At 43.5% G+C, this 142,898-nt stretch overlaps 5 protein-coding genes, 1 long non-coding RNA gene, 2 other non-coding genes and 2 pseudogenes across 12 annotated transcripts; 2 read left to right on the top strand and 8 right to left on the bottom strand.

The window, feature by feature from the left end:
• The first annotated feature begins 31,579 nt into the window (after positions 1–31,579).
• Positions 31,580–33,243, top strand: NANOS1 (nanos C2HC-type zinc finger 1). Its single transcript, XM_036828926.1, has one exon. It carries the CDS (start codon positions 31,711–31,713, stop codon positions 32,578–32,580), a length of 870 nt encoding a protein of 289 aa, XP_036684821.1. The 5' UTR covers positions 31,580–31,710; the 3' UTR covers positions 32,581–33,243.
• Positions 33,244–35,865: 2,622 nt separating this feature from the next.
• Positions 35,866–37,309, bottom strand: LOC118882889 (annotated as a pseudogene).
• A 92-nt stretch (positions 37,310–37,401) lies between these two features.
• On the bottom strand, positions 37,402–69,675 carry EIF3A (eukaryotic translation initiation factor 3 subunit A). Its single transcript, XM_036828907.1, has 22 exons — positions 69,462–69,675; positions 63,408–63,598; positions 63,113–63,249; positions 62,556–62,719; positions 61,019–61,218; positions 59,303–59,511; positions 57,308–57,479; positions 53,673–53,777; positions 53,202–53,300; positions 51,805–51,921; positions 51,365–51,550; positions 50,392–50,739; positions 49,848–49,952; positions 49,646–49,759; positions 48,250–48,372; positions 47,546–47,699; positions 46,793–46,977; positions 44,308–44,396; positions 43,045–43,760; positions 40,412–40,637; positions 39,510–39,691; positions 37,402–38,634 (listed from the first exon to the last, which is right to left on the bottom strand). The coding sequence occupies exons 1-22, from the start codon at positions 69,508–69,510 to the stop codon at positions 38,405–38,407; spliced, it is 4,101 nt and encodes a 1,366-aa protein (XP_036684802.1). The 5' UTR covers positions 69,511–69,675; the 3' UTR covers positions 37,402–38,404.
• Positions 52,250–52,379, bottom strand: LOC118883179. The gene has a single exon (XR_005016963.1). It is a non-coding gene; the product is annotated as a small nucleolar RNA SNORA19 (small nucleolar RNA).
• Positions 53,444–53,575, bottom strand: LOC118883180. Its single transcript, XR_005016964.1, has one exon. It is a non-coding gene; the product is annotated as a small nucleolar RNA SNORA19 (small nucleolar RNA).
• Positions 69,676–79,793: 10,118 nt separating the features above from the next.
• LOC118882888 lies at positions 79,794–80,508 on the bottom strand (annotated as a pseudogene).
• Positions 80,509–87,746: 7,238 nt separating this feature from the next.
• LOC118882728 lies at positions 87,747–99,895 on the bottom strand. The gene is made up of 3 exons (XR_005016837.1): positions 99,880–99,895; positions 96,400–96,410; positions 87,747–87,888 (listed from the first exon to the last, which is right to left on the bottom strand). It is a non-coding gene; the product is annotated as an uncharacterized LOC118882728 (long non-coding RNA).
• On the top strand, positions 92,451–110,556 carry DENND10 (DENN domain containing 10). Of its 4 annotated transcripts, none has more exons than XM_036828920.1 (9): positions 92,451–92,556; positions 94,633–94,829; positions 96,162–96,241; positions 99,192–99,340; positions 100,670–100,781; positions 102,394–102,494; positions 105,433–105,540; positions 107,442–107,536; positions 109,006–110,556. In XM_036828920.1, the coding sequence occupies exons 1-9, from the start codon at positions 92,502–92,504 to the stop codon at positions 109,180–109,182; spliced, it is 1,074 nt and encodes a 357-aa protein (XP_036684815.1). In that variant the 5' UTR covers positions 92,451–92,501; the 3' UTR covers positions 109,183–110,556. The 4 variants fall into 4 exon arrangements, with proteins under 4 accessions (XP_036684815.1, XP_036684817.1, XP_036684816.1 ...); XM_036828921.1 differs by having other exon boundaries at positions 92,468–92,556; positions 94,613–94,829; XM_036828922.1 differs by lacking the exon at positions 105,433–105,540.
• Positions 110,557–112,461: 1,905 nt separating this feature from the next.
• SFXN4 (sideroflexin 4) lies at positions 112,462–131,272 on the bottom strand. Of its 2 annotated transcripts, XM_036828924.1 has the most exons (14): positions 131,093–131,272; positions 129,657–129,722; positions 127,703–127,777; positions 126,775–126,801; positions 126,637–126,691; positions 126,050–126,075; positions 125,072–125,125; positions 124,934–124,990; positions 124,736–124,801; positions 123,990–124,068; positions 122,897–123,012; positions 115,884–115,969; positions 114,004–114,121; positions 112,462–112,877 (listed from the first exon to the last, which is right to left on the bottom strand). In XM_036828924.1, exons 1-14 carry the CDS (start codon positions 131,129–131,131, stop codon positions 112,800–112,802), a joined length of 942 nt encoding a protein of 313 aa, XP_036684819.1. In that variant the 5' UTR covers positions 131,132–131,272; the 3' UTR covers positions 112,462–112,799. The 2 variants fall into 2 exon arrangements, with proteins under 2 accessions (XP_036684819.1, XP_036684820.1); XM_036828925.1 differs by lacking the exon at positions 114,004–114,121 and having other exon boundaries at positions 112,469–112,877.
• Positions 131,273–133,524: 2,252 nt separating this feature from the next.
• On the bottom strand, positions 133,525–142,445 carry PRDX3 (peroxiredoxin 3). The gene is made up of 7 exons (XM_036828928.1): positions 142,362–142,445; positions 140,838–140,973; positions 139,158–139,299; positions 138,054–138,189; positions 137,114–137,217; positions 134,831–134,996; positions 133,525–134,505 (listed from the first exon to the last, which is right to left on the bottom strand). The coding sequence occupies exons 1-7, from the start codon at positions 142,395–142,397 to the stop codon at positions 134,452–134,454; spliced, it is 774 nt and encodes a 257-aa protein (XP_036684823.1). The 5' UTR covers positions 142,398–142,445; the 3' UTR covers positions 133,525–134,451.
• Between the last annotated feature and the right edge of the window lie 453 nt (positions 142,446–142,898).

Here is a 142,898-nt window from a genome sequence, read left to right as displayed (position 1 = left end):
TGCCCTTCCCCCATCCTGCCTAAAAGCAGCACAGAGGTTTCCTTTTGTGAAGGTGTTCCCCCTCCCCTCTCCCGTACTAGGAGATCAAGCCTTATCACTGGAAACAGAAAGTCAGCACTGAGATGGTTCTGCACAAACAAACCTTACCAAAATAACCCTCATCTTCCATTTGTTTCATATATATATATAATATATACATATTATATATATACTTCCCCCGTATATATTCATTCTCAGAATTTACTGCCCCTAGAAGCCCAAACCCCTTTTCCTTTGTCTTGTTACATAATTTCTCCCTACAATTTACATAAAATTATCTCCCTACAGTTTATCTTCTACACAATTTATATAAAATGGTATATAAGTCCCCAGGTCTAACTGTTTCTTTGGGTCTTCATCTTTTTTTCTACGAAGACCTCCATGCACAAAAAAATTAAAATATAAACATCAAATAATATTTGTATGACTTCTCTCTTGTTCATATGTCATTTGTCAGTTTAGTTTGCAGGCCTCAGAGACAGAACCTAAGAGGGTAGAGGAAAAGTTTTTTCCTCCCCTACAGCAGTGTTGCACTCTGGAAGAGAGACGTCCACATGGCACAGTTGAGCTGACCGGGGGCCCCGGGTAAAGGGGAGACACCTAGCCTGGCAAGGTGGGGAGGGTAGATGCTCAAGCTATCATCACTATGTAACTTCGAGGACACAGGGCCAGGCAGGCCTCCCCTGGGACCTCATGAACCTCTTATCTCCCACTGTAGCTGAAGCTGCTGCCTGTTTGCAGGGCCACACCAAGGTGTCCTGCCTTTACCCAGAAGGTGAGGGTCTGTCAGTCACAGCAGGCAGTGTGGGACCTCTGACACAGCAGAATCAAAGTCTGGGAGGAACCGGGGGAAGGCCTGTGTTCACCCTGGTGGCGTCTCTCTCTCTTTAGCCACAGGCTCTCAGAGGTCCCTGGCCTAGGCTCAGGCCATGTGGCAGCCCAGACACTGCTCCCAAAATGCCTCTGCAGCTGTCAACTCACCCCAAGAATCTTCATGTACAGAAACAGGGTACTTTCTTCAAGAAACCAAGAAAGAAACGACACTGTGTGGAGGCTGGGAAAGTTGCCCGTCTCCTGCTTCATTTACCTGCAGGTCAGAGCCCAGGGCGCCTGGAACACGTGGGACCAGCCAATGAGTTTGGTGGCTAGAGCGGCACTGACTTCTCCCACAGTCTCCCCATGGCTGAGACCCGACCCAGCTCCAGAGAACAGACTTGCAGGCTCAGAATCTCATGACCAGCTGTGGCTAGATGATGGGTTTGTTTTTATTGCACAGAAACTAGCTTGCATTTTCTCCTTCTGTAAACCAGGGCTGGTTATAGAAAAGCTCCAGTGAGAGAGAAGACATTTACATTACCGAGGGAAAGAGCTCATGACCACAGAAGTCCCCAGACATTAAAATCCCAGCACTGTCCTTTGGGAAGAGATACCCAGCTTCCAAACCTCCTGCCTGTATTTGGGGAATTCCCTACAGCTTTGTGGGCTGAATTGTGTCCACCCAAAATTCATTATTTTGAAATCCTACCCCTTAGTAGCTCGGAATATGACTGCATTTGAAGGTCTTTAAAGAGATGATTAATGTAATTAGGGTGGGTCCTAATCCAACCTGACTGGTGTCCTTATAAGAAGAAAGTAGGACACAGACACACAGGGAAGACAGCCATCTACAAGCCAAGGAGAGAGGCCTCAGAAGAATCCATCCCTGCCTACATGTTGATCTTGAACTTCCAGCCTCCAGAACTGAGGAAATTCTTTTCTATTGTCTAAGCCACGCAGCCTGTGATACCTGTTATGACAGCCCAAGCAAGCAGATACGCCCATCTGGGAGCCTTGACCAGACACAGAGACTAACCCCAACTGCAGAAGCAAAACATGCCCGATCCTGATCCTGGATCCGTCAAACAGAGGGCTCCCTGGGGACTTTAGGTGGGGGCTGGTGACACACAGAAGCAGAGGATCCAGGTTGGTGAGGTCACAGGAACACTGCACAATATACAGCGGCTGTGACCACCTGTCTGCCGTGGACACAGGTGTGCTGATGCAACTGGTCACCCTTTGGTGCTTCTCCCAGAGCACCGATGACACAGTGCCTCATCAAGGTCAAGTCGGCTGGTGTCCCCACTGTGCAGGAGACTGCCACGCTCACAAAAGCCTTGGCTGTTCCCACGACTCCCTGAGAAGAGGGGCTTAGCAGCTTATAATTAGGGAATGAACACGACGTTTGTACAGACTGTGTGGTGTCGGCTGAACACCTGCTTTCCTCCTGGAGGTTTGGAGTTTGGGTGCGTGCTAGGCAGAGGGTGCCCACATAACTGACCCCTAATAAAAACCCTGGACTCCTAGGTTCAGACAAGTGCCCCTAGTAGACAGCACTCACGATCTGAGGCTGGAGGAGTGAAGCGTGTCCTGTGCGACTCCGCTGGGAGAGACTCCTTTTGCTGCTCTCCTCTGTATGTTTTTGCTGTAATAGATCTCAGCCACGAGTGTGACAAAAAGGAACGAAATTGAGTTATTTGTAGTGAGGTCGATGGACCTAGAGTCTGTCCTACAGAGTGAAGCAAGTCAGAAAGAGAAAAACAAATACCGTATGCTAACGCATATATATGGAATCTAAAAAACTGTACTGATGAACCTAGTGGCAGGGCGGGAATAAAGACGCAGTCGTAGAGAACGGACTTGAGGACATGCGGGGGAAGGGGAAGCTGGGACGAAGTGAGAGAGTAGCACTGACACGTATACACTACCAAATGTAAAATAGGTAGCTAGTGGGAAGCAGCCGCATAGCACAGGGAGATCAGCTCGGTGCTTTGTGTCCACCTAGAGGGGTGGGATAGGGAGGGTGGGAGGGAGACGCAAGAGGGAGGGGATATGGGATATATGTATACATATAGCTGATTCACTTTCTTGTACAGCAGAAACTAACACAACATTGTAAAGCAATTATACTCCAATAAAGATATATTTAAAAAAAAAAAAGCGAGTACGACTATATGCCACTTCCTATGAGTCCCTCTCGTGAATCTCCAAACCTGAGGGTGGTTTTGGAAACTCCAGACCCACCCAGCTACCCACTCCCCGTCAAAGGCGGCCCCTTGATCCTCAGCCCATCTGAGGCTTGTTATTCCCAAGCTGTGGACCAGACCCTTGTCGCAGCGCCAGGTCTGGGCAGCTGCAGGAGACCCACGTGGGAGTCTGCTAAGCACGCAGCTTCTTGGGGCTCAGCCGTCCTCTACTCGGGGGGCCTGGAGCCAGCCCAGGACACTGGGTGCTTGACAACCCTCCTGGAGGCTCTGATGCCCAGTCAGCTTGGGAATCCCTGGTTTGGAGGAAGCTCCTCCACCCCCAGGCCAGGATCTGGACATCTGAGCTTCAACACCAACTCGGACACTGACCCGAGGGGCTCTCAGAAATATTTTCTCCCCAGGGCTCTGTTTTCCTCCATCACCAAATGAGGGTCTGGGCCCCAGTTGGGAGCGCTTAGATTTTGGTGGTCACAGATCCCTTTGTGAATCTGATGAGAGCTGTGAACCCTTCCCCTAGGGAACACACTACACACTACACACACACACACACACACACACACACACACACGTACAATTCTGTCTCCAAATTAGGAGACTTCACAGACTCCACATGAAGTACCCCTGGCCTGAATCACCCCTCAGGCCTTCCATCTCTCACATTCTGTGCTTCTATCAACAACCCAAGCAGGCTCTTCTGTCACCTCAGACCCGTGAACTCAGGAACCACTATTTTTTGCACCAGTTCCCTAATGTCTGTAAAATTGCAAACACCAAGATTAATTTTCTCTCTGGAATGGTACAGACAGAGATGGGGGGGGGTTATATTAAGTAAGGTTATTAAATTTCCATATTCAGACATGCGAAGCCAGGGTCCTCAAGGAACGCTTAGAAGCCACTCGGTTCCCGATAACCAGATTTGTGATGCTGAAGCCAATTCCCTCAGGTGGTGGAGAGGCTTGTGTCCTGCACCAGGGTCGGCCCTGAGTCACCAGAGGTCTCGGCTGCCCACAGTGTAAGAAGAAAGTAAAGATAAGGGAGAGATGCAGAACAAATCGATATCACCTCCTCTGAGAAGCTCTCCCAGGCCCCCAGGCACCCCTCCTTTGGGCTCTGGCAGCACTCTGTGTGGGCTGCAATTATAGTCTTTGGAACGGTCTGGCTGGTATTACAGTTCATTGTGTACTTATCTGCCTTCCCTAGAGTGTAAGCAATTTAAGATCCAAATTCATGTCTGCATCCCAGCCCAGTTGCCCAGTAACCACGGTGTGGAGGGGAGGCGAGCAGCACACCTGCCTACCTCTGGGCTGCCTGCTGCTTCCCTGAAATCCTGGAAGTCTTGGGAAGTCACTACCCCTCAGCTCCAGCAGTGAGCCCATGTCCAAGCTCCGGTCCACCAGGGTGTCCAATTGTCTGGCCACAGTGATTGGTTCAGGGATGGGCACATGACCTAAGTCAGACCAATGAGATTCAGTCCTGGGATCTGTGCTGAAACTGTCGCAAAAGAGGTATTATCTTCCCACTGGGGCTCTAAAGCTGACTGGATGGAAGCTTGGATCTGCAGCTGGCCATTTCTGCTGTGAACAGGAAGCATGTGTCTGAGGTTGAAGCCAGCTCAGGGGACAGCGGTGCTAAGCAATGCAGAGAAAGGCAAAGTCCTGATGCTCTTGTTTGAAACTCTGGATCCAGTCATATCTGAAGACAGTGTCCCAGGTTCATCAGCCAATCAAGCCCCATTTTGTTTGAGCCAGTCTGAGATGGGCTTCTGTCACTTGCAACCAAGAGTCCTGGATAAAACTCCCAGATTCCTAACTTCCTTCTGGTTGACTGAGTACCTTAAAAATGATACATACTGGAGTTCAAGGCAGTAGTGACATGCTTAAGGTTATGGAGCTGCTTAGTGAGACGGCTGAGACCAGAACTCAGGCTGCCTGACTCTTAGACCGTTCTCCATCCGACACATTGCCTTCTCCTCCACCTGGGGGCCCAGCTTTGGACCAAACCCAAAGCCACCCTAAAGCCACCATATGGAGTGAGATGCTCATTCAACAATACCCCACCCCATTCTCAAGGACTGACAGTGTCTAGACCACAGACAAACAGAGGTAAAAATAGAGCCACCCCCATAGCACTCAGGGTAGAGGCTGCTTCCAGCCTGAAGGTGGGTTTTTCATCCAGACATGAATCCGGAGTCAGTGGGCAAACAGGGAGAAAGCCAAAGATAAGACCCCTGAGGTGTCATCTCCAGTCTGTCCCTTGACTCAGTTGCTGCTGTTGCAGAGTCAGCCTCAAAGACTAACACACCAGCTAACGCGCCTGCTCAGTTACGCTGACAATGCACTCTTTGTCCTTGGACCCACACACCAGCCCGGGGAGGGATGGTTTGCCTGATAATAACAGAGGGTATCAGCCCACAGCGGTAACTATCAGCTCAGCTCCCATGCCCAATGTCATGATGTTGTGAGTGTGGTTGGAAATCCTGAGAATAATCTTTCTCCTTTTTTGGCTAACTTTTCACTATTGATTTGTAATTTTCTTGATTGTGGCTTGAGAATGTGGTCTGTGTGATGGTAGTTCTTTGGTATTTGTTGAGATTTACTTTGGGTTAGTACGTGATCAATTTTTGTAAATGTTCCATATTTGCATGAAAATATGTATTTAAATGATAAATACAGGGTTCTCTATGTATTCATCCAATCAAGATTGATAAAGATGTTATTCTAAACTTCTATATCATTACTAATTGTTTTGTCTACCACAGCTCTCATTTTCCAGAAATCTGTGTTAGAATTTCCAAGACTGTAAAGGTTTCCATTTCTTCTCATAATTCTGTCTACTTTCCATATATATTTGAAATAATGTTGGTAGGAGATACTCATCCAAGTGTATCTTCCTGGTGAATTGTTCCTTTTGCATGAGGTGTAAGGCCCTCTTTTTCATTAATTTTGTCTGATAATAACATTGCTACACTGGCTTTCTTTGGGTTAGTAGTTGTTGGATGTGTCTTTTTCCACCTCTTTCGACCCTTCAAGTCTCCTCATGTTTTGGATGCGCCACTGACAGATGCTGGATTCAAGTAGTTGTTGTTTTACATTTTAATCCAGTTGGAGAATTTCTTTGAGATGTCAAGTGCAATCCATTTACCTGTGCTGTGGTGACTAAAATACTCAAGATTTCCTACTGTCATCCTATTTTGTGTTTTCTATTTACTCCGTTTTTTCTTTGCTTCTTTTTTCTCCTTTCCTGCTTTCTGTTGGATTAATCACATTTTTTTAAAGATTTAATTCTTTAAATTTATTTTTGGCTATGTTGGGTTTTCATTGCTGCACGCGGGCTTTCTCTAGTTGCGGCGAGTGGGGGCTGCTTTTCCTCACGGTGCACGGGCTCCTCCTTGCAGTGGCTTCTCTTGTTGCGGAGCACGGGATCTAGGTGCGCGGTCTTCAGTAGTTGTGGCACGCGGGCTCAGCAGTTGTGGCTTGCGGGCTCTAGAGCGCAAGCTCAGTAGTTATGGCGCATGGGCTTAGTTGCTCCGTGGCACGTGGGATCTTCCCAGACCAGAGATCGAACCTGTGTCCCCTGCATTGGCAGGCAGATTCTTATCCACTGCGCCACCAGGGAAGTCCCTCACATTTTTTTTTTTAGATTCCTTTTCTACTGATTTCAAAGGCATACCTGTTATTTTACTATTGTAGCTAGTTTCTATCATATTTTACTATGAATACTTAACAAGGTTTCAAGTTAAGCCACATCAGTATCCTTCATCACCTCAATGACACAAAGACCTTAGAACACTTTGCCTCCAATCTCACCACTGTTTCTTCAGGTTGTTGTGATCTAGTACTTTAGTTCCACCTGTTTCTGAGCCCCCAAAACTGGTTGCTATTTAATTACTGGTTTTTATACAATCAAGGCCTTATTTAGACTTATGTATGTAACTATCAAGTTATTGTCTTACAATTACTTCCTACATCCTACCTTTCCCTTCTGGGCTTAAACTCCTTAATGTAATCCACAGATACAGAGGTCCAACTGTATTCATTGTATGACACCATTTTATATGAGCATCTGCAGATTTTGGTATCCATGAGGGATTCCTGGAAACAGTACTCCACAGATACCACAGGACAACTGTACATCCTGTAATAATCCTTTCAGCAAGGGTCTATGAGTGTTAAGAGTCTCAGACTTTCTTTGTCTGAATATGTCTCTCTCTTTTTTGTTTTTTTTTTTTTTTTTTTGCGCTCACTCTTAGTTGGCTACAGAATTTTTGACTGACAATTATTTATAGTGGCATCTTTATTATAAAGCTCCATTGTCTTCTGGTTTCTATTGTTACTAAATCTGCTGTCAGCTCGATCTTTTGTAGGTTTTTAAGTAGGTGGTTAATTCTTTTGTAGGTAATTAAGTCTGGTTACTTTAAAGATTTCTCTTTGTTCTGGTTGTCTACAATTTTACTCATTGTATATAAGAGTAGAGTTCCTTGTTTTACCTTCACAGGACTCCTTGTCCATTTTCAACATGAAGATTCCAACCTAGGCAGGATTCCTACCTTAGTGCAGTAGGCAGCATGTCAGTCTCATAATATAAAGATTCTTAGCTTTCATCAATACTAGAAAATGCTCAGCCGTTATCCCTGTGAATATTACTTCTCTCTTATTCTCCCTGCATTATACATGCTGGAAGGCCTATTAGATGTTGGACTTTCTCATTCTATCTTCCATGTCTCCCAACCTCTCTTTCCTTCTCTTTATCATTTTGTATTGCATTTGAGATAATAACCTATCCACTGAGTATCTTTATTTCAATGGCTTCTTTTCACTTCTGTATCGTTCAATGTAGCTCTTTTCCAAATCTTCTTTTTCTCTTATTATTATATTCTGTTCTATCCTTATTGCTTCTTTTCATTTTTTTTTCTTTCTTTAGTATGCTCACATTTTCTCAGGTTCTTAAAATATGAATCCTGTACGCTGTCTCTTCCCCAGAATGATTCTTCACGTCATTTATGATTTTGGATTCTGAGTTTATCTTCAGTGGCCCCTTGGACCCTGAATTATGAAAGAATGTCTATTAAAAGTCTTATATTTGCTTCCACAAAGTATCCCAGAGGGACTATATTTTACATTAATACCTCAACTTGGAAAGTCCTCTACCATATATTTAAATTCAGATTCTACACTGAAAAGTGTCATAGGCACAGGGCTTCAGTTTTTCATCGACTTGCTTGGTTGACTGAATCCTAGACCCAAATATGTGTAGTTGAATGAGGCTGAGGTACCAAAACTTCCTTGGGATACCGTAGAGGAAGGTGTCAAAGGCTTGGGAGGTTGGAATACCAGCGTGGACGTGCTGTGTAAGACTTGCTCACTCACCCCTGGGAGGATCCAGAGGACACTCCGTTCACCGAGGCTTTGAGAAATATTTTGGTGGGGATTGCATGGCATCTTTGAAGGTCTCTACAGTGGATATTCTCTATAGACCAGGAACGATAGTGGCATCAAACTGGGTTTCCTCAGTTCAACAGAGAAGATGAAATCCTAGAGAAGCAGAAGCCAAGTGATGGTATTTAATTGCCAGAGACGAGGTTGGCATGATTTCTGTAATAAGCAACAGAACCAAGTGTTCCTGGTCTGACAAGCAGAGATCTTTGGTTTTGGCTAAAGATCATGGTGACCCTAGAGATGGTGAAAGAGATGGGCACCCTGCAACTTACTTGATTTGTATAAACAGAGATGTTCTAGATCAGGCGAGCAAAGGTTTCCCTTGAAGGAGCACAAAAGAGCCACAGCCCTTCAACTCATTCCCATAGTTGAGCCAGTCCACAGACCTAGACCCTATAAATAATGCTGCTTAACAAGCCATCCCAGAATTTAGTGCTTAAGACAACATCATGTATTCTGCTCGTAAGTCTGCATTTTGTGTGGGGCTCAGTAAGAACAACTGATCTCTATTCTACTTGGTGTCATCTGGGACAACTCAAAGGCTGGGGGCTGGAATCATCCGAAGACTCATCCAGACATCTGGCGTTAAAGTTTAGAGGACTCAAACCTGAGATTGGAACAGCTGGAGCCCCCCAGCCACCTCTCTCTATCTTTGTTTGGCCTCCATGTGTGGTCTCTCCAGGATGGCAGCTTCAGAGTAGCCAGACTTCTTGTATGTTGGCTTAGGATTCCCAAGACACATGGGGGGAGAGACAGAGAGAGAGGACACCAGACAGAAACTGGATCGTTTGTTATAGCCTAGGCTCAGATGCCAAGTAACACCATTACTGCCATTGTATTAGTCAGGGTTCTCCAGAGAAACAGAACCAACAGGATATAGACAGATAGATATAAAAGGAGATTTATTATAGGAATTGTATCACACAGTTATGGAGGCCAAGAAGTCCCATAATCTGCCATCCACAAGCTGGAGAACCACGAAAGCTGGTGGTATAATTCAGCCTCAGTCCAAAGGCCTGAGAATGGAGGCTGGGGTGGGGGGTTAGGAGGGGGGAGCTCACGGTGTAAGTCCAGATATGAGTCTGAAAGTCCAAGAACCAGGAACACTGTTGTCTGAGGGCAAGAGAAGATGGACATCTCAGCTCAAGCAGAATGAATTCACCCTTCCTCAGCCTTTTTGTTCTATTCATGCCCTCAACAGATTGGATGATGCCCACCTAAACTGGGGAGGGCCATCTGCTTTGCTCAGGTCACCAATTCAAATGCTAATCTCTTCCAGAGACACCCTCACAGACACACCCAGAAATAATGTTTTACCAGCTCTCTGGGCACCCTTTAGCCAGTCAAATTGACACATAATATGAACGATCACAGCCATGTTCTGTGTTTTAGAACTAAGACCAGACCATATTCAAGGGAAGAGATCACAGACCCTACCACTCAGTGGAGGAGTCTCAACATCATACCATAAAAAGAGCATGTGAGATGGACCATATTCAACACAGCCATGTTTGGAAAACACGATCTGCTGCAGTCCCTTGAGAACGAACTCTGCTCCTCCAACATAGCAGATGACCATGTTCCTGTGCACTGGATAGGAGAAATATCTATACTTTTTAGGAGTTACTGGGCATTGGCTCTGAACCTACACCAAAGTGGCCACGACACCATGGCTCAGCAATAGACATCCCCTCCTCAAGGCTACAGACATATCACCACCTCCTAAGAGGACCAGCCAGTGATCTGATGGCAAGTTGATTACACTGAATCACTTCCATCACAGGAGGGGCAGCACTTTTTTCTCATTGGAATTGAATCTCTAAATATGGATTTGCCTCCATCGACAGGTGACAGGTAAAGAAGATGTGGTACATACATACAATGGAATATTACTCAGCCATAAAAAGGAATGAAATAATGCCATTTGCAGCAACATGGATGGACCTAGAGATTATCATACTAAGTGAAGTAAGTCAGAAAGAGAAAAACAAATACGATATGATTATGGTGGAATCTAAAATGTGACACAAATGAACATATCTATGAAACAGAAACAGACTGCAGACATAGAGAACAGACCTGTGGTGCCAAGGGGGAGGAGGGGTTGGGGAGGGATGGACTGGGAGTTTGGAGTTAGCTGATGCAAACTAGTATATATAGGATGGATAAATAACAAGATCCTACTGTAGAGCACAAGGAACTATATTCAATATCGCTGTGATAAACCATAATGGAAAAGAATATGAAAAAGAATGAACATACATGTATAACTGAGTCACTTTGCTGTACAGCAAAAATTAAGACAACATTGTCAATCAACTATACTGGAATAAAAATTTTTTTAATTTAAATAAATATGGCTTTGCCTTCCCTGTTGTCCATGCTTCTACTAAAACAACGATCCGTGGACTTACTGAATACCTAAGCCACAATCATGGTATTTACTTGAGAGCCAACGTAAGTAAGGAGGAGAAGGCGACTTCCACAAATCAAAATAAAATATGGGCCAATTGTAAAATGAATATTCTATCTTCATCAATTTCAAACTTATAAAGGATCCTCTCTGGCAATCTGAAACCAGCAGATGTTATGTTTCAGAGAAGAATTATTTAAAAGAATCCTGCCCCACCACAGCACAATTGAATTTATTATGAGAAATAAGCTGAAGGAAAAGTAAAACACTTTCTAATTTATTATAAGAAAACATTTCTTCAACTGTCCGCCAGGCTTTCTACAAGTTGCAGACCTGGAAACATGTTGATTATTAGATTCCATTTTCTAAAAAGCCCATCATCAGTTTTATTCTCACAGGCACACTGAAAACAGTGCCCATGTCCCGGGGCATGGCACTGGGACACTAAATAAATCTGAACTTTTCCCTGGGAGTTGAAGCTGTACATGGTTAAGATTCCTGGCAGGAAGTCAGCTTTCCACCCATTTCAAGTGGACCCCTGTCTGGACCGTGGCCCCCACTCCCTCAAGGGACCCTGCCTCTGACCTTCTGGCCAGCTCCTGGCCGCCCTCCAAGGGGCTGAGATGAACCCTAATGTCAGCTCTGTCCCTGGCAGGTGCCGGTGCTATGGCTTCAGACTCTCTCATCCCCTGAGCAACAGTACTGTCTGTTCTCTTGGCCTGAACCGAATCTTCAAGGAACTGCCCAAGCCCAGCCTCACTCCGGAAGTAGGAATGTTGGCAGCTAGGGCTAGATCTCTTTGTTTTCTTTAAAAGTCTCCCTGTGAGGTAAGTTCAGACCCAGCCAGCCTGTCCTGAGTAGAAGCATTAGTAGCTGCAGAAGGGGTCTCAAGGTGGTACCCGCACTCATCCCTCCCTGGTTCACTCAATCCCCCTTCACTGACCACCACCTATGGTCTCAGAGCTGTGGGCCGGAAGAGGAGCAGGGAGGTCCTGCTGAGGAGCAGGACAGTAGCAAGCAGTGACAATGTAGCACAGAAGTACAAATAAGAGTGACTAACTTCAAGGAGATGCATGGCGGGACAGGGTGTCAGGGAGTTGTACCGATCAGGTCTCCTTCAGAGTCAAGGAGTGCAACCCCATATCAAACCAGTTTGAACAAAAAGGAGATTTACCGGCTCACTGGGAAGTTTAGGAGTATCAGCTTCAGGTACAGCTGGATCCAGAGGCTGAAGCAATTATGTCATCTGGGCTCTGTCTGTATATGGCTTTCTTCTGCCACAGAGGTGCTCTTCCTATGCAGATAAGATAGCCACCAGCAGCTGCAGACTCACAGCATCCCAAGTAAACAGTGTCAGTGAAAACAGCACTTCTCTCCTGCAACATTCTCACATCAATCTCAGGGAAGAGTCTGATTGGTCCTGTTTTGGTCACATGCCCACCACTGAACCAATCTCTATGGCCAGGGGGTTGGATCCTCTGATTGGCCAGCCTGTGTCATATGCTGACCCCTGTGGCAGGGGCAGAGCTGTGATTGACAGCCCTACCAGGCCCACATGGCCTAAGGGAGTTCCTCAGAGGAACCCAAAGATGGAGTATGGGAAAGCATGTTGGGCAGATGGCACTCACTTCCCCGATCTACTGCCAAAGGCTTCACTGAAGAGCAGCATATGAGCTGGCTCTGATGGCTAGGCGAGATTTACTAGGGGAGAGTGAGAAGGGCAGGGGGAACAGGGTATGGGACAGGAGTGACCCTAGACAATGGCTGAGAGGGAGAGGGCTATAAACTGAATGTTTGCTCCCCACCTCCCCCAGATTCGTATGTTGAAACCTAATCCCCAACATGAAGGTATATGGAGGTAGGGCCTTTGGGAGGTGATTAGGTGATGAGGGTGCAGCCCTTGTGAACAGGATTAGTGCCCTTATAAAAGAGGCTATATGAGGACACAGTGAGAAGACAGCCATCTAAGAACCAGGAAGAAGTCCCCCACCAGACAGCAAATCTGCTGGCACCTTGATCTTGGACTTCCAGCCTCCAGAACCATGAGAAATAAATTTTATTGTTTATAACCCACCCAGTCTATGGTATCCTGTTATAGCTGCCCAAGCTAAGACAGGAAAGCAGAGAAGACCCCTCAGAACTCCACTCACCTATCTCACTCTAATCTAACTTCCACCTCTCCAGGACCATCATGATGTTTGAATCTAGGGGTGGGAGCAATGGGTGCAGTAGTAAGAGGTGAAAAAACATATAGGACCCAGACTTCCACTTGCGCTGTTTTGAAAACAGACTTTGGCACCACCAAATCCCAGATGAAAGCATGCTCAGGTGTGCAACACAGGGAACCCAGAGGGGCAAAAGGAGGTAGGATGGGCAGGTGTGGCTACCAAGACCTTTCTGGCAGGTGGACCTGGTCCCTGCAATGAGCTGGCTGCAGCCTCCAGGGACAAGGAGGACAGCCACTGCTGGGCTTTAATAGCAGAGGCAGCAGCATCAATGAACCAGGAGCACAGAATTTGGAATCTAACATCCTGGGTTTGAATTTTTTGTATTTAAAAAAAATAAGTATAGAACTATGCACCCTTAATTCCTCTGCCTGGAGACGACCACTCTGTTTTGTTTTTTTTTTTTTTTTGGCCGCACCGTGTGGCTTGTGGAATCTTAGTTCCCTGACCAGGGCTTGAACCCGTGCCCTTGGCAGTGAGAGCATGGAATCCTAACCACTGGGTGGCCAGGGAATTCCCAGATGATCACTCTTAGCAATCATATATATATATATACTTGTACATATATTTCTTACATATTTCTATATTTTTCACACAAAATATATAGGGGAACATATACCTACCAAATGTCTCATTTAACAAGATAACAGGGGGGAGTTTGTACAGTTTTGAGACCCTGTTTAACAGTGACAGGTATGAACAATGTCCCATGCCATTGCCTGTCTTCTTATTTAATGGGGAGGAATCTGAGGTCCAGAGGAAGGAAACCACTTGCGAGTTGCTGGTGGGTCAGAAAGCCGCCCCAGATCCGGCTCACGCAGGACCCTTCCCAGCAAGTGACGCTGCTGCGTGGCGAGTTCCCTTCTGAAAGTGACACTTGTGTTCAACGTGGGGGCGGGCAGGGAGCTCTGGCCTCCGGTTGCAGGCAGCAGCTAGCGGGAGGTGGTGCCATCCTACCTTGGTCTCCACCAGGAGATTCTGGGGCTCACATAACCTCACAGCAGCCCGCAGGGCAGCTGCTGTGGCTTCCCGGCCAGGACCCTGGACCCTGCCTCCCTCCCACCCTCCAGCCAAGCCCCGTCACTTGGCAGAGGGATGGCCCTAGACTTTACCTCTGGCCCAGAAACAGGTGTGGTCAGTGAAGCCAAAGGCCATGGGTACACCCTGAGCATGTCCAGACAGTCAACATTCATCTTTGTGCTGTCAGGGGACGCACGGTGTGCTTTTCCTGTGGCCAGACAGTGAATTTCCTTTGGCTCCAGGAAGGGAGCTATTCATTAGCAAACATCACAGCAGTGGACACCAGGGGCCCTGACGATGCATCCAGCCTCCTGGGAAGCAACTCCATCACCCTGAACCTTTCCCTGGGAGCCAGGGCAAGTGGAGCGATTAAAGGACAGCAGGAGACACACCCAGCAGGGCTGCAGTCTGCTGAGGCAAGAGAGGAAAATCACAGCAGAGTCAGGGCCTAAGGGTTAAGAGCGCCGGCTTTGGAGTCTATTAACCTGGGATCAAAGTCCCTTCCAGCTTTTGCTGGCCGTGTGCCACTGGATGCATTGCATTCCCTCTCTGAGTCTCAACGTCCACATCTATAAAATGGGATTACCCATAATACTTACCCGCCCCACCCAGATTGTTCGAGAGTAAGTGAGGTAACAGGGTAGAGTTCATAGCTGGACACATTAACCACAGTTATTATTTACCTGGTGGTTCTGAGAGAGGGGACAAATCATATAAGTAAATATATGTGTCTACATGATAGATACTACAAACATCAAACTATGTGCTAATCATTTTCTAAACTGTACTATACGTTTCCTGCCTTCTTAAACAGAGTAATTGGAATTTAATATTTTTCTAATAATTCAGAATTAACATTACCAAATAATTATATCCTGCCATCATACGGTAATATCTATAGAGGTGACTGGATGCAAGTTGGGCTATTTGTCCAGGTGCTAGATGGTCCAGCACAAGGTGGCTCTGTTCTAATTGTGCCCGCATCAGCTTTTTTTTTTATAAGTTTTTTTTTAAAATAAATTTATTTATTTACTTATTTATTTATTTTTGGCTGCGTTGGGTCTTCGTAGCTGCACGCAGGCTTTCCTAGTTGCGGTGAGCGGGGGCTACTCTTTGTTGTGGTGCGCGGGCTTCTCATTGCAGTGGCGTCTCTTGTTGCGGAGCACGGGCTCTAGGTGTGTGGGCTTCATTAGTTGCGGCATGTGGGCTCAGTAGTTGTGGCTCGCAGGCTCCAGAGCGCAGGCTCAGTAGTTGTGGCACACGGGCTTAGTTGCTCCGTGGCACGTGGGATCTTCCCAGACCAGGGCTCGAACCCGTGTCCCCTGCATTGGCAGGCGGATTCTTAACCACTGTGCCACCAGGGAAGTCCCACACATCAGCTGTTTGACAGTTCGCTGGTCCCCTCCCTCACTGTCCGGTTTTCAGCTACTGCTTTTCATTGCTTTCAACAGGTACCACCCACCCCCTAACCACCACCTTATAGTCTGAGCTGAGAAACCAGATAAAGGAGCCTGTTACAAACGTATGTAAAGTAAGAGTTAATAGGTTCCCAGAGAGCAGCTGACTCTTTTCTGCACAGCAAAAATGCTTTTGTAGAACTCTCTGAGATAATCACCCAAGCCCTTCCACTCACTTCTCACTTCTCGGCCTCATCCTGGATGGCTGAGGTTTGGGGGGTCAGACCCCTAGAAAAGTGACCATCACTATGCTCAGATGACGTGACTTCCAACATGCAAGGTGCTTCAAGGTGCTTTGTTTTTCAGATACAAGTAAAATCAATATCACGGACACAACTGCCATCTGCCTTTAGTATTTTTTTTTTAGAAATTAGACAAGATTTCATCTGAGTTGAACTCAAGTCTCTGATGCTCTAAGTGTCTTGTTCCAGCCTGAAAGGACCACTTTGACGACAGGAAGTCATCCTGAGAAAAGCCCGTGGCTCCTAACCTCACAATTTCCCAGCTCCTCCATGGAGAACTCATTTCTGCTCACCTGCCTGTTCCCAGCGCCTTCATCCTACTGTCACAGAGCTTCCCTTATCCAGTGGACATTTGCAAAGTCCCATGATGTGCCAGACACGAGGATGAGCACCGGGGGTCCTTGCCTCCAGAAGCCCCCACCAGGTGAGGGGAGCAGACAGGTAGCAGCGGTTAGTCCTACCTTGTGACCAGGATGTAGCAGGTACAGAGCTTCTGGGCACTCAGAGAAGAGAGTGACCAACTTGTCCCTGATGGGAAGCAAGGAAAGCTTTACCCAAGAGGGGCCATTTGAGCTGAGCCTTGAATGCAAAAAAGGAAAAAGGAAGGGTATCCCTGGTGGAAGAAACAGCTTGTGCAAAGGTGTGAACATTCACAGCTTGTTTGGAGTCGAGGGAGGGCTGGGCAGAGGCTGAGGCCAGAGTGTAAGTGTCCCATCAGCGTGCAACCACCATCATGGAGACAGTCTGAGCAGGACCAGAAAAGGATCCAGGAATCAATCCCCTGGGGTCCCTTACATGTTGGCTGTGGCCAGTCTCAGGAGACCCCCAGTCCTGCTTTCAGATTCAGGGACTCAAGTTCCCATCAGCTTCCACCCCAGGCCCAGGTGTATCTTCAAGAGCTTGTGACCACCTTCTGGAGGCAGCACGTGCAGACTGGCCCTGAGAGAGTGTTTCCAGAGGGCAGCTGATCCCCTGGCCAAACACACTAACAATAATCTCGGGTAGATTTCCAGACCAGACTCTGACACATTCAAACCAAAAAGACTCAAAGATTTGCACAGTTGATGAAAACTAAAACACCAGCAGGCTTCTCCAGCTTGGGGAGCACTTTCCCCAATCAGTGATTCAGCAAGAGATATGTGTTCACCTGCCAGACACAGGGAGAAGGAGGGCGGGGAGTCTGACACCATCCCTTAAATAAACCATGGTTCATCTTTAGAGCAGCTAAAAAGAATGAGGCGGCGCTATATATACTGACCTGGAAAGCTCCTAAGACGTGTTAAACGAAAAAAGCAAATTGCAGGGCTTCTCTGGTGGTGCAGTGGTTAAGAATCCGCCTGCCAGTGCAGGGGACATGGGTTCGAGCCCTGGTCCGGGAAGATCGCACATGCTGCGGAGCAACTAAGCCCGTGCGGCACAGCTACTGAGCCTGCGCTCTAGAGCCCGTGAGCCACAACTACTGAAGGCTGCGCGCCTAGAGCCCGTGCTCCGCAACAAGAGAAGCCACCACAATAAGAAGCTCGTGCACCGCAACGAAGAGTAGCCCCCACTTGCCGCAACTAGAGAAAGCCCATGCGCAGCAACGAAGACCCAACACAGCCAAAAATAAATAAATAAATAAATTTATTTAAAAAAAAAGAAAATTGCAGAAAAATACATAGGATCTCACATACACTAAATTTAAAAGTGTGTGTGTGTGTGTGTGTGCACATGTGTCCCTATAAATGCATGACCAAAGACCTGGGCTATCTCACAACAACCCCACGCAGTAGTCGCACTAACCCCTTTTGGCCAATGTAATTATTAAGGTTCTGTAAGGTTAGGTAATTTCATCACATGGCTAATAAACTGTTGAGCTGGGATATAATAATAACCACCACTAAGATTTATGTAGCAATTTTTTTCAAAGCACTGGAATAATACATACTAAACTCATTCATTCATTCATTCAACAAGCCTGAACTGAATATCTACTGTGTGCCTGGCACTACTTCATTGGAGGTAAAATGATGAACAGTACAAACGAAGTCCCTGTCCTCATGGCAGTTATATGCAGGGGTCACCTCTGGGAAGAAAATGATAGAGGGTGGGGTTGGGAAAAGGAAAGAAAATATTAGCCTCATGTATACTGTTTGAATTTTTCATAATTGGAATGTACCCACAATTTGAATAATTGAAATTTATCTGTAATGTTTTCATTGAAAAGGTACCTTTGCCTCTAGGGGTATTTAATTTTCAAGCCTACTGCCCAACTGCTAAGACTTTCTTTCTAATAAGTTTTGTTTTAATTACCATAACAGGAAAGTGCATTCAGAAAAGTAAAACATAGATAACCACTTCTTGGGTCGTGGGGAACCTCGCTAGGCACCAGACACTATGCTAAACCTTATGCACATACCATCTTGTCTGATCCTTGCAACTACACCACAAGGTAAGAACTATACCCATTTTATTTTGTTTTTAATTTATTTATTTTACTATTTATTTTATTTTTGGCTGCGTTGGGTCTTCATTGCTGAGCGTGGGCTCTTCTCTAGTTGCAGAGAGTGGGGGCCACTCTTCACTGCGGTGCGTGGGCTTCTCATTGCGGCGGCTTCTCTTGTGGAGCACGGGCTCTAGCCGCGCGGGCTTCAGTAGTTGTGGCTCGTGGGCTCTAGAGCGCAGGCTCAGCAGTTGTGGCACACAGGCTTAGTTGCTCCACGGCGTGTGGGATCTTCCCGGACCAGGGCACAAACCCGTGTCCCCTGCATTGGCAGGCGGATTCTTAACCACTGCGCCACCAGGGAAGCCCTATACCCATTTTATAGATCAGTTTTCAACCAGGGGCGATTTTGCCCCCAAGAGACATATGGCAAAGTCTGGACATCTTTTTGGTTGTCACATTATAGGGAGGGGGGCGGTTGCTACTAGCATCTAATGGATAGAAGCCAGGGATGCTGAACATCCTACAACGTCCAGGGTGGCCCCCACCACAAAGAATTATCCATTCCAAAATGTCAATAGTGCTGAAGTTCAGAAACCCTGTTATAGATGAAGAAATTGAGGCTTGAGAGAATCACGTGCCCAAGGTCACACAGCTAGTGTGGTAGGCAGAATAATGGCCACCAAGACCTGTGAATATGGTACCATATGTAGCAAAGGAGAATTAAAGCTGGAGATGGACATAAGGTTGCTGATCAGCTGACCTTAAAATAGGGAGAGTAGCCTGGATTGTCCAGGTGGGCCCAGTGTAATCACAAGGGTCCTTAAAAGTGGAAGGGGAGGCAGGAGACTCAGTGTCAAAGAGATGTGAAGTGCTGGCTTTGAGATGGAAGGTCTGTGACTCCAAAGCGTAGCTCTTGACATTACACTAGAAAAAGGGAGGGGCAGGGAATCTTCCATGACCCCACAGCCCAGGGAGAACCACTGTTAATATTCTGGAATTATACTATGGTTACAAATTACATCATGAACATTCTCCTATGTCATTAAAAATTAACAGAAAACCCAACTTTCATTGACTTTATAATAGTTCATCACACAAATGCACCATTATTTAACTGCTCCCTTTTATTTGGCCATTAAGTTGTTTTTCATTCTGTACTATTACAAACAACCCTGCAATAAACATTTTTGCTTGAATTTCCCACTGCATCTTGGGTTATTCCCTTAGAATAGATTCTTAGAAGTCAAATCATCAATCCAGTGGGTATGACCATTTTGAGGCTCTTAACAGATACTGCCAAATGGCTCTCCAAAATGATAAGGACAGGAAAGAATCCATTTCAAATTCTTGAAAACCTGAAGGATTTTTAAAAATCAGTTGATAGATAAAAATAGTCTCCTGTTTTAATTTGCCTTTCCTTGGTTATCTGTGGAACTGAGCCTTTTTCTCATATATTTACAAATCATTTTTATGTCAACTATGAATCATTTGTTCATGTTTTTTTCCTATATTTCTATTTGTTAATAATTTTCTAATCAGTTTTATTTTATATATATCAATATGAACATTAAAAATAGTGTTCTCATATATATCACAAATATATTTTGGAAAATATATATTGGAAAATATTTGCCATACGTATTTGTTTGGAGGGAACATTTGCCATAAATAGTTGCTTGTTGCTGCCTTCTGGCATTTGCTGTTATTCGTGTTTTATACATTTTTTTTTCATGTTGTCAGATCTATTGCTTTTTCTTTGGGATCTTATCCATCACCTAAATGCTTAGAAAGACCTTCCCAGTTCAGAGATGGGGTAAATGTTTACATGCATTTTCTTCTATGTTGTGTGTGCATGTAGTTTAATTTCTTAAATTTAACTCTTTTTTTGTGTGTGTGTGTGGCTGCATTGAGTCTTCGTTGCTGCGCATGGGCTTTCCCTAGTTGCAGCAAGTGGGGTCTACTCTTCATTGCGGTGGCTTCTCTTGCTGCAGAGCATGGGCTCTAGGCTCGCGGGCTTCAGTAGTTGCGGGGCATGGGCTCAGTAGTTGTGGCGCATGGGCTTAGCTGCTCCATGGCATGTGGGATCTTCCTGGACCAGGGCTCAAACCCGTGTCCCCTGCATTGGCAGGCAGATTCCCAACCACTGAGCCACCAGGGAAGTCCTAAATGTAACTCTTTAATGCATAACTTCATTATGACCATGAGGGCAAAGTTCCCTGCAACTTTTTAAAGGTGTACACAGGGTCAAATAACAATCCCAGGAAATATTCAAGTATAGCCAAAAGCAAGCCCGAATGTGACACACACTAAATTATAAGCATCCTTACTGTGGTCCAGCAGGAACCCAAGAAGCATCCCCTCTCCACAAACAGACCCATGTTCAATTTCTCTCATTTCACTCTGAGATTCCTCGGTGCTTATCATCAGAGTGAATGCTGACGGTTTTCCCAGACCTCCTCATCCCCCCAAACCACGTTCAACCTCACAAAGAAGTAAGGATCCCAGCCTGGGGCTCCCTGTGCTCTACCTCCCTATGCGTGCCCTGCTACCACCAGAAGGAAGGATGGAGGAGGTACTCAGCTTGCCTGGGTATCTTCCATGTGTACAAGAGGTACATGTGCCACTAAACTTCTGTTTTTCTCCTAAAAAAAAAAAAGATGAGGAAGAAAGGATGGATACTCTTCGAACCCACCCTAAGTGGTGACTGGTGTCTGCCTGTGTGGAGAAGCCCAATCATCAAAGAGACAATGGGAAAAAAACGGAAAAAAAAAAAAAAACAGGCAATGGATTAGAGCCTGGAGCAGTAATTCTTAGCTGCAGTGTCTGGTCAGCTCTGAAGGGTGTCATCAGCAATGTCTACTAATAATAGTTAAAGGACCAAGTACTTCAAATGATTAACATTTTGCAAAAAAAAAAATTCGTATTAAATATTGAGTAGAGTCAAAAGACTATCTCAAAAACAAAGGTAAGATATAAAGAATAACAGTAAGAATCAACTATGTATAAACTGCCTACTTTGCCATCAACTTTCGATTTCCCTCCCCAGTCCCATGCCGTCCCCAGACCCCTCACAGAAGGACTGTCTCAAATTCTGTGGTCACTCCCTTGTTCTTCTCTACGGTAGGACCATATATGTTTGTACCTTTAGAAAACATTTTGTTCAGTTTTGCATGCTTTTTAGTTGTATCTAAATTGAAACAGTATATGTATTGTTTTGCCACTGTATTTTTTCTTTCAACATTATGTTCCTGATACCATGTTTTTTCATGTAGCTATAATGAACTCACCAATACTGCTCAATGTGTTCCATTGAATGAACATACCACAATTTATTCATTCTATCAGTGATGAACACTTGGATGTGTTTCCAATTTGAGGCAATTAGAAATAAGGCTTCAGTGAACATTTTTGAACAACTTTATTGGGTTATAATTTATATTACTATAAAATTTACCCATTGTAGTGGACTATAAATATATACGTTTGTGCAACCATAACCACAATCCAGGTTTAGAACACTTCCATCACTCCAGAAGGTCCCTCATACCCATTTGTGGTCAATCCCACCCACTCACCCACCCACCCATAGCCCCGGGCAACCGCTGACAACTTTCTGTCTCTGTAGTGTTGCCTTTTCTAGAAGTTTCACACAAGTGGAATCGTACAATATATAGTCTTTCATGCCTGTCTTCTTTCACTTAGCATAATTTTTTAAAATTTATTTATTTATTTATTTTCAAATTTTTGGCTGTGTTGGGTCTTTGTTGCTGCATGCGGGCTTTCTCTAGTTGCGGTGAACGGGGGCTACTCTTCGTTGCAGTGCATGGGCTGCTCGTTGGGTGGCTCCTCTTGTTGCAGAGCACGGGCTCTAGGCACGCGGGCTTCAGTAGTTGTGGCACTCGGGCTCAGTAGTTGTGGCGCACAGGCTTAGTTGCTCCATGGCTTGTGGGATCTTCCTGGACCAGGGCTCGAACCCATGTCCCCTGCATTGACAGGCGGATTCTTAACCACTGCGCCACCAGGGAAGCCCTAGCATAATGTTTTTGAGGTTCATTCATCTTGTTGCATGTATCAGTAGCTTGTTCTTTTTATTGCTGAGTAGTATTTCATTCTATGGACACACCATACTTGTTTATCCATTTATCAGTTGGTGAATATTTGGATTATTTCCAGGTTTGGGCTAATATGAATAATGTTGCTAAAAGTACTTGTGTACAAGTCTTTGTGTGGACCTATGTTTTCATTTCTCTTGGGTAGATAACCTAAGAGTAGAATGGCTGGGTCATATGGCAACTTTATGTTTAACTTTTTTTTTTTTTAATAAATTTATTTACTTTATTTTTTATTTATTTTCGGCTGTGTTGGGTCTTCGGTGCTGCGTGCAGGTTTTCTCTAGTTGTGGTGAGCGGGGGCTACTCTTTGTTGCGGTTCACAGGCTTCTATTGCGGTGTCTTCTCTTGTTGCGGAGCACAGGCTCTAGGCACGCAGGGTCTAGAGCACAGGCTCAGTAGTTGTGGCTCACGGGCTTAGTTGCTCCGCAGCATGTGGGATCTTCCTGGACCAGGGCTCGACCCTGTGTCCCCTGCATTGGCAGGCGGATTCTTAACCACTGCGCCACCAGGGAAGCCCCATGTTTAACTTGTTTAAAAAACAATAAAACTGTTTTCCAAAGTGGTTGTGTCATTTTGCAGTCCTACCAGAGTGTATGAGAGTTCCAGTTTCTCCACATCCAAGTAGCAAAACCATTGGGTTTTGCCAGTCTCTTCTATTACATCTACTTTAGTTGGTAGGTAGCGTATGAACATTCTGAATCACGTTTCCTGGTGCACCTGAGCAAGATTTCTCAAGCGTTTGTATCTGGCTGACTGCTCAATCATAGGTTATGTGTGGCTTCAACTTTACTATTAGATATTAACAAATTATTTTCCAAATAGATTGTAGCAATTTCACTCCCTTTAGAGTTCCAGTTCCACCACATTTTTGTCAACATTTGATATCAAAAGAATGTTTGATTTTGCCTGTCTGGTGGTGTACCTCATTTGGTTGTAATTTGCATTTCCTTGATTATAATCTTGTTTATTCTTTTTTTTTTGGCCGTGCTGCGTGGCTTGTGGGATCTTAGTTCCTCAATCAGGGACTGAACCCCAGTCCTCAGCACTGAAAGCGCAGAGTCCTAACCACTGGACTGCCAGGGAATTCCCCTTAAAGCAGTATTTATATATAATTATTAGTTGTTATTCAGATATTCTATATCCTTATTAATGTTTTGTCTGTTTTACCTACAAGAGAGTTCTAACATCTCCCACGAAGATGGCGGATTTGCCTGTTTCTCCTTGCAGCTCTATCGGTTTTTTCATTCACATACTTTGAGGCGAAACGATTAGGTATACACTAGTTTAGAATTGTTATACCTTCCTGATAAAAGCCAGGAAGCCTGGTAAAAGCCATTGAGGCTTTTACATTACATAGCCACTCTTTAATCTCTAGTAAAGCTTTTTGCCATAAAGCCTGTTTCGTCTGCTGCTGGTATACCTATGTCAGCTTTCCTCTGTTAGCGTCTACTGGCACATCTTCTTTCATCCTTTTACCTTTAAACTTTCTGCATCTTTATGTTTTACACATTTTTCTTATAGAGGATGTATAACTGTTTTTTTTAAATCCAGTCTGAAATTTTGTACTTTAATGGCATTCTTTAGTGCATTTACATTTATTATAAGTAATCTTATGTTTGGGTTTATTTCAGCTATCTTATTGTGTACTTCTAATTTCTTCTAACGTTTTCATGACTTTTCCCTCGATCATGCTTTCTTTTGTAATATTTATTTTTTCTTCACTCCACTTCTTTACATCCACTATATTGGAAGTTATACCCTCTATTTTCCTTTTTTTTTTTTTTTTTTACAAGCAGTGCCCTACATATTTTAACATACATATTCAACCTATCAAAATTAATATCAATGTTCACGGCTTCAAAATGATCCACAGTGTGGGAGCTGGAGTGAAAAACAGGTGTGGGGGGCTAGATAAAATAAGAGTCGTCCTGTATTAAGGGAAAAGTGGGTTAAGATTCTTTACACTATGACCTTTACTTTCATAATGCTTGCAATTTTCCATAAGTTAAAAATCTTAGAGTTGGTATCTTTACCCTCCTCCTGAACAATACAAGGATTTTAGAGCACTCTATTCCAGTCACTCCCCCGTGATGCACACGCTGTTGTTGCTTGGTATTTTTGTTGTACTTGGCTGTTTGTTTGTTTTAACCACAAATTAAATAACATCATCGCCATCATTATTATGTTTTAGAGTACCCCACACATATACTACTTCCTTTGCTCACCATCCCTTCTTGCAACTCAGACCCTAGGCAATTACCTTCCATCTGCCTGAGGGAGACACACATACACTGCGTAGGGCTTCCTCACCCTATAGAGTCCGCTGTATTGGGTCAGGTCCCAACTGGCAAAGGAAACCTCAATTCACCAGCCCAGCTGACCTCTGGATATGCAAAGGTCTTGGGACCCATGACACATGGGTCCCCTGTGTGTTGGTTGGATGCCCCTTGCCAAGGGGTCCCACAGTCCTCTGTACTCTTCCTGTGGGAAGCAGAATAACGGCCCCAAAAGATGCCCACATCCTAATTCCCGGACCCTAAAGACTATGTTACTTTCCATGGCAAAAAGGAATTAAGGTTCCAGGTGGAATTAAGATTGCTAATTAGAGAGCATTAAAATAGGGAGATTACCCTGGGTTATCCAGGTGGGCCCAATGTAATCACAAGCATCCTGAAAAGTAGAAGAGGGAAGCAGAAGAAAAAATCCTTTGAAGAAGGAAGGGGGCCACAGCCAAAGGAATGCAGGCAGGCTCGAGAAACTGGAAAAGGCAAGGAAACAGATTCTCCCCTAGAGCCTCTGGAAAAGAATGCAGTCCTGCTGACACCTTGATTTTAGCCCAGTGAGACCCATTTCAGACTTCTGACCTCCAGAACGGTAAGATAAGTTTGTACTGTTTTGAGCCACTATGTTGGTGATAACTTGTTGCAGCAGCAAAAGGAAACTAATATGTCTCCCACCAAAGTATCATCAACTGGTTGCTTGTCTGTCCACCCCCATCAGAGTGTAAGCTCCATGAGTTCAGAAGTATGCCCGTCTTATTCACACTCAGCCCAAGGCCCTGATGGTGAACAAATAAACCTGAGAGCTGGAAAGGGCCAAGAAATCACTTAGGCCACCTAATTATTTTAAATGAGAGAAAACTGAGGCCCAGAGAAGGGCAATGACTTGCTTAAGGCTGCTCAATCTGTACCAGCCTGGGACACCACCCTGCCTTCTGGTCCCTAAGCCATAGAAGCCCCAGGACAGGCACTGTCAGGGCACAAGAAACCCTAGGGAACTCAGGACAGCTGGGAAAGTCAGGTAAGACCGAGAGAAGATGTCTAAAATGACTTGAGCAATCTTAAAAATGTTAATCCCAATGGAGTCCCTGGTCCACCAGTAACTACTAGGGCAGAACTGCGCCCAGCACCCGCCTGATCGGCTCAATTAGAAAGACACTTTCACCTGAAGCTTTAGAACGGCCCATGGGCACGTAGTTAATGGCAAACTGAAGGCCTGCTTTCAAGAATCTTATACAGCAGAAACTAACACAACATTGTAAGGCAATTATACTCCAATAAAGATGTTAAGAAAAAGAAAAAAAATCTTAGCATTTCACTCTTCTGGCCAGAGTCAAAGCTTTGGGCAAATTAGGAAAAGGTACTTCTTCCACAAGACATCTTTTTCCATCTGTCAGAATATTGTCATAATATACCATTCCATTAGAAAAAGACACTTTACTCCCGATTTGCCAGAAAACTATCAGAGATTCACTCACACGTGTATTACCACGTCTATGAAGTACAAGACACCCCCTTAGATGCGAAGCCCTTGCACAGTGCACAACCTGCGGAACCATACACAGCAGCCCTGTTAGGCAGTCTGGTCTCATCCCCTTCACTGACCTCATCTTCCCTCACCTCAGCCCTCAGGCCCATTGGAAAACAACCTTGACCTCATAGTTTACCATTTCATGTCTAACTCCTCCACTAGGGGCCCCAGCTTTTACTCCCTTCCCCTTGCAGACAGCAGGGGTTGAGGATGAGCATGAGAAGCCTGATAGTCCCAGTCAGAAAGAAGGTGAGGAGGTAGGGAGACAGCAAGTAGTGAATGCTAACTGAATGTCTATGGGCCAGGAGCTGGTTGAGGAAATCTGGTAGCTCCCAGCACAGGCCTTGGAGAAAGCCCACCCACTACCTACTGGGGAGATGCTGGGTACACTTTTTTAGCCTCCGAAAACCTCATTTTCCTTTCTGTGAAAAGGGTATGATTGTAGCACTGCCGGAAGGATTTAAGAAACTATGAGCTCATGCTGGTGCCTGTAAAGGCTCTGGACGTGCGAGCTGTTGTTATTTCTATTATTATCAGCACCATCAGCCCAGGGACATCTGCCCTTCAGGCTGTCAGCTTCCAGGCATATCTTGCTTTAAACAAAATTGGGACGATACATATTTCTAAAAGCAAACCACATGGCTAGGAGGAGGGAGGGTGTGTTACAAAGAGAAACGATTACTCGTTATACTAAAGTACCCATTACTAGATAAATAGAAAAATCCACACCGCTTCTGAGTGGAATTGGTTTTCTTTGGGAACAATTTCTGACACGCTGGATGGGCCCAGTTTGGCCCCAGGCGGCTCCTTGTACCATCTCCTTCTGCCCCCCACTGCCTGTGCTCCTAGCCGTCCTCCCCCAGGCGAGCCCCAGAAACCCCATGGCCAGAGGATGACCGGGTGCATCCAAGTAGGCACAGCCCAGCTTTGGAGAGGGACACAGGTTAAAATGTGAGCTCTGCAGCCTCCCCTCGTGGATAACACGAGGGCAATCACAGCACCCACCTCGTGGAGCAGCCGTGTAAGTGGTACCAAGACGATGCTATAAAGCACCTGGTCTGATGGTCGTGGTGTTACCATTACTAATATCAGCTGGGAGACTTCAGCGCAAGGCAGGGTGGGTAAGAGAAGAGCCACCCCAAAGCCCCTGTTCTCAGTTCTCTGGATTTTCTTCCTGCCCCCGTTTATACACACACACAATTCTGACATGGTTGTCACCTCCATCTGGCCAGAATGTTGTATCCCACCTTTTTGATAGAATTCCCAAATGCATTTTTTTCATGTTACTACGTCTCAATTAGAGTGAATTCAGCTGCAAGTAAAAGAATACCTGACTTGTAGCGGCTGAAACAATAAAGATGTTTAATTATCTTGTGTAACAAATCACAAGACTTCAACAGAAATGTCACCAAGCCTCCATTTTTTTTTTTTAATATAGCTTTTCCAGGCAGCCATCACCAGTGTGCCAGCTTTTTATCCCTTAAGACTTTTGTCACCTCTGGGCTGCCTCAGCTCCACAACCTGCCAGTGACCAGAAGAAGGTGAGGTTCCTGGTCTTTTTTTTTTCTTTTCTTTTCTTTTTAAAGAAGGGAGCAAACTCCCTCTCAGAGCCCACCTAACAGACATCCCCTTATATTTCAGGGACCGGACCTGGGTCACCAGCCCTCTCCTAGTAAAATCAGGGAAAATAGGCTGTTTCTGCTGGTTCACACCCATCACAGCTCACCCACATAGGGCGAGGGAGAGACTGTGCCAGTACACAATTAAGAAAGCAAGAAGGAGAAAGTGGCTGTCACTTTACACGATTAGCCCCCTTGCTGATCGAGGAAGGAGCTGGAGCCCAAGAGTGGTAAAGTCCCGCGTCCAAGGCCACAGGCGACTTTGCAGAAGGACCATGATAAAAACCCAGCCACTGGCCCAGCAAGCTCCTGCCACTTCACCACGTGGCTTCTCAACCCACTACAGCCGCCTCTAAGCCCCAAAGGGCAGAAGCCCCGTCCCCAGGACCCTCTGAGCTCGGCCAGAGGCATGACATGCACAAAGTCAACACCGTTACAGAAGTGAGCCCCTGACATACCCAGGCCCCAGGGCGGGGGGAGCCAAAGCACTTCCTGCCCCTCGCGAGAGCTTGGCAGGCGGGTCAGCAGGAACCCAGAGCCTGACAAACAGCATCTCTGTAGCTGCCTGGACACCCGCCAAGCTGCCTCATTCCCTAGGGCTGACCTCATGTTTCTGAAGAGCCTCAAGACGCCTGAGGTCTGTGTGTTGCCTCTCATGGTTCAGTTCTGCTGCCAGCAAAGGAAATGGCCCAGGATGGCGGCTGGGGGCCACGTGGAGAGGTGGAAACTCAGAGCCCAAGCATCCCTCCCCACCACCCACCCCTGCCCTGCCCGACTTGTGCCACACAGGCCCCGTTCCAGAAGAAACTGAGCAACGCTGTCTAACCTCTGAGATGAGGCCCATCCTGATCTGCCTTCCTGCTTCCATCAATCTGAAGGTATCCCTCGAAGACACTGTCACAGTCTGACTCTTTCCGTTTCATTCCAGACTTCTGGAAAGGGAACAAAAAGGCAGTCAGACTTCATCTATCGGAGCATCTAAGAACATCTCAGAAGTCAGTTCCACTGCCTCAAAGAGAGCTGGAGAGCTCATCTGAGGCCTGTGCTTGGTGACAAAAGTAACTGCTGATTTACCCTAGAACTGGACCAGGCAGCCACTCCAGCCTTTCTGCGGTCACTGACAGTGTACTGAGGCCCAGGGTGTCACCCGCCAAAAAAAAAAAGCCTTTATGAACTTGGCCTCCACTTCCAGACATTCTTTCAGGGCAAAACACCTACTGTGGGCAAGGCCAACAGCAGACAAGGTGAGCAGCCTAGGGAAAGAGCACAGAGCCAGGCCCCCAGGACACGTGAGCATCCTTTCACTTCTCTCCAGGGCATCTATCTCACAATCACCACAACCCACCCACCCAGGCTGTAGCTCCGAATCAAGGCATTTGTTTCCATTCATGTTCACTTAAAAGTGTTTATTCCCCTTGCAAAACCACAAGGGCTAAAAAATCATGGGAGGGAGGAAAGAAGGCCTCGCTTATTTGCCAGCCTCTCTTTGGCCTGACCAAGGCGGACTGGGCCCGGCAGCTGGCGGTTTTAAACTTTCCTTGCAGAAGTTTTTCTCAGAATGGTAGCTCCAGTCTTCAGAACTTGAAAAGCCTGCATACCTTGCAAGTATGCAGGCTGCAGGAATTTTCCATTTATAGAATAATATTCTTCATACCACTCTGGGGGCCAGCGTTCTCGTGGTAAGAGCTTGGAGTTCAGTGTCAGCAAACCCGCCACACTTCTGCAGGAGCCCCACGCCATCTGGGCCCTTTTATTTATTTTTGGTGGGAGACGGGAGGAAATAAAGGAATAGCTTTTTAACTTGAGTGCCAACACAAACTTGGAAAAGGAACTGGGTTGGCAAGTGCAGAATATCACTGCCTGGTTTGGGGACTTAACTGTTAGGGAGTAGTAGGTGAGGAAGAGACTGAAAAACATATCTTCCACCCCACACGCAGACAGGTGGCCAGAACAGGCATCACGTTACCACCTCAAGGCCTTCCCCATGCCTGCTACGTGGCCTCTGGATTGCTCCTGAGGGCAGGGGCCCACGCCAAAGGCACAAGGCCCCATCTCACTTCTCTTCTTCTAGTTTTCCCTGTGTGCTACACTAGATTTCTGCTGATGCATGCACAAAGTCTGAAATACCTTCAGGTTCCATGATATAGTGGGAAGGCCACCATGCCAGTCATGAAGAGGCCTGAGTCCTAGTTCTGGCTGTGACAAATTCACCATGTGACCTTAAAGGAGCCCTTCTCTTCTCTGGGTCTCATTTTCTTCATCTGTAAAGTAAGATCAGAGTGAATGATCCCAAAGATCCCTTCCACTGCTAATATTCTGACTCACTCATTCATTCTAATGTTAACCTGTGCCAGCGCTAGGTTCTGGGCATCCCCTCCTGGGCTATTCTAAACCTGCTGGGCGCAGCCAGACCCATAAGCATAGCCTAATGACCGCTAATGACGGCTGCAACACCAGCCTCCCAGTCCTTGTGTCAATAGCCACAGCTCCTCCAGAGAGAGGAAGGAAAACCCTGCCCTGCCCCATGAAGCCAACCCTGCCTGCCAGCTCAGCCACCAGAGGAGGCGTTTTCCCTGTCCCACAGTACCCTACAAGAATCCTCCCAGCAGCTAATACCTTTCCTACTTTCCATCTTTTTAAAAAATGTATTGCCGCTTCTCCTGGGAAGGACATAACCACCTTGCAGCCACCTAATCAAGTCTTCTGATTTATTTTCCAATTTTTTAGAGAAATTTTTTTATTCATTTCAAAGTATTCAACTGTGACGCTGAATACGCTGTGTTATTCAAATTGCACATACACCTCAGACTTTAATACAGCCCCCTGACCCGGGGTTGGGGGTGAGGCAGGGAGCGTGGGGAGCTACACACACACACACACACCAATCACTGTCCTAAGGCCGGAAGGTTATCTGGCCCAGCCCGCATCCCCACCTGTCACCAGCGAATGGCCACCTAGTCTCCGAACACCTGTTGGGAGGTACGTCGAGCTGTGGGAAAGTCCTGCGTCCTTCCACTACTTACTAGGCAAGAACCAAAACCTCTCTGAACCTCTCTGAGGTTTCTGCGAGGATTTCACCCAGTTGAAAGCTCTCCAAAACGCTGTGCAAACGGAAGTTACTTGATTGCTAGGCTGCTCGACTTAAAAACTGCATCCTTAGGTCGCGCCAAGTCTTGCCTCCCCACGTCTTTTCCTGCAGATGCTGGTGAGAAGGAGAGAGGAAAGAAGGGGTTTCTCAGAAGGCTAGCCCAGGGCACTAAGGGCTGGGAAGTGGGTCTCACCACCAGGCCGAGGGAGATCCAGGCCTGGTCATCGGTTCCAAACCGAGGGAACAAGGCGAAGGCGAAGGCGGGCCTCAGCAGCCGCCCCTCCCGTACTCCTCTCCCCTACTTTCCCCTCCCCTCCCAGCTGCGCGGTAGGGCACGTCCCCTCCCCCGATTCACCAATCAGCGTCCGGAGCGGCGCCCGTGGCGCAGGGGGCTCAGGTCGGCAGCCAATTAGCGCAGCGGCCCGAGGCGGCGCCTCGCCCGCCCACTCCCAGAATGAAAGCCGCCCCGCAGCTGGCGAGGCTGGCGCAGCGCGTGGGGCGCGGGAGCCGGGCGGGCCAGAGCGGAGCGCGCTCACTGCCTGCCTGCCCGCCCGCCCCCCGCGCGTCCGCCTCCGCTCCGCCTCGGTCCGGGGCACGGGCGAGGTGGGCGAGGTGGCCGGGGCGGGGGAGGGCAGGGGGCAGGGCCGAGGCGACGAAGCCGGGGGCGGGGAGGAGCGGGGCCGGATAAAAGGCGGCGAGGCGGCCCCACCCCAAGGCAGGCCGGCGGGTAGGCTCGGCGCGTCCCTTCCGTCCGGCCCGCGCCGGCGGCGGGGAGGCGGCGCGCGCGGCCCGCAGCCCGCCCATGGAGGCTTTCCCCTGGGCGCCCCGCTCGCCCCGCCGCGGCCGTGCCCCCCCGCCCATGGCGCTCGTGCCCAGCGCCCGCTACGTGAGCTCCCAGCGCCCGGTGCACCCGCAGCCCTTCAGCTCGTGGAACGACTACCTGGGGCTCGCCACGCTCATCACCAAGGCGGTGGACGGCGAGCCGCGCTTCGGCTGCGCCCGCGGCGGGGACGGCGGCGGCGACGGCTCCCCGCCCTCCTCTCCTTCCTCGTCGTGCTGCTCCCCCCACGCTGGGGCCGGGCCCGGGACACTGGGGCCCGCGCTGGGGCCGCCCGACTACGACGACGACGACGACGACAGCGACGAGCTGGGATCCCGGGGCCGCTACCTGGGGGGCGCGCTGGAGCTGCGCACGCTGGAGCTGTGCGCGGACCCCGCCGAGGCCGGGCTGCTGGAGGAGCGTTTCGCCGAGCTGAGCCCGTTCGCTGGTCGCGCCGCTGCCGTGCTGCTGGGCTGCGCGCCCGCCGCTGCTGCCACCGCCGAAGTGGCGCCGCGCGAGGAGCGGGCCGCGGCGTGGGCGGCTGAGCCCAGGCTGCACGCCGCCTCCGGGGCGGCCGCCGCCCGGCTGCTCAAGCCTGAGCTGCAGGTGTGCGTGTTCTGCCGGAACAACAAGGAGGCGGTGGCGCTCTACACCACCCACATCCTGAAGGGACCCGACGGGCGAGTGCTGTGCCCCGTGCTGCGCCGCTACACGTGCCCCCTGTGCGGCGCCAGCGGCGACAACGCACACACCATCAAGTACTGCCCGCTGTCCAAAGTGCCGCCGCCGCCCGCCGCCCGCCCGCCGCCGCGCAGCGCCAGGGACGGCCTGCCCGGCAAGAAGCTGCGTTGAGGACCCGGGCTCCGGTCTGCTGCTGCCACCTGACGCCACCAGGGTCGCCGCCTGCCCACTCTCGTATTTGGTCTGCGCACTCTCCCTTGCTGTTGGGGAGCATGGAGCTCAGCAGTTGGCTCAACTTGGGATGTCGTCTTGTTTTTCTCAAAGGAAGCCGACGGTACTGAGTACTTTCCTGTCGAAGAGCGGTTGAGAATAGACGCTAAAGTCTTGATTTATCTCTAGTTTGTGCACATCCAGACGGTGAAGGCTGGGTATTCCGCTAACTGAAATGTGGCAACTTAGAGGCGCTGTTTATACGTCGACCTATTTTAGATGCGCATCAGTATGAAATTGTCTCAATCTAATCTTGGATGTTTAATTTTATGAATGGAGGCACTTTACTAGGTCTAGAATATTTTTTTAAAAGCCTCTTAACTGAACTTAACTGGCGATTTTATGGAATGTCAGCAAAATGACTTTTATTGTTTGAAACAAGTAATATTTCTGTTGTCCTTAATCAGTTATAATTCCAGGCGAAGCAACCCCCCTGCCTGGTAGTATCATTAAGTGAAGGCTTAGTAAACTTTCCAGTATTAGTTTGGGTGGGTGTTCCCTCCTTGTGGCTTGTTTTTGTCCTAGCTGGATGTAGCAGGTAGAATACAGCTCCTTATCCTTTTATGTACCAGATCTTTTATTACTGAACGAGCAACTAGCGTTTTCCACCTTTAAAAGTCGTGCCAAGTTATAATGTTGTGTATACACTTGAAAATGGTGCTGTTTAAAAAAACTTGTGCATTTATACAGTATGTTAATTCATTAATCTTGCCTTTAACTCTGGTACTTGGCCTTTTGTCTATGCCCCCCACCCCATTCCAGTTTTTCAGAACATTTGTCATCCTTCAGATCAAAAGGGAGCAGTATTAATTCACTCTGTCTGAATTGCTCAATTTCAGGGTTCCTAAATAGTGGAAAGCTCATTCCAGCTGTTGCCTCTCAAACTAAATGTAAGATGGAATCCTTTGAGCTCTGGAAAGTCAGTGTAATAACCTGGGTTCAGGAAGGTTCCACTCTGGGCTATGTTGGCTTTAGGCATCACAGGCAGTCCTCAAACTGATATAAGCACTAATTAAAGGAACTATTGGTGGGGGGGGGGAGGTGGGAGACAAGGAACACAGCCTCTCATGTTCCCAGTCTCACTGGAAGATTACCCTTCTCTTTCTGGAATCCCACCAGTTATCCATAAATGAGATTAAATCTAATCCTTAGCAAAGGTGCTTGACTCCTACTTTAACCTCCCACCCTCATTTTCAAATCCACTGTAGTGAGCACCACACCGTATCTACCATCAGGACAGACATAGAAGGCAAAAATGGAAATGAATTAAGATGAAGTCATCTGAAATGTATAAAATCACTATCTGAAAATACCAGCCAGAGATTTAGTCTATAGAGGTTCCAGGAGAGCTTAGCTAGGTTATTAAAAATTAGACTGCTTTCATGGTAAACAACTAACTTCCTCCGCAGCAAATTTGCCTGATGTGAACATCCTTTGAAGCTGCCGTAAACAACACTGGGGGATAGCTATGAGCGTTTATTGGTCAAAGGAAGGTGCATGGGCGGGGGATGGACGGGGACGATTTGTTGGTCAGGAAAAAATAATCCACTTGACTCGGCCTGGACTCAAGTAGCTTAATAAAACCATGAAATTAACTTATTTTCTTCAGTTTTGCTAGAAGACATACCAGTTTAAATTAGACTTGCTTTTTAAGGAGTTTTCAGGTCAACATGAATTCCTGTTACCTCTTGCCACTGCTCTAATTGTACCTTTTCAAGAGTCATTATTAACTGAGGGGTGCATTCTCCAGACCAGAAGATATGGTTAAGAAGGTGACTTAACCGTATCAGCCCCCCAAACTTGCCTGTTTTCCAGCTAACTTTAACTCCCAGTATTTTAAGCATGAACAGGGAATATCAGTAGTTTTGTAGAGATCTCTTATGAAAAGTTTACTAACCACGCTAATACATTTAAAAGCAACTCTCGATCTGAAACATGTTTTAAACACTTGAAAAGCTAAATTTAGGGTAAAAGAAACCCAATTTTTTGAAGTGTTAAAAAGTACCCACAATAGTGTGACAAAATTTCTCATTTTCATAAGAACAGACTGCATATTTGGCCAAAAAAAAAAAAAAAAAGTATGGAATCCTCAAAAGAGCTTCACCAACTGTGCAGGCACAGACTGCTTTATATTTTAAAATTATACCACAAATACACATGTACTTCAAAGAAAGTTTCAGTGTTGTTAGTCCTAATTTTCTAATCTGTTCTTAGCTACAGTATGAACATTCCATTAATTTCCTGTATTTCAGTTAGACTTATGAAATCATGAATCAGTCTACAGCCAAATCATGCCACACCATATAGGTGCCAACCTCCTCCTGGTAGCCACCATGGATAACTAGTAGGATGTCGAGTCTTTTTTGGGCCGCTGTCTCTGCCCTCAGACCCATCCATATTGACAGCAATAATATCCCCATCTAAAAATGCAGAAACCACTGGCAACATGGAAGACAGTGAGTAGGTGGGTCGTTCAGCTTTCCTTTGACACCTGTGAATAAGCACTGGGGGCGGGGTGAGGTTGTGAGGCCTTGACAGTGGAAACCGGAGAGCAGGATCACAAGCAGCTGCAGACTCTTCTGCCTTTATATCCTGTGCTCTGATTCCAATACCCAGGACAAAGGACTTGGGAGAACAGGACGTCTGGAAAAGGGTCTGGGCAGGAAGGGTGGTTTGCAGACTAGCCTGGAAACGTAACTATCAGACACGCATCTGTAACTCATCTAAACAAATCAGCGTAAATGAATCGTCTGCTGCAGCCGATCTGTGATGGCCCAGGTACAGTCCTGTTCTAGTAACTTAAGACAGAGCAGGTTACTGCCCCAAGTTTTTTCACTTGGTACAAAAGGAAAGACCCTCTCCTCACAAAAGAGGACCTTTTAAGACTTTCACTTGTTTGAAATCCAGATATTAAGAAAAATGTTTTTTAAAGTGTTTTTTTTTCACAGTTTTCATAAAGGTCTATTTCATTATTGGTGGGTAGCGCATTTAACAGTTAAATACATTTAAATAATGTATAGGTGACTGCACGACTGCAGCATTGGTAACTAGATAACCAATTCAACTAGAAACCAGCTAACAAGTAACTGCCTAAGTATTTAAAACACAGCTCTTTAGATCATCCTTTGTTTTGATCACCTTCCTGGGTGGAGGCAGGGGAAGCCTGCTGGTCACACTGGAAGTATATTAAGGCCATGTCTTCTGATATCCATTCCCAGAGGTTTCTTTCAGCTGGATTAAAGCCTCCAGCTCCAGGGCAAGCCCAAGGTTGTGGCCCCCATCATTAATGCTCTTCCCATCTACCAGAGCAGACAGTTTAAGCTTCACACCAGGCCTCAGAGTCTGAGTGTAGCCCATTCCAACTAAACTAGAGTTGTTGACTTTTGCAGAAATGGGAGGCAGTGAGATCCAAACGATATTTAGCTACAATGCCAAAGCGAGTGCAGTTGGTTCCTGATGTCCAAGCAAGGTTTACTGAAGTGTCAAGATCTTCACATACTTTTTGATAAACTGATCCTCCAAATTCTGGCCCATCATTGACCTTAGTGTGTAGCTGGAAGTCCCCAGTCCTGTAGCCCACTGCAAGGTTATTCCTTGTCAGCATCAAAGGTCATTTGGTACCCAGCAAGCCAGCCCTCATAACCAAAGACTGCTGAACCGTGGATTGCAGGTCCAGGAAAATCAAAGTCAACACCACAACCAAGGTTTATACATTCCCTCTTGTAAGAAGACTTGATTTTACCACTTTTCTTTCCTGTTTGGTGAAAAGGTGGTATCAAATGTCAGTTTCAAACCTTGACAAATCTGGTCTTCAAGAGCGATTTCAGAGTATTATCAGTGTTGCACTTTTCTGTGAAAGTCAGACCACACTCACACCATTTATATTTGGTCTCCAAGGTCCCGGTAACTTTACCAGTGTCTGCGTTAGATGAACCAGATGTTGAGAATTCCACGCCACTGCATGACTTTGTTTTCACATCCAGTTTCACCAACCCAAAACCAAATCCTTGGTTGAAAATATCTCTGGCAGCTTTGCCAAGGTCAGCATATGATGGAGGAATACACATTGGCTGCGGGCAGTTCTGTCCGTAGGTCACTATGGCGAGGCCAAGGGGAGAGGTGAGCCGGTGGTCTCCTGGGGGGGAGGGGGAGGCGCCGCTGCCGCCCGGCTAGCAGCTGAGTCCGCTCAGCTCGCTCGGGGTCTGGCTGCAGCTCTAAAGTGGTTTCTATCATTGTTAACATCGAAAAGGAGAGGCTGCATCTGATTAAGTTTTAAAAAAGCATCAATACTCCCTCTTCTGGCCTTAAGGCTATACCAACAGAAATTCTCACCACTACTCACACCAGGAAGAATGTAAGTGCCTATAGCCACTATAAATTTGCAACTAACATTCTGTGAAACCAATTATGATTTTTCTAATGATTTTTCTAATTTCAGGGGAAAACCCAAGATGTACACTGCACACACACCGTACTCACAGAGAGGATAGCTTTACAAGGAAACTAAGGGGTTCATCATCACGGAACAGAGGAGGACGTTTTAGTGGAAACATCCTAGCCACATTTGCTTTCTGTTATATTTAGGTTATTTTCTTTGATACCCAACAGTGAGAAATTTAACAGCACTGGTAAAAACTCAAGTTAAAAAAAACCCCAACTGAATACGCAAGCTCAGCATTATAAACAAAACACTTTGACTGTAACCACAGATCAACACTAAAACAAATTCTCTAAGTATTTTATTTATCATTGAAGAAAAAACACAGCAGCAAGTTCTGTGTTGGCTTCAATAAGACCAAATAGTTAATCTTTAACATAGCTACTACACTCCAAAATTGAAGTCAACACAGTCATTACTACAAATTACTTGGTGAAAGAATCTATTCTGAAGAGAAAGGAAATTAGGAAAAACAATTTAAACAATTCCTCCAAACCACACATTTATAAATATTGTCATATTTAAAATGCTTGAAAGGCATGAATTCTCCATAAATGGAAAAGCGGTTTGCTATTGGCAACAGAAAAAACTCAGCAACAGTTTACCAAATGCTTTAAAATTTAAAAGCTGTATCTGTTTTGGATTCACACTTTAGCAGTATTCTTGTCATTACAATAATGACTGCAAATTGGTTTATACTCACCTTCTCTCAAGTAAAATCTACCGAAAATTCCTCTGTATCCGGTGTGTGTAATGTTTACTGCACTTACAGTAAACCTAAAAACTTTCTAAATTTAGTAAATAGTAAATACCTCAAAATACCTAGAGGTATGTCTCAACCACTAGTGGTGTGAGAATTGTTTCAGCTCTCTGCTTTAGCGTCTTCAAATACATTTTCTAGAACAGAATCTTACTTCATTCCAAATTAATATCAGGTATTTCGAAATCAAAAGAAAAAAGATCAGTTCTATACCAAGATACAGGTGTTACTGAATACCTGAAGAATTCCCATTTTAAATTTATTTTTTAGTTTTTCTTTTTTGTAAACAAATGATTGATGAAACAATGCAACACCTCAAATTCCAAAAAATGGCATGGTTTTCCAACCTTCTGTGGATACGGTGCATGATCAACCTATTACATAGGATTAATACAAGTTCATGCTTTTTGTGTTATGGTGAGACATTAAAGAGTCCAATTTAGATTGGTTGAAGCACAAGTATAATATTTCCTTGAATGTCATCAAACCTATGTAAAGACATGAGTTTGAGTACATTATCTTGAGACTTAACGTCGTACTGTGGTCCATCCATCTTCATCAGTCTCATTTTTAGTGCGACGAAGAGATTCCCTATCTTTCTCAGCTCTCCATGAGGTCTTCTCTTTTTCACCTTCTCTGTCTCGGTCTCGATCTCTCTCTCGGTCTCTTGAAAGAGCCGCAGGAGGAACACGACGAGGGGCATCCCGCTCTTCGGCCCGGTCATCTTTCCTGTCATCAGCGCGTCTCCAAGAACTTACTTTTAATTTAAAAAAAAGGAGAGAGAATAAATTTGTACTGTATGCTATTAGCTCAGACTAAACAGAGCTGAAGCAAAAGGAATGCCTCAAATTACTCAGAAATCCTGTACTGAAAATAGTGATAGAGAATCTTCGTTTAAAAAAAAAAACAAACAATAAAAGCTAAATACACTTTAATCATTTTGATACAATTTCTGAAAAACCTTTAAAACAATATACAGACTTAGAAATATAAGTTTGCAAGCAAAAAGAAATCACCGGCCTGGGAAGTGTCCTAATTTTTTTTAAAATTTAGGATAAGGTGACAAAAATCTGGCTGAATAAAAATTTTTTAAAGGATTTTTGGCTCCTGTTGAAGAAGATTTAACAGCAAATAAATGAAACAATGTATTTCATTACGGCTATCAAAGAAGAAATACCCTTACAATCTGGTTGTAACAAACCAAATAGTAAAAGCTTGTGAGGCAACTACTTAAGTGCTACAGTCATTTTAAACAAAGCACTTTTCACTAAAGCTTCCATTGTTACAATTCCAGAGAAAGAATGTTTGACACTTTGTGCTTATCTACCAGGACCTTACTTTTTTCCTTCTTTACATAAAATAAACTCTTTTGTAAAATCAATATAGGTATTGCTTACTACACCACTGAACTAGTCTACTACTATACTTTGAATTTAAAGATGAGCTAAACTTCACAAAGCAACCAGTGAGTAATAAGTTTGTGAGAACCTTGAACTCTAAATGAAATAAAAGATCTACTTGTCCATCTTGGTTTTGGTGTTCATACAAATTTAAGACATAGCAAAACCCCGAATTCCCTCATATATTACGGCTCTCCAGTGTTCAGCGGTCATACAGAAAGAACATCTCTACCTTCCTCACGCTCTGGTCTGAGAGGAGGTCCTCTTCGGTCTCTGTCATCTCGTCTTTCTCTTAGATCACGGCGCTCATCTCTCTCACGACGGCGGTCATCCCGATCCCTATCGTCACGACGACTTGCATCTCTCCAGCTTGAAGATTCTTCAGCTGGTCCTCTTCTCCAGCCAGCTTCATCCCTGTAGCCATTCAAAATGACACGTTAAGTTCTGTCATTAGACTCTACGGGTTAATTTTAAGTGAATATAATATATCCAAGTTAGCAAATAATAACAGGAATAAAGTTTAAACTCGTGACTTGACCTCAAACTGATGCCTCAGGCATGGAGGTCAAATGAGAACACCTGGCTCTGCACTGTCCAACACAGTAGTCATTACTCATTCCAAATGCTCAACAGTCGAATGTGACTGCTGGTTACCATATGAACATTACATATACAGGACATTTTCATCCTTGCAGGAAACTGTACTGAACTGTACTGGTCTAGATTAGCACAAAGCCACTTCGACCAGAGGAAGTAAGCTAGAATTCTTACTACTAATAAAAGTAAAGAGGCTTTTAATAATTTAAAGGCAATAAACTGACCTCAACCACAAGGGAAAAAGCAACTGGCAGTGAAGAACCTCGACTGGTTCCACTGCCATAGAGCTACACAGCCCACAGCCAGCCACACAGCTCCAGCCTCCAGGTCCTCACTCTGTAGAGAGGGAACTGGTTCAATTAACATGACCTCTAAATTTTTTTAAATCTACACTATGATTCTACTAGATAAACTGGGGGGAGTGAAGGGGATGAGCACCATTTTTCTAAAACAGTTGGGAATGCATAAGAGAGCATTAAAAGAATCCTAAGTGTAATGCCACAGACACTTCTTTTACTTTTAATTAGAATATCAAACCTCGGCCGTCTGAAGCGGTCCTCGCGATCCCCATCTCTCTCTCTGTCCCTCTCCCTCTCCCTCTCTCTGTCTCTTTCTCTCTCCGGGTCCCTGTCGTTCTCATCGCGATCTTGATTATCTCGGTCTCTCTCTTTTTCCCTATCCCATTCACGGTCTTCTGATGGCCTCGATTCTCGAGGTGGACCCCAACTCTCTTCTCTGGCTTTTTCTTTCTCTCTCCATCCACCTATGTTTTTAAAAAAGAAAAAAAAAATTTTTCCACTCAAGAAACAGATTGGCAGCCATGAATCTTGATGTTAATCCATCACCATTACAAATGCTAATTAATTTAAGACACTCTACCTCATTTTAAAAAAACCAACTAAATTCATTTACCTCATTTCATGGAACCACCAACTCCTATTTATGACTACCTATTATTGTTTTTCTAACATATAACATATAGGAACTTTTATAGCCTAGGTTAAATGTTCCATATGCAGAGATTTCAGGTATAAAAATCTGTTCTGACGGTAAAGACAACTCATTTAAGCAGAAAACAAAGGGTGAGGGGTAGGATCTAGATCTCTGAGAGGCAGAACCCCAATTACTAGTTCATTTATACCTTGCAACATTTTCAAAACCTTTCTAACTAAAGACTCTTTCCTTTCACATTCATGCCCCCCACCATTTACCACCCGTAAAAAGTCCTGAAATAAGGATAAATCCTTTGGCCCTGCTCAATATCTCACACTTAGCCATGGGATGTCCAAATCTAGAAACAATATATACATGTACACACACATATGCATGCACACACAAAAAGAAACCAAAGGAAGCAGAGATTTCAATGAAAATGTATTACAGCTGCAAGGCTAATAATTATTAGTCACTAACATTTATATTACTGTGTGCCACAGAACTAGTCTAAAGCCTCTGCCTGTATTAGCTCATTCAATCCTACCCATAGCACTGAGCTAAGTAGATTATTCCATACTTGCTAATTTGCTACTTGCTAAAATCTATAATCCCAAAATTAATACTCTAGCACTTTTACAAGTCGCTCGCAGACACATACAGAGTGACGAAATATTTGAGTCGCCTGACGGGCCTGTTGTCAGCTGAGGTCAAACAAGACAATGCCGTCTTCTTGCTGCAGTTCTCCTACTTTAAACAAGTAGCCTTTTGGTGATCTAGTTAGTGCCACATTTTCACATTTTTGTGCTTTTTGTTGGCGATTTCAGTTTTTAAGTGTGCCACCAGCCCTACGCCCCAGCAGTCTCAAGCACAAGAAGGCAATGGATATGTCTTAGGGAAAAAATACACGTGTTAGATAAGCTTCTTTCAGGAATGAGTTACAGTGCTGTTGGCCATAAGTTCAATGCTAATGAATCAATAATATACATTAAATAAAGTGTCTTTAAACAGAAAAATAAAACAAGGTTATGTGTTGACTGGTTGAAAAACTGACCAGAGGGCTCACAGAAACCTAACCTGGTACTTCCCTTAAGAGCAATGGTTCAGTATTCACTGACTTTATATTACATAACTATCACGAATTAATGAGACTCTACTAGACTGTTATCCCCATTTTACACAAGGCACAGAAAAGTTAGGTGGCTTTCCCAAAGTCACAAAGCTTCACAGTGGAATGAAGTGAGAAGAAACACAAGTATGCCACAGAAAGCACTAAGGATAAAGGGCAGGAAGCTGCTCAAATTTGCATTTAGAACAAATTACAATGGTTACCGAAAAGATGTAAGAAAAAGGATGAAACAGCAAAGAACTCCCATCTTATACAATTAGATGGACAGTGGTGCCCCTGAAGTGTGTGTGTGTGTGTGTGTGTGTACGTGTACTGGAGAAGGGGGGGTTCACTTTTGATGGGTTGAGTTGGAAGTGTCAGTAACACTTACAGGTGCGATATAAAGTTGGAAACACAGGTCTGAAGGTAAGGGGAGAAGTCATCTGGAGAAGACAGTAACAGAAGTCACAGACCTGTATACATTACTCAAGAATAATAAAAAGTATGACAGGATGAGCAGGCCTAAGACTGACAAAGTAAAGAAATGGGCTCCTCTCGTGAACATAATCCCATGGTTGGCAAGAGTACAGACAAATGTTTAGTTAAGTATATTTTGTTTTTCATTATTTATATGAGGAGGCTAGTCCAGGACAGAACCTGAAGAACACCGATACTTAGGGACGGGTACAGAAGGAAGGGACCTCAAAGAAGCAGTCAACAAGGAAGAGGGAAAACAAAGTGCATATATCACTAAAGCAGAAAAGGGGGTGAAGCTATTTGTTTTGGTGTGAAAGATCTCAGAGGCAAGCTTTTGACATAAAAGTCACTGCAGAAATATTCAAGGAAAGATAAAAGACCAGTTTATCTAAAAATAGTAGTAATACAGCCCAACCTCTGTCATAAATCTGTTAAAATTTCACTTTTTTCAGTTGAAAAGAACACTTCTTACTTAACAATCAAATTGTAATTTGTCACCTGAGATCTGAGCTCCTTGTTTGAAATAACTTGCTATTCTCTACAGAACAGTGGAGATTAGCTGGTGTAGAATTTCACGTTGTATTTGCAAACACATCAAGCAGATTACATCTATAAAGCATCCAATCTGGTTTCTTGAATACCAGAATTTTACCTGGTTTGACAAACGGTCTCCAGGGACCAGGTCTTGAGTCATCACCCCTTCTAGGAATCCGATCGTCATCAGCCCGTCTTGAGATCCGATCATCATCCGTGTTTCTCCAAGGCCCCCTGTCATCATCTGCACCGCGCCTGGAAAATCTGTCATCATCTGCACTGCGCCTGGAAAATCTATCATCGTCGGTATTCCGCCAAGGTCCTCGATCGTCATCCAACCCACGCCTGGGACCCCGGTCGTCATCCATGCCCCGCCTGGGACGATCGTCGTCAGCGTTCCGCCAGGATGACCTCTCCTCATCCGCACCTCCTCGGCGCAGACCCCGGTCCTCATCCATCCCACGCCTAGGTCCTCTGTCCTCATCAGCTGTTCGCCAGCTTCCTCTGTCCTCATCCAGTCCTCGTCTAGGTGGTCTGTCATCATCCGCCTGACGCCAGACACCCCTGTCTTCCTCGCCAATTCGTCTGGGAGGCCTGTCGTCATCTGCATTACGCCAAGAAGGCCGGTCATCGTCTGTCCCTCGGCGAGAGAACCTATCTTCATCAGGACCACGTCTTGGGCCTCTGTCGTCATCCATGCCACGCCGGGGAACCCGATCATCGTCTGGTCTAAGAGAGGACTCTCTCTCTTCATCATCCCCCAAACGCCTTGGTCGATCTTCATCTCTTCTTTGAGGCCTCTCTTCATCCCGCCCTTCTCCACGTCTCCACTCCCTACAGAGTAACAAGCCAAACATCTTTAAGAGTAAATTTTCTTAAAAGCAGGTGATCTTTTTGGGAGTGATGTTACTCACTTCTAAAAATCACTTCAGTCTAAATTCATTAATCCTACTCCTAAAAGAGTATGTTCCACTAAAAAACAACACAAAATCTTACATCAACAATTAAACCAATAAGCAGACAAGTGCCTTTAAAAGGTATCTGCACTTTATGAGGAATACCTTAGCAATTTCTAAATCTATTACTACAAGCTTTCAAAACGATGAGAAAAATGTTATGCAACTGTTCATTCTTACTCTAACCTCAATACTATTAGTTTAGGGAATTAAAAAAAAAAAAGCTGAAGCACATATTTCCCAAGATATTTATAAGTCAGTAATTACAGCAGCACTGAAGCAAACATTTCAGTAATAGACAGGCGTACAATTCTTCATGACTCCCTTTTCCCCACCCCTACAAAATAAACCAAATGAGAAAAACACTGATAAGATATTAACAGGATCTATGATCTGTTGGTACTATTTTCCTTAACTCTACTTACTTCTCTGGTGGGCCTCTTCTCCACTCAGAATCTATTTCAGGTACTTTTCTCCATGTGCCTTCTGAATCTCTATCTCCCCAACGAGAGTCCTACATTGAGCAAAGTTAATGAGAGGCACTACATTAGCAACACTACTGATCAACATATAAACTGAAAAGGAATCTCAAAGAGCCAGTAACAAAAGGACAAAGAGATGAAAAGAATAAGTGAAACATTAAAGGAGATGGACTGTGAAAGGCCGGAAGAAAAGGAGGAAAAATTTCCCTAAGTTTTCTGCTCTAAGTAAATTGAATCCTGATAGGGCACACATGCCAAAACGGGTGAATAACAGACCATATGCTCAGAGCTTCCAAGGAATAAAGCAGAGTATCTACAAAAGTAACAAGACCAAGACTATTATCAAGAACCCTCCTCCCATTATGTACTAGGACAGTGAACACAGGTCTCTAATCTTCTGGAGCAGGATGACTTTGAATTGGCCAAACCAATGAACCATTATTCAACTGAGAGAGAAAAACAAAACCTCTTTTGAGACATACACAAAAATACTTGATAAAATATACACTATACAAAACAAAAAAACTTATCTGCAAAGGGGAAAAGGTGATATACAGTGTAAACATATTTTAAACTAAATCATGTTGCCAACAAGGTTGTAAAACTGTTAAATGATTTCTAAATAGAGAGATTAGCACTGTTTTAAAGCACTGGAGGCAATAAAACTTAAGGTGTGCTCAAAATTTTGTTTTGTTCTGAAGAGAGGGAAGAGTTCTCAAAATTTACAGACTGAAAGCTTAGACTTTGAAAAGAATAGATGGTAATCACTAAAAGAATAGAGAAAAGCACAACAAATGAGCTGAGAAAACTTCTGAAGTTTGGCTTAAAGAAAGGAAGAGGTGAGTGGCAGGGACATGGAAGCAAATTAAAAAACACCAAACCAAATGTCAGGAATAAAGCCGCATATACTAGTTACCATGTTAAACATTAACAGATAACTAAAGACTCTCCAACTGAAAGGGAAGAGGGGGGCCCACAAACAGAAACAACAAAAAAAAAAGGATGAACACAGAATTTCAAAAACTAACGAAAAGAATTAGAAACCCATAACCACGGGTGATTTACCTCATCTACTTCAGAAGATGAAGCAAATTAACAGGATGTAGCAAATCAAACACTGTACCTCTGATTTCACACATACACACAGCATTTTGTGCCCAACAGAAAAAGAATACTCATAATATAAAAATTAGCAACAAGAGTAACAAAACTAAAAATCTATCTATATATTATAAAACAAATTGAAGGCTACATAGATAACTAGTAGCAGGTCCTCCAGTAAAATTAAGCATTTGATACAGGTGTGGCACAGATACCTCCAGCTACTCACCTCTAACCTTAAAAAATAAGCAGTATTTTTATTTAAAGGACAGCATGGACACATCCCAGGAAAAACAAAGCGCATGCAGGCAGATGTCACAGACACGATAAAGCATAAAATGAGCTCAGAATAGCTAAAGTATAGGTGACTAAGAAGAATATGGTGACAGATGAAGCTAATGAAAAAAGCAATAAACATAAAAGGCCCTGACTGCTAAGGCATGTTTTTTACCTTTGGCTCTAAGCAATGAGTACCACTCAAAGGAAGGTCTGAAACCAAGAGCAGGGCTAACAATCAAATATGCATTATGAAAAACCAAGCAGGCCACTGTATAGAGGAAGATCTGAAGCTGGGCAAGATTACGATCAGGGAAAATAGTAAGACCAGTAAGTAATACAAGCAAAAGAAACAATCTGAATTAAGGCAGGAGCACAGGGACAGAAAGGAGAGGGAGGAGTTCAAAACACTGTGGTTAAGTAGGTACAATGCCACCACGAGAAGAGGGGATTAAAGAGAGACCCCCGTTACACAAGATAAAGTGAGAAACACAGGTCAGTTTTGGACATGAATGCATATTAAAAATAAACATTTAGACCAGCATTTGAATCACCTGGTACTCTTGTTAAAATGCAGACTCTGAATCAGAAGATTTGGCATTGGGCCTGAGATTCTGCATTTCTACCAAGCTCCTAAAGGGATGTTGAATACTGCTGGTCCCCCAGATTCATCTTTGAGTACCCTCACATCATCCTCCTAATTCACAGTAACTCCTTTCAAGGAACCAAAACAGTCCCTCTTCCATATGACTATGTTACTTTTTGTCAAATACTTAGTTTCATGGGATTAGTTCTTACTGAATTAAGTATTCTAAACTGAAGCCTATTATAAAATCCAAACTTTGCTAAGACAACTCTAATCCCCTCCCCACTGCCTCTAGGAACCTTCTGTCTTTGGGAAGACAAAGCAATACCAGACTTAAAAAGAAATGTGAATAATGTGATTTAAAACACCAAGCCCAGACACTGACACGTGCACTGACCAATGCATCATGCAAGAGACCTGGCTGATAAACACATCACATAAAAACAGAGTGATGTCTATACTTACCTTTCTAGAAAGTGGATCATCACCAAGTCTTCTCTCCTCCTCTCTACGACGTTCCCTTTCTTCAATTTCCAACTCCCTTTGACGTTTTTTCCTTTCCACCTCTTCTAATTTCTTTACCCGCTCCTGATATTCTCGAAGCTCCTCCTCACGTTTCGCCCGTTCAGCACGCTCTCTCTCTTCCCGCTCTGTACAACGTATCAGGTTATAAAGTGTGCCTCCTACCTCCACACTTCCCCTAGTGCTAGGTCTACTTCTCTGGTATTAAAGAGGCAGCATAATGTAGAAGGAAATTCTTTTTAAGAATTTTACAAGAGTTTACAATCAGCTAAACTTGAATATCAGAAATATTCAAGAAAACAAGTATTACGCCACTCAACACAACTAAAGAAGAATCCCTCCCCCAACTCCTGAGCATCTGGGATGCCAGGTAAAGGATAATCTGAGAGACTTCATCTGGCATGTGTTGCTCAATAAATGTTAACACTATGTAGACTACAGTGATAAAAAATAAAAAGGCAGAATTTTCAAAAGAACACCAAAAACGTGGAAATAAGCTGGCAGAGGACCTAACACCCTCACAGATAAAAAATTGCAGAAAACTACAAGCTGGGTTGTCAGAACCTGAGAACTAGTTAGTTGCAGTTAAGAAGCTAATCATCTTGGTTCCACATTCCTCTATTTTCTAAGTAAGACTGTATAAACTGGACCTATCACCAAGCTTACCATACACCTCCAGTCTGTCTATATAGTTACCTTTTAGCATTTTTTCTTCCGCCCTCCTCTGCTCTTCTTCTTCCTTTTCTCTATAGTAGGTTATTCTTCGTTCTTCTTTACGTTGTCTTTTACGTTCTTCCAAACGATTATGCCTTTCTTCTGCTAATCGCTCTTCAAACTGTTTAAGTTTTTCCTGTAATTGAATGGTTACCAAAAAATAAAAAACAATCAAATTTTCAAGGGCTACAAACTGGCAGTACGCTTTAAGTTTACAAAAACATTGCAAGTTTCGTGGAACCACAGAAAGCAACCTTTAAGAATAAAAACCAAATTTCCAAGTGACTGAAGTTCTCGCATGTCAAATTTTTAAAATCTGAACTGACAGTATTATCTATACCCAGTGGGTTTATTTTTATACAATAAATCAAATGATTAAGTCAGAAAATAAGAGCAGGACACTTTGATCTAGTTTTTTCCTTTCTGAATCAAAGAATAAGCAAAAGCTTGTATCAAAAGCAAATTTTATGCAGTCTACTTTCACCTTCAGAAAAATCTGTTCATAAGTGATGGTTACTTGGCCTATGAAATAATTTCAAGATACCTCTATTAAAATATTATTTGAATGACGATTATAAATGTTAGCTCAAGACAGAATGTACCACCAGGTTAAAGAAGAATCCTTAAGGTAAAACCCAAAAGCTCATGAATAGATGTTTCCCTGAAACCAGTAAACAGACTGTCACCTCATAAACAGACTGTCGTGCTGCCTTGAGCCGCATTACAAATAAATCTCTGTCTTCAAGCATCCGTGACATTCGGTTCTTATGTTCAAGAGCCTTTTCCCGTTCTAGCTGCATTGTAGTAATCTGCAAATACATGACACAAAGTTAAATTTCAAAGTATTCATTATCTGCTTACTAATTTATCCCAAATTCCTGACAGATATTCTTGAAGAATTACAAGAAGTTCCTTTGCCCCTTCCATTCTGCCATAAAAATGGAAGGGTAACACATCCCTAGGAAGACAATCAGGGACAGAAGATGGATAAAGACGACTTGGAGCATCTGTAAGAAACGGTCTTAACCCCATGGTACCACAACATTTATAGAGGAAAAACTAAAATGTATATGGTAAAACAAAATAACAAATACCTCATGGTATAATAGGCACTATGGCTTTATTATTTAACGCATTTTCTTCCTTAAAAACAACTGGAGGTTAAGGCAGGATGAATTATTCATATAGGAAAGCTTTTCCTTTGTGCTCCAAGTGAAACAATAAAAGGTTTCAGGGCACATGGAGCAAATCCTCTTAAGCATTTTAGTTGGTCTGTAACACTTCTCTTTTTCTAATTTCACACATTTAAAGAATTACCACACAAATTACAACTTCTAAACAAACTGGAAAAACTGGCAGCACTAGGCCCAGAATGACAACAATCCAATGGAACCAAGAAGGGGCAGCCTCCATAGCTGTGTGCTGTCTCCTGCCTGTGGTTATTTGTTTAACCAGAATGAGGTCACTCATTTTTACTACAAATGTGGCCGCTACAAGCATTTACAAATGTCGCTTTTGTATCGTCAGGTAAATACATACAATACAGACTAACAGAACTATAGAAGGAGCTGTTTAGTCACAAAAAACCGGACTGTATGACTCCACCTATAAGAAATATCCAAAACAGGCAAGTCTAGAGACAGAAAGGAGATTAGTGGCTGCTGAGGGAATGGAGAGAAAACGGAGTGACTGCTAATGGGTATGAAGTTTCTTTTGGGGTATGTTCTAAAATTAGGTTGCACAATTCTGTAAATACACTAAAACCATCAATTGCACACTTTAAATTGGTGAAATACGTGGCATGTGAATTGTATTATGTGGCATGTGAGTTATATGGCATGTGAATTGCTGGGGTATTTTTTTAAATAAATTTTTCAGCTATCCTTTGTATTTTACAAGTTTCATTTTTTAATCTCCATTCTGAAAATTTGTCTGTCTACCAATCTGTTAGCATGCAGCCATTAAAGCACCATATCTGGCAAAAGAATACAAAAATCAATTTGAAACCCTGTTCCCATTACTGGCAGAGGACTTAATTATAGCTTACAATCTGAAAATATTATAATTAAATGAAAACCTTACTCTTTCTTCTTCTTGTTGTTCCCACAGATCCATGTCTTTAATTCTCTGTTCTTCATAAGCACTCTTTATCAAAGGGATTTCTTCCAAACGTTTAGCTCTTTCAAAGTAGTCAATCTGAATGTCATGAAAACAAGTGTTGTTTAAAAAAAAAAAAAATTATTTTAAACTTGGCATGTTAAAGTTCACCAGTTCTTTCATTTACCTTTTTTTCTTGATTCTTTAAGCGTTCCTGAAGTTCCTTCTTTTCTTTCTCCAGTTGTTCGACCTGTTTAGCCATGATGAAATCGGGATCCAATTCTTCAAGGTCCTAAAAAGTAATACAAACGCACCATAATTAATGAGTATAAAAGAAGTGCACAGCGGTCAATATGGAGCACCATTTCTTTCTAGAAATGTATGCTAAATTACTTTCTTTATAATGGGCAAATGCTCGCAATGGGTAAATTCAGGCAATATAAAAATGTTTTAAAATAGCCTTATTTCCACTTGATTGTAGGGAAAAACAATGTAATCTTAACATCTATTTCTTATTCCTCCATTCTACCGTATCCAAACTCCATTTCAACAGTGGCTAAAAACTGTAGCATCACTAAAAACAAATGCTTACTTCAGAGATTAATGAACTAGCTGTATCAAAATGAGTGAAATAACCAAATAACCCAAAATAAACCAATAAATGGTAAAGAACTGTGCTTCTAAGAGACCCGAAAAAAACTGAAGTTTTTAATGCATAGTATGCTACATACTTCAATGTCAATATCTTTGAACGCTTTGGCACCCAGTTCTGTCTTCTTGATCTGCTCCAAACGCTCACGAACAGTTTTCTTCTTGATTTGTTCATGTTCCTGTAAGATACGCTCCTTCTCTCTCTCCTTTGCCTCCTGTCGCAGCCTCTCTTCTTCAGCCTTCCGTACTTTCTGGAGTTCAGCTTCCCTCTGCTCCAGCTCTTCTTTCTCACGCTGAATATTCAGACTCTCAAGCCGCTCTTTCCTTTCCTCAATTGTCTGACGGCGAGCCAGGATACGCTGATGCTCTTTCCGTGAATTTTTAAGGTATGCAGTAACAGCCAACTGATGCTGTTCTTCTTTCTCTTGCTTCAAAAACGAATGCATTAAAATAAATTTAAGTGACATACCATGGTATCCAGACATCAAAAATATTACATAATCCTAATATATTATCCTTACATGTATCTGCAGTTAATAACAGAAGATAACATTATTCAAGCTACTGGTTCCCAGTACCAAATACTATGGCGCTACTCCTATTTGAAGTCTTTAACAATAATGACATAGCTGAAGAACGTTTATCTGCTAGGTTGACTTTTCCCTGAACCAAATCTACTTTAAAGTGTTCAAGCCAAGGCGGAATACTAACAGAGCTCACAAACAAGAAACAACTGAAGCAGAAAGGAAAAGCCCAATCATAGTACTCCCTATTTGGAGGGTCATCACATGTGGTCTGTTATTGTACGGTTTAACAGTACTCCTTTTATCACATTACCCGAGCAGTGTATCATTTTATCCCATGGAAGGAAGCTCAAAGATCTGTATATCTGATAAAGATATTTGATAAAATACCAAAACTATCAAATACAACTAAATATCAATAGGAAATATATAATAAATCCCTTCTCTCAGACATCATCTCAAACCTTTTTGTGAAAGACATAAGGGCCCCTCAAAAATTCTGTAGTCCATTTCTCCCAAAGATACATACCAGTATATGAGCTGGCTTAATGACTTCAAGGGCTTTTGCAAGTACTGAGGACATGGCTGTCAGCTGATTTCTGATCTGTTCTGAAGGCATGCTCTGCAGATGAGGACCAATTGGAGCATCTTCTCGAGTAGCATAATTCAAATCAGATCCAAAACTAAGGGTCCGAGATGTGTGGTCAATACGAACCTTTGAAAATTAAATGGTATTATCAACAGTTAAATCTACATGCAAATATAGTCATTCTACAAATGAATAACTTGATTAAAATTTCAAATGCATTTGAGAAAAAAAATTAACTAAAGAATGTCAAATATAAAAGCCAGAAGATTCATTCAATAAAGCTTTACAACAGTGCCACTGTACCAAAAGCTGAGAAACAAAGAGTACGTGTTTTTCGTCCTCAAAGGCCTCCAACCTCAGAGTCCCCTCGCAGCACCTACCTGAAGGTCGCAGTGCCTGGCTGCATCTACTATGGCCCGTTCCAGTTGGAAAGCATCAACAAAAGGAACCAGAGAAGTCAAACGAGAAAACTCAATGCTCTGATAAATTTGTGCCACCTGCATAAAAAACACAAGGTTAGTAATAATAGCTATCATTTATTCAGCAATTTTTATGTGGAGTCTCATGATAACCATGGAAAGTAGAAATTTAGCCTATTTTTCAAAGAAAAGAAAACTGAAGCCCAAGAGTATGTTAACAGTACACTGCTGGAGCTGCAATTACAATCCAAGGCTATTTCAAAGGATTATGTTACATTTTGAACCATCACATAATCCTTTCATATCCTAGTTTCATTAAAAAAAAAAAACAACCTAAATGGTCACGTATTTGTAGCTAGAGACCTGCTACTTACCTAATTCATCTGAACACTTAATAAAATTGTTTATTTGTCTGAAGGAGACTGGCAGTATTACTACTTAGTTATACTGCTAATTAACCTTCAATTATTTGTATAGCACATAAGAAATAACACTGCTCACATATAGGAGAGAAAGCAGGTCAATGAAATGTGCACAAATACGAAAGTGAACATATAGTAAAAGCCCCCCCCCAATGAAACAAATGGAAGACAAAACAGGATCATTTAAGCCATATTATAAACCATAATATTCAAACTTAAGTACAAAGGTGGACTAAAATATGTTAAAAGACTGACAATACTGGGACTTCCCTGGCAGTCCGGTGGTTTAGACTCTGTGCTTCCAACACAATGAATACGGGTTCTATCCCTGGTTGGGGAACTAAGATCCCACAGGCCACGCAGTGCAGCCAAAAAAAAAAAGACCGATAATACTTAGTGTTAGCAGGAAAAAAGGCTTTCTATTTCTTGTTCACTACTGGTGGGAGGGCCCATGAATCTGATCTTTGAGGATCTATTAAAGCTTTAAATGTGTAGACTATGACTAATTCCACTTCTTAGCTACAGGAAGTCACAGAAGAATGCAAAGATACAAGTATAGAAGATGCTCACTACTGCAACATTTTATGATAGCAAAAAAACTAAAAAATTTCCATCAATAGACTCTGAATAAATAAATCATGGTACCTTTAGACAATGAAAAACTACGTAGGTATTAAAAGGAATAAGACATACACGGCTAACAAGGAAAAATGTACGAAGACAGTGGTCAACAAAAAAAGAGACAAAAGCAGTTATGAATTACATAATTGTTTTTCAAATCAAACAGATAAATAGTAAAACTAATTTTGGTGGAGGGTAGAATTTGGGGAGGCTTTCATTTTCTAGGCTATTCCTACATTTTTTAGTTTTGTGATCAAAACAATCAAGGGAGAAATTACAGTTCTTCCATAAAACATTCATTTTTTTCATCTTTACCTGCTGGAGAAGCCGGAGTATGGTGTTGTTTTGCAGCTGTGGGACATACTGTTGTAACTCTGGCTCCTTTTCAGGTTGCTCCCTAATCCAATTTAAAACCTATAAAATCCATTAAATTGAAAAAGAGTTATATTTTCCACACGACAGATACTAAAACACCTGAGTTACTTTTTCAATTTTCTTAATATACAAAACCACCACACAATGCAAAGAAATACAAAAGGTAACGTGCAGCTATTGACTGTTGTCTGAAGGTGACTGACAGCAATGGCTAAATTAGTCGTGCTGCTAATTTACCTCCAAAGGTTTATTTAGCACATCAGAAATATCTTTTCTCTTGACATTAAAAAAAAAAAAAAAAATGAAATGTGCACCAAATTCAAGCACACAGGACAACACTTCTCTCTTAAATAAAAATACAACCTAAGACTGCAACAGGGCTGGCTACGTGGTAATGTAACCAAAGCTTACCTTTGTGACTCTCTCACAGAGTTTTAGTGGGTTAAATTCGACTTCCAGCCAATTGTAAAGGTCTTTTACTTCTGGGACAACATATTGTAGCACATTGAATCTGACCTACAGTAAGCAAAACAAAAGGTTTAAATGCTGAAGGTGTTTTCAACTGGGATTCTGAAATGATTATAAATTAAAGAAAAATATAAGATTGGAAATCTGGGAAATGACTCTAAGATTATCTAGCCTCAACCTCACCTCCTTGAAATTTATGAAAAAGAAATCCAGGACCACTACGCTGAGTCTCCTGCCCCAAATTATGCAGCTCTCTACAGTGAAACCCCACAAGAATTTACAAGGGAAATAAAAACTCATCAACATAATCAAAATATTTACAAAGACAATTTGTGTGGCCAACATCAACTAATTTATTATCAATAGCAAGTAAAATACCAGTTTACAAACAACTTTATCACACAAAAGTTATTACAGCAGCGTCACTCCTGATAGCCACAAACTCAAAAAAACTCAGGACAAAAAGGGATAGGTTCACATAATATACAGAAACGGTCAAAGAAAGCACAGCTACATTCAATACATGAATAAATCTCCCAGATGGTGAGGAAAAGAATTTCACATAAAATATACAAACAGGCAAAATTAATCTGTGGTGTTATAAATCAGGACAGTGGTTATTCTTGGGGGAAATGGGAGAGTGTTGACTGGAAAAATCTTTTGAGAATTTATGCAATTACATTTATGATTTGTACTTTAAAAAAATGTTACAGTTTAATACATTTTAAGTTTATATTTGAATAGAACTCAACTTCCTTTCACAATAAAGATGCTGCTTGCATAAACCGCCCTCACAAAGGAGACAAAAAAGTGGTATAATTTTATAAACTCCAAAACTGCCCATAACCAAATCCTATCTTACCAGTGCTCTAACTACACGCAGTGCATGTGACCTTTATCCTTTACTTGTTGGAAACTGCTAACCCAAAGAGAGAAAAACTGCAGCAACAAACCAAGACCCCAAAGCACAGGAGCACATACTCCTACAGACTAGGTTCTAAACTGAGGCAACTGCTGGCAGATCCCATCTCCAAGACAGGAGGATGTCCACACTCTCGAGCACTCTAGGTTTAACTCCAGTGCAAAATGGGTGCATGACTGATGTCCCACAACGTTTGAATACTTCCCTTGTAAGTGCCCTTGTATGTTTATAGGAATAAGATGTGATACAAGCATTCAAATAAAATTCCCCCAGCCCTGATTTCATTCCTATCAAGAAATTATTCTATAGCCATCATCAAAAAGTCTACAAATAAATCCTGGAGAAGGTGTGGAGAAAAGGGAACCCTCCTACACTGCTGGTGGGAATGTAAATTGGGGCAGCCACTATGGAGAACAGTATGGAGATTCCTCAGAAAACTAAAATTAGAATTACCATATGACCCATCAATCACACTCCTGGGCATATATCTGGGCAAAACTATAATTAAAAACGATACATCACCCCTATGTTCACAGCAGCACTATCCACAATAGCCAGGACACGGAAACAACCTAAATGTCCATCAACAGATGAACGGACAAAGAAGACGTGATATAAATACACACACACACACACACACACACAATGGAATACTACTCAGCCATAAAAAAAAATGCCGTTTGCAGCAACATGGATGCAACTAGAGATTATCATACTAAGTGAATTCAAAAAGAGAAAGACAAATACCATATGATATCACTTATATGTGGAATCTACAATATGACACAAATGAACCTATCTATGAAACAAAAACAGACCCATAGAGCACAGACTGGCGGCTGCCGGGGGTGCGGGGTGTGGAGACGGACTGGGAGTTTGGGGTTAGCAGATGCAAACTCTTCCATACAGAATAAACAAGGTCCTACTGTACAGCACAGGAAACTATATTCAGTATCCTGAGATAGGCCATAATGGAAAAGAATACTTTAAAAATGTACATATATGTATAACTGAATCACTTTGCTGTACAGCAAAAATTAACACAACACTGTAAACCAACTACAATTTGATTTTAAATAAATAAATAAATAATTATCCAAGATTTTCCATTTAGCAACCCCTCCAAATAGGGAATGTGCTAGGTAGGCTACCATAATCTATTAAAGTACATTTCTCTCTAAAATTAATAACTGGCTTTCTGACCTAACAATCTCTTATGAACTGGATTAATTTGAGTCTGTTCCTGAGATATTAGAATCATTCTCTTGGTGATTATGAATTTAGTTATATAAGCCCAAAACTCAGGTCTCGACCTTGTACATATAGTGAACTTACGTTTTATAAAATGCCTCTTGACAGTTAGCTATTCATCTGGCACCAACCAGTACCTTTCTTACAAACTTAAACATCTGTCTATGGGTACAATGAGGACCCAGATCTGGATGTCTTGGCACTGACCCTGATCCCACCAATACTCACCCCTGAATAAGTATCTTTAACATCAGGGTGTGCTATGTACAGACATGGGCTCAAGACATATGGATTATACTTCCAGTTTGGCACATCTTTCAGTATTTAAAAATTTTTTTAAATACATATTTGCTAGTAAGACCTCTTCCTAATCACAATGCTGTTGTTTTATAATTTAATTCAGTCCCATAAAAACTTTCCAAAACACAAAGCTGATTTTTGCAAGTGGAAGCAGAATAAAACATGGAGGCATACAAAGACAGAGAAATACTGTTTTAGATATTAAGTTTTTTATAAAAGTTGACCACAAAGGGAATTTGCCTTGCTACTATACAGAGAACTATGTTACAAGAGAAAACTGTTGCCATATAGAAAATGTGTTAATTTTTATCTAAATTAATTGACTGCCAGTAAAGTAAGGCCTATTCTCTAATACCTGACCCTCTTTTTTCTCTTGTCCCAAAGTAATTTGCTGGAGGTGTACCACAATAACAACTAAGTCAGACTACTACTGTGAATCAGAATCTCTAAAATCTAAACTCCTCTAAGAGCGCAAATTCCATTTACGTATCACTTGCCTGGCATGTAACAGACACTCATGTGATAAATTTCCACTGAATTAAAGATTCCAATGTAAAACACTGTGAAGATACAAAATCTTAGGCTCCATATTCTGAAACTGATTTAGTGAATGCAGTGGGTGAAACCTAGAAATCTGCATTTAAAAAAGTACTTCACACAATTTCAGTGCATAGCCCTGATTAAGAACCACTGCCTTAGTAACATACAATTAAAGTTTAAAAGAAAAAAAAGTTGGAAACATTTTAACTGTCCAGAATTGGGCCTAATCTAACTCACATTCTTTCCTAGCCTCATCATCGTATTTCTAACACCTATCAGCTTAATTTTTTTCTATAGCCCCTGAACATTCTTGCCCATCATCACTTCTCTTACCAGGTGGCCCATATTATTCCTCGAAGCTAGTCCAAGTCTTGTCTGCTACATCAAATTTAACCCCAGCTCACTCAAGACAAAACACCTCAACTGAACACAGTGTTGACTTACACCAGTGGTTCTCAAACTTGTCCATGCATCAGAATTCCCAGCATTTAATAATCATAAATTATAAAACCTGACCATATAGCTTTCTGTTCAATGCCATAAGAATGCTAAAACTTATACCAACCATATCGTTAATAAGGCCAATTCGCGTTGGTGGGGCTTGCAGGCCTAGCAGTGTTGCAAGGCGACGCTGTTTTTCAACTATAATGCCGTCCATATCCAGAAGTCGAGCAATATCAGTACGCTCAGGGGTAATGGGGATGGAAAGAGTGGCCAAAAGGACTCTAGTAGACATTCTGGAGAACAAAGTTACAATCTGTTAAATGTGTAAATGTTACTTGATAAGCAGAAAGACACTTCTCTTTAATCCTCTAGTAAAATATGCCAGTGACAGAATGTGTACACCACCATGGTGAACTGCACTCATAAGTATTCATCAAAGCATGGGATTAATTAAAAGAGAAATGGACTATGCTAAAATGAACACTTGGAGAAGCAGAACTTCATTCACCCACTTACTACCGTCTATGTCTTCTAGCTATAGAGGAAGACTGTGGGTAAAATGGCAGAACAGACACATTTGTATGTACCCCATACTTCCTTATAAAAACATTTAAGGCAGCTTTTAAAACTAAGGGAAAAATGACAATAAGAAGGAGGAAAAAATTACAAGGACCATAAGTGAACATAATTATGGAAGGTGGGGGTCAAAAGCTAAAGCTTCCTTAAAACACAAAAGGAAAGTCAGGTTGAATTAAGAGCACCATAGGACACTAAGGATTGTGGGCTCTGGAGCACAGGAGTCAAGAGTTGGAATCTCAGGGCTTCCCTGGTGGTGCAGTGGTTGAGAATCTGCCTGCCAATGCAGGGGACACGGGTTCAAGCCCTGGTCTGGGAAGATCCCACATGCCGCGGAGCAACTAGGCCCGTGAGCCACAATTACTGAGTCTGCGCGTCTGGAGCCTGTGCTCCGCAACAAGAGAGGCCGCGATAGTGAGAGGCCCGCGCACCGCGATGAAGAGTGGCCCCCGCTTGCCGCAACTAGGGAGAGCCCTCGCACAGAAACGAAGACCCAACACAGCCAAAAATAAATAAATAAATAAAGGAGTTCCTTTAAAAAAAGAGTTGGAATCTCAGCTTCACGATTCCCAAAACTGGAACCTTAGGCAAAATACTTCATTTTCTGAGTCACAAGGCTGTTGTGAGGATTAAGGAAAATAACGTACATAGAGCAAAACAGCTTAATGATTATGACAGTACTCTTATAGTATTTTCTAATGCGAGAGTACAGAAACAACAAAGGAGTATCAGGTCTTTTCTTATCCCAAACAGACATGGATTACGTACAGGATAGTGAATGACACAATGAACACTATCCTCAAGAGTTTTTTTTTAAAAATACATACTAGAAAAATTCATTTATTTGGTTCCATGTATTGCTTTAAAAGCTAAAAGAAAAACAATCTGGTGTATATATTTCTACTAGAGGCCAAAATAACATGGTCTACCAATAAGATATGGTATGTGAGTTGCCTATGCGCAACTGAAGTGTACAATAAAAACCAAACATGACTGAAAGAAAAGTACACATGTAATGTTAAAAAAATAAAATAGTCTTTAGATTGTTAGGTTATAGACTATCTATCTACATAAAAATACACACACCAAATACTCTATACAGTTAACGTTTTATAGTTGGGAAAAAGTTACTTGATAGAAGTACTCATTTTTTTTGTCTAATTAGTTCCTAGATTCTAAATACCCGTACGTGGATAGAAAGCTCATACCTTAACACCGACTTTCCTAATATTCCATTTCCTCAATTGGAGAGTTGATTATCAGATAAAAGATAGCTACTGAAGACCAAGAATACTGCCCAAGAAGAACCATGCCGAGGTATTTTTGGTAGCTACAACTGGAAGGACTGCTACTGGCACCCAGTGGGTAAACCAGGGATGCTGCTGAAGATCCTGAATGCGCAGTCCCCTCCACAACAAAGAATGAACCAGCCCCAAATGTCATCAGTGCAGAGGCTGAGAAACCCTCATCAAACACCCTCATGCCATTTAGAAGTTATTTCTTTCATAATTTCAATACTATCTGACAATAAGACTCTTACCTTTGCATCTCTTCTTGTGTAAGATTCTTTCTCATTTCTCTAGATAAATGGTAAAGACGATGGAGTGTAGATGCATGAAAAAGAGCATTTCCAGATTTCCAAAATACAGTTGAGACTTTGTTATAATAATTTGCCATCAACTGAGGTTTGGGCGGTTTTTTAGACAAGGAGAATAGCCCATGAATATCTTCCACAGCTTTGAATGCTTCCTAAAATTAGTGGTACAAATTACAGTCATTGCATTCTAAACAAACAAATCTAATTCAAATCTCTTTATGAAACTTAAAATACAGAACACAAGAATAAAAATGGCAAATAAAATGCCTTCATGTGTGGTTCTTTTTATTCGTCTATAATTCAATATCTGATATGTTTCAGAAAAACATCACAATTACAAAAACACTAAATCCTTAAACTGCTTGAAGTAGATTGCCCAAACTTTTTAAAAAAAAATACATATTATCATACCGCTTGAGGGAATATATGTTTTTTTAAATCTGAAAGGATATAAAACACAATATAGAGGTTATTTCTGAGTGATAAGATAATGGATATTTTCTCCCTTTTACTTATCTATTTTTTCTATACTAAGCGTGTTTACTTGTCTTCTATTGAACTTTTTTTCCTCTTTAGTTCATCAGACAGTATTCCACGGGTGTACCCTACAGAAAAGGAAAACATGGGGAGAGAGCGGGAAATCACATTTCCACTTGGCTGAAAAACTACCAATTTTTAGTTTCTTCCTCCGCAATTTCAATTAGATTTGGTGGGGGAATCAAATATATAAAAACAATTCATGTGAAAATGTCTCTGCAGAATTCTTAGAGTAAAAAGGCCATGATGAGGACAAGATTCCCAACACCACTGGGATCTCCAATGTAGGATATTCACTGTGCATTGCTTACTAAGTCAGGGCAGCACTGAGATATCTAGGAGGTAATCTAGTGCAGTGTTTCTGTAGCTCTCTGCGTTAAAGGACAAGTTCATCTTTGTCATTTCTAACCGGTTGCCACCAATACTTTTATAAAATACAATAAAATTACTACAAAAATAAGATGGAAAGATGAACTTAGACTTTTTTTAAATCAGAGTAAACAGACATAAAACTACCATGAAACTATTCTTTAAAAAATTTTGGGGCTTCCCTGGTGGCGCAGTGGTTGAGAGTCTGCCTGCCAATGCAGGGGACACGGGTTCGAGCCCTGGTCTGGGAAGATCCCACATGCCGCGGAGCAACTAGGCCCGTGAGCCACAGCTGCTGAGCCTGCGCGTCTGGAGCCTGTGCTCCACAACGGGAGAGGCCGCGATAGTGAGAGGCCCGCGCACCGCGATGAAGAGTGGCCCCCGCTTGCCACAACTGGAGAAAGCCCTCGCACAGAAACGAAGACCCAACACACCCAAAAATAAATAAATAAATTTATAAAAAAAAAAAAATTTTGTAAATGCGTATTCCCCAAGCATTAAGCCACACTTTGAGCACTGAGGTCTGAAAAAGATTACATGATTTGGCTCAGAATTGACAGCAGGCATCAAGAACCAAAATATCTGAGACTTCCTGTCCAGAACTCTTCCTACTCCATTAGACAACCTTAAATTTGTCACCTATCTATTGAAATTAACCAACAGGTTATCAAGATGCAGATACTCATTAAAGGAAAAAAAAAGGTAATATGGGCTGTTATTACTACAAAGAAAAGCTAACAGTTCACAACATACCTGCCACAATTCCATGCTGATAGCACTGTCCAACTGAACAAGCCTGGTTTCCAAATGCATGGACTGGCTCTCTGGATTATTAAGATTGATTGCTGTACTTTGGTTATGGTGGCGTTGAATCTGAGACAAGTGCATTCTCAAATTGTCACACAGCTTACGGAATTCAGCCTTACGGGTATATTGGAGGCAGAATTTGAAAGCTATAAGCATAATTGTAAAATATATTAGGTACTTTCCACCATCAACTTAAGTATTTGAATAGGTTTTATTTCATATACTAAGGTCAGTTATTTTAACAAGATTTACCAAACTCACCATCAGTCTTTAGAAGTGATCAGAGTCATAACTCACTTCATGTGCCCTGACCACCTTTTGGACATAGTCATCAGTCCTGGTCTAGGACTAAAATACGGTTCTGGGAGAGTTTACAAAAGGAAGCGATTCAAATTTAGGTCTAGGAGGGACTCACCTTTCAAACACTTCAAACCCTAAAAGAGCAAAAAAATTCTGGTCTGAAATACAATGAACTTTCCTATCTAAGTTACTAGAAAACAAGCTTTTGCACTAATTAAAACTAAATAATACAAATTGGGGGTGTGTGGTAACCTAATTTCAACTGTGTACACAGATGTGTAAATGAAATACTTGCTCCATCATTAAAATACATAGTCATTTTCTACTGTCAAAAATGCAATACTAAAATAACTTTTGTCCTTCCCTTAAAAAAGAGTATTTCTATTTCAAAGGATGCAGTTTAACTACAAGTTAATATTTATCTCAACTGTTATCAAAAAGCCCTAGCTTATTTGTGTTAAATGAAAATTCACATATGCTAGCCATGTAAGCATAACGAAACAGATCAGCCAATCAGCCCCATATTAAAAAGAATGGCAACACCTGCTTGTGCCTAAGGCCAAAGTAAGAAAAAGCCAAGAGCCACTCTCAAGTCACTTACAGTTAAAAGGCTGCATTGACAGTAAGGCAAAAAGACAAGATTAGGAAAACAGATTTAACACAGTTCTTCAGATTAAAAGTGCATGCAGTATTAACTACTAGATACTTTTTATGATGATCCTGAGTCATCAAGAAGGTTTAGTTCTATATTCAGTAACACTGTTTAAGAAAGGAAAAATATATAGTTTTTCATAGAACCATGTAAGTCTTCTGGACCTTAAAAAGACTTTAGAAACCCAGTACATGGTTAAGTAGCTTGCCAAAGAATATGTTGTAGAGTCAAAAGTAGAACTCAAGTTTGCCAGAAAGCAATCAAAAAGTTAAGTTTATCTTTTCAGTCACTTGGAAAATTCCAAAATGACTTTAAAAGGTGTTTCAGACATCAGTGGAATATAGAGAATTACCTTGACTAATGAAACAAATTTCTTATAATCATTTATGTAATATTCAAATGAATGCTAATCATCTACAACAATAAAAACTATGTAAAATAAGTACTGCAGAGAAAAGGAGGTTAACTTTAACAGTTAATCTTTTGCAAAACCTATCCTTAAGTCAACTTTCAAATCAGTTCTTGTTTTACCTTGTTGGGCAATATCATGGTAGAGACGCTCTACTCTAGAATTGTTTCGAAGAAGGTCCAAACACTGTCTGTATGATTCCCACAGGAATTTAACCCACGGAGTTAAAAGTAATCTGTCAGTACGATCCTGAGTGTCTTCACCACTTACAGCACTTAGGAGAACACTACAAAAATATTTAAAAACATTGAAAACAATTTTAGACATGGTTTCCTACTTTGCCATATGATTATAAAACCAAAACCAAAATTGATCATTATAAAATAGTTTAAATTCTTACTACAACTCTGGACACACTGTAAAGCTATCAGTGTCAAAGTATTTGAATTCCCAATCTGTATTACAGCCATTTAAATTAGTATACACCCTCCTATCTGATGGTTGTAATTTTCCACCTTTATGAACTTTAAATAGTACATGACTTCTTGAGGTTACCGTACATTTAAAATTTCAAAGATAAGCATTCTTTCTAGCAAACATCTACTTCAAATGGGTATGATGGAGACACATGTAAAGAAAAACAATGAGAAAAATTTACTTAGCAATTTAACCCACACACCTCTCAGGAGTTTGAATATTATCCAGATCTTCTATGTCTAAGACCATCTGCTGGGATTCTTCTTTAGCAGCTTCGGTTTTCTCCTCTGCCAATTTCAAGTATGCCCTAACAACATCCTCTAGAGATTTGATGTTCACCTAGACAAAATAAATAAATAAATAAAACTTTCCCCAACAAACCATAAAATATTTTAAAAGCAAACTTTATGATACAAAACATAATAACTTTCAGAGGCAAACTCCTCTGAAAGTTACTAAAAGCACTTAGTAAAACATAAAAACCCAGCTGTTCATACCTGTTGACAAATGTTCTTATACTGATATAAGCCTTCTTTAGCCAAGTGGCTCTTGCGAAGATCCACACAAAGTTCCAAGTATTTCAACATAATTGGCTCATGTATCTTTTGCCATGTTCTATGTTTCTTACTTTTCATAACATCGTAAAGAACGTCCAAAGCAGGCTGCTTTTTGCCAACTTCAAGAAATTCTGGAAAAGTAACTCAGGAGAATTAAAATCAGTTATGTATACTATATAAATGCCTAAATCTTGCTTTTTAATTTGGCTGTTTTAATTTCTGAACCTATTACCATCTCTTTTGAGGTCAAATTTATTTTTGACTTCTAAAGCTATGCCAAAATTATCCAAGGCAAAACAATGAAAAATACTATCTCAAATATGACCTACAGGTAAAACTAGATTTCACTCAATTCCTCTGTACCAATTATATCTTTCTAAGTTATTTTAAAGTTCCAGAAATTCAAGTCATGAGGGAAAACAATCTCCCCCTTGTACATGCAGAAAAATCAAGTATAACTTCGGTCACAATGATCTGGCTGATGAAATTTTTTTAGTTTATGTTAAGACTTGAAGCAGAAAAAACAAATTAGATTGACTTTTTTCCTTTACGATCTATTGACTGTGTGGGTCTATTTCTGGGCTCTATAGCGATCGTTCTCTATTGATCTATCTGTCTAGTTTTTTGCCAATACCTCACTGTCTTGATTACTGTAGCCATACAGAAAAGTCTTCAAATCAAGTAGGGTGAGTACTCCAACTTTGTTCTTCAGTATTGTGTTGGCTATACAACACCTTTTGCCTTTGCACATAAACTTCAGAATTAGCTTGTAGATACCTAAAAAACAGCTCATTGGGGAATTCCCTCGTGGCCCAGTGGTTAAGAATCTGCCTTCCAATGCAGGGGACGTGGGTTCGATCCCTGGTCCAGGAACTAAGATCCCACATGCCACGGGGCAACTAAACCCAAGCGCTGCAACTACTGAGCCTGCATGCTCTGGAGCCCACGCACCACAATGAGAGAGAAGTCCACGTGCCACAAGGAAAGATCCCACATGCCGCAACTAAGACCCAGCCAAATAAATAAAATAAGTTAGTTTAAAAAAAAAGAGGAAGCTCACTGGGATCTTATTGAATCTATATAACAAGTTTGGAAAAACTGACAACAGTATTTACTCTTCCAATCCGTGAGCACAGAATATCGCTCCACTTATTTATCCCAGTCTAAACATGAGAAACATATTGAGACAAATCCCAGCTGAGAAACTACCTGACCAATACTGCTCAAAACCGTCAAGGCCATCAACAAATCTAAGAAACTGTCACAACCAAGAGGAGCCTAAGGAGACAACTAAATGTAATGTGGTGTCCTAGATGGGATCCTGGAATACAAAAGGGACATTAGGAAAAGCTGAGGAAATATGAATAAAGTATGCACTTTCCTTAATAACAATGTAACATCATTGATTCATTAATTGTGAAAAATATACCACACAGATGTAAGATATTCAATAATAGGAGAATCTGTGTGTGGTGTACATGGGAACCCTCTGTACTATATGATAATTCTGTAAATCTCTAATTTCTAAAATTAAAAGTTTATTTTTTAATTGGAAAAAAAATTTAGAACGTAGAGCAAAGAAATGTATACTCTTTTAAAATTCACCACCTAAACCTGAAGGCATGTACATGGCAATATTTCAAAATCAGTTCCAATCTTAGGTATGTTGCTCGTTTTGAAACTCAATCAAAAGCAAAGTCTCCTCTATCACATTATTTCTGACCAAGGTTAAAATTTATCATATTTTTTCTCATCTTATTTTCTTTTGTACACTTAATAGACTAGGGGGTGGTACTTTTCTGGTCATGTTCAACTTAAAACTCAGTAACTGGCAAATTTCACACACAAAAAAATCTCTCCACTGAACATTTGAAAAATAATTTGGCAGAACTAAACACTAGTTTACACTATAAAAAACTTAAAACATCTGTTTTTTAAAATCGTTTACTTTCGTCCTAAGGAAAAAAAAATCCTTGACAAAAAATTTTTTTAAGTGTTAACCTAACAATGTATAACATTATAACATTAACTGTGCTAGGCAAACATAGATAAAAATGTCTCTTATTTGGAGGATTTACTAGATCTACAGATTCAGTGAGTAACTGTTATTTCTTCTTACAGTTATCACATCTTTCAGGAATGCTGTTTCTAAACATTCCTTCCTCCAGGAAAACTACAAACAATATTCCAACTCTAGTATATTAAAAAGCTTGCACAGGATAAATCACAAAACATACTAAACTTAGTATCTTTAACACAGTATCCTACATCATCCCATATTATATCAAATCATATTCCTCACAGGCAAATGAATATAAACCCCTCTTCAATACTTCAATAGTCTCAATATCAAACCTGCCAATATGACAGAAAGGCCATTTTCAGTTGAGTCAATTTTATTACCTCCCCCCAAATAAATCCTACAAAATTAAACAAAGATGTAATACAACTAGATACTTTGTTGAAATAAGCCTTTTCTATTTTAAGGGGAGGACCTACCCATCTTCTTCCTGGCGCATGCACAGAAGATTATTTTAAAAATCCAACAGTACTTTAAATGCTTTTCAAAACTGACATAAACGGTTTCTATCAGCCAAAAATTGGGGAGTAAATGTTTTTAAATTTATCCTTTACATTAAGAGTATCAGAGCAGCACACCAAAATTACCTATTATAACCTATTATATCCAATTCCCAAACTTATGTTGAGGATTTAAATCCCATACTACCATATATAAACACCATCAATGCAATACAGAATAGGCACAAAAAGAGTCACCAGCATGATGTGGTGACAAAATATTAAACTGTCAAAAAATAACTCACTTTCCCAATATCTTATTTTTAAATTCGTGTGGTATCTTAATGTCATTTAAAAAAAAACAGAAAGTCTTGTTCAGTGATACAACTAAAAGTACTTTTCATTTCCTCAACAGCCAATCAAAATTTAGGATTCCGAATTCAATACTTTCAAACTCTGAAACAACAGTTCCATAAAAGTCAAAGCAAATGCATTAAAAAATAATTTTTCATAGGACCCTCACCACCACCAAAAAAAAAAAAAGGAAAACATGGATACCAGGCAAGGATGTTTTTAAAAGAAAACACTGAAATGGAAAGAAGTTTCTCATCATGATCCATGATGGTGCGTTCCTGTCTTTATCCTAACTGACATCTGAGGATATAGTTTAGATGATCCTCGGAATCATCTAATTGGGGGGAAAAAAAGTTTTTGAGGCTGGAAAAAACTATCACACACTAAAACCTCTACTGCAAAATTTACAGAAATGTTCATTACCAGATTGATATTTTTGAAATAAAAATTAAAATCTGGAATTACCAACTATTACTAGGAGGGTGGGCATTCTGAGTTTACCTTAAAGACACAATGAATGAAACTATGTGTCTACCTATAAAGAAAAACTTTAGGTCAACCCTTCAATTTTACTAGTTTATTTGTGCACCGGACCAAGTAGATAAGCTATAATGTTACACAATTTGTGGGTTTATTAACAACTTCATTTTTAAGTCATTGGTTGTAGAGTGTAAGTTAAAAAGCTGTTACAGGGTCAGAAGCAACTGGTTTGGCACTACTTAACGATATAAACTGGAAAATGGCTTTTTCCAAATGATTCTGGGGAATGAATTTCTTGCCTGTAACTGCTGGGCCAGGTTCTCATTTTCCTGGATGATTGTTTTCCAATTGTTTCCAAAAATATTGCTCTGATAAACTATTCTACACTTAAATTTATTCATGTTTTATTAGGATAATGTAATGGATGAGGTCCAAATGTGATTGAGATTACCAATGTTATAGATAAATGAGATTATTTCCATTAAAATAAAATGTGCTTTGATCATCCTATTTAAAGTTTTGTAAGTAGTGTCATTTGCCGTCCACATTCTGCTCTTTGACACTAAGATAGGATCTCTCGTTCACAAGATCAAAGGTACAGAAATTACTACTTGAAAGGTAAGGCATCTCTACCATACAAGCACTCATCCTACAGCTTAAAGGGGCCTTTTTGAAAAACTACACTAACAAAATTCATGTTCCCACCTCCATCTCAGTGTCCCTTTCTCATCTTGCCTACTTTAATTTCTGACATTTTCCCCATATTGCCCTCCATGAATCAAATCTATTTCAACTTAGAAATTGTGAGAAAAGATTTAAGATTTGTTACATATCATATATCCCTACTAATTTTAAAAAATTACTGACATATTAAGTTCATAAAAAGATTCAGAAGGGAGGAGCAAAGGAAACAAGGCCTGAACACACCAAATGTGTAATATTTAGGCCATTGAGATTACAGTGCTTCAGCCAATTAACATGGGGAAAAAATGTCTGTTGGTCAAGCATTCAAAGGACTGTAAAACAGATCTGCAGAAGCAATTACAGCAGTAATTTCACCCAAGTCATTTGGTATACTACAATATAATTCTTTAAGATTCAAAACATCAAAAAAAAATGTTTTCCCTAACTTTGCTAGCTCATTTTGTAGGGTTAAATTTCCATCTCAATCTATTTTCTTTCCTATAAATTAATCAACATCTGTAAACTTCTTGCCTGTTCTAACTATTAGAGAATTAGAATGGGTGTTGATTAGATCAAAGTTGTAGTTTCAATTGTTTTTAAAACAATTACTCTATTCCACAGAATGTGGCACTATCCTATTTCACAGACTGTTACTTCTCCCCGACATTCTTACTTCTAGTTAAAATAACAAGCATGGGACAAACAGACCTCTGGCCCTGACAGATTATCAGTAGTATCAATTGTATGTACTGACTGAAATTGACCTTTTCCTAAGAGGATTTTCAAACAAACTAACAAAATAAGCTTCACAAGCATAAAAGCTTAACAGACACGGCACATCCACCTACAACATGGATAAGATCCAAAACTTGTTTGGATGGAAGAAGGGTGAAACTAAGAGCAACGGACGCCCTTAACCCTTATAAACCCTAAATAAGAAAGTGTTTAAAGACCAGAGGCACGTATAATACATTTGCACCCCCATAATGCCAACGTAATAAATGCCTCTTGAATGGACCGCGACAAGCACAAGTTTTCCCAGAAGCGCCGTAAGTTTTCCCGTAAGTACACATATGGAAATAAAAATCGCAAGTAGCAGCGCCGTGGTGAAAAAAATCGACTGATCTGGAAGTTAAGAGACCTTGGTTTTAGACTCCTAGCTCAACAACTAACTCCCAGAGTGACCTTGGGCAAACCAGACTCCCTAGGCCTCACTTTCGTTATCTTTGAGAGAGAACTTGAAGTCCCTCTTACAGTATTAACTCTGTTCCAACTCCCTGTGATTCGGAGTAGGCTTCTGAGCTGCCACTAATCAATGCCAGAAAAAATAGGAAACGGGTTAAATGGGTCAGAGTCCCCGAAGCGGAGATAGTGGTCAGAGGGGAGGGTAAGTGGACCCTGACCCCGCAAAGCGCGGGGCTGGATTCGGGGGGTGCCGAGCTGTCTGCGGGAGGGCCGGAGGTGGGACTGCCCGGCTCCCGGCCCGGCGGGAGGTGGAGCCGAGGTTCTCGCGTGCATTGTCCCCGGGAGGGAGCCATGTTTCCTCCTCCCCGGCACTCCCAGATGGCGGCCGGGGGCGCGGGGCCGAAGCTGAAAGCCCCGTGGTCTGGAGGACCAAGCGGAGGCGGGCGGGCGGGCGGGCGGGCGGCAGAAGCTCCGGGCCGGGTAGGCCTGTCTCGGGAGCCGCGGCCCCGAGACTCACCCGGCGGCGGCGGCGGCGGCGGGAGGGACGGCCCCCCAAGCGACGGTTCCCTGCTCCGCGCCTCCCACCCCCGAGTCGGTTGGAGCAAGAAGGGACACCATGCCCAACCACGGCCTGAGTCGGCGGCGGGCAGGCCGCATCGGCCTCATGTGCAGCCGTAGCTGGGCGGCGGAGCAGCGAGAAGCTGGCCCGGGCGCCTCGACTTCCGAGGCCTCGGGCCGCCCCAGTCCGGCGCGCCCTGATCCCCTACTCACCGTTGGCGCGTTTGAGGGCATTTTCCGGCCTCTGGAAATAGGCCGGCATCTTGGCGGCAGGCTCAGCTCACCCGGCGTCAGCGAACTCCTTAGGGGCCCGGGCCGGGAGAGGAGACGAACGGGAAGCAGCGCGAGGCTCCACGCTCCTCGCCAGCAGTAGCCCGCGCCCAGCCGGCCAGAGACGGAAAGGAAAGAGCCACGTGACCCCCGCGCGGCGGCGCCGCCGCCGCCTAGGCCCCGGATGTAGGGGCGGGCCTTCGCCCGCGCACCGCCCCTCCTCGCGCGCAGGCGCGTTGGCCGTACGCCTGCCGGCTGACGTGGCGCCGGCCGAAGTCTTCCTAGCTCTCTGGCTGCACCTGGGGACTCTGCGGGGAAATGTTAGGGAGCCGGTTCTCCGGCACCTCACTCTTGAGCGACAATCTGGGTGGGAAAGGTGAGATTTGGGTCAGAGCTTCTGTCTGGCGAGAAGGCACAGATTCTTCTAACATGACTTGTGCGGAGTCATACAAATTTACTGTCAGGTCCCATCCGCCTAGAGAATGTCCTGGCTCGACTGAGTTAAAATGCTGAATTTATTCATTTAACACAAGTCCTTTGAGCAGATATCATTAGGGCCAGGGATGCTCACCACTGGAGATAGTAGTGAACTGTCACAGCACGGACTAGTATGGGGAGGAGGGTTGTAATAAGTAACTTAAACAAATAAGCAAGCTTATTTCATATCTAGGTAAAATTTTAAAACTGGGGACACAGAGAGTGCCTGGGCCCTCAGAGATAGATGAGTACACAATGAGGGTCAAGATAGGATCTTTTCTGGGCCTGGAGAAAAGCATAATTACTTGCTGTTGATTAATGCTCACTTAGTAGAAGACAAGCAACCTAAGCATACTAAAAGCCACTCAGGAGGTGGCAAAAGGAAGTAATCAGGGTGATAAAGGTTTTTTCCCTAATCAAGCTACTTTTGTACTATATATGACTGGATAATTTCTCTAATACAGTGTTTTGGAGGGCTTTTCTGACTTGAGTGGAATAAATATGATTCTCAAAAAAACAGTTGTTAAGGGCACAACTGAAGTAGTACATTATACATATTTGCAACATAATGTCTTACAGTTTTAAAACAAGTATCACGTTTTACAGTTTACTGAAATGCTTTCACATTCATTGTTTTGTTTACAAGAATGCTGTGATGAAGGTATTTATACTGACGAACATAATAAATTTCAGGGGTAAACCAAGGTTCACATTTATACATTCATTGAACAAACTACATCATATTATCAACAAACCATTACTATGTGCCAGGCTGAGGAGATAAGCACCCCGATAGGTAGGTACACAACAGTTGAACAGGATAGATTTGGTTCCTGCCTTCTCAGACTTTGCAGTCTAGAGAGAGGAAGATTTGAACACTCATCGGAAGCTCCGTGGAGGGAATTCCCTGGCAGTACAGTGGTTAGGACTCCGTGCTTTCACCACCCAGGGCCCAGGTTCAATCACCGGTCAGGGAACTAAGATCCCACAAGGCCAAAAAAAAAAAAAAAAGAAGCCACGTGGAAACGGAGACACCACTCCAGTCCAGGCCCCCATTGTCCCTCTAGGCCCATCTCTCAGCACACTCAGTGTCTTTTCAGTGCCCGAAACAGCCCTCTCCTACCTCCAACCCAGCGCATGCCATCACTTCACTTGGAAATTCACCACTGCCCATTCCTTGCTCTGGCAACAATCACCTATACGTGTCACTTCTGCCAGGATTCTTCCCTGGCCCCCAGATAAGATTAAGTGCCAAGGCATTGAGCGCCAGTAACATGCTGTCTTAGCACTGACCATACTTCAGTGTAATTACTTGCAGACTGTAAGTTCAGAGAGGGAAGGACCATATTTGTGTTGTTCACCACTGTATCCCCAATGCCTGGCAAGGCATCAGGCAGACAAGATGCTCTCAAAAAATGCTGGAGAGAGATGAATAAATCCTTACATAAATATTTATATAATACATTTTCCTACCTTACACATGGGGAGGTAACAAGTTTAAAGGCCAATGTGTGTCACACTTCATTCATAGAGCATCTCCCCATCTACACGGAGTGCTCGATATCCCTAAGCCTCAGCATGCAAATAGTAAAGAAGAAACAAGAATATTCTTCACCCAAAGTTCCTAATGGCACTGATTCTGAACCTCCAGTTGTGCCGAAGTTCACTCATGATTTTCTGAGGTCAGTGCTCAAAGATAGCATGCTTTCCTGCACATACATATCCCTCCCCCCCCCACCCCACACCGTTACCTGACTAACTCTTGCTAGTACTTCAAGCTTCAGCCCAAAGGCTTCCTCTGCAGAGCCTTTCCTGCCAGCGGGGGCCCAACCCAACTTCCCCTTTGCCTGTGCTCTTTGTTCAGGCCACCGTTAACTCCATCACTGGGGCCAGCCCTGAACACTCTGCTGCCCCTGCCCCCTTGTCAAGGGGTGGCTGTGTTCCTCCATCAAACCACTGGTGCCTGGAGGTGACCAGTGACCGACTAGCTCTTCCCACTAGCTACTTCCAGAGTGCGCTCTCTCTCTTTCTCTCTCCTCCCTTAAATTCTGAGTTTTGACATTCATGCCATCAGTCTAGGCCACATGTGATTCCTCCACACTGCAGTCCTCGACAGGCACCTTCAGAACCCAGGTCACATTCCCTCATTCCTTGGCTCTTAGTTCTGGCTCCCTGTCACTCTCTCCAACACCACCATCGTAATGATTCGTGGGCTCTATACCCATGTATCAGTAAATGATCCTGGCCACCTGGCCTTCACTATGTGTCCTCTACCTGAGCTCAGCCACTCACACATGGTGATACCCTAGAGTCTAGACCAGGAATCAGCACACCTTTTCTATAAAGGGCCAGGTAGTAATTAATGTAGGCTTTGCAGGCCAGGAAGCAATGTCTTCAATTATTGGGGCAACCGTTCTTGCTAAAAGGATAATAGTCTTTTTTTTTTTAAATATATTTTAAAATGTGAGAAAGCATTCTTAGCTCAAGGCTGTATAAAAACAGGCAGCAGGCCAAATTTAACCCACAGGTCATAGTTTGCTGACCCCTAACCCAGACCTTGTCACGCTAACTGTCTCAGTTCCCAAATCTTGATTTCAAGCATCTTATTTTCTGGCCACCACCGCCTATGGTTAATTCTATCAGATCCCTGCTTGAACAACCCTGCTGCCTGACTGGGACCTGCAATCCATTCATCAATTGTGCTTCCTTTTCGCTGCTCTCATCCCTCTTGTCCTCTGTTTCCTCCAGATGCAACTTGGACTCCATCATTTAGTTATTTTTCTTGCTCAGTTCTCCCTTTATTCTACCCCAAACCCTGGCCAACCCAAACCTCCACCCACTCCTTGCCTATAGCCTAATGTGACTGGAGAAGAATGCACAGCCATGTCGACAAGTCTCACTTTAAGTTCACGACCACAAGCCTCAACAAGCACTGTGTTGCTGTTGCTGTTCAGCCATCCTACTCCACTTCTCTGGGCCACACTCCCACTCTCCCGGATGACTAGTTCATGCTTTTTCCTCTCTCTAATTCTCCAGTACGCCCTTTCTCTACTCTCAGCCAATGGCCAGAACAGTGGAAAAATTAGAGAACTTTGGCACTCTGCCATCTACCACCCATCTTCATCTGTGCTCAGACCCTCTGCCTTCCCTCCTGTTACTCTCCATCCACTATCCCATCTAGAGCCAGCCCCTACCTACCAATACGTTGGATTCCATCTCCTCTCACACACAGAGATGATCACTGCATCTTCCCTGAAACACTGTCTTCATTTGGCTTCCAGGATCACCCTTCCCTGATTTCCTTCCTGCCTCTCTGTCTGCTCCTTATCTCTCTGACCTCTAAGGTTGAAAAGTCCCAGGGTTCAGCTCCTGGACCTCTTCCCTCCTCTAACTACCTTCATCTCTTGGTTCTAGCTCAGGCTTCTAGGTACTTTCGCAGTATGCGTCTTTGCCATAGGCATCTTTGCCGCAAGCATTTTGGCTCCAAATATTTTTTGCCGCATAACTAATTGGCCTTAGGCAATTTTGCCCTAAAAGATAAAATAACGAAAAGTAAAAGAGTGACCTCATCTGTCAGCTCGATAAAGACATCCATAATGTCACTAACCGGAAGAAATGCTAATACATTTCAACCAGTTGAAACCAAACTGTCAAACCAAGAACTGTCAACCAGTTATTATATCCTTCATAACAAAATTGTCTTACGGCCAATTAGTTATGCAGTGGAAATGCTTGCTTATGGCAAAGGTACCCGACATGCTAGCTCATAGATTTAGAAATCACATCTGTGCTTATAAGTTACAAAATTGTATCATCAGCACTTGATCTCTCCCCTGAAAGCCTGTCTCACATCCATTAAATGTTTGACACACGGCGTACACCCAGCCTGTCCCAAACCAGACTCCGGGTCTCTTCTGGCTGCAACCTGTGCCTCCTGCCATCGTCCCCCAGTGAACCATTACAACCCCTTTCTTCCGGTTGCTTAAGCCACAAAAGTGTTGGAGACATCCTCGACTCCACTTTTTCTGTCATATCCCCACATCCAGTCAACCCATCAACAAATCCCACATGTGCTACCTCCACAGCTATCACTCTGATCCAAGTCACCATCATTTCTCATCTGGAGTGTATAATAAATAACCTGCTAGCTTGTCTTTCTCTTTTCACCTGGCTCCCTTCTCTTTTTTCTCCACTTAGCAAGGAGGGGGATCCTTTTAACACAAAAGTGAGGTGATCATGTCAGTCCCCTAATGACGACCCTCTTGTGGCCCCCAGATCACCCTGTGAAAGTCAGTCCTTATAATGGCCTACAAGGCCCTACACAATCCCTTCCTTTCCCTGTCCCTCCCATTGCCACGTCAGTGTCACCTTTTCAGTGCTGTCTTCCCTCACCTCTTTAAAGTAATAATAGCCTCCCTTCTTCCCATACGGTACTTCTGGCGTGCTTCTCTTCTTTATTTTCCTCCATAGCATTGATTTCTTTATCATCATTTGATCCCTGATATATTTTATGAGTTTCTTTCTTTATTGTCTGCTCCTCTAGAATACAAGTTGATGAGGGCAGGGATTTGTCTGTTTTGTTCAAATGCTATATCTGCAGCACCAGTAAGAGTGCCTTGCACAGAGTAAGCACTCAATAAATCTTCGTCGAAGAAATGACAATTGGTTAAAGCAAGCCTCCTATATTATAATTGCCCGTCTGCATGTTGGTCTCCTCTATGACCCTGGAAGTCCTTTGAAGATAATGATTGGGACCATTAATCTTTGCGTCTGGGCAGTGCCTGGCTCATGGTCACACCCAAGCACCTTGGTGGCTCCAGCTGCACAATAACAAACTAGGTCCTAAACCTCACAGCCTTGAATTCCTAACTATGGAAGTGTCTAACTGGGGTTGGAAAGTTTTTAGGCAGTGGTGCACCAAAGGCAGACGTGGGGTACACTGTGCTTGAGCCAGACAGTTCTCACTGAGCCTTTGGGTTCTGCACATTTAAAGCAGGAACTTGGAATGCAAATTCAGTTGAGTATATTCTTTAGCAGAAACATGTCCTGGCAATATACTGTTATTTATTGGGAAAAATGCATCTTACACTCAGGAGTCTTCAATTAATATTCTGCTTGCCTCTAGAAGAAGGCTGAGGGGAAGAAGAAAGAGGGGCTTGTTTGTGGGAATTGGCATACGTGCTCACACGTGCCATTGTTGGCACACCATGAAGCCCAGCTCCTGCTTGGGAGTTGAGGAGATTATGCCCAAAGCTACACAAACCATCTACAGCCAAGGAAGCAGAATGAGTAAAAGACACTGTGCATAGTGGTTTTGGGTGTGGTTTGAAACGAGGCTTCTCTGTGAAATGTGTTAAACATGATTAGAAGGAACCCTAGAAGGTGTGGGCTTTCATCCTAGGTTTGTGGATGTTAGACTATCTTCACATGGACCTTTTCATTGTGCTCTCTTCTCAGGGAGCAGCTAAAATAGTCCCTCCTCAGAGAACCCTTTCCTGACCACCCAATCTAATCTAAAGACCAGCCTGTTTTAATTCTCAGGGGAGCAGTCAGCACTACCTGGGAGTTTTCTTTGTTTCCTTGGTTACTGTCTGTCTTAACATACTAGATGGTAAGCTTTAAGAGGCCAAGTTCATCTTGTTCACCGCTGTATCTCCAACTCCTGGAACTAAGCCCAGCACAGGGCAGGCATTCCATAAGTATGAGACGTGTGAATAAATGAAGGAATGGAGACTGTGGTAGACAGACTTCTAAGATGTCCTCCAAGACTCCTTCTCCGTGGTGTATACATCCTGTTTAATGTCTGGGACTGTAAATGTGATGGTGTATTACTTCTGTGAGTAGGTTAGTTATATGTCCCAGTTGACTTTAAGAAGGGGAGATTGGGGCTTCCCTGGTGGTCCAGTGGTTAAGACTCCACCTGGTTGAGGAACTAAGATCCCACATCCTCCCCCAAAAAAGGGAGGGGGACATCATCTGGGTGGGCCTAACCAATCACATGAGCCCTTTAAATCTGGGTGTAGAGGTCAGAGGCAGAGGAAGTAAGAGATTCAAAGCATGAGAAAGTATATGGAGGGAGCCACAGAGTGAAAAACTGCGGGCAGCCTCTAGGAGCCGAGAGCAGTCCGCCAGCCAAAAGTCAACCAGTGAATGGAGGCCTCAGTCCTACAACTGCAAGGAACTGAATTCTATCAACAACTTGGATGAGCTTGGAAACAGATTCTTCCCCAGAGCCTCCAGAAAGGAATGCAGCCTGGCAAGACCCTGAACAGAGACCCAGCCACACAAATCTACAGAACTGGGAGCTAATAAATGGGTGTTGTTTTAAGCCACTGTTTGTGGTAACCTGTTACATAGCAAGAGAAAACTAATACAGAGACCTTAACAGTTTTCTCCATATTAACTCACAGAGAAAAAAGAATGAAACACTATGGAGTCTTCGCTTTGCAGGAAGTGAAAACCAAGGTACAGCTCAATGGAGGAAAAGGGCAAGACTGTGTAAGGTGTAACTATAAAAATTCAGACAGGTCTAGCGAAAGCCCCATGAGAGCTTTGAGACTCTCTGAGGCTATGAACAAGTTACCGTACTCCACACTGGTGTTTTTAGAACTAGGGGCATGTTACATTTCCTAGGGAACTAGGATTATAAATACATCTCAGTTATTCCTATGAGCATGCCAATTTTGGGGTTAGTTGTGGCTTCAAACCACAGCTTTGCCATTTTACTTGACATTGGGCAAGTAATCTCTCTGAGCCTCAGTTTTATCAGCTATGGAATAAGCATTATGAGGTTGTTGTGAGGTTGAGTGAGATACTATGTGTATCGTTCTTAGCACCATCCCTGACACAAGCTCTCTAGAAGTCATTTCCACGTATATGCAAGACGGATAAAATAATCAGTGCTTGAAATATTCACAGCCTCTTTCTGCCCCCTCAACTGCTAAACTATTCTGATGATGACTAATGAGCGTTTCCCCCTTTCCTTCCCCCTGTTTTCCACATCCTGTAATCGGGACAGGAAGTAATCAATCAGGAGGACAGCTGGAGAAGTTGGGTAGGAGATTCAGGTAGGAAGGGGCTGAGATGAGAGACAGAGGGATAATAGAGGGGTGGGAAAAAAGGCTGATGGGGGGAAAAAAGGAAAGAGGAGAGAAGATGAAGGTAACAGAAAGAGTTATTTCTAAGGAGAGTGGAGAGAGATGTGAGAACCTGTGCCAGACGAATGAGAGAGAGAGCTTACAAAAATACAAGGGAGTCTGTGCCGACATAAATACATGATTGAATAAATAAATGTGAGCAAATAGAGAAATTTCGCGTGGAGAAGAATTCCACATAATTTATATAGATACTTTGCCCTCAAGAGAGTGGAACATAAGCCTCCACTCCTTAGGTGTCAGCTGTGCATAGTGACTTCTATCCAAAAAGAACAGTATAGAAAAAGGAGAGAGGGGGTGACTTTACAGGAGAGAAACCCAGCAAACACAACCTCAGCCAGGAGATCAAGGTGTCATATGATGAGATGAGAACTGCACTTGACCACTGTGGTCTTCCTCCCGCTAAATGCAAAACCCAGTCTTATCGTGAGAAAAACATCAGACAACTCCTAACTGAAGGACAGTTTATAAAATACCTGGCCACTACTCCTCAAAACTGTCAAAGTGATCAAAAACAAGGAAAGTCTGAGAAACTGTCACAGCCAAGAGGACCCTAAGGAAACATCCTAAGTAGAAACCTGAAACAGAAAAACTCATTAGGTAAAAATTAAGGAAATCTGGATAAAATATAAACTGCAGTTACTAATGTATCAACATTGGCTCAATAGTTGTGACAAATGTATTATACTTTTTTTTTTAATATTTATTTATTCATTTGGCTTGCACTGGGTCTTAGTTGCGGCATGTGGGATCTTTTTAGTTGCAGCATGTAGGATCTAGTTCTCTGACCAGGGATCAAACCTGGGCCCCCTGCACTGGGAGCATGGAGCCTTAGCCACTGGACCACTAGAAAAGTCCCACAAATGTACTATACTGATGTAAGATGTTAATAATAGAAGAAACCAGGTGGGGAATATATAGTAACTCTCAGTATTATCATTGCAACTTTTCTGTAAATCGAAAACTGTTTTAAAACAAAACATTTATCCCAGATTTCAGTACCACATTTTAAAATTAAAAATAATACAATAAAATGTTAAAAAATATGAGAGGAAAGGAATTTTAAGACATATTACTGTAGGTAATGAATTCTGTCATCTTTAATGCTCTTTGAAAAATGCAAATAAGGATCAGAATTAATTTTTTTTTTTTTAGTGACTTATTTATTTATTTATTTATTTACGGCGGTGTTGGGTCTTCGTTTCTGTGCGAGGGCTTTCTCCAGTTGTGGCAAGTGGGGGCCACTCTTCATCGCGGTGCGCGGGCCTCTCACTATCGCGGCCTCTCTTGTTGCGGAGCACAGGGTCCAGACGCGCAGGCTCAGTAATTGTGGCTCACGGGCCCAGTTGCTCCGCAGCATGTGGGATCCTCCCAGACCAGGGCTCGAACCCGTGTCCCCTGCATCGGCAGGCAGACTCTCAACCACTGCGCCACCAGGGAAGCCCCAGGATCAGAATTAATTTTAATTGCATTTTCCTTACTGAAATGTTTCTTTTAATGCAACACAGCTCCAAAGCTGGGCTTCCTGGGGCCTAGGATCTACTCAGGTTCCAATATTAACATCCTGAAATGTTGGAGAACACAAGAAGGATGACTTCCTCTTGGGAATGTTCTGGAAGTCTCGAATAGCCTGGAAGCCAGTTAACCATCAAGACAGAGTGTCAGAGCAGTTGACTGAATCCCCTTCCAGAAGTGACTTTCCAGTCCCCTGGCAGGCCCGGAATCCGTTAAAAGAGCTGCCACCCCAAAGAAGCTCTTGGCTGACTACATGCCTAATCTCTGATTAAATCCAGTTATGGAAACAGATGAAAAGAAGAGCCACACTTGGTTCACAGGAGCCTGGGCATTGGAACATCTGTGGAAAATATTGGGTCCCTTATCCACATACCCAGAGAGTTTGGGCATTTTCCAAATCCACATCAGTGCCAACAACTTCTTTATCTTTTCCTGGGGAGCAAGGAGCAGGCTGTACAAACCAGACATAGCGGGCCAGAGACTGTCACCCTTAGAAAAGCCTGCCAGGAAGGTAGGCCCTTGGCTGGTGTCGGGAACTTGGATTTCGGGATCACTCCCACCATTCCCAGAATTGATAAGAGTGACCAACTATGCCTAAACTATTCGTACACACAGTGGGGGTCATGCTGAACACCTGTTTCCTTGTGAGAGGCTGGAATTTTGGTACGTGCTGGGCAGAAGTTGCCTATGTGACCGGCACCTTCAATAAAAACCTTGAGTCTCTAATGAGCTTCCCTGGTCAACAATATTTCACATGTGCTGTCACGACTTGTCGCTGGAGGAATCAAGTGCATCCTGTGTGACTCCACTAGGAGAGGACTCTTGGAAGCTTGGGCCTACTTTGCTCTGAACATCAGCCCCTGTGCCTTTCCCCTTTGCTATTTGGCTTTGTATCCTCCAGCTGTAATAAATTACAGCCATGAATACAGCTATATGCTGAATCCTGTGAATCCCCTGAACAAATCATTGAATCTGGGGGTGGTCTTGGGGACATCCTACACAAGCTATTCTTCTTTTGGGGGGATATCATTAGTTTATTATAAAAGAGAGACATGGAAATTATTTACATGATGAAATATCTCAGTGGAATGGGCAGCTTCACGTGATGCCATTTCAGTAGTGGTTTATTTCAGTCTACATACTTTCCAAGAACGTCACCATCTCTAAGTAAGAAATAATCCTTGTCTAGAACTGCTTTGGTGCCTTAGAGCCCAGTCCGGTAACTACTACTGTTGTTTGCAATACTTTTCCTTGAGATTTTTCTAGAAGCATAATGCCTCTTTTGGTTACAGTTTCCGCTGCACTCTTTTCAACTAATACTTGGTCAAAGAGGGGGAAAAACTTTCTAAATGCCTGTCCTGCCGTGACTCCGGCCACCGCCACCGTAGTTTAGTTCATACTCTCCACAAGGCTACTCTTATCTATAACATTAGCATAAAGATTTTTCTTGGTCCAACCCTTATTAGGACAGGCACAGAGGAAGATATGGTTAGCTGCATTTGACCACTGAGAAAACAAGCCCAGAGAAGACTGGTTTAACAGCTAGGAGGGGCAGAGCTGGAATTAGAGCTCAAGTTTGTCTGTTCCACACCCAGCAGTCAATCTTATTGCCAAAGGTTGGGGTGCCACCCCTCTCTCCACCCTCTACTTCTCCCCCTTAACGCTGGAGAACCTGTCTGGCAGGTCTGACAGCGCTTGGGGGTGAAAGGGGAGGGAGGAAGGCGTCAGTTCCAGTCATCCCCCCACCTTCCCAGAGATAACCTCTCCACCCCTACCCTCTGTCCCACTCCATCCGAGCCTGGCCGAAGCCTTCTTTATCCTTCCCTCCCAGTACCCACCACCATCTTCCTCAAATCCTTTGTTTTAGTACCTATTGGTCGTCATCTTCCTCCTCATTTATTTTCTGAATGCCTCCAGAATGTGCTAGAGACTAAGGTGACACCGATGGGCCTTGGCCACAGGGGGCTGTCCCTAACTTACTCTTAGAGGAAGTACTTAGAGTGCCCACCTTAGGTCCCCACACCCAGCAGAGCCACCCAAGCAAGGGAAGGAGAGGCAATGACTCGGAGGCTCTCATCCTGTTCCACCTCTGAGACTTCTCGCCTTTTTCTCTTTCCGCAAGTGTGGATCTCTAGGTCTGAAATCCCAGAAACAATAGATCTGGTCATGCATTCCCTCTCCTCTTTTCTGCTTTGCCACCTGTTGTAAGGTGGTCACAGGCAAGAACTCTGCTGTGCTTATGTCTGTACCCTCTCCCCAACCTTTAGCCCATGTCACAGTCTGTTTTGCAGCTGCTAGCACACTGAGCAAAGGAAATCAAGTCTGACTGATTCTACATTCTTGCTAATTTAATGGAAAATGATTACCCAAGCCCAAATACCACATAAAATTATAACGTATTTTGGGCTAAATGTGTCTCTTTTAAGATTCAGCAAATGACCTTAGTGAAGTAGAAAAGACAGGATATCTGGGGTCTATGGATTTAACGTATTTTCTTATTTTTTCTGTCTACCATGTTTCTTCAAATCTAGAAATGCCATCAGTGATTAAACACATCATTTTATGTACCATGAAGAAAGAAAACAACACTCCCGATTATAATTATAGGATGCATCCCAATTTCAGAGACTTAAAAATTTGGACTATTGGATGCAAAGAAATACAGCATTTTTTAAATTGTGAAATAAAAGTAATAGGAGAAAAAAATTGCTGCAGTCATCTATCTAAAGAAAACCACTGTTACTAACGTTTGAATACTTTTCAATATTGTTCTATATTTTTACAGTTAGGGACCTTATAGATAGTATATTTAATGCCTTTATGCACTAAATATACACATTTATAAATATTTGTAAATACATACATTTATGTACTATACATTTCTACATATTTGTATTTTTATTATACAGTCCACAGTGTTTGGGGTACACAGCCCCAAACCTTCCTTCACACCCTCCCCCCTTGCTCTTCCTCTGAGGAAACCACTGTCAGCAGCTGGGTATGCATCCCTCCCATCCTACAACATATATACGTACACATATACACACAGCAGCATAGAGTTTTACACATAGATGGGATTATAATGAGTTAGTACAACTATGTCTACCTCACACTCCTTCATATCTTCATAGCATTCTGTAATATGGAACGTACGATTGTTTTTTGTTTCTTCATTAACATTGGCTAATTTTCACATTTTCTTTTTTTTTTTACAGAAGATTTATTTTATCTATTTAGCATTTTTTTAACATCTTTATTGGAGTATAATTGCTTTACAATGGTGTGTTAGTTTCTACTTAACATTTTTTTTGAATTTTACTTTATTTTTTTATACAGCAGGTTCTTATTAGTCATCGATTTTATACACATCAGTGTATACACGTCAATCCCAATCGCCCAGTTCATCACACCACCACCACCACCCGCCGCTGCTTTCCCCCCTTGGTGTCCATATGTTTGTTCTCTACATCTGCGTCTCAATTTCTGCCCTGCAAACTGGTTCATCTGTACCATTTTTCTAGGTTCCACATATATGCATTAATATGCGATATTTGTTTTTCTCTTTCTGACTTACTTCACTCTGTATGACAGTCTCTAGATTCATCCACATCTCTACAAATGACCCAATTTCATTCCTTTTTATGGCTGAGTAATATTCCGTTGTATATATGTACCACATCTTCTTTATCCATTCGTCTGTCGATGGGCATTTAGGTTGCTTCCATGTCCTGGTTATTGTAAATAGTGCTGCAATGAACATTGGGGTGCATGTGTCTTTCTGAATTATGGTTTTCTCTGGGTATATACCCAGTAGTGGGATTGCTGGGTCATATGGTTATTCTATTTTTAGTTTTTTAAGGAACCTCCATACCGTTCTCCATAGTGGCTGTATCAATTTACATTCCCACCAACAGTGCAAGAGAGTTTCCTTTTCTCCACACCCTCTCCAGCATTTGTTGTTTGTAGATTTTCTGATGATGCCCATTCTAACTGGTGTGAGGTGATACCTCATTGTAGTTTTGATTTGCATTTCTCTAATAATTAGTGATGTTGGGCAGCTTTTCATGTGCTTCTTGGCCATCTGTATGTCCTCTTTGTAGAAATGTCTATTTAGGTCTTCTGCCCATTTATATATTTTGGAGATTAATCCTTTGTCCGTTGATTCATTTGCAAATATTTTCTCCCATTCTGAGGGTTGTCTTTTCATCTTGTTTGTAGTTTCCTTTGCTTTGCAAAAGCTTTTAAGTTTCATTTTGTCCCATTTGTTTATTTTTGTTTTTATTTCCATTACTCTAGGAGGTGGATCAGAAAAGATCTTGCTGTGATTTATGTCAAAGAGTGTTCTTCCTATGTTTTCCTCTAAGAGCTTTATGGTGTCCGGTCTTACATTTAGGTCTCTAATCCATTTTGAGTTTATTTTTGTGTATGGTATTAGGGAGTGTTCTAATTTCATTCTTTTACATGCAGCTGTCCAGTTTACCCAGCACCACTTATTGAAGAGACTGTCTTTTCTCCACTGTATATCCTTGCCTCCTTTATCATAGATTAGTTGACCATAGGTGCGTGGGTTTATCTCTGGGCTTTCTGTCTCGTTCCATTGATCTATATTTCTGTTTTTGTGCCAGTACCATATTGTCTCGATTACTGTAGCTTTGTAGTACAGTCTGAAGTCAGGGAGTCTGATTCCTCCCGCTCCGTTTTTTTCCCTCAAGACTGCTTTGGCTATTCGGGGTCTTTTGTGTCTCCATACAAATTTTAAGATTTTTTGTTCTAGTTCTGTAAAAAATGCCACTGGTAATTTGATAGGGATTGCATTGAATCTGTAGATTGCTTTGGGTAGTGTAGTCATTTTCACAATATTGATTCTTCCAATCCAAGAACATGGTTATCTCTCCATCTGTTGGTATCATTTTTAATTTCTTTTAACAGTGTCTTATAGTTTTCTGCATATAGGTCTTTTGTCTCCCTAGGTAGGTTTATTCCTAAGTATTTTATTCTTTTTGTTGCAGTGGTAAATGGGAGTGATTCCTTAATTTCTCTTTCAGATTTTTCATCATTAGTGTATAGGAATGTAAGAGATTTCTGTGCATTAATTTTGTATCCTGCAACTTTACCAAATTCATTGATTAGCTCTAGTAGTTTTCTGGTGGCATCTTTGGGATTCTCTATGTATAGTATCATGTCATCTGCAAACAGTGACAGTTTTACTTCTTCTTTTCCAGTTTGTATTCCTTTTATTTCTTGCTTTTCTCTGATTGCTGTGGCTAGGACTTCCAAAACTATGCTGAATAATAGTGGTGAGAGTGGACATCCTTTTCTTGTTCCTGATCTTAGAGGAAATGCTTTCAGGTTTTCACCATTGAGAATGATGTTTGCTGTGAGTTTGTCATATATGGCCTTTATTATGTTGAGGTAGGTTCCCTCTATGCCCACTTTCTGGAGAGTTTTTATCATAAATGCGTGTTGAATTTTGTCAAAAGCTTTTTCTGCATCTATTGAGATGATCATATGGTTTTTAGTCTTCAATTTGTTAATATGGTGTATCACATTGATTGATTTGCGTATATTGAAGAATCCTTGCATCCCTGGGATAAATCCCACTTGATCATGGTGTATGATCCTTTTAATGTGTTGTTGGATTCTGTTTGCTAGTATTTTGTTGAGGATTTTTGCATCTATATTCATCAGTGATATTGGTCTGTAATTTTCTTTTTTTGTAGTATCTTTGTCCGGTTTTGGTATCAGGGTGATGGTGGCCTCATAGAATGAGTTTGGGAGTGTTCCTTCCTCTGCAATCTTTTGGAAGAGTGTGAGAAGGATGGGTGTTAGCTCTTCTCTAAATGTTTGATAGAATTCACCTGTGAAGCCATCTGATCCTGGACTTTTGTTTGTTGGAAGATTTTTGATCATAGTTTCAATTTCATTACTTGTGATTGGTCTGTTCATATTTTCTATTTCTTCCTGGTTCAGTCTTGGGAGGTTATACCTTTCTAAGAATTTGTCCATTTCTTCCAGGTTGTCCATTTTATTGGCATAGAGTTGCTTGTAGTAGTCTCTTAGGATGCTTTGTATTTCTGCGGTGTCTGTTGTAACTTCTCCTTTTTCATTTCTGATTGTATTTAATTAATTAATTTATTAATTTATTTATTTATTTATGGCTGTGTTGGGTCTTCATATCTGTGTGAGGGCTTTCTCTAGTTGTGCCAAGTGGGGGCCGCTCTTCATCGCGGTGCGTGGGACTCTCACTATCGCGGCCTCTTGTTGCGGAGCACAGGCTCCAGACGTGCAGGCTCAGTAATTGTGGCTCACGGGCCCAGTTGCTCCGCGGCATGTGGGATTTTCCCAGACCAGGGCTCGAACCCGTGTCCCCTGCATTGGCAGGCAGATTCTCAACCACTGCGCCACCATGGAAGTCCCTCTAATTTTATTGATTTGAGTTCTCTCCCTCTTTTTCTCGATGAGTCTGGCTAATGGTTTATCAATTTTCTTTACCTTCTCAAAGAACAAGCTTTTAGTTGTATTGATCTATGCAATTGTTTTATTTGTTTCTATTTCATTTATTTCTGCTCTGATCTTTATGATTTTTTTCCTTCTGCTAACTTTGGGTTTTGTGTGTTCTTCTCTCTCTAGTTCCTTTAGGTGTAAGGTTAGATTGTTTATTTGAGATTTTTCTTGTTTCTTGAGGTAGGCTTATATTGCTATAAACTTCCCTCTTACAACTGCTTTTGCTGCAACCCATAGGTTTTGGATTGTTGTGTTTTCATTGTCATTTGTCTCTAGGTGTTTTTTTTGTTTGTTTGTTTGTTTTTTATTTTTGGCTGTGTTGGGTCTTTGTTTCTGTGCGAGGGCCCTCTCCAGTTGCAGCAAGCGGGGGCCACTCCTCATCGTGGTGTGTGGGCCTCTCACCATCGCGGCCTCTCTTGTTGCGGAGCACAGGCTCCAGATGCGCAGGCTCAGCAATTGTGGCACACGGGCCTAGCTGCTCCACGGCATGTGGGAGCCTCCCAGACCAAGGCTCAAACCTGTGTCCCCCGCATTGGCAGGCAGACTCTCAACCACTGTGCCACCAGGGAAGCCCTCTAGGTATTTTTTGACTTCCTCTTTGATTTCTTCAGTGATCTCTTGGTTATTTAGTAACATATTGTTTAGCCTCCATATATTTGTGTTTTTTACGGTTTTTTCCCTGTAATTGATTTCTAGTCTCATAGCATTGTGACTGGAAAAGATGCTTGATATGATTTCAATTTTCTTAAATTTACTGAGGCTTGATTTGTGACCCAAGATGTGATCTATCCTGGAGAATGTTCCATGTGCACTTGAGAAGAAAGTGTCATCTGCTGTTTTTGGATGGAATGTCCTATAAATATCAATTAAATCTATCTGGTCTATTGTGTCATTTAAAGCTTGTGTTTTCTTTTTAATTTTCTGTCTGGATGATCTGTCCATTGGTGTAAATGAGGTGTTGAAGTCCCCCACTGTTATTGTTGATTTCCTCTTTTATAGCTGTTAGCAGTTATCTTATGTATTGAGGTGCTCCCATGTTGGGTGCATATATATTTATAATTGTTATATCTTCTTTTTGGATTGATCCCTTGATCATTATGTAGTGTCCTTCCTTGTCTCTTGTAACATTCTTTATTTTAAAGTCTATTTTATCTGATATGAGTATTGCTACTCCAGCTTTCTTTTGATTTCCATTTGCATGGAATATCTTTTTCCATCCCCTCACTTTCAGTCTGAATGTGTCCCTAGGTCTGAAGTGGGTCTCTTGTAGACAGCATATATATGGGTCTTTTTTTTTTTTTTTAATTTTATTTATTTATTTATTTATTTTTGGGTGTGTTGGGTCTTCGTTTCTGTGCGAGGGCTTTCTCTGGTTGTGGCAAGTGGGGGCCACTCTTCATCGCAGTGCACGGGCCTCTCACTATCGCGGCCTCTCTTGTTGCAGAGCACAGGCTCCAGACGCGCAGGCTCAGTAATTGTGGCTCTCGGGCCTAGGTGCTCCGCGGCATGTGGGATCTTCCCAGACCAGGGCTCGAACCCGTGTCCCCTGCATTGGCAGGCAGATTCTCAACCACTGCGCCACCAGGGAAGGCCTGGGTCTTGTTTTTGTATCCATTCAGCAAGGCTGTGTCTTTTGGTTGGAGCATTTAATCCATTCACGTTTAAGGTAATTATCGATATGTATGTTCCTATTACCATATTCTTAATTGTTTTGGGTTTGTTTTTGTAGGTCCTTTTCTTCTCTAGTGTTTCCCACTTAGAGAAGTTCCTTTAGCATTTGTTGTAGAGCTGGTTAGGTGGTGTTGAATTTTCTTAGCTTTTGTTTGTCTGTAAAGCTTTTGATTTCTCCATCGAATCTAAATGAGATCCTTGCCGGGTAGAGTAATCTTGGTTGTAGGTTCTTCCCTTTCATCACTTTAAGTATATCATGCCACTCCCTTCTGGCTTGAAGAGTTTCTGCTGAGAAACCAGCTGTTAACCTTATGGGAGTTCCCTTGTATGTTATTTGTCATTTTTCCCTTGCTGCTTTCAATAATTTTTCTTTGTCTTTAATTTTTGCCAATTTGATTACTATGTGTCTCGGTGTGTTTCTCCTTGGGTTTATCCTGTATGGGACTCTGCGCTTCGTGGACTTGGGTGGCTATTTCCTTTCCCATGTTAGGGAAGTTTTCAACTATAATCTCTTCAAATATTTTCTCGGGTCCTTTCTCTCTCTCTTCTCCTTCTGGGACCCCTATCATGCGAATGTTGTTGCGTTTAATGTTGTCCCAGAGGTCTCTTAGGCTGTCTTTATTTCTTTTCATTCTTTTTTCTTTATTCTCTTCCGCAGCAGTGAATTCCACCATTCTGTCTTCCAGGTCACTTATCCATTCTTCTGCCTCAGTTATTCTGCTATTGTTTCCTTCTAGTGTATTTTTCATTTCAGTTATTGTGTTGTTCATCTCTGTTTGTTTGTTCTTTAATTCTTCTAGGTCTTTGTTAAACATTTCTTGCATCTTCTCAATCTTTGCCTCCATTCTTTTGCCGAGGTCCTGGATCATCTTCACTATTATTATTCTGAATTCTTTTTTCTGGAAGGTTTCCTATCTCCACTTCATTTAGTTGTTTTTCTTGGGTTTTATCTTGTTCCTTCATCTGGTACATAGCCCTCTGCCTTTTCATCTTGTCTATCTTTCTGTGAATGTGGTTTTTGTTCCACAGGTTGCCGGATTGTAGTTCTTCTCATATTTTCACTATTACTAGTAGCACTGTATGAAGATCCTTGCACATGCATATTTGTGTCCATGTGTAGTATGTCCTAAAAGTAAATTGCTGGGTATGGACTTTTCCATTTTGATAGATACTGCCAAACTGCCTTTTAAAAAGGCTTCATTAACATTTTTTCTTTAAATACATAAAACCCATATTAAACAAAATGGTATTTCCTAGTTAAATCAGTATGAACTACCACAAACTCTATAAGCAATTATGTTCATGTTGCTTTTATCTTTCGTATGAAATTCTAGAGCATCCAGCTGCCTTATTAAGGGTTTCTTTCCAATTGTCCCAGATGCCCAGCAAACAAATCCAGGGAGTTTGTGAAGTAGTTCTGGGCATTCCACATGTGACTGTGGTTCTCACAGCCCCACAGATCACTGTTGAAAGACTAAGCCTGCAGCATCCACTACAGTACTGGACCCTGTGATGTTCCTCAGGGCATGGATCCTTGTGCTGATTTTTGTGGGGGACCCTGAATCTCTGAGGAACTCTTGCTCTGGCTCCTCAGGGGAACCAGTTGCCTCAGGAGCAGCAGGTTATGTAGGGCTGGTTTCAGGGTCCATCACTCCATGCACACAGACCCCGTGTTACTTTCTCTCCTTGGAGGTGTTGGGATCCCTTCAGGTGTCTGGCACATTTTCTCTTAAACTCCCAAACACAAAAGGAGGTGACTATATGTCTTAATCCCAGATGAGGGAACAATTGCCCATCCAAGGAAGACTATGTAGGTGAACTCAATGGCTCCACCCCTTTACTGCAGAGATAATGACTCAAAGGTAATTTTCTCAAGCTTCTCTGTTATAAGAGAACAGGGGGAAAGCCCCACAGAGATATAACATCCAGCAGAGCACTCCATATGCATCTAAAACTAATTGCCTAAGAGTAGCTATATTAGTTTGCTAGGGCTGCCATAACAGAGTACCACAGACTGGGTGGCTTAAACAACAGAAATTTAATTTTTCACCATTCTGGAGGCTAGAAGTCCAGGAGAAAGGTGTCAGCAGGTTTGGTTTCACCTGAGGCCTCTCTCCTTGGCTTGCACAGCAGCCTCTCTGGTCCTCGCGTGGTTTTTTCTCTGTGTGAGCTCATCCCTGGTATCTTCTTGTGTGTCCAAATTTCCTCTTAAAAGGACACAGGTCAGGGGCTTCCCTGGTGGCGCAGTGGTTGAGAATCTGCCTGCCAATGCAGGGGACACGGGTTCGAGCCCTGGTCTGGGAAGATCCCACATGCCGCGGAGCAACTGTGCCCGTGAGCCACAACTGCTGAGCCTGCACGTCTGGAGCCTGTGCTCCGCAACAAGAGAGGCCGCGATAGTGAGAGGCCCGCGCACCGCGATGAAAAGTGGCCCCCGCTTGCCGCAACTAGAGAAAGCCCTCACACAGAAACGAAGACCCAACACAGTCAAAAATAAAAAATAAAATAAATAAATTGGGCTTCCCTGGTGGCACAGTGGTTAAGAATCCGCCTGCCAATGCAGGAGACACAGGTTCGAGCCCTGGCCCGGGAAGATCCCACATGCCGTGGAGCAATTAAGCCCATGTGCCACAACTACTGAGCCTGCACTCTAGAGCCCACGAGCCACAACTACTGAGCCCGCGTGCCAGAACTACTGAAGCCCGTGTGCCTAGAGCCCGTGCTCCACAACAAGAGAAGCCACTGCAATGAGAAGCCCGCGCACTGCAAGGAAGAGTAGCCCCCACTCGCCGCAACTAGAGAAAGCCCGCATGCAGCAACGAAGACCCAACACAGCCAAAAATAAATAAATAAATAAATAAATTAAAAAATAAATAAATAAATAAATAAATTAATTAATTAATTAATTTAAAAAAAAAGCGTAAAAAAAAAAAAAAGACACAGGTCAGATTGGATTAGAACCCACACTAACAGCCTCATTTTAACTTAATCACTTCTTTAAAGGCCCTATCTCCAAATAAGTCACATTCCAAGGTAATGGGGGTTAGGACCATACTATATAACAATGGGTTATTTCAGCTCATATCAGTAGCTGCTATGTGTGAGTTTATATAGTTATCCTAGTTGATTGGGCGGCAGTGGCCTTCTCTAAAAGCAGGTTCTTAAGGCGCAGATTGATGCAGGCTGATGTATTGTTGAGGCTGTTAAAGGGAATCCACAAGAGGATCTGTTTTCCTTGTAAACACTTTTTCTGTAGAACCCCACTAGACATTTCAAAGGCCAATGATACAGGAGTGCAAATGTCTGCCTGGCTTACAAACTGATTCCGACTCTGCATCCCACTCCTCAGCCCCCAATACTTGCATATTTTCTGTGGGAACTAGAAACATTAACAACTATTTACTACAATAGTGAGCACAAGGAATCCAAAAGTGCATGCCCTCCAGGAATTCAGTCTAATGGGAGAAACAGAAGAGCCATATACACACCTAAGTATACACCAATCCTAGCTCTCCGGCCGAATACTATTAGGCTTTGGAAGAGAGACAATGTAGTTTTGCCTGGGTTTAGGGAAGAAATCATACTTGAGACTTGATGATGAAGAATTTCTCAAGGTAAAGAGCAGGTAGAATGAGGAGACGTGTTTAAAATATAGCAGCACTGTAATGATACAGTAAAAAGCAGGAAACAAACTTAATGTCCATCAACAGACAATGGAAATAATCATATTTTCACGTGCAAAATATCACTCAACAGTTAAAATTACTGAACCAGAGCTATAAATATTAACTTGGATAAATCATAACGCTGAGCAAAAAAAAAGAAAGAAAAAAGAAAAGCACTTTACAAACGAATACAAACAGCACGCCATAGCATGGGAGGCTGTGTAGCACAGTGACCCGGTGTGTGGCTAGAATCCCACGGCCTGGTGTCACATCCTGGCACTGCCACTTGTTATCCTGAGCAAGTTGCATCTCCTTTCAGCTTTCTCACCTGTAAATTGGGGATCGTAATAGGACTTACAGGCAGGGGTACTGTGAGGATTTATGAAAGTAATACAAGTAAAGCACCGAGAACAATGCCTGCCACCCAATAAACTATTAACTATTGTTCCAAGGGTATAAAGTTTTAGAAGGAGTATAATATTTTGTTGAGTGATACATACACATATACCAAAGTTTAAAAACATACAGGAAAACAACAATTAACAAATTTAGAAGAGTGGCTACCTCTGTAGGATAGGGAAGTTTAAGAGATTAGGGAAGAGAAGGAGAGTGATTCAACTACATTTGTAATACTTTATTTCTTTTTACTTTATTATTATTTTTTTTGGCTGCTTCTTGAGGCATGTGGGATCTTAGTTCCCCGGGATCCAACCTGCTGCCCCTGAAGTGGAAGCACGGGGTCTTAACTACTGGATTGCCAGGGACGTCCTTGTAATACTTTATTTCTTAAGCTGGGTGGTAACCATATGTTTTTCTTAGATTGGTATGTGTGTATGAAATATGTCATAATAAAAAAAAGTTTTTTTAAAGATCGAATGAGATGAGGGTGGGATTGTATTCCTACAGACTCCAAAGATCTTTCCCTGATTAGTTTTGTGTGATTTGGGTTTGGAGGCACAGAGAATCCAGAAGAAAAGATCCTGCAGCCACCCAAACTGTCTGGTTCCTTCCCATCATTCAGATCTTGGTTCAAATATCCCTTCCTGAGGGAAGCCTTCTCAACACCCATTTCAGATCAGTGCACCTCTATCCACTCTCTAACAAACGGCACTATTTTATTGAATAGGCTTATCCCTCTGGGCTGTTTTAGTAAGTTCCCCATTGGAATGCTCTGTCTTGGTCAATACTATATTTCTAAAGCCATTTTATTTTTATTTTTTAAATTAATTAATTTATTTATGGCTGCGTTGGGTCTTCGTTGCTGCGCACGGGGTTTCTATAGTTGCGGCGAGCGGCGCCTACTCTTCGTTGCGGTGCGCGGGCTTCTCATTGCGGTGGCTTCTCGTTGCGGAGCATGGGCTTCAGGCGCGCGGGCTTCCGTAGTTGTGGCATGCGGACTCAGTAGTTGTGGCTCGTGGCCTCCAGAGCGCAGGCTCAGTAGTTGTGGCGCACATGCTTAGTTGCTCCGCGGCATGTGGGATCTTCCTGGATCAGGACTGGAACCTATGTCCCCTGCATTGGCAGGCGGACTCTTAACCACTGCACCACCAGGGAAGTCCTAAAGCCATTTTAAATCCTCAGTTATTTTTTTTGTTTTGGATGGCTGGATGAATAAGGGACTGAATGAATGGAGTCCATTCCTTCATCCTCAGGACGCCTCTTTTGAGCCAGACTGGAGGGCAGAGGTAGAATGAGGAAAGCCTGAAGAGAAGAGCGAAGATTGGAGTGGGCTGAGGAGGGGGCGGAATGAAGATCTGGAGTAGAGAAATGCGGGCGATCTCTGAGGGTGAGGAGCCTGGGGTGAAGGTGAATGGAGGGGCAGACCCCCGGCAGAGCGGGGCGGAGGCGGGGGCCTCCAGGGCGGGGGCGGGGCCTGGAGGGAGGGCAGCGGGGCGGGGACCTGCGGGCGGGGGCCTGCGGGTGGGCGGGCCCCGAGGAGAGGCGGAGCTTATGAGCAGAGAGCTGGGAGCGGCGCTCTGCGGCGGCGGCGGCGGAAGATGGCTGCACCTGAGGCTGCGGACCCTCTGCTGATGCTTGGAGTCGGGCTGATCGGTGAGGAGGAAGGCGCCCTGCCCCGCAGGCCCGCACCCAGTTCTGTCTCCGCCTGGCGCCGGGACGGCCCCTGCTCCCGCGGTCCCTGGCACCGCCCGCGGTGGGGAGGGCGCGGCCCCCTCCATGTTGGGCCTGGGCTAGGGGCTGCGGGGCCCGGCCTCCTCGGCGCAGGGGCCCGGCCTGCCGCCCTGGGCCCGTGCGCCCGCGGCCTTGTGTGGGGCCTGCCGGGCCGGGAGGCGGGGCCGGGTACCCTGGAGGCCTCCTAGGCTCTGGGAGGGAGCTCCTCCTGGACGCCCCGGGCTGCAGAGGAGCCCGGACGTGGAGGGTGACCGAGCCGCGTAGGCGAGTCGCCGGTCATGCAGAGAGGAGCTTGCAGGCCGCGCGTTTGTGAGGCTGCAGGGCCGGGGTCCCTGCGAACGAGGGAGAGCCACGCGTGACTGCCAGCCCGGCGCCCGGCTGGCCCCGATCATGTGATCGAGCGATTCCAGACGCGGTGGCCAACTCCCATCCCGCGGTGCTGCACGTTATGCACGGATTATTTCCCGTTTGACTCTCACCTCGGCTCCAGGGGATCTGGGTAATGTTTGATGCCCACTTTACGCAGCAGGTGGAGGCCCAGGGTGTCATTTGTGCAAGAACGCACATTAGGAAGTGGCAGACCCAGGATGGGGGACCCTTGCAGTCTAGCCCCAGAACCCCGACTCATACCAGTGGAGAACTGCATCCTAAGACAGAGGTCGTGCATATAACACAGGTGTCTACATAATCACAGTGGGTAGAATCCCAGTTCGTTTTGAGGAATTAATGGATGGGGAAGTGCATTGGGATCTTTGGGCAGTCTGGAGTGTGTGCCAGAACCTTGTGCAGGGTTTTTGAAGCAACCATTCATCCGACAGCGACAGTGAGCACGGGGTTGCTTGAATGAACTTCTGTCGGTTCCCTGAGTGCCATTGTCCTTTGAAAAAGTATTCTTCTGAGATTTTTATATACCCCTAAACCCTAGTACCCAAGCACATTGCTTGGATCTAGCAAAACTGGCGGAAATGCGGCGAAATGTTGCTGATTATTTTCACTGTCTTAAAGGAGTGCGTTTACCTGGGAACGGCTTCCTGTGCTCATCTCTAATGTGATTTTTTAAAACTGTTTCAAAGCAAAACCCAAGTACCTCAGGCATCTTAGTCCTTCTTGAAGGTACCTCGGAATTAAGGCTGAATTAAACTCTGACTTTATCTGGTAACAGCAAAGAAAAAGATGGCTTATCGTATTTTCAATTCAGTTTTTTAAAATTTTTCATGTCGACATGAATTTAAAAGGGATTTGCTTAAAAATAAGGGGGGGGGGGGGAAGGGGCGCTCCTTCCCCTTATGAACCAAGGAGTGCCAGGTGTTGATAACTGCTGAAGCTGCGTGATGGAGGCTCATTTATCATTCTCTCTACTTTTTTTATGCTTGCTGTTTTCCATAATAAAAGGGTTTGTTTTTAAGTCTGTAGATCAAAAACTGGATTTTTACTGCTGTATGTTCAGTTACTGTTTCTCTAAAGTTTAGGCTATTTTTGCCTGGAGTTATTATTAGCAAATTGTTCCTATTTTGTTACTGAAGTGTTGACTTTGATGGTGAAACTAAATGTATGACTGTTTAACCATTATTATTAAAATTTTAAATATAGAATACGTACTATCAGAACATAGCATATGACAGAGATTTCACCATTTTCTTAATTTCCAGTTTTCAACAAACCCATCCATTCTATGTATTTATTAAAGATCCTTCCAACTAGATTAAAAGGTAAAGTGTGGGAGGAGATAGGGAAGACCCCTAGCAAACCTCTAAGGCTACATTTTCATTCATGATTTGTTAGAAAAGCTTTTTACTCAGGTGGCCTAAAATTGAAGATCAGGAGAGCTAGCTAATGTAACCAGGAGAGGTAGGTGAGAACTGGGGGGTCTCACGTGCTCTGGGTTGCTTTGTAAAATGGGGTGTTAAAACTGATTCCACGAAGTGCTTCTGAGTAACCAATCAATTCACTTCCTTGCTGCTGTTTGACATTCTCACAGTGACCATCTTTCCACCGTAGAAAAGGACACAAATGGAGAAGTTCTGTGGGTGTGGTGTTATCCTTCCATGACAGCTACTTTAAGGAACCTACTGCTGAGAAAATGCTGCCTTACAGAGGAAAACAAACTTCTCCATCCCTTTGTCTTTGGTCAGTACAGAAGAACATGGTTTTATATCACAACAGTTGAAGTTCCAGGTTCTTCCGTTTTGAAAAAGGTATGACTGTATGAGGGTCAAAAAGCAAAAAATATTTTAAGTGATGTAAGATTCCAGTAACCCTTAGCTTTAGACTTCATCATTCACAATACGGTTTGGAAAAATATTAAATATATGACTTTAATTGGGAATGTTCTCTTTCACATTTCACTCTCATTCATTATATTTATTGGTGTATATTATTTGACTGACCTGTGGTTGGTATAGCGAAGCCTTTCCCAGGTTATACTTGGATGGAGTAGAAATGTAGAAGTATTTTCAAAGCCTGGATTCTGATTAAAAGTGGGAAGAAGTATTTTTCCATGATTAAAAACTATTTTAAAGGATATAATTATCCTAGTTAAGAAAACCTTTTCATTTGTTTATGGATGATAAGGATATGTTAAGAATAGAAAGGATAATTAAGGAAATTCATGTGTTCTGTAGACTTTGTGTGTGTGTGTCATTTCATATGAACACCATCAAGGTGACAGACTAAAAACCAGTAAGTATGTGGTCGTTGTGGACTTTCCTAGTCCCACACAACCAGTGGCTTTTTCAGAGGAAAGAATATTGGAAAGAAGTGGCTGAGCTCCTGGTTGGTTTCTGGGTGGGGACTTCTTTTACAATTTCAGGGCTGATTTTATAGTCAATCACCAGACAGTATGAAGCATGTCCAGTTTAAATGTAAGGAATTACGTTGAAAATAACAGGAAGGCAACAATTTAGAAACTGTAAGAGGTTTAAGATAAAACAGAGATTAATAATTAGAAAATGTAAATTGCAGAAAGATACCCATTAATGGGAATAATAGGTATATGATTATCAGAAATTTATATGTATAATAATAGAGGCATATAAGTAAATGAAGGTTATTATAACAATGCCCTTTAGCCTATATAGCATTTTACAGAGAATTGACTATTTTGGGAACTGTATGATTTTTACTGTATGAATTTTACTGAAACGTATTTTTGTTGTTTTCCATCCTTCTATTTCATTAGTGAAAAACAGTCACTATGTGGTAGGTCTGATATAGCATTCTTAGTTCTGCTTTGATGAGGGTGGGGGGCTTAAATAAAAAGTCACATTTCTGATATTTTTGAAATATTTTTATGTTTTTGAGGAAAAAACTCTAACTCTAAAAAAATATATATATGTATATATAATTTTTTTTATGTGTGTATATTTACATAAAAGTATAAAGAGGCAAGTGAGGACTTGGTACATTTTGGTCTTTTCTTTTTAATGCTGGTATGTCTTATACAAGAGGCTTGTTAGGATATAGTAATAAAGATTAATTCTATTAAAGTGTCTTTAAAGAGTGTACTTTTTTTTGTTTGTTTTGGACAGGTGACTCATTTTTCTATTGTTCTGACCGCCAAAGATTTTAATCCAGAGAAATATGCCGCCTTCACTAGGATATTGTGTAGGTCTGTATGAAAACTGTATTAAATGCTAATATACAAAAATGAAGATCTTACTCAATAGTAATACAGCAGATTTCTACACTGAGGAAGCATATTTCAGCCTTCTGTTTCCCCAGCTTAATCTTTACTGGCCCTTCGGACACTGTTTTATAAAGAGGAACTTTGTCTTCTGCTTCCATGGTACTGCTCTTATCAGGGAAAATGGTAGAGGGGAGGAGAAGAGGCAGTTTGCACAACGATTGTAATTTCTGGGTACTTTGAGTCACTTGCCACTTTTGGTCTGCTACTTCTACTCATTTCTAATCTGGAACTTTCCTTAGGATGAAAGTGGTAAGCTGGTTCATTTGTGTCAAGGTCTGTGTGTGTGAGTCATTTGGGGAAAGTCAGTGGGCATTTTGAATTATGCTACAGCACAGGAAAATATTTCTTAGCTGGAATGCTGAGGAGCTGAGAAACTGATTTTTTGGTTAATCGTTAAACTGAAGGATAGACTCCTTCAGTTTCATCCCAGCTGTTGAAAAAATTTAACTAAAATATACAGTCTGCTTTTTTGCCTTGATAAGTATATCTGGTGGAATTAATGAAATCCGTCTTATATGTTAGGGATATTGGCTTTTTCTTTAATCAAGGCTTTGTCAGGGTTTGGGGTTTTGGTTTTTTTCTAATATCGTTACTAGATAGAATTATAATTCTCAGTGTTATGTATTACTCTCAGCCCTCAAGTTTATGCCCAGTAAGTAGGTTTTTTTTAGGGGGGGTGGATAAGGGGAGTTGTTTCTGTTTTTCTCACTATAAGCCTGATAAATGGTTGCCTTTTTGCCATTTCTGTGTACGACCACGTGCACATGCACGCATGCGCGCGTGCACAGCGCAAGAATACAATCTCATCACCTAAGTGTTTCGGTTAGGTTGTATTTTGACAAAATGAAGTTTTAGTGTTTTTGCAGTCAGCTGTGATAAGATAAGGCTTCTTGCTTTCAGTGAGATAAATTCCAGGTGTACGGCTCACTGTGGAATATAAACAGTTTTCTGCAAATACGGCACTGACACAAAGGGAGATTATTATTGTTAGAAGGGGCTCTATCCAGAAGCCGTGAACTAAAAACACTGCAAAGGTGTTTTTGAGCAACCGTTGGACTCCCATTTCATTTGATTGAGTCAGGGTTAGGTTACTCAACTGAATTCACTGGGAAATGTTCTGGGGCCCAGAAGGCGAGGTTGCTTTAGACCCCACTTCCTGCCCAGGAGGAAGCCCAGAGGGTTTCTCCACTTGTGCAGTGCTGTGGCATTGTCACATTCTGGATTCTCTTCTCTGTCGTCCCAGTTACAAGAGAAATGAGGGCTCAAGCTATCGCCAGCCACCTGCTCTGCCCCCACCCCTTACAGCACTTGAGTGCTTGCCCTAGCGCCTGTCCACGCTCACGTGCTCGTGTGCACCCACACTCACTCTCCCCGTGTGCACATGTGCCTGTTCACACACACAGAGACAAGCACTTTATTTTTCACTTTCACTTTATTTTCTATTTTACTTCTATTGATGTATAGTTGATTTACAATGTTGTATTAGTTAGACACACACTTTTTGATGGTGGTGAAGTGCTCCCTCCCATTTCTGGTGAGAGGTGCCCTCCACAGCACGCTGCTCACCGTGGCCATGGAAGCCCGCATGGAGGGGTTCATTCCCTCTGTGGGATCTGGGTCCAGAGCTATGACCCCTTTCTATAATTTTAAATTTAAAAATTTTTTAAATAAATTTTATTTTATTTAAAAAAATTTAATGATTTTCATGGTGTTTTTTGGTTTCCTGCTTTGTTTTGGTGGTGGTTATGTAAGCACATCGTAAAAAGAAATGCAAATAATACCGAAGAGTATACAGTGAAACCTAAGTCCCTTCCTTCCCCTATTCCCCATCTCTAGTTCTACCTACCGACTCCCCACCCCAAGGCAGCTCCTGGACTTCCCTTCTCTATATCTTACTGGAGATATTTTCTTCATATACAAGCATGTATATGGGGTTGACTGTTCTATATATATGATAGTTTACCATATTCATTGTTCTTTGCCTTTTTTCCCCAATTTATGCATTGAAATAATTTAAAAACACTGATGATTGACAAAATTTAGTAAGCAGTTAAATCACATGCTTTTTTCACTTAGTCTACAGTAAATATAGTTTTCAAGTGATCTTTCTTAAACAATTATTTTATTTTCGTCCCAATTTTCTATCCCTTCAGCTACTAAAATGCCCGAGTAGACCCAGTCCTGCTTCTCCAGAAGAATTTACATTTACTTACTTACAGGAAGATATTTCAGGGGAAGGGGCTGATTTCACATGTGAGCTATAAATGTAGCCAGTTTCCTGTCAGCATTTTCTGGAAGTTTTAACTTGATGAATGTGTCTAGTGTGCATTTATCACCGGAAACTTAAAGGAGTTTGATTTCTTAATTATCTAAATACAGCTACCTCTGAGAACTCTGATAATAAATATAGGTTCTACACCTAATTACTGCTTTCTTTGTGAACAATGCATAAAACTCCTTTCTTGTCAGAGGATATCCAGCAATAAAACAGTTGTTATGACTAACAAAAACAGTTGTGAATGTAAGACATAAAAAGAGATAAGGATACAATATCCTTGAGAACAGCAGGGCCTCAGAAAGTCCACAGTTCATTCTCCTGCCTAAGTGGACCACAGCAGGCCTCCCCAGATGTAACAAGAGAGCCGACTTCACAGAACTGTTGAAGGTTGTTCAAGTGGTTGTTTTGTTTTTCTAGTACATTTTCTAATTAAATTTATAGAAGTAACCACATCATGAAAAGATTCAGGCATTCAGAGGTGTATTAGCAAGTTGGCTTAGATTCTTTAGAATATACCTGTGCCTGGCCTTGGTGCGTTTCTCCAGGTTGTTCATGCTAACTAGTAGCACGCTTGCTTTTTGTCCTTTCTCACAGAATGTACCTGAAACATGGGAGCCCAGTTAAGATGATGGAGAGTTACATCGCGGTTCTCACAAAGGGGATGTGCCAGAGTGAAGAAAATGGCTCTTTCCTTAGCAAGGATTTTGATGCCCGAAAGGCATACCTTGCAGGCTCCATCAAAGGTAAAAAATAAATAAATAAATAAAAAGAAGAAGCAAAAAAGAAACAAAAACCCATCCCAGATGAGTCCATCCCAACAACAACAAAATCCCCAAGCCAAGGACAATCTGTCATTAGACTCTTATTTCATCTTTCCATATATTTTCATCTACATTATATTTGTTTCCTATGCAGGAGGGTAGTTCAACTTCTACATTTCCTTATGTGGTTAGAACTCTGTCAGGAAAGCAGACTTCTGTGGTGTTTCTTTCCATATGATTCCAGCTGTTAATATAGAAATGTTCTTTCACCAGTGAGCTAAAGTTCACGGGTCAAGGTCTCCACTGACTTCCATCATTTTCCTTTCCTTAGATCTTAGCAGTGACCTGTTCCACCTGGGGCGCTCAAGTCCCTGCCCCAGAGTTCCCATTCTAACTCCCCATCACTCTCTCCTCGCTGGAAAGTCCAGCCTAGGGCTAAACCGAGACATCGGGTCCTTAAGAGGGAAGAGAGGGGAACTCCAAGGGCGATGCTGGCCTTTGTTCTCATCCTCCCACAGCACCTGTCTGCACTCTTTTTTTTTTTTTTTTTGACTGTGTTGGATCTTCATTGCTGCGCGCGGGCTTTTCTCTAGTTGCGGCGAGCGGGGGTTACTCTTTGTTGCGGTGCGCAGGCTTCTCGTTGCGGTGGCTTATCTTGTTGCAGAGCATGGCCTCTGGGCACGCGGGCTTCAGTAGTTGTGGCTCGCGGGCTCTAGAGCACAGGCTCAGTAGTTGTGGCGCGCGGGCTTAGTTGCTCCGCGGCATGTGGGATCTTCCCAGACCGGGGATCAAACCTGTGTCCCCTGCATTGGCAGGCAGATTCTTATCCACTGCGCCACCAGGGAAGCCCTGTCTTCACTCTTGATCCTACTGTTTTATATGGTTTCTAAGCATCCCTGTTGAGGTGTTAGGTGTTTGTCCAACTGTCTCACAAGGACTTATGCAATGATGTGTATGTGGGTTTGGGGGGGGCGGTCAGTGAACATTTTTTAAAATTTAAGTTTGCACGACACCGAGGATGGTGGTTCCCTTCATATAATTCCACTTTCTTGTGAGTCTGGCTTCACCTGTGGATCCAGCATGCCGTCCCTTGCGGGAGCAGGTGTAGCTACGGTAACGCCCATCCTGGGGAGCAGATGTATGGATTGATATGCCCATCCACCAAATAAGGTGCTTCTGTACTTATAACATTTACCTAAATTTATTCTCTGTGTTGAAAATAATTTTGCATTCATACAAGAATAATTTCCAATAAAAACTTGATTTCCTTATATAATGTTTAAGCAGTAACATAATTTTTTTTGTTTTAAGACATTGTATCTCAGTTTGGAATGGAAACTGTTATCTTACACACAGCACTGATGCTAAAGAAAAGAATTGTCGTCTATCACCCCAAAATAGAAGCTGTCCAGGAGTTTACCAGGTATGGTCTCTTATCATTAAAAAGTGTAAACTTTGTTGGCAGCCACTTTGGGGCCCTCTGTGTCACTGTGTGCCCTGTTCCTTTGCACACTGGCATAAACAGGCTGCGTTAGGTTGGGGGTGAAATATCATTTTGCTGTAATGTTTTAGTTTAGATTTAGTGGTTCAAGGTTACTGAATTTGAACAGATTCTTCTTTAAATTTTGAAATATGAATATTTTGGAGCGGGGAGTTTGCAAACTTTCCCTTGCCAGAGAGTAAATATCTTAGGCTTGTAGCCATACGCTCTCTGTCCCGACTACTTAACTGCCACAGGTTGCGTAAAAGCGGCCATGGACAATACATACGTAAATGAATGAACTCGGCTATGTTCCAGTAAAATCTTATGTGCAAAGATGGGCAGCCGACCCATGGGCCATAGTTGCCTGACCCCTGTTTTAGGTAAGTTGTTTCTTCCATTCAATTTTATTACAGACTGTATTATTTATATAATAAATATAGTTTGTTTTGTTTTCTTTGCCAAATCTAACTTGTTCTTAGATTCTTCTATAAAAGCAGGGGAACTAGTACTTATGCTGTTTACTGTATGCCAGGCATTGTATAAGTCACCTTAAATTATTAAATTTACTCATGACAAGAACCCTGGGAGGAAGTGTTACTGCCCTGTTTATAGATGAGAAGGTGGAGGCTAAGGGTTAGATACTGAGAAGAAGAAAGGCTTGCTAGTCAGAAGGACGTGGGTTAAAGTCCTGGGAGGCAACTTCTTAGCCGTGTGACCACAGAAAATGTACGTAATGTTTCTACGCCTCAGTTTCTTTACCTGTAAAATGAAGATGATAATACCTGCCTCGTAAGCTTGGTTTCAGGATTGGAAATAATTTGTGTAACGTGCTCAGCATGTACCTTGTCCATAGTGTGCACTCTAGAGACGATCATTGTTATTATGATTGTGATTGCCTTAGATATTAGGTAACAGGACCAGAATTTTTACCTGGCTCTGACTCCCAAACCCTGTATTTTTCCACCCAATTACCCTTTTCCTCTCCATTTATGCTTCTGAAACTGGAGTGTCCACAGCTTCTGAGATATGTAGCAGGCCACCAGGGGGTTCACAAAACCACAGATAAATTCGGCACATACTTCTTCTTCCTGAATGAAGTAGCTGTTTTATTGGAAGTTTCTTTAAGAAAACTTACTTCTGTATAAACACAAAGTAGTTTGCAAGTTTGGCTGGAATTTTAAATATGAAATGCGAGAGACTTCAAAAAAATTTCTTGTTTGCAGGGCCCACTTTGGATTTTACCCTCAGACTCCCTCCATGGCAGTCTGCAGAGCGGGCGTTGGGAGGAACACTTTAGAAGCATCCTTCCTTGCCACCATGGAGATCTTTTGAAACTTTACCTTGAGCTTTTTGTAGCCAATCTGACCCAACAGTCGGTGTTTAAAACATTGCATTACTTTACTTTGAAGCCTGGAGGAGGTGTTGGCATGTTTAGGGTTTGTTCTCCCTCTGCATTTGGTAGCCAGTTTCCTCCCCCAGAAGAAGAGGGAAGAGGATGGGCTGAGTCTCAGGTGTGGGATGGCAGCCATCTGTGTTCTCACCTTGACCCCAGGACTCTGCCTGCCCTGGTGTGGCATCGACAGGACTGGACCATACTTCACTCCTACGTGCACCTGGACGCCGATGAGCTGGAAGCCCTGCAGATGTGCCCAGGTAGACAGCAGGCTCCCAGGGGATGAGGAGCTCAGCTTTACCAGGGTTGTTTGTTTTGGGGGATTTTTTTTTTTTTTTTTAAGTGCATTCCTAAGGGGAATACTGATCATTTATTTTTTTTGGTAAATGCAACCGTTTCTTTTCCCTTAAAAAGTTTTTTTAATTAAAAAAAAAAATTGTGCACCTGAAACCAACACAACATTCTAAATCAACTATACTCCAATAAAAATTATAAAGTACCAAAAAAAATTGTGGTAAAATGCACATCACATAAAAGTTACCCTCTTTTTTTTTTTTTGGCCATGCCTCATGGCTTATGGGATCTCAGTTTCCCGACCAGGGATCGAACCCACGTCCCCTGCATTGGAAGGCAGATTCTTAACCACTGGACCACCAGGGAAGTCCCTAGAAATCTTAATTTTAATGTGTTGGGATTTTGTAGGCTTTTATGATTTTATTTTTTATGTTTTGTTTAAGAAAAGTTCTATCCCAACAGTAGAAAGGTATTCTCCTATATACGCTAGTAAACTTTTTTATAGTTTTTTCATTCCCATTTAAGTCTTTAATCTACCTGGAATTACTACTTGTTGTAGGGTGTGAGTTTGGGATCTGGTTCCATTTTTTTCCATTTGGATAGCAACTTGGCTCAGGAACACTTATAGAATAGTGTCCCCTCTCCAGGAATCTGCAGTATCATTTCATTTCATTTCATTGATTGATTGATTGATTTATGGCTGCGTTGGGTCTTTGTTGCTGCGCGTGGCCTTTCTCTAGTTGCGGCGAGTGGGGGCTGCCCTTCGTTGTGGTGCGCGGGCTTCTCATTGCGGTGGCTTCTCTTGTTGTGGAGCACGGGCTCTAGAGCGCAGGCTCAGTAGTTGTGGCGCACGGGCTTAGTTGCTCCGCAGCATGAGGGATCTTCCTGGACCAGGGCTCAAACCCGTGTCCCCTGCATTGGCAGGCGGATCCTTAACCACTGCACCACCAGGGAAGCACCAGCATCCCCCATCTTAGGGGCTTTTTTTGTCACTTCATTAACATAAACTCTGGTGTGGTTGAAAGGGGGCTTGTTATAAATAATAAAAGACCCTCCGTTCACCTTTAACACTCTGGAACTATTTCAGGAACTGGGGACAAAATCCAGGTATTATAACAAAAGGTGCTCCTTTAACTCTTACCACTTAGGAAATTACATGTGTTGTAGGAGCTCTGGCCAGGAGCCTGGATAACCAAATATACATTTCTTATTATATCACAATATTATAGCCCCTTTATTTCCCAAATGTTGGAAGAATTATGGTGTGTATTAGTCAAGGAAGCGAGTCATCACGCAATAAACATTTGTTAAGCACCTAGTATATGCTGAGGTCTTGGCAAGTTGCCGCATTATATAAGACAAGACGCTTTTCCTCAACGACGTTATGATCCAACTGGCAAGAAGAAATTGAAACTGAGCGGGGCCCTATGGACCTCCCAGGCACGGAGGCCTTTTTGTCCCCCATTTTTTGCAGACAAGACTCCAGCCTCCATGACCTTCCCAGAGTTCCGAAGGGCAGATTCGAACAGTCGCAGATCAAGGCAGGAGCAGCGCGGTCACCACGTCTAACTGCAGGAGACTACAGATATCTTCTGGGAAGATCCAAGTTGGCTTCGGCCATTTTCAGCTTCCCCCCCGCCTCTGGAGTCCGTCCCCAGCAAGGGTCCTTCTGCCCAGTGTCATTCAAGCCCACAGAATGAGTTTTCGTTCCGGAAGCAAAGGAAAGCTTCACCCTTTGATCAAAGAAGGGAGAGGTCGCAGCCGGTGCATCCACGCTCGCCCCCGCAAGCCGTGGTCGGGGCTGTTTTATAGGAATCTCGTTCTGTGGGTGGGACAGCAGAGCTCTCACGAGTGGCCTGCAGAGCCCACGCTCCAGGTGGCAGTGCCGGGCGCAGTCTCTCTGCCCACGACCCACCGCTGCCATCTTGAGCTCCAGGTTTTTGATTTTGTTGCTGCTGCTGTTTTTTTTTTAATATATAAATTTATTTATTTATTATTTCTTTTTGGCTGCGTTGGGTCTTCGTTGCTGCGCGTGGGCTTTCTCTAGTTGCGGCGAGCGGGGGCTACTCTTCGTTGCGGTGCGCGGGCTTCTCATTGCGGTGGCTTCTCTTGTTGCAGAGCACAGGCTCTAGGCGTGCTGGCTTCAGTAGTTGTGGCACGCGGGCTCAGTAGTTGTGGCTCACGGGCTTAGTTGCTCCGTGGCATGTGGGATTTTCCTGGACTAGGGCTTGAACCTGTGTTCCCTGCGTTGGCAGGTAGATTCTTAACTACTGAGCCACCAGGAAAGTCCACTACTGTTGTTTGCTAAATGTTGTCACTTGGTGAAGTAAAATTGGTCCTCAAAAAAAAAAAAAATTTTTTTTTTTTTTAATCGTACTGCTCTGTGAAATCTAAAGTCTGGGAACCATTGTCTTAACACCAGTTCCAAAAGTCTGCTAATTCTTGAGTTGCCCTGATTCCTTTAGCATTTATTGTATCAGATCTGAAATTGGTGAAGATGATGCTGTTTCCACCATGCTATCCCTGAGGAACCCGAGTGTTTGGCTATGACTTTCCTGTTGACAGAGACCTAGGGGGGACAGTGGTCAAGAGAATCTTTGCTGCCTGCTGCCTCCTCTGTCATTCTTGACCCAAATAGCAATGACTGAAAAGCAGATGCTTTGCTTCAGCGTTCCTCCTTGACACTGAAACCTAGTTTTGGAACATTTTGAGTTGCTTGAGTTTCTTCAGGCAATTGGCGAAAATGTCATCTTAATAAATGCCACGGGATATAGCTAAAATGCCCTGGATAAATAAAGCAGAGAAGAAAAGCAGCTGATGAGCTTTTAGACTCACTCCTTTTTTGGTATGTTCACAATGTGATTTCTTCCTACTCTAGTAACGTTGGTCCTCTCTGTAATGCAGGTTACGTCGCTGGATTTGTAGACTTGGAGGTGAGCAATAGATCAGACCTGTATGATGTGTTTGTGAATCTGGCAGATAGTGAGATTACCATTGCCCCGCTTGCAAAAGGTTAGTTCTCTGTTCTGTTCTGTTGTTGACACAAGATGTAAGCCAAGCAGTTGTATTTTGTAGGCTGATTCTCCCTTTTGAAGGCCTGCTTCACCTGTTGTGCTGGAGGGATTTTTCTGTTTCTAGAACACAGCATTCATTTTAATAGACCTAATAACGCTTTCAGGGATACATCTGAGTGCTTACGCTGTACGGTATATGTTAATAAGATAAATGGTCTGTTTATCTTGTTTCTTCAGTTTCATATTCAAACAAGGTGTATTTGTTATCTATTGCTGCATAAGAGATTACTTCTAAACTTAGTGATTTAAAATAGCAAATACTTATCTCACAGTTTTGGTGGGCAGGAATTTATGAGTGACTTAGCTAGGAGGTTCTGATTCAGGGTCTCTCGTGAGGTTTTAATCAAGATATTGCCAGGGCTGCAGTCAAATGAAGGCTCAACTGGGGCTAGAGAATCCATTTCCAAGCTAACTCACATGGCTGTTGACAGGAGGCCTCACCACATGGGCCTTTCCATAGGGCAGCTTGAGTGTTCTCACCACGCATCTGCTGGTCTCCCCAACAGTGAGTAATTCAAGAGAGGGGGGGACCACAGTGCCTTCTGTGACCTAGTCTGGGAAGTCATACATGATCACTTCCTCCATATTCTATTTGTTAAAGCAAGTCATTAGGGAGAAGAATTAGACTCCATCTTATAAAGGAAGGAGTATCAAAGAGTGGGCAGACATTTGTCACTACACGAGGGTTGAATATGACTCCCGTGTGGAAAATCTTCTTGAAGGATGTCTCAGTAAGCACCAGGGAATGAGAGTAGTATTGGGGCTAATGACCAAGAAAGGGTGTTCTAGTGTCATAGGGTCATCTCTGGCAACTGTAAATTATCCTAAATTACAGCTGCATAAAGTAGAAAAGATTGGGTTAAATATGTTTTGAGCCTAGGACACTATGAGGTATTGGTTTTAGACAGGAATCACATACAGATAACAGCTTTTGTAGTGTCATTTATCTTTCTCCTAAAAGTGGGAGCAGCTGAATGCCAGCCAATTAGGGATTTTTGTTAGCTAGGTTCTGATTATGTGAGGTTTTATCTAGCAACCTCAAATTAATAGAACCAGAACTTGTTTTCACTTTGAAATTACAAATATAATAAATACTCATGGTGGAAAATTCAAAATATAGTATCAGGTCTCTAGGGGATATTGCCTTTTGTAAAGCCAGAGTGATAGAAAACTAGCTGTGGCCAGGGCCACTGAAACTGCTGAAGCGTTAGGACCGGAAGGCGTGGCAACTCCCTGCTGCCCTCTGCTGCTCTGAGTCTATAAAACGGGCTCGTTCCAGTGGAGTTTGTCCCTCAGAGTATCAAACAGAAATTTCTGTTAACCTTCTGGCTGCAGAAAATAGCAGTGTGTATAATTAATGTAACTTGGGTTGTTGCCTTAGCTCGTTTCCAAGGGCCTTTACACAGTGAATGTTGAGCTGCTTCTGCAGAACTGACAGGAAGTGCTGCTTTCACAACATCCCTGCCAGAAAGATAAACATGAATTCTCAACTGCGAAGACCTGGACAGGAAAGTCAGGCTGTTGGCTTACAGTCACAACCTATAGGCAGTCAGATTTCATTAGGTTTTGTCTAGAAAGAAAAATAAAAATTCTTATCAGAATTTTGGTTTTGTGGTGGTGTATTTTTATTTTGGACGTGAAGTATATAAATCATGATCATGCCTTACCTCCTATTGTGTCACCATATTTGTGTGTAGGAATAAGATGGAAATGGGAGGGTTGTCAGTTGCTTTTTGAAAATTCCCTCTGTGTGATCATTCAAGTTTTCAGATGGATGATTACTTTTCATTGTGTAAACATCTAAATATTCACACAACATATTCTTCTTGATCTCACCAGAGGCCATGACAATGGGCAAACTACATAAAGAAATCGGTCAGTTAATTGTCCAGTCGGCAGAAGATCCAGAGAAATCAGACAGTCAGGTTATACAGGTAATGCCTTCATCTTCCCACTGACTGAGTCTCGAAACGGCATCGCTGGGCAGCGGCTGGTTATCTGCTGTTCACGGGCACAGAGTGAAGTGACTGGAGAGGCCGGTTGGCAGCTGCTGAGATGAGGTCTGCAGGATGGCCCTGGCGAAGATGAGCCAATCAGTTACCAGGCTCCAGGGAGAGAAGGACAGAGGGCGTTGGTGCCAAAGCCAAGTGCTTATAGTGAAAGATGTGATTGCCAAGTGGTGAGAGGGGCCATAGGGTTTGGCGGGGACCCGCCAGCAGCACTGTCCTTTCTCTTCAGTGCTATGGCCGGGAGGAGTGGGCAGGTTTTGTCCCGAGAACCCAAACACTGAGACTGTCTTACCGGACAGATGGTCATTGCCCACCCATTGCCCTGTCAACATTAGAGGGAAAACAATGTTGGTGAAATGTGTAAATTTGAGTTTTGTATTACTGTGTTTTTCATGGACTAAAAGTGATACACAGATGACTCAGTATAATGTATGATGAGAGTGCCTGCCATGTTGTACGGGTTCAAAATATTTGAGTAAGTTAATGATGTCAGCAAACCAGGGGAAAGACATGACTTTAATGCGAGCTCTGCTGAGTCCTCAGCCACCCAAGGGGAATGTCAGTCAGTGAAGGGGAATAAAGCCCTTGCGGCAGGTGCTGGGTCACTCATCCCAGGCAGGAGGGGACTTTGGGGAGAGATCTGTTCTAAAAACAATAGCAGTTCCTCAAAAAGTTACACATAGCATTAACATAGATTTGGTAATTCTACTTCTGGGTATATATCAAAAACTGCAAGCAGGAACTCAAATAGATATTTGTGCACGCATGTCCCACAGCAGCATTATTCACAATGGCCAAAAGGTGAAGACAACCCAGATGTCCATCAGCGGATGAATGGATGAACAAAATGTAGTATATACATGTGGTGGAATATTACTCAGCCTTAGAATGAAGTTCTGACGCGTGCTACCACATGTATGAACCCTGAAAACATGTTAAGTGAAATAAGCCAGTCACAAAAGGACAAATATTGTGATTCCATTCATATGAAGTACCTAGAATAGACAAATTCGTATAGTCAGAAAGCACAGTGGTGATTGCCAAGGGCTGGGGAGAGGCCGGTGGGGAGTTACTTTTTAATGGGTACGGAGTTTTGGTTTGGGATGATGAAGAAGTTCTAGGAATGGATAGTGGCGATGGTTGCACAATACTGTGAATGCACTTAAAACGCCACTGAGTTGCACACTTTAAAAATGGTTAAACACCCCCCCCCACCGACCCCACCATCACCACTGCTCAAAATTAACCATGACATGGGTTTTTTGTTGTTTTAAATGTTTCGTTTTTTATAATTTATAAAGTTAGTCTGATAAACTTAAGAATAGCAGGAAGAATTCTGGAGCACTCAAATTTTTTGATACTAACGTATTGTGTATTTTCCTTTTCTATTAAAGGATATTTCCCTAAAAACAAAAGAAATCTTCACCAACCTTGCTCCATTTTCAGAAGTTTCGGATGATGGAGAAAAGCGAGTGCTCAATTATGAGGCACTAAAGCAAAGACGATTTCCACCAGCAACAGAAAACTTCCTCTACCATCTAGCAGCCGCGGAACAAATGCTGAAAATCTGATGGTGGGACAGAATGTATCACTGATAACTGATCTAAAGCCCTAGCACCATGATTATCCATTAACTGTGTAAAATACTGGAAATAACAAGGAAAATGTTATATTTTTAATGATTTATTTGAAAGCATTGCAATTTGACCTGAAAAAGCACTGAAACACATATGAAAACACTTCCGATTTCCTCCTATCTGATTAATTTCATGCCTACTCTCAATGTTTACAAAGTGCTGTAACCACCTATATATATAACATTATAAAACAGCCTGATGTCCTGGAGTAAGAGCAGAACAGCTCTGTCAAGTCCTCCTGCAAATCACAGCAAATCTGAAAGCCTTCATTATTATAAGTTCCAGTTTGTCTCAGTGTGTAACCAGAAACTAATGGTTTATTTTCAGAAAGCTGCCTGAAATTTTGCTTTGTATTCTTCTAGGAAGAACTTTAATTCCTCATGAGGAACTCTACTTTCTGAGCCAAACTACTAAGTTTTCTGCAGAACCATCTAGAAGATCATTCAAAAGACCCTGCAGTTGCACTTTCTTGTAAAAGAAATTTTTTTTCCTTAGCCTTTGAACATTTTGCCTATAGTATGAGGGTTCTGCATAGATTTTATACTTGAGTAGACAACTTAATAATCCATATTTATACTGTTGCAGAGGCAATAAGCATTTGGCAAACTTAAGCCATTAGTACTCTTTAATTAACCCAGTTGCTAGCAATGTTCTTTTGAAAAAGATGCCAGTCCTTATGTAGTAGAGTAAAAGAAGAAAGCCCATTTGGAATATAAATGTCTCTATGGCTGAAACAGCAGCCTTATGTAATTGGTGAGAGAGCGTGAGAATTAACTTCTTGTAAAGGCCAAAACCAGAGAATGTCTTCAAACAACATCAGTAAAAATAATGTGGCCACGTAGGAAGGTAACCGTTCTTTGTTTAGTTAGGTAACTTTTTCATAATTGGAGACCTAAAAATTGCAAAATAAGCATGGGGGTCTAAATTATGTTCTTCTTATATGTATTCATATTAGTTATGAAAGGTTATTTTTCACTCAGTACTGTTGCCTTTAGAAATCTTACCCAGAAAAATGTTTGCAAAAAAGCTTGTCTTTATTGGATCTTTCATTTATTCCTGGTGTTAGACATTTGTTAAGGAAAAAATTTTTTAAATAGCCCCTCCTTGGGTGGGGGCAGGGGAGGATTTGAAATGAGATGATGTTTACTGAGGCAAACAATTGAAAGTTAAATCTGCACTTTATGAGAATGAATACTAACATCTTTTTTGCCCTCGTTTTTTTGTATTACTCTATTAGCTAATGGTCAAAGTTGTTAAAATGACAAATTTATGATACAGAAATAAAATGAAATATTTTGATACTCAACAGCTTTAGGCATATGAAAAATTGTGCCCTCTTTCTCTAATTCTCCCCACCCCAAACAAACAAAAGAAAAAACCCTTTTTTGTCAACTGCAAACCCACCGGGGAATTATCCAAAGACCGATCTGCAAGTGAGGCAGTCTGGCTCCTTCCACCACTGGCTCAGCCCTTCTCTCTCTGCCCGGCCCTCCTCCACCCCCCACTTCCTGGAGCTGACTGTGAGGTCCATGTGCCTTCTCTGAAAAGATGCTCTCACATTACTACTCAGTTATCTGTCAGTGGCTGAACCTCCACTTGGAGCCGTTACACATTTTGTTAAGTTTGTTTAGTATAAGCCTGTGGCTACATGGAGCTGACTGATTGATAGATCACTTTTACTGATTTTGTCCTTTTAGGCTGTTGTGAAACATCTTTTACCCAATTTGGAGATAACCGTCATTGTGGCCTAGGGAAAACGGAAAGCCACAGGTGCATTCTTAGATGACCTGGGGCAGGGTGTGTTGGAAACAGCCCTCCATCCAGTACGCATACGTTTGGGTACCTACTCTACGCCGTGGACTGCGTATCCTGGGGCTTCCTTGGTGCCCAAGACAACAGTTCCTGCTCTCAAGGTGCACAGTCTGTGGGCACGTAGGTTCAGCAAACAGGGGATTGCATGCGGTGTGGCAAGTGCTAGGCATGATACGAGCGCTATGGGAGCACATTGGAAGGGCACCTAATTCAGTACTATGAATCCTGGAAGGCTTCCTGGAGAAGAGTGATTGACATCCAAGCCAGACCTGAAGCACAGGGAGGAGTTAGCCCAGAACAGAGGGAACAGCCGGTGGGAAGGCCAGAGAAGAGAGACCACAGCACATCTGAGGAACTGGATGTCAGTCCAGAGTGAGGAGAGGGAGTGGCAAGAGATGAATAAGGTAAAGGCTCCTGCCTGCCACGGCGAGGAATTTGGACTTGATCCTGATGTTCTGGGAAGCCATTTAAGGCTTTTAAGCAGGTGTGGTTTAGAAGAGCGGGCTGGAGATGGACTGACGAGCGACACCAGCAGGGGATATGCTGTTGGGCTGGGCAGTGGATGCGGAGGGGTGAGTTCTAGAGACTTAATAGACTCAGCCCAATGGTGCTGAATGGGGTGGGGCGATGGGGGAGTAAGGCTGAGGCCAGTGATCCTGTCTGACGAAACTGGTACGCGGTGGTGCCATTTCCTGAGGTTGGGAGGGAAAGATGGTCTCAAGTGGGCATCCAGATGGCAAAGCGCAGGGGGCCGCTGGACGTGGGCCTGTTGGGCAGGGGAGAGCAAGCCCCACAACAGGCCTGCACAGGGGGCAGTGGCAGTATGACCAGCATCTGGGGGGGCACGGATGACAGCAGCCTCAGCAGTGGAGGGCGGGGTGGAAACAGTGAGTGTAGAAAACTCTTTGAAAAAGTCTGGCTACAAAGGGGGGGTTTTGCTTTTTTCATGAGGCAGGTGACTCAAGCAGTTGAAATGCTACTGAGAAGGAACAGACGGGGGGAGGCTGGAGCCAGAGGGGCAGTGGAGGCTGCGGAGCAAAGGCCCTGAAGAAACAGGAAGGGTCGGGCTCAAGCCCAGGGCACAGCTGACTTTGCACGGAGGAGGGGAGGCCGGGCGTGTGTGGAGGTAGGTCAGCAGGTTTGGTGCCAGGAGGCCAATAGCCTTGGCTTTCACAGTGGAGGAGGAGACAGGGTCACCTGCCAGTGAGGAGAAAGAAGGAGCTGGGCAGCAGCTGGCAAAGATTTTAAGCAGCTGTCCAACAGGAGTAAGCTGAGAAGGGAAACAGGATTGCTTTGGGGGTTGGAGACCTTCATTGGCTCCCCACATATACACCTCGAGATGGGCCATCAGTTTAATACCTGTGCCTTGGGCACATGGGCATTGGTGGACCTTTCTCCTTTGTTTTCCAATACTCAACTTTAGAAAAGTTTATTAGTTCACAGTATCCTTTCACAGGCTGACGAATAGAAAACTGAATCTTATATCACACGTGCATCCCCTCAGCAACCCCGTGTGGTGGCTTAGACAGGACAGCCCCCGTTTCTCTCCTTCCACCCAAGCTTGTTTAACCCTAGGCACGATCAGCCTCAAAACAGTCTTGGCATGTGTAATCGGAAGCCATCCTGTTGGCGCAGACACCTCTGGGGGTTCCAGGACACTTCTGGCAGGGCTGTCCAAACTGAAACCTTGGAGGAAGGTTTTCACGCAGGTACCAAACAAATTCACCTAAAACTCACCCCTACACCCCTCTGTTATAGAAGAGTTCTGTTTCTTCTGTTGCAGATTGAATTTCCTTTTCAAGCTCACTGCACTGTATCTAAAACACAAAGTTAAATTCTTAATATTCACATTAAGACGTTTTCTTGCCTTAGAAGCCAAGTTTAAAAATAAAACAACACAATTTCAGAAAGCATCTATTTCACATAACCTTTTCAGTGATGTCTAATCTATAACAAAAAAACATTAACCTAACTTCTTAAAAACTTTCTTATGGAAAATTTCAAATATAAACAAATGCTGTGGCCCATGTAATGTCCAAGGAGGTGCCCTGGGCAGGGGCCTGGCAGAATCCCTCTTAGCCTTGGGCTCTCTCTGCAAACCACCCTAGGCAAGACAGGACCACCATTCAGCTACGTCATGCCCACCTTGGACCAACAAGGTATTTTAAAAGTCCAGCAAATGCCAAGACTTGCTTGGTGGGGTTTGGGGACAGGGGGGTGACAGCAACAAGCATTTGAAATGTGCAGCCAAGAAATGCTAGAAATCGATATCTACTACATCAGTAATGTCCTTGATACCAGCAACAAGGCTTTGCAGAGGTACTATGATCATCATCTGTCTTTAATAGAAACTAAGCCTCAGAGCGTTTAAGCAGATTGACCAGGGTCATGGAAGAGCTGGGAATCTGAGTGCAGACAGTCTGACGCACCATAGGTCATAATACACCCTGGTCTACAGAACAGCAGCCGCTAGCTGCACGTGAGCACGTAAGATTAAATTAAACTAGATTAAAAATTCAGTTCTTCAGTCCCACTAGCCACATTTCAAGTGCTCAACAGCCGGCTACACACATTGTGATTAAGCGGCTACATGTGATAAGCGACTACACACATTGGACAACACAGATATAAAACATTTCCCTCACTGCGGGAAGTTCCATTGGGTGGGGTGTCGCTACAGTATATTATGAAGTATTTAAAATATCTCAAAGGTTTTTTTTTAACGTCCCAGAAAAATGCTTCAGATATACAGTTAAGAAAAACAGAATCCAAAACTGTACAAGTGACCTGGGAGATGGGATTATGCATAAATAATGTTACTTTGTTGTATACTTTTGTAAATTTCACAGATTTTTTTCGGAGAATAATTTATTTCACTCTGATAATGAGGGGAAGAAAGAGTTACACATAGATTTTTAGAGGCAGTCGAAGGGGGACACTTACCCGCCCAATCTGTGGGAATATACTAAAAGAAACTGGCACCATCAGTCCCATGACAAGAATAGTACAAGAAAGCTTTAGGGTCCACAGTGACCATGGACACTGCAGGAAAAACTGGGTCCTGTAAGAGACAAGGTACCAGGGCTTTTTTTAGAGGCCGGCCCTCTGCTCGAATGGTGTCCAATTGTCTTGCCAGCAGCTGCAGGCCCGGACTTGGTTCCCACTTGCCCCACAAACAGGCGATACTAGCAGCTGCACCCACAGAGCGCTCACTACGCGTCAGGCCCGGGTCAAGCACTTCACACGCATTTGCTCATTAGATCCTCCCATGACCCTATGAGGTTTGTATTATCATCATCCCCTTCACACGAACAAGAGGCTGCAGCCACAGACCGTGTAAGTCCCTTGTCAAAAATCTCCAAATTCTTAAAAGTGAGAGGTCAGATTCTAGAGCCTGTGCTCTCCCCTGGGCTACACTGACACGGATGTGACATTCTGACCATGACCCTTGAGAGTGTGGGAAGAAGGTGCAAGAAGCCCAGCCTGGGAGTCAGAGACCTGGGGTCCTGGGGTCCGGCTGGGGCTCGGCCACTGACAGACTGTGTGCTCTTGGGCAAGTCACTTTCCCCTTCTGAGCCTTGAGTTTTTTCAGATGCAAAATGAAAGGGTTGAGTCGGAAGAGCCACGGTGGTCACTCCAGCTTGGACACCATCATGGCTGTGGGATGACATGAGGTCCTTCCAGGCACCCAAGGCCCACTGGGAAATGAGGACCATCTCTCCTCACCAGGCAGCGGGTGCCATTGTGCAGGCCTCAGGGGACGAACCGCAGGACCCCAGCTTTTCCAGAAGCCCCCACTCTGAGGCCAGCCAGAGAGGTTCAGGAAGACCCCGACCCAACAGAAGTCCCCACACCCACCTAGCTGGATCGACCACGGGAAGTAACAGTTGGCTCTGCCCAGGACACTGCTACTTCCTGAAATGTGTTCCTCGTGTGGTCCTAGCAGGGACTTCCTAGCTCACCACCTGGACAGAGCAGACTGGTTCAGCACCAGGCAGGTGACCCCTCTTGGGCCAATAGAATCCTTCCTTGGGAGTTTGTGAACTGAGTGGAAGACATTCCCTGCCCCCAAACCCCCAGGGTTTGCTGTGTTTTTCTCTCTCATCAGGACACTGCAAGGATATGAGCTGGGAGGTGGCTGCAGTCACGTCCCTCAACATGAAGAAGCCAGTGTGTGGTGGGAGAGAAGGAAGACAACACCCACGAAGGAGAAGAGAGGACCGTCCTGCACCAGAGCTTCTGATCAGCTGCCACAGGCAACGTACCCCGACCGTACCCAATATCTAAACCAACACATCTCCCTTCTGCCCTAAGCTACTCACTGCAAGTGGGGCCTCTCATACTGGCTGATCCCAGGCTCTCCTCCTAACAGGCCATGTCTCGCTTCTCAAAAGGGATGGCAGTCTACTGATTCTGGGCCACTGAAGCTAATTTAACACATGCTTGGAATGAAGGGGGAAAAAGAGGCTTGAGCAATATTCATAGCATATCAGAGCTGGGAGAACCCGCAAATCATCCACACTCATCATTCTAGAAGCAAGGAATCGAGCCTCAGCAGGTGCCGGGACATGCCCAAGGAGCAGACGTAACTGAGGACAGGGCCTGGGCGAGATTCCAGGTTTGTTGGAATTTGCACATCGGGATTTGCACATCTGCCCTAAATCAATCCTACTGTCTTAACTGTGATGAAGCGTGTTTAGAAGGAAGATACCTGAAGCAACTTATTCCCACCTCTCCAACCAGGTTCAGTATTTGACAAGTTTTATACAATTTTGATTGTTAAAATGTTTATTCCTACCCGGGGAGATGAGTGTACCTCTTACCTTTTAAAAAAGTATGAGAAGACTTCAGGGATAAAAGCTGAGGTCCCAAACAGCACAACTCTGGATGTTGCCGTGTCTTTAATGGCCTAGTGGGAATGAAAAGCAAGCAGCTTAGCACGTGGAGTGAGACAGTTTCCAGGCATCTTGCAACTCATGACAGAGGCCGGCAAACAGCAGCTCTCCCTTCTCTCTTAGAAAAACAATGCACGTGCAAAGAGGTGAAGGCAGCGCCTGACGTGCACACGTACAGAGGATGCCTGGGGTTGGTGCCAGAGGAACCGGAGACGGGATTTACCTCCCCGACTCCACAGTGATCTCCATCACTCCCACCAACCACCCCAAGTAAAATACCAGGCCAAGCAAAGGCAGCTTACAGGCAAATCCCTACTTAGAAGCAGATGGCAGTCCGTTTGATGGAAATGCTGGACTTGCCACTGAGGACCCTTCCAGACCAGGACTCTGCCACTGGCCTTCCTCTCCCGAACAGGCCCCCCCCCAGTTATTCCCACCCCTTCCAGTGGAGGAAGCCCGGCTCCGAGTGCACTGGTGTGGCATCACACCCACGTGCAACATGAATATGTCTTCCTGTATGCACCCATCTTTGGCTTGTGTAATTAACAATGTGCTATAAAATTTTATTTTGTGTAAACACATAGGTATATTTCCTACCACGTTGTCATCTTTTCTAGAATATACGTTACTCTCTATATTGAACATTTAAACATATGATTGACTGTCTGGGTTATATGCACAAAATCATGCGTACTCAAGAGCGATGTCAGAGACTTTCAAGGGAAATTTTTGACTATAGATGACACTTGCGTGCGAACTTCGGAACCCAAGCCCTGGATAAGACGCAGCTCCACACACAGCACCGCTCAGCGCAAGATGGACAGGCACGCTCCCCACCGCCCCCTCCCCTGAACTCTGTTCTGTGCACTTCTGTCCTCCCATGACCCCAGGACCCCATGACCCTGTGACCCTGGGGCTACAGCCCGCTGTCTGGGCTCCTCTGCTGTACCCAGCGTGCCTGTTCTCTGCTTAGGACACTAATGCTCAGCTCATCCGATCCTCTGCGGGAATGTCCTTCCCCCACGAGGACACAGGGCGCCAAGGAGGGTGGCTTTTAAAATAAACTTTCAGGAATACAAGATAAAGTTGTTCGACTCCAGGAGGAGAAAAGGGGCTGCTGAGCAAGCTGTGTTTCGACGTCAGTGAGGCGAGGCCAGCCTCACTCCATCTGTCTCGTGTGGAAGAGAAGACATTCCAAACCAGACACCGGTCATGAGGAGACACTGCAAGACGCGTGACAGCTTGCAACTGAGTAGCTGACAAGGCCAGGCCAAGGAAAACAGCACGGACTAGGCTCCTGAAATCTGATCAAAGGTGCCCCATTACAATCAGATATTGCTGGTTACGCAGTTTCTGAAACTTTAGCCAAAGAAAATAAACCTTTCGGTGACAGGGAAGTGATAAAAGAATGCTTACGCACGGTCGCAGACACTTTATTCTTAAGAGAAAGATAAACATTTAAAAAAGAGCAGACCATCAAACATATCTTTTACCCTAAATTGGCCTTCATGCAAAAAAGGAAGTTTCTCTCGATGAGCTGGGCTAGGTAAGTGGGTAGCTAGCAGGGCCCGAGGCTGCATCCCCGCCCACAGCCCCTGGAGAGGAGGGACGCTGACTGGTGAGGGTGTGGGTCTCCAGAGCCCAGCACAGCGCCCAGCAGGGAGGAGGTGCTGAGGAACAACTTGTGGATTAAACATTTGCTGTCACTCTTCTCTCCAGCTCTGTGAACAGTTCACAACAATACCCATGCCCTGCACTTAAATTTGAGTTGAAGAGAAATGCAAACATATATCCACACGAAGAGTCGTACATAAATGGTCAGAGCGGCATCACATGTAATAGCCAAAAACTGGACACAATCCAAATATCTATTGCCTGGGGAGTAGACAAGCAAAACGTGGTACAGCCATACAGTGGAACACTGCTCAGCAATAAAAAGCCACACACTACTGATGCCTTAAAAGTTGGACGGACCTCAAAAGTCAAAGAATCCAGACACAAAAATATTGTATGATTCACTTGTATGAAACTTCTAGAAAAGGTAAAACTATGATGATAGAAAGCAGATCAGGGGACTTCCCTGGTGTCACAGTGGTTAAGAATCTGCCTGCCAATGCAGGGGACACAGGTTCGAGCCCTGGTCCGGGAAGATCCCACATGCCATGCAGCAACTAAGCCCGTGCGCCACAACTACTGAGCCTGCACTCTAGAGCCCGTGAGCCACAACTACTGAAGCCTGCATGCCTAGAGCCTGTGCTCCGCAACAAGAGAAGCCGCCGCAATGAGAAGCCCACGCACCACAACGAAGAGTAGCCCCTGCTCGCTGCAACTAGAGAAAGCCCGCGTGCAGCAACGAAGACCCAACGCAGCCAAAAATAAATAAATAAATAAATTTAAAAGCAGATCAGTGTTTTCCTGGGGTTGGGGGTGGGAGGGGGAGTGACTGTACATGGGCACATGAAAAATTTTTAGGGTGATGAAAATGTTCTAAAATTGGACTGTGGTGATGGTTGCACAACTGTTTGAATTTACTAAAATTCATGAAACTGTACTCTTACAATGAATTTTATACTATGTAAATTCCTCCTCAATAAAGCTGTTTAAAGATGTCTCTTTAGGGTGATTCTTCTTTTGTTTTGAATTTTATTTTATTTATTTTTTATACAGCAGGTTCTTATTAGTTATCTATTTTATACATATTAGTGTATACATGTCAGTCCCAATCTCCCAATTCATCCCACCACTACCCTACCACCACCACTTTCCCCCCTTGGTGTCCATACGTTTGTGCTCTACATCTGTGTCTCTATTTCTGCCCTGCAAACCTGTTCATCTGTACCATTTTTCTAGATTCCACATATATGCGTTAACATACAATATTTGTTTTTCTCTTTCTGGCTTACTCTGTATGACAGTCTCCAACTCCATCCACATCTCTACAAATGACCCAATTTCGTTCCTTTTTATGGCTGAGTAATATTCCACTGTATATATGTACCACATCTTCTTTATCCATTCGTCTCTTGATGGACATTTAGGTTGCTTCCATGTCCTGGCTATTGTAAATAGTGCTGCAATCAACACTGGGGTGCATGTGTCCTTTTGAATTATGGTTTTCTCTGGGTATATGCCCAGTAGTGGGATTGCTGGATCATATGGTAATTTTATTTTTAGTTTTTTAAGGAACCTCCATACTGTTCTCCATAGTGGCTGTATCAATTTACATTCCCACCAACAGTGCAAGAGGGTTCCCTTTTCTCCACACCCTCCCCAGCATTTGTTGTTTGTAGCCTGTAACTGATTTCTAATCTCATAGCATTGTGGCCAGAAAAGATGCTTGATATGATTTCAATTTTCTTAAATTTACCTAGGCTTGATTTGTGACCCAAGATGTGATCTATCCTGGAGAATGTTCCATGTGCACTTGAGAAGAAAGTGTAATCTGCTGTTTTTGGATGGAATGTCCTATAAATATCAATTAAATCTATCTGGTCTATTGTGTCATTTAAAGCTTCTGTTTCCTCATTAATTTTCTGTCTGAATGATCTGTCCATTGGTGTAAGTGAGGTGTTAAAGTCCCCCACTATTATTTTGTTACTGTCGATTTCCTCTTTTATAGCTGTTAGCAGTTGCCTTATGTATTGAGGTGCTCCTATGTTGGGTGCATATATAATTGTTATATCTTCTTCTTGGATTGATCCCTTGATCATTATGTAGTGTCCTTCCTTGTCTCTTGTAACATTCTTTATTTTAAATTCTATTTTATCTTATATGAGTACTGCTACTCCAGCTTTCTTTTGATTTCCATTTGCATGGAATATCTTTTTCCATCCCCTCACTTTCAGTCTGTATGTGTCCCTAGGTCTGAAGTGGGTCTCTTGTAGACAGCATATATATGGGTCTTTTTTTTGTATCCATTCAGCGAGCCTGTGTCTTTTGGTTGGAGCACTTAATCCATTCATATTTAAGGTAATTATCGATACGTATGTTCCTATTACCATTTTCTTAATTGTTATGGGTTTGTTTTTGTAGGTCCTTTTCTTCTCTTGTGTTTCCCACTTAGAGAATTTCCTTTAGCATTTGTTGTAGAGCTGGTTTGGTGGTGCTGAATTCTCTTAGCTTTTTGCTTGTCCGTAAAGCTTTTGATTTCTTCGTCGAGTCTGAATGAGGTCCTTGCCGGGTAGCGTAATCTTGGTTGTAGGTTCTTCCCTTTCATCACTTTCAATATGTTGTGCCACTTCCTTCTGGCTTGTAGAGTTTCTGCTGAGAAATCAGCTGTTAACCTTATGGGAGTTCCCCTGTATGTTATTTGTCATTTTTCCCTTGTTGCTTTCAATAATTTTTCTTTGTCTTTAATTTTTGTCAATTTGATTACTATGTGTCTCGGTGTTTTTCCTTGGGTTTCTCCTGCCTGGGAATCTCTGAGCTTCCTGGACTTGAGTGGCTATTTCCTTTCCCACGTTAGGGAAGTTTTCAACTATAATCTCTTCAAATATTTTCTCGGGTCCTTTCTCTCTCTCTTCTCCTTCTGGGACCCCTATCATGCGAATGTTGTTGTGTTTAATGTTGTCCCAGAGGTCTCTTAGGCTGTCTTCATTTCTTTTCATTCTTTTTTCTTTATTCTGTTCTGCAGCAGTGCATTCCACCATTCTGTCTTCCAGGTCACTTATCCATTCTCTGCCTCAGTTATTCTGCTATTGATTCCTTCTAGTGTATTTTTCATTTCAGTTATTGTATTGTTCATCTCTGCTTGTTTGTTCTCTAATTCTTCTAGGTGTTTGTTCTTTAATTCTTCTAGGTCTTTGTTAAACATTTCTTGCATCTTCTCGATCTTTGCCTGCATTCTTTTTCTGAGGTCCTGGATCATCCTCATTATCATTATTCTGAATTCGTTTTCTGGAAGGTTGCCTATCTCCACTTCATTTAGTTGTTTTTCTGGGGTTTTGTCTTGCTCCTTCATCTGGTACCAAGTCCTCTGCCTTTTCATTTTGTCTATCTTTCTGTGAATATGGTTTTCCTTCCACAGGCTGCAGAACTGTAGTTCTTGCTTCTGCTGTCTGCCCTCTGGTGGACCGTTTAGGGTGGATTCTTAAACATAGAACCTTCATTTCCAAAACAAGGTATTTTATTTCTGGCAGCAATTTCTCTCCCGTTACTTGCAATTATGATGTCCCTGTTGTAATTCATTTAGAAAGGTGGCCACTATTTCCAGACCTGCTATTAGATGGGCTGGTGGGAATACTGTAGCACGTATCCAGTGGTTTACAATTCAGCTTTGTAAATCGGTGACAGGATTTAGAGTAACATGTTTCATGAGCCAAATAATGATGTATTTACCGATCGACTGAGAGGCCATCTTATCTGACCACCTCTCCCACCAGCATTCTGGGCAGAAGGAGGTCAAGCTGGCTCAGGGAGCCCCCTTGAACGCAGACACTGTGAGAAGCCCAGCTACTCCCTTTGCTTTGTGAGCAACTGCCTCACGTTACAGTTCTTTAGCTAAAGTCACTTCACAGAGATCAAAAAAGATCTCACTTCCTGAAAGGTTTTTTTTTTTTAAGTCTATACCCAAAATGAAACCATAGACTACTGCAGGTTCTTTGAGCTGAATGCAGACAGAAGCTACTGTGTTGGACTGAGCAAAAGAATAAACTATTTAACAATAAGAAGTCTTAGAAATGGAGGCCTTTTAGAGGAGTTTTAGGTCAGAGCATTGGATTTCCTCAGGCCATTCTTGACAGCAGACTGGTCCTTAAAGATGAAGACTCTAAGAAAATCCACTGGGAGGTGGACATGGAGGGCTTCTCTTAAACCCAGATACAGTGTCCACTGACTTCCCCGAGTACAGAGCAGGCTGGGAGGGCAGATGCTGAGCTTGGAGGACAAGATCTCACCTTCAGACAGCGGCCAAACGTTTGGTGGACGTCCATCTGTGACCCATCTTAGGGGTCAGTTTGGCTGGGATGTAGTTCCCAGGTATTTAATCAAACACAACCGAGGTGTCACTGTGGAGGTGTTTTGTAGATGTGATTAACATCTACAATCAGTTGACTTTAGGTAAAGGAGATTGATTACCCTCCATAGGGTGGATAGACCTCATCCAATCAGTTGGAAAGTCTTCAGAGCAAAATCTGAGGTTTCCCAAAGAAGAAATTCTGCCTCAAGACCACAGCATCAGCTCCTGACTTTCCAGCTTTCAGGCCTGCCCTACACATTCCCAGTGCAAAAAGTGCACAAGCCAATTATTTAAAATAAATGTCTTAATATATATATAGATAAGTGATAGATAGGCAGATATCCTATTGGTTCTGTTTCTCTGGAGAACCCAGACTAATGCATCACCTTTTAAACATCAGGGTGGGGCTTCCCCGGTGGCGCAGTGGTTAAGAATCTGCCTGCCAATGCAGGGGACACGGGTTTGAGCCCTGGTCCGGGAAGATCCCACATGCCGCGGAGCAACTAAGCCTGTATGCCACAACTACTGAGCCTGAGCTCTGGAGCCTGCGAGCCACAACTACTGAGCCCTCGTGCCGCAGCTACTGAGGCCCACGCACATAGAGTCCGTGCTCCACAACAAGAGAAGCCACCACAATGAGAAGCCCGCGCACCACAGAGAAAAGCAGCCCCCGCTCACCACAACTAGAGAAAGTCCGCGTGCAGCAACGAAGACCCAATGCAGCCAAAAATAAAAAATAAATAAAATAAATAAATTTGTAAAAAGGAAAAGATCTTACTGCAGAGAACAGATTAAAAAACTTTTTAAATTAAAAAAATAAACATCAGGGTACAAAATGTAAACTCTCTCTCTCAGCCTCATAAGAAAAGACAGATAAGAAAAGGTTGAAGGGAGACATGAATTTGTTACCAGCTCTCAAACAGGCAATTCAATTCTTTGCCCAAAAGGCAAGCAGCTTACAGCTCCATCTTGTGCGTCCCCCTACCTTTGTCCCGGCTTTTCTGGAATAGCCTATGACGCTGCCTTCCTTGTCCATGACCTCAATCCCTCGCAGGGGCTCCAAACTTCTCGATGCAACCACATTCAGTCCACTGAGTTGGGCTGTGGATGTAAAGAAGAAAACATACAACAGAGAGGTAAGTGTCGGTCCAATAAAGCAACATCTTTTCCAGTGTCACGCCTGTTTCTTTGATAGTTGCACTTCCTGATTCTCGGGTGGTACTGGGCCAACCAAGCTCTCCTCTGGGCTGTGGGGTAGGGTCAGAACTGCTGGGCTCTCAGTCTTGGATCCTGACCACAAACCAGCACCAGGTTCTGACACCCCTGACAGGATTTCCGGAGAAACCCTGGGGTCCTTGAAGTATGCCTACCTGCTTTGCTGAAGCTGGTTTTTTGGGGTTTTTTTTATGTTTCTTTGGCCGCGCCACGTGGAAGGTGGGATCTTAGTTCCCTGACCAGGGATCGAACCTGTGCCCCCTGCAGTGGAAGTGCAGTCTTAACCACTGGACCACCGGGGAAGTCCCTACTGAAGCTGGTTTGACCAAGTTTCCGTAACATAATTTCCCAAAGTTTACCACTGACATAATTCTGCTAACTCTTCAAGCTGCTATGATTCCCAAACCCAAATGTGGAGCGTGAACTAGTGAACTTGCAGGCTGGCAAACTTAAAACAGTTGGTTAATATCTCTGTCACTCCCTTGGAGTCAGACCACTGGGTTGGAATCCCCTAGACCACCACTTTCTCCCTGTGAAACCCCAGAAAAGTTCCCTAACCTCCCCTTGACTCAGTCTCCTCATCTGTAAATGGGAATAATAATATTACCTACCCCTAAGTTGTTGTCAAGATTAAACGAAATAATACATGGATAGGGCTTGTACAGAGTCTTTCAAATGTAATTTGTGTTTCCAGGTTTGGGTTCACCCTTGGACAACTAAAGGGGTATCTACAGAGACAAGTGTCACCTCCCAAACCAAAGACCTAATTTGGGCCTGGGGGCACCGGCAAGATGCAAACAGGGGCCCTTATCAGCCACAGGGACTTGGGTATCCCTGAAGACGGAGGGAGGCTCCCTGCTTACCGAGAATGATGACAGGAATGACGTTTCTGCTCAAAACGCTATTCAGTGAAAATCTTACTTGGAGCAAACGAGGGAATAACTAGAAAATAAGAGAGAAAAATCATTACTGCATGGGACCAGCAGAGAGCTAGTGTCAACTTACTTCCTGTTACAGGTCAGACCCCTGCAAGTGCTCTCCGTGTATTTCTTGTTTTAATTCCTGCAACACTGACGTGTTCTCCCTGATCATCAGAGGAACTCTTGGAGACTTACGAGAGGCTAAAGAACATGTCCAGAGTCACTAAGCCATTAAGAATTTGAGCCAAGATGTGAACCCAGGTTTACCGGACTCTGAAATCTAAATTTTCTCCCATTCGTGTCCTGACATCTAAAGCAATACACAATTTGTGTAACATGTTTATAAACATGAATAAATTTTTTTTTTTTTTTTTTTGGCCGTGCCGCGCTGCATGTGGGATCTTAGTTTCCTGACCAGGAATCGAACCCACAGCTCCTGCAGTGGAAGCGCAGAGTCTTAACCACTGGACCGCCAGGCAAGTCCCCTGAATTAATTTGTTTTTAAAGATAACAGTACTGAGTCCATGCCTAGAAACCTGGAAAATAATCACACAATTTTGGGGTGATAGGATTACAGATGACTTTTATTTTCTTCTTTATGTCTTAATCACACTTTCTAAATTAAATTAGAAGGTAAAATTTTCATTCTGAGGAATAAAAAAGATTTGACAGATTTTTAAAATACATACTCCAAAAAAGGTGGAAGAAGCAATCACTCCTGCTCCTAGTAATATACTCTCATGGGGGCGACGATCCTAGGGAAAAACAAAAGTTCATATTTAGCAAATACCAGAGTTTTACCCAGGAAAGATAATTAAAACAAACACACAAAATCGCCAAAAGAAACAATATGAAATTGCATACCCTGTGGGCCTCATAATACTCACATAACTTGCATTTCCATTGACAATGTTGAAGACTGTACTGTAGGTATAGAAGGAAACCTGCAGGAAGGCAGAGGCTAACGTGTCACATTTTTGTTTCAAGCACAAAAAAATTCAATAATTATGAAATAGAGTTGCTACCTGAGGTAAAATCATGGACTTTAGACTTTTTACTGGCAGCACTGACAGAAATACCTGTAAAGAAAATAAAGCAGATACAGACTACTATATATATTCTAAAGTAAACAGATAAACAACAAGGACCTACTGTGTAGCACAGGGAACTAGATTCAATATCCTGTAATAACCTACAATGGAAAAGAATCTGAAAAAAGAATAGATATATATGTATAACTGAATCACTTTGCTGTAAACCTGAAACATTGTAAATCAACTATACTCCAATTAAAAAAATAAATAAAAAAGAAAATAAAGCAGAGTTGTGAGTGTCTGGGAGGTGGGAGGGCTTGTGGAGCAAAGAACTTCCCCAGGGAGATGCAGACCTGAGACCCCAGGAGCAGGGAAAGTAGAGGAAGGTGAGATGCAGGGGGCTAGTGGGCAGTGGACAGGTGATGTTGGATGGGCACCCACGGGCACTGAGAGCCCCTGGGTGTTTCACAGTGGTCCCCATCTCCAGGCAATTGAGCAGGGCAGCTAAGAAGCAGCACCTACAGGGGCAGAGGGGTGCTGTCACTTGGTGAGAGCACCTCATGAGAGCCAAGGTGGACGGCCTCGCTGGGGGCGATTCCGGTTTCCAGGGGAGGGCCTGAATGAAGGGGAGGGCTTGCGGAGAGAAGGTGACAGCCAGTGACATGGGCTTGTGCCAGGGAGCACGTCTTAACTCATCAATCTGCTCCATAGTGCTTTGCACACGCTAGGTGTTCAAAGAAAGGATTACCTTATGACACTGTGGACCCTCAAGAGGCCCTGTGCCTGGGGGGGATACGTGGGAGTGGGGTGGGGAGTGGACAAGGGTCGGAGGTGCAGGGTCCTAACCATCTATCAGGCAGTCACGGGACAGAGGTCCAGAGCTGGAGGACACCAGCCACTGAGCCTAGGAGATGGGTGGACATCTTCCTAAACCCCCAGCTTCAGAGCGGTGAGCGGCAGCTTACTCACCATGGGCGCCGTGAAAGGCAGGAGAGCTGGCAAAAAAGACAAGAGGGTCAGTGACAGCAGAGCGGGTGGAAAACCAGCCACCTAAAAAGCTCTTCTCAGGCCGAATGAAGGCACGGATGCCAAAGGGTACTTTTTACATATGCTTTTTTGTTCCTAATAAAAATAATAGCTGTGCATGCGGCAGAACTTTAAATCAGCACAGCAGTTAGATCTGACCAGGCTCCTGCTCGCTGACGGTAAGTGGTCACTTGTTCCAAGTCCTTGTTCACCCTTCCACATGGATTCAATACATCTGTGACACTGTGACTTATAACAAGACATGTATACTTGCTCTTCCTCTCTGTTCCTGGCACACAGCCTAAAACCCTTGAAATGTCCTAAGTGAGAAGGGCGATAAAGGTGAAAGGAGTGTCTCTTATTCTTCATAACAAGCCCCTTTCAACCACACCTGAGATAATGTCAATGCAGTGACCTTGGGAAAGCACCTAAGGAAGGGGGCTGGTTGCCAGGGGGACCAACCACTTGACTAGAGGGAGGCAAGGTTTTCTAAAGGTTACAAACCACTCTGAAAATTAGAATCAACTCACCTGCAGGTCGAAAAGGACCAGGGATCAGCTTGCTATTGTCAGGATGCACTGTTGACTTCAGAAGGGAAAACACAAAGGTGAGTCTGATGTTTGGTTTTGTTATCTTAGGCTAAAAATTAGGATGGGGCTGAAACTTACAAGACTTCTCTTCCAAGCTTCTTGTACCTAAAAAGAGAAAAACCAAGCAATAGCTTTTAAAGGTGGCTTAGCAGCCAGAATATCTCCTCTACAGTCTCATTTCTGGTGCCACCTTTGCTCCACCTTTCAGAGACTGGAGGGCAAACTGTTCTCTACCACACGGACCGAACAAATCAAAACAAGTGAATCAAATGAATCAAACAAATGAACTGACAGGAAGCAAAGAGAAGATCCACATGAAAATGACCAAAACATTAAAAAGCCCGAAGTCTCTAACCTGGGAGAGTCCAACACCTAACTCGTCCCTCGGGTGAGTCCCCGAATGCCGCCAGCCTCCCCTGGCTCAGAGCAGAGTGGCCTGTGTGCAGACCATGCCATTAGCCAAGTCACTTGTAACAGAGCCAGGCTGTGAGCTCAGAGGCCCCAACAAGCTCTTAGAAAAACCAAGTTAAACGTGTGAGCTTTCCGCAGGCTGCCTGGAGGGACTGATGTCTGCGGCCTCCGGAAAGCCCCGTACACTGCAAGGTAGATAACAAACACTTGGTTTGAGTCTTTGGGCAGGACTATCACCTCACTGCCTCTAGTAGGAAGTAGCTTCTGACTCTGGAGGCCTGCCTGCGTTCTGGAATTTGCCATGGGGCTCCAGGAATCAGCTACAGAGAATCCTCACAACAGATACTGCAACTGCAAATATCTGTTGCACAGGAGGAACCCTATACCTTTTCTTCTTAATACCAGCTCCTAACACTAGTAACTAATATTAATCTGGTTTACGAGAAGGAATCCTACCTACATTTAAAAAGCTAACCCAACTGGGCAGTGTTTACAATGGCAAAATCCCACCTGATTTCACACCATGCAAGTAAAATCACCTAAAGGCAACCCTACTCAGCCTTGAGCCAGGCACACCTGGGAACAAGAGCCATACCGTTTTGTCCTCCAAGTCACTTCTGGATGCATCTTCATGTGCTAACAATAGCTGCCTTGATTTTTCTATTTTTTCCTATAATCAGAGATAAGGAAATCAAGCAATGATCTCAACATTGTTCAGATTTATCCACAGATTTAAGAAGCACATGTTCACTCACACCTGATTTTAATTTTAAAGCAACGTGTAGCTAAGGCTCTGTACCCCCTGAGTTTCCTTCCATTAGATAGTCCTGTGTGTCATTCAGATTCAGACCACCCAGCTTCTTTTTTTTTTTTTTAACTTTTATTTATTTATTTTTTGGCCACACCTCGCGGTACGTGGGATCTTAGTTCCCCAACCAGGGACTGAACCCCCATCCCCTGCATTGGAAGCTTGGAGTCTTAACCACTGGACCACCAGGGAAGTCCCCTACCCTGCTTCTTACACAGCTCCAGTGGCTTACCCCACTGCTGCTGCCACCTGCCCCATCCCCTCCACCGGTTCCTCTCCGACTGTCACCATCCTCCTGGCTACACAGGTCAGAAACCTGGAAGTCCCTTCTCTCTCTTGCATACCCACATCTAATCAGTTTAGTCTTATTTTCTCTCTTCTTTTTTACTTAATCTGAGAAAAAAAATTAAACAAGGAAATTTAAAAAATGATTACATACTCACAATCCCCTCACCCAGAATTAACAACTGTGAACATTAGGTTATATTTGTTTCTAATTTTTTCCCCCAAAAGATCCATCACCCCCACTCTCAATTTCCTCCCCATTCTATCAGAGGTAACCACTATTATGAATTCAAGGTATAAACTTCCAGCCCATTGTTTATATCTGTACATACATGAATACATGTATCCATAAAACAAATATGTAGTTTTGGTTTTTTACGTTGTAATTTGCATAAATGCTGTACTATATGCATCCTGCTTTCTTTACAAGACATCATGGATACCATGTTTTTCCATTTAACATCACACAGATCGTATGTTTCCACTTCATATCATAGGTTGATCACCAGATCATCATTTTTAACAGCTAATCAGTATTCCACTGCATGAATATACTACATTATACTTCTCTATTTCCCTACTGACGGGCATTCAGCTTGTTTCTTGTTTTTCTCTATTATAAACAAGACTACACGGAACATTCGAGCACAAGGACAGGAGCATCCCTGTGGATCTGGCCCCGAGGGTCATTGCTGGTGACAGGGTCTCTCCTCTTCTCCATCCCTCAGCCACACCTGGTTCAAACTCTCCTCTTTCACTCGGACCACTGAACCATCCATCCCCTGAACTGCTCACAGTCTGGTCCCTTCTGGTTACTCACCACATGGCTAGGTACAAACCCCCCTCGTCTGAATGACACACAAGGACCTTCAAGAAGTGCCTGGTTCACCTGAATTAAAACAAAAGCCCCACTAGGACTTCTGTGGCAGTCCAGTGGATAAGACTCCGTGCTTCCACTGCAGGGGACATGGGTTCGATCCCTGGTCAGGGAACTAAGACCCCACATGCTGTGCAGCGTGGCAGAAAAAAAAAAAAAAAAACCCTAGTAACTGGGTGACCTGGCCCACCTGGCCCCCCTCCTCCATTTCGCTTACAGTCCGCTCTTCCAGACATTTCCTCCCTGGCCCTCCCTCCCTCCCTGCCTTCTCTAAACAACCTCCCCCAATTCCTTGCTATACCTTGCCCTTAGAACCCTAGGTCAAGGTCTGCAACTAGCTTTGCCAGTCTGTCCTCCATTACCAGGGAGGTTTGTTTGGATCCCCTTTGTTACTACCTGTTAAATAGATGTCTGCTTTTATGTACCACCCTTCCAATCCAACAAGCTCATTCGCAAGGAATAAAAACATGATAATATATATGGATTCTGTTATCTCAACTGCTTTCAAAAGGGACACAGTCTTCACGTTTCAAAATAAAATGTGAAATTCACTATCTCTGAAAACAGGAAAATACTTACAATTGAAACGACCAAATTTGTAGGATCCAATAATTCTGTCCACTGAAGAAATCTTTGAATAAAAGACTTAAGAGGGGGCAAGAGCACCAGAGAGGTTAACGGCAGCAGAAAAACCAAGATACACGGTAATAGTAACAGTTAACATTATTTTTGAGAACCTAATAGGGCCTTCCTCTTGCAGCATCTCCTGGAATCCCCACAACATCCCCATCTTACAGGTGAGGAAACTGAGGCTTCCAAGGACTCATGAATGGATTCAAGGAAACCCAACCAGGAAATGACCCAATGGCCTGTGCTCTTAACCACTCCAATATCAAAGTGCTCTTGAGGGTTAAAAGCCCAGACTTTGGGGTCAAATGGGCCTATGTTGACACCCCACATATGACCTTGAAGCACTACGTAGAAAGGTCTCAGAATCTGTTTCTTCACCCTCCTGCGGTGGTTATAAGGCTTAACTCTAGTCATAAAGAGTTAGACATAAAGACACCCCAGTGAAGGCTCAATAAAGGCAGTTCACATATGGAGAAAGCAGGCACGGTTTGCTCCCAAAAGTCCCCAAATTTTGCAGTGGTTTCAGCTTTGAGGTCTGGCTCTGCCAGGACACCTGGAGTACCCTGTCCTTCCTCAACATCCCCACCTAAGAGAACCAGGCTAGGCTCTACTTTAGGTAAAGGCTGAAAGAGAACACTCTATAACTGTGCTGTCCAATTAGCCACATGTGGCCAGGCTAAATTGAGAGTGCTGTATGTGTAAAAACATACACGGGATTTCGAAGACTTCCTACAGAAAAGGATGTAAAATATCTCATTCATAATTTTCTATATCGACTACATGTTGAAATATTAATATTTATATCTTTGGGGCTAAATGCAATATATTATTAAAATTTAAATTTTAAAAGCCATGTTTTTTAATGTGGATACTAGAAAATCTGGAATTACCTATGCGGCTCCCATCCTGTCCCTACTGGACAGCGCCGCCCAGCCCCACTCTGAGATGGGGCCCAGGTTACTTTCCGGCCATGGCGGCTTCCCGCAGCCCCGAGTCTCACTGTCCGGTGGCTGAGCCTACAGACTCAGGGAAGCTGGGGCCTCCTGGGAGGACCTGTTCCTCTCCAACCTGATGCTCAGCAACAGCTTAGGCAGCGGAAGGCAGGCCCCTGAGTGGTGGGGAGTGACTCCTCAGTTCGTGCGATCTGCAGGGGGATACTGTGCGACCCTCGCTAGCGAGACCTGCGGCAGAGGCCACGCACGGTAACAGCCATGGCCGTCGGCATCCGGCAAGCTTGGGTTTCCTTCGTCCCCTCCCGGGGTCTGAGATGGGAAGGCGGGTGCTGCGACCACGTGGCCTGCCCAAGGTCACCGCGGCCAGCTGCGACTCCACGCCGCGCGGCCCACGCCCTCCCCGTCCCCAGACGCGCCAGGCCCGGGCCGTACTTGGCGTTCGGTGATCCAGAAGCGCACGTTGGGCTCCATGCGGGTTGCGGCGCCGCTGCACCCTAGGAGCCGCCCGGCCCCCGCGCTTCTTCCTCCTGCTGCTCCTCTTCCTGAGACCTACGAGGAGCTGCCGGGAAAGGCCGCCACCGCCCGGCCCGGCGCGGAGGAGGAGCCGGGCGGCGAGCCCCGCCCCGGGCGCGCGCGTCCCCTACCCCCGCTCCCGGGGCCGCGCGCCCGCCGCTCCTCCGCGTCACGCGCCCGCTGTTCCCGCGCCCGGGTCCCCGCACGCCCGCTGCTCGGCGTTACCACGCGCCAGCGCCCCGGGCCCCGCGCGCCCGCTGTTGCCGTGAGCCCACCTCTCCCACAGGTCAAGGCCTCCCACCCTTGCTCCGCCCTTTCGGGTAGCCTGGTCGCCTCCAGGCCTAGAGGGGTCACCTATGGAACCCCCAGATCACGGTACCTACCGCGAAGACCCGATCAGGTGGCGTGTGGCGCCTTCCACAGCCTCGCCCTGCGCTCCTGCAGCGTCCAACCCCCGCCCAGCACAGGCTTTTGGATATCACCCTCGAAAATCCCTTCAATTGCACCTAAAGTCCAGCGTACACGGGATCAGGGGTAGTCAGGACTCGCTACATAATTTGCGTGGCCCAGTGAAAAATGAAAACGTGGCGCCCCTTATTTAAAAAAGATTGCGAATTTTCAAAAGTCGACATCAGAGCATTAAACCAAGCGCCGGGGCCCCTCTAAGTTAAGTGTCGGGCCCTGCCGCCAGCCCGTGAAGCTGGCCCTGATGTCAGTGCACTATCCCTCTCTCTGCCCAAGGGTTTTTCCCCAGCGCCGGGGCAAATCCAGCTCCTTCTGTTGGATACCAGATCAGGTAGGGACCATTTGCAGAGAAAAACTTGCCTTCCTTCCGCCTTCCACCCCCTTCCCCAGCACTGGGGTGGGTGGGGGTTATGTGTGTTTGTGGAAGACATGTGGATGTTCAGGGTGTTCAGGGGGCTCCTCAGGAGTCCTGGGTTGGGGACCCAGCACCATCCATTACTTGGTTGTGTGACCCTGGTCAAATCAATATCTCCAAATCTACCTTCTCATCTGTAAAATGATGATAGTAATTGTACCTATTTTGTTTTTGTTGTGGATCCAATGAGATAAAACATGTAAAAGCCCTAACAGTGCTGGCTCAGTCTGGGCCACTTACAGGCAGCTGGCCTTTGCCCTCCCTTGCTTTGCCTTCCCCTCTGGGAACATGAAACCAGCTTATTAGAGGCCCATGTGGCGTCTCAACTCCCACTTTTGCTCAGCTCACTTGGCTCACTTTTCCATAGCCTTCAAGACTTCATTTCGTCCTCCAGGAAGACTTCCTTGATGCCCATAGCTGGGTAAGGTGCCCCCTCCTCACTGTTCCCCAGTGTTCTATGCCCCAGGAATGTATCTATTGTACCACAGTTTAGCACACCTGTATTATCCTGCTGGCTCTACCTGCAAGTATGTCACAGATCCAGCCCACCTGACTTGCTTCCCTCTCTGGACTGTCTAGCCTTAACAAAGGAGCCAGAGTGATCCTCTTAGAACAATTTGATGTAACTCTTCTCAAAAACATTCCTGACATTTCCCATCTCAGAATAGAATCCAAAGTCCTTAGCTTGCCCATGAAGCACCCTGGGCTCCCCATTACCATGCTTCTCCTTCACAGCTCTGGTCACATGGCCCTTCAATTCTTCACCCACCCGAAGTCCACCCTTGCCTCAGGGCCTTTGCACCTGCCATGCCCTTTGCCTAGAACCTTCTTATCCTCCTTACTCCCTCACCTACATGTTTTATCTCATTTGATCATCAAAACCCTAAGATAGGTACAATTACAGTCCTCATTTTACAGATGAGAAAACAGACCTGGAGAGACTGACTCCCTGAAACCCTTTTAGAACACACCTGCAACACTCTGCTCTAGTCCCTTGGTCCACTTTATTGTCCTTCCAAACATCATATGTATTTTTTTTTTGGCCGTGCCACAAGACATGTGGGATCTTAGTTCCCCCACCAGGGACTGAATCCGTGCCTTCTACAGTGGAAGCGTGGAGTCTTAACCACTGGACCGCCAGGGAAGTCCCCCTATGTATTTTTATTATGTTTATTCCCTCTACAATTTAAGTGCATAAAGGAAGGGGTGTGTCTTTTTTGTTCACTCTCTTGCCTCTACAATAGTACCTAGCATATGGTAGGAACTCCAGGATTTATTAAAATTAATAAATGCTTCCATATTTCTTTTGCCTCCTAAACTGAGCTCCTTGGAAGTGGAGCCAGCATCTTATTCATCTTTGTAGCCACTGAGTTAAATGTTCAATAAATGTTTGTTGATATAATCAGAGAAGGAAAACTAGAGTCCCACAACATAAGCTGAACCAATAAATTAATGGTGTTAAAAATGCAAGTATTTTAAAATGTTTATTTTTTATTACATTTTTTACACTGAACACTTCAGGAAAGAAAATAATTACAATGATTCAAATGCATGAATGATTCAAATTCAAAATGCAATCCCTGGATTCAATAATTATCCTTTATAATTATGCCCAATCAATATTAGAAATGTATGTAGGCACTAAGTCAGCTAACAAAATAAGTAAAATAACTATATAAAGTATAAATCTCAGGACTGGGGAACATACATGATCAGTTAAGTCACTTGGCCACTGTCGGTGGTTTTTTAAAAAACATGATTCACATCTGCTTCAATCACATACACATTCATTGCAAGTGTTTTTTTTTTTTTTTTTTTTTTGGCCGCACTGCATGTTATGTGGGATCTTGGTTCCCTGACCAGGGATCAAACCCGCGCCCCCTGCATTGGAAGCACAGAGTCTTAACCACTGGACCACCAGGGAAGTCCTGCAAGTGTTAAATTAGACCATTGATGCTAACAACTTAAAACCATGATCTTAAAAGAAAATTCAGTTTAATACAAAGAAACTCAAGAAGAAAATTTCAGGACCCTTGATCAGAAGCTTTTGATGCCTGTCGTACTACTCTGGTGTACACAAAGGTTCAAGTAAGGCTGATAAAGAAGAGTTGTTTCCTTTTCCCTTTGAAGACATGATCCAAGAAACAGGGGAACTGCACATTCTATAGCAACTAGCCATCCATCCATACACTCAATAAAGGACTCCTTACGTTAGTAACTAACCACATTTTAAAAGCCTTGGCCAATGTTACAAAAACAAAACGTTTAGAGTAATATTTACGAATACAAGCATAATTGTTTTTTTGCCGTCTATAAATAATAATCTTTGAAATGCTAAAAGCGAGTTCCAGCTGTGGTTCTTTTCTGGTGTGGGAAGCTGCAGGTGCACATGGGTGGTCTACTGATTTACCTTCTCAAAGTATTCTTTGGAAGCAGTCGGATGGGGCTTGATCTGAAAATACAAAAACATTTCACTGGGTAAGTGACTTTATGATCTCAAAAGTGAGTTGAAAGCCCTCAATTTTTAATCTAAAGTTCTTTAACTTTTTAAAGATTGGTCTGTTTCCTTTAAAATACCTGGATGAAACTTACATTAACAGCCTGCCTGGTGCCTGGTCCCACCCTCACCTGCACCAGCTTCACCCATTTGCACACCATCTACACCCTTGCCCCAAGGGTGGGCTTCTTTTGTGGATATTCCAGGCCAGCAGCCCTTGAGGCAGTGAGGACCTGGGACCCTCTGCTGGGGTCCCATTGCTTTTGGAAAAGAAACCTACTGTAGGAGAATCTGGTGTCCAGTTGGCTGGGCAGACTTCTCCATGGGTTTCTACAAACTGGAATGCCTTCACCAAGCGGAGGGTCTCTTCCACGCTTCGGCCCACTGGGAGATCATTGACGCTCAAATGCTTGATGACTCCGTTGGGGTCAATTATGAAGAGACCTCTGCATCAGAATTTATCATCATCAGTATTTCAACATTACCAGAGCTAGAAAGACTCTAACTTCTACCCCTTTTTGTCTTTAATTATCCTTGGTAGAGCATTTATTAAACTCTATCATATGCTTAAAAATGGGGTTTTCCTTGCTGTACAAACAGCTTATCATCTCTTATTGATGACAGATGCTTTAACAAAGACAGGACTGGGCAAGGCCACCATGGAAAACAGGCAGTATGGTCACATTTACAAATGTGACCTATATGTCGCAGAATCTGTAAGTCACTGAACTACAGAGAGCAAGGACTTCTTCTTAGTGATGTAGTAAGCATTCTTTGGGCTGCTGCATCAAATCTTGGCAAGGAACCATAGGCAACTGGGAAGGGACAGAGATGTATTTTATCTGTATTCAGTAAGTACTTATGAAATGAGTGAATTCTTGCATAGAGGGGGGGGAAATCCCATGGGAAAATTTACTGGCCTGGAGGCTATGCAGAGCAGAAATCTAAAGGAAAAACCAAGCCCATCACTTTTATTTATTTTGGTTACACTGAGGTAGTTTGTACAGGAAAGACAGAATGAGTGCTTAGTACTATTCCATTATTAATAGTTTTCAAAATAATGAATTGGTTCCCTGGAACTCTTCAAATTATCGATTTAAATATATTTGATGTGTTTCAGTCACTTATAGTTATTATTTTTATTGTCAGATTGTCCAAGCCCATCACTCTTTATCACTTGGCAGCAATGTAATGAGGTGACCCACCCTGGGGTCTGTGCTCATCTTCCATATGAGTGTTGGTGTTACTATGACATATGCAGATGTCATAAAACTCCTAGGTTTTTAACAGTCCATCTTTAAAAGGGTGTGGCATTCCAAGTGTTAATCACTCAGGAAAAAGGCAAGTTAGAGAAAACTCAGAAGATAAAAAGGTGGTTCTCCCTCCCTGGGCCTGGCCTTTGGGGGTCTAGGCTTTGAGGCTAAGGGGTCCTGGTGTATGCTCCTGCAGGGTGCAGCCAAGGTGGAGTCCGCCATTTAGATGCAGACACAGGGCTAGGATGATCAGGGCCCACAGACTCCAGAAAGAAAGCCTTATCTTACAAGTCAGACTCGACTCCTCTCCCTGTGTCAATCCTAATAGAGAAACCAGTAGGGAGGTAACTGCAAAATTAGCACGACTCTACAGGGGAGGGGATCCTGGGAGGAAAATGCCAGCACTCTTCTCCTTCCCTTGCCAACTCTGTCAAAGCTAGGCTTTAGTTTATTAAAGGAAGACTGTAATCCCCTTGGAGTCAAAAAGGCCCAAGCTCCAAGGTGGCTCCCAGAGCTAAAATTTCAGGTGTAACCCAAGCAGGCCAGACGTCAGCTACAAGAGCAGGCAGGTGAGCGGGTTCAAGCCAGCCCCCAGCAAAACTGTGAGGCACATCAAAGTGGGGTTCTCGCTTCCTTCCTGGAGGTAAAGTTTTGCCCAATCCCTCCTTCATTCAGCAGCCATCAAGACGCCAGTTCTAAGGCCTAAGTTCTCATCCCTCCCAGCAAGGGTGACAGGCTGGGACAGGTACTAGAACCTGTGCCAAAAACTCTGTAGCTGCCTCACCTTATTTAATCCTCACAACCAACCTGGGAGGTACATTCTCATTTTAGTTACAGGAAAAATGGGAATCAAAGAGGTTAAATATCTTGCTCAAAGTCATACAGCTATTAAGTAGCTGAGTTTAAACAAATTCAAACTCCGGTCTGGTTCCAGTGCTTGTACAAGATCCTAACCATTCCAGAAAACTGACTCCTACCCTTGCTGGCCCCCCCCCCCCCCACCGCATCTCCAAACAGTCTGATGGCTTCAGCGCCAGGAGTGGCTCCCAGACAGTCAGGGAGAGTGGAGCAGTGTGACCATCAAGACATGATATCCTTCTTCAGAGACAGGCCCAGGGTGACGCAGGGGGCACACATGTCTCAGCCATTTCTGAAAGACTGCCAACCCTTGCAGGAGGCATCCATCAGTGCTTATTAAAAGACAAATTAAGGATTTGGGGTTCTACAAATTCCCTACCAAGGTGTCTATATGAAGTAGGATGATGCTAAACATGAAAACCAATTTTAAGTTCATAAGAAACGGATCTTACCGTAGTGCAAGGCCGGGACCTTCTAACAGCACACCGTAGTCTCGGGAAATCTGTTTGGTCAAATCTGACAAGAGTGTGATGTGCATGTGGCCCAAACCGCCATTCTAATAAAAATGCAAACAGGGCTGGTTGTTATACTGTGGCTCCCACAGCATCCTTGGCCAGGCAACACGATGTCTGACCGACAGTGGCAACGGACGGCAGTAACTGAGCGCCAACAATGGGCCGAGCGCTGCTCTAAGCTCTTTCTGTTGTCTCACTTCCTCCTCCAAGCATCCTGGAGTAGCTACTATCATCACCACCACTGTACAGATGAGGAAACTGAGACACACGAAGGTTAAGTAACTTGCTCCAGGTCACAGCTAGAAAGGGGCAGAGGCAGGATTTACACCCAGCTGATACTACAGACCTTTCTTTTTCTAATTCTTACAGTATCCGTTTGGTTGAAGATTAATTTCTGAAGCATAAAAATGGAACAGTTAAAAAAAAAAAAAGAATACTTTGAATAATTTGATATTGATAGTCCAGCAGCATAGCTAGAAATTTTGATTCTCCCAAGCAAGTTTCTAGGCAAGAATACTGATCGTGCAGAGCAGTGAAACCAGAAAACTTAATCACTGTCCCACATGGCTCGCAGGGTCCCGGGGATCTACAGGGTACAGGTGAGAGGGGAGGCAATGGACCCCAGCTGTTCCCCTGCCCTGCAGAGTCTGTTCTCTGTTACTGTTTGTACTCTGGAAAATACAAGTGTAGTGGGGAGTAAATACATGCAATGTTAAAGGCAATATGGGTAGAGTTTAACAGAATTTGCCAGTAGGTTAGGCCTGACAAATAGCCCATTTCAGACTAGTCATGCTTTAACAACTTCTACGTTGGTCTTTAATGGGATCATTTGAGTTTTTAAGATCAAGTGCAGACACAGCGTGAATGATGTGTATACCTTCCTTGGTGTGTTTATCCAGGCCAGGTGGGTGAAGTGGGAATCCACTGACACTGCAACGACTTCACAGTTCACATCGTGAAATTCATTGGCTTTGTCACTGAAAGCAATAATTTCTGTAGGACACACAAAGGTGCTAGGGAAAAAGGGTAGAAATTCTCATCAAAGAGTTGAAAAACAAGGGTTTAAAATCTGAACAATAGGTGTCTAAAAACTAGTTCAGGGACTTCCCTGGTGGCACAGTGGTTAAGAATCCGCCTGCCAATGCAGGGGACACGAGTTCGAGCCCTGGGCCAGGAAGATCCCACACGCCACAGAGCAACTAAGCCCATGCGCCACAACTACTGAGCCTGCGCTCTAGAGCCCACGAGCCACAACTACTGAGTCTGCGTGCTGCAACTACTGAAGCCCGTGAGCCTAGAGCCCCTGCTCCACAACAAGAGAAGCCACCGCAGTGAGAAGCCCGCTCGCTGCAACCAGAGAAAGCCCGCACGCAGCAATGAAGATCCAACGCGGCCAAAAATAAAATAAATAAATAAACGATTAATTAAAAAAAAAAAAAAACTAGTTCAATTTGCTTAAAGGTGAGAAAGGCAAAATGGTTAACCATCCTCACTGGACTCCTGGTCACAATGATACTCCAGTTTAAAAAAAAAAAAAAGATTTATCACCTTTCTATTTAAGAATCATATTAAAAACATGGGGGTAGGGGAGGCATATTCCAAGAATAAAGACAAAATTTTATCTAAATAGAGTAGCTTCAGGAGAAATTTCATTTTATCCTTACTTTTCTCATTTTCCCCCGAACCAGTGAAAACTTCCTCACAAACTGGCTTACAGGAACTACTACTCCAGAGTACATACATAAAACAGAGCCACATTAAACCCCTGCCCCATTAAAAGGAATGCCACTCCACCCCCTATATTTATCACTTGTAAATTAGCTACAGATGCAAACTGTATCAATAAGGCCATCAGTGAAAAAGGGTCAGCAGCAACCCTCCCCTTGACAAGAGTAACTAGAGACAGGCAGTGTCAGCGGGGAGGCAGGGATCTCTGCTTGCTCCCAGAATGACATTAAAGCATCACAGAAAATACACTTACAAATCCAAAGGATAGAAGAAGAACACTAAATATTTCCCCTTAAAGTCATCAAGGCTTATTTCTTTGAACTCTCCATTGACAACAGCTGTACCCTTAAAATAGGGCGCGTGCTGCGTGACGGCAGGGGCATGGCATGAGGAACCTGAAAACAAAACATAACACACACATGTAGAGTTCATTTGTTAAGCCAAGCACTTATTTGATTTTATTTAATCCTCTCACAGTAATTAATTAATAGTATAATTAAAAGTTCAGTTCAATTGTACATCTTAGGTAATTTTTTCTCTTTTCATAGTTCTAGACTGTACACATATTCAAAGTGCTGTGGAAACTAAAAAGACAGGAGACAGTAGGGATGGAATGAACATAGAATTAAGGACAACATGAGCCTGGAGGTGGATTCTAAGTATGGTTCGGATTTTGCCAAGACCAGGGCTAATGGCACAAAAGAAAGAACAGGGCAGGTGTGGGGAACAGCCTGTGGCAGAGCCTGATCTAGAGAGCAGGTGTGCATGGAGGGAAGACGTGTGGGAGACAAAGCAAGGTTGGTGAAGGCCATGCTGCAAGGGCCCTTATATATCAGGCCAATGAATCTGTTCTTAAAAGAAGAGATACAGGAATCACCGGAGGCTTTTGCGTAGGAGGTGGATGATGCGTCAGCTGTTCTTAGGAAGATCGGTCTGCAGGGGAGAGTAAGAGGAGCAGGGAGGGGGGCGCCTGATGTTAGGAGGTGACTGCAAGCATCTAAGTGAGAGGTGTGGAGGGAAAGGGTACGGCAGAAGGAACAGAAAGAAAGGAAAGGATGTAAGAGCTGTGTCAGAATTGGAGAGGACGTGCTTCTACCTGGGAAGGCGGGACAAAGGAGGCCAAGTGTCAAGATGCCTGGCTTCAGAAACAGGAGGAGCTGCTGGGAGGGGCGTTTGGGACAGGTGACAAGGAAAGTTTTCAACCTGTGGCATCAAATCGCTACCAGAAATTTCTTAAAGCTCCGAGGAAGTAAAATTGTAAACTTTTTTAGAACATTTCACCCACAAACAAACGGTTTGCTCAAGTATATCCCCCCAAACCATTACATGTTAAATACACTCTTTTTAAAAGGTGCGACAGATCTAAAGGAGGCATTTTCAAATATCTGAGGCTGTACTTAGCAAACCTCATATTCTAGAGAATGGAGTGTAAATCTCAAGAAATAGCTGTGCATCACTCAGATCATGGAGCAGTCCATTAGACCGGCCTAACACGGCCAAGTGGAGCCAGCCCACAAGTTTGAATCCAAAAGCCTTTACAGGAGCTGCACTGTCAGTCCCCAGTCAGCTCACACCCCTTCACACACAGCAGGCCCAGAGGCCTCTGAGTGTTCTCACCCCCCTTCCAAGTTCCTCAACACCGGGGATTAAAACCTCTGGAACCAACAAGGAAAGGTGACACAAGGGCAGATTACCTCAGTGATTCTCAACCCTTGGCTGCACATCAGAATCACCTGGTGAGCTTTTAAAAAATACTGATGTTCTGGTCTCACCCCAGAGATTGACTCATTTTGTTTGGGGTGGGATTGGGGCAGTGGTATGTTTGCAAAAGCTCCCCAGGTGAGTCTAATATACCGCCAGGGTTCAGAGCCCCTGTTCAGAGATGACAAATGTTGCCATTTTCTGGTTCAAACCAAAGCATAACAACACTTACTGGTGCTAAAGGCGAATTTTGCTTGAGCAGAACCAGACCACAATGCATTTGTCAAGCACGTTCTTCGAGAAGCAGCAGGCCTAAGGGCTGCAGAGGCAGAAATGCCCCAAGGAATGGCACTCACGTGTCGGACAAGCTAAAAAGAGAAACACTTTAAATTAGGAAGTATTCCCAGAATGGTGGCTGAATTCCTGCTGAGAGGGCATCAGGCCAGTAGTGGCCTCGGCTGTCCTTATTCCCGTGAACAAAAATACCAGACTCCAAACTCTAAGAGCATGGATTGAGTCTCCATGTTCTTAAAATTCCCTTCTGCTTCCTTATCCTTCAAGATTGTAAAGGGGGTTGGGGAGGAGGAAAGGGAGATGCTGGTCAAAGGGTACAAAGTTGCAGTTATGTAGGATAAGTCTTGAGATCTAATGTACAAGCATATTGACTATACTTAATAATACTGTATTGAAGCTGGCAATATGTTAAGAGTAGATTTCAGGTGTACTCATCACACACAAAAAAGTAACTATGTGAAAAGATATGTCAATTGGTTTGTAGTAATCATTTCATTATGTATATCAAATCATGATGCACACCTCAAATATATAATTTTTATTTTAAAATATATATAAATTAATGAATGGGGAAAAAAAAAAACACTGCAAGGCAGAGGAGAATTATAAGAACATAAAGACTCCATGCTTTTAAGAGCAACCCAGAGGATTCAGAAACCGGGCAACTTGGCCAGGCCCTGTGTATTAAGCCCTTTACCAGCAGATCTGCTGAGCACGCTCTACTACGGTCAAGGTTGTCCCTAGAAAAGACAAGGGCCTTCCAGCTCCACAGAGAAGCAAACAAGTAGAGCAAAGTTCAGCCTCTGGGAAAGTTTGGACAGGGCTCAAGGGAAACGTTTGCTCAATTTCAGGGTCCAGCATGACTCAGGAAAAAGAAAGAGCCTGCGCTGAACCCCACCACGAGAAAGGGAGGGCGGGTAGCAAGAGGGTGCTAGGCTTTGCCTGGAGAAAACGGCAGGGACCGCCCTGGGCGGGGAGGAGAAAAGCGCCTTTTGCACGTAAGCACTTTGGTTACTTTGGCATTTTGGTTTTCATCCAGCACTTAAGTGGCTGCTCACGGAAACATCATTCTTTCTGTGTTAAGGTGAGGAAAGTTAACTGAGGTTCGGAAAGAAGTCACTTGTCCAAGGTCACAGAGTCGTTTACAGAACCGGGACTAGGGGCCAGGTCGCCTGCATCGAGAGCCAGATACTTAGGTGGAGAGCGGACCGGGGACCCACGACCTGGAGCGAAAGGGATTTGGGGAGGGGACCACAAGAGGGGTGGGGTGGGGGAAGGGCGGCTCTGCGCAGGCGCAGGGAGCCTTCCGTAGAGGAGGAGGCCTCTGCTCCGTTACCCTCCGATATCCTCCAAGAAGGGTGAAAGGCCCCAAGGCCGCAGGGGAGCGGGATCCCAACTGGGAAGCACGTTCTCGGAGCCACCACAGTGTCTCCGCGCCTGTGCTCCGCCGCCAGCCACTCACCGAAGTCCGGAGCAACCTTCCCGCCACGGCCGCCATCTTCAGGGTGCACAGCACCCACGGGGCAGACGGAGAAGCAGAGGAGGCGGGGTCTACAGGGAGGGCGGAACCAGGGGCGGGGTCTAGGCAGGCGGGGGCGGGGTCTAGGCAGGCGGGGGCGGGGCCCGGCCGGAGCCGCGGCGGGGAAGAGCTGCATCCTCCTAGCCTACTGGGGATCCTCCGCGTGTAAACGTTCCTGTGGTCGGGTCCCTTGACCCAGATTCATACGGGGCTAATTCCTGTTAAAGCTTCTAAGTAGCTGCATGCTTGGGAAAGCGACGCTTTATTTCTATTTGTCGCCCCAACCTAAAAAGGTCTAATCCAGGTGGGAAGATAGATATTTCCATATTTGCTACTTTTTGTGAACCTGTGGATTACGGTTTCTGTAAAAGAATCCCTTTCCTATTTCAGCCAGAGGTGTAGCCTTGTGGCTTCTGGATGAAATGGAATTAATTATTAATGCAGGGAATTCCCTGGCGGTCCAGTGGTTAAGACTCTGAG

Source organism: Balaenoptera musculus, chromosome 16 (assembly GCF_009873245.2).
Source record: "Balaenoptera musculus isolate JJ_BM4_2016_0621 chromosome 16, mBalMus1.pri.v3, whole genome shotgun sequence".
Classification (NCBI taxonomy): Eukaryota; Metazoa; Chordata; class Mammalia; order Artiodactyla; family Balaenopteridae; genus Balaenoptera; species Balaenoptera musculus.
This window is presented reverse-complemented; position numbering and strand designations above follow the sequence as displayed.

Bases quoted from the DNA above. Each gene is read 5' to 3' on its own strand.
- NANOS1 (XM_036828926.1), top strand. From the start codon at position 31,711: ATGGAGGCTTTCCCCTGGGCGCCCCGCTCGCCCCGCCGCGGCCGTGCC.
- EIF3A (XM_036828907.1), bottom strand. From the start codon at position 69,510: ATGCCGGCCTATTTCCAGAGGCCGGAAAATGCCCTCAAACGCGCCAAC. The intron at 61,219-62,555 runs GTAAAACAAGAA...TTATGCTTATAG, and splicing joins CCATGATATTGCCCAACAAG to CTTTCAAATTCTGCCTCCAA. The intron at 43,761-44,307 runs GTAAGTAGAGTT...GTTACTCTGTAG, and splicing joins AGAAGAGGCCCACCAGAGAA to GGAGTGGAGACGTGGAGAAG.
- DENND10 (XM_036828920.1), top strand. From the start codon at position 92,502: ATGGCTGCACCTGAGGCTGCGGACCCTCTGCTGATGCTTGGAGTCGGG. The intron at 102,495-105,432 runs GTAGACAGCAGG...TCTGTAATGCAG, and splicing joins AGCCCTGCAGATGTGCCCAG to GTTACGTCGCTGGATTTGTA. The intron at 105,541-107,441 runs GTTAGTTCTCTG...TGATCTCACCAG, and splicing joins CATTGCCCCGCTTGCAAAAG to AGGCCATGACAATGGGCAAA.
- SFXN4 (XM_036828924.1), bottom strand. From the start codon at position 131,131: ATGGAGCCCAACGTGCGCTTCTGGATCACCGAACGCCAA. The intron at 129,723-131,092 runs GTACGGCCCGGG...CCCCCTCTTAAG, and splicing joins TCTGGATCACCGAACGCCAA to TCTTTTATTCAAAGATTTCT. The intron at 114,122-115,883 runs GTAAGAGGTACA...TGTCTCTTACAG, and splicing joins TTCTCATACTTTTTTAAAAG to GACCCAGTTTTTCCTGCAGT.
- PRDX3 (XM_036828928.1), bottom strand. From the start codon at position 142,397: ATGGCGGCCGTGGCGGGAAGGTTGCTCCGGACTTCG. The intron at 137,218-138,053 runs GTATACACATCA...CATTTTTATTAG, and splicing joins GGATAAACACACCAAGGAAG to AATGGCGGTTTGGGCCACAT. The intron at 134,997-137,113 runs GTAAGATCCGTT...ATTCTGATGCAG, and splicing joins GGTCCCGGCCTTGCACTACG to AGGTCTCTTCATAATTGACC.